Source organism: Triticum aestivum, chromosome 7D, assembly GCF_018294505.1.
Source record: "Triticum aestivum cultivar Chinese Spring chromosome 7D, IWGSC CS RefSeq v2.1, whole genome shotgun sequence".
NCBI lineage: Eukaryota > Viridiplantae > Streptophyta > Magnoliopsida > Poales > Poaceae > Triticum > Triticum aestivum.
Window position 1 is genome coordinate 555,888,939 of NC_057814.1, and position 144,179 is coordinate 556,033,117.

Genomic DNA, 144,179 nt, shown 5'->3' on the forward strand with positions numbered 1-144,179 from the left:
TTTATCATGACAGTCAGTTTTCGGCTTTCTCTACTGAGGTGCTCATCCAGATGAACCAGGGCACAATCGCAGTAGTTCTCCTGGTGCCACCTTGGCCGATAGAGCGGAACGTAAGGTAGCAAAACACGGGAGCCGGGCAAACCCAACTATTGACCAAAGACATGATTCGGAGCTGATGCATATAAGGCCAAACTCGCGACGCCGAACACTCCCTAAGGTATTCGGTCTTTACAACGTATACTGGGCTGAGTAACGCCCCCGATAATGAACCCTGAATTTCCAGGTACGTGCATTAGTCTGACGTGACGAAATGCCAATAACACCAGCATCCCTCTCGGTTGTGTTGAGTATCCGGAGGGTGTGAAGCAACAAGAGACTGTAAGAAAGGTTTACACATGGTCTTAATCTAAAAAAGAAACCTTTGAGCGGGGCCCTGCTGCATGTCTGCGCCTGTGTCTCCATTGTGCCATATCCTGGAAGGGTGTAGCACGATTATCATCTGTAAAAGAGAAAAACCCAGGTGAAAGTCTTCGTGCGAATTTTTTTTATTCTTAATAAACCATTAAAATGCAATCTTAGGGTCAAACCGAACTGTAGTCCTTTTTACATGCGGTAAGCCCCTAGTACAACCTATGGGGATATATCCATCGACCCAATCTCAGGTTTATCTAAGCTGTTACAGCTAGTTGTGTGCCGGACTTGTCTAGCCATGTCTGCGGTCTTGACGACCGATCATTTATTCTGGTTGGTGAGGCCGTTCAGTGTTCGGCTACTAGAGCCGCCGCACATTCTTCCACACGTAAGAAACACTCTATGTTTCCGCTAACTATGATGATGCCACGTGGACCGGGCGTTTTAAGCTTGAGATAAGCGTAATGCGGTACTGCATCAAAACGAGCGAAGGCCGTTCTTTCGAGTAGTGTGTGATAGCCACTTCGGAATGGAGCGATGTCGAAGGTTAATTCTTCGCTTCGGAAGTTGTCGGGAGAACCGAATACAACCTCTAGAACTAGAGAGCCCGTGCAGCGGGCCTCTGGGCCTGGTATTACTCCTTTAAAGGTAGTATTGCTTTGGCTGATTCTTGTCGGGTCTATCCCCATTTTGCGGACTGTGTCCTGATATATCAGATTAAGACTACTTCCGCTGTCCATAAGGACTTGGGTGAGATGGTATCCGTCAATTATTGGGTCTAGCACCAAGGCAGCCGATCCTCCCTGCCGGATACTAGTCGGGTGATCCGTGCGGTCAAAAGTGATCGGGCAGGCCGACCAAGGGTTGTACTTGGGGGTGACGGGCTCCACGGCGCATACGTTTCGGAGTGCGTGTTTGCTCCTCCTCTTCGTTACGTGAATCATGTTCACTGTTTTGACCTCTGGTGGGAATTTTTTCTGTCCCCCAGTGTTTGGCTGGCGAGGCTCATCCTCGTCTTCACTTGGTGTCTCCCTCCCCTTGCATTCGGCGTTTAGCTTGCCGGCCTGCTTGAAGACCCAGCATTCTCTGTTGGTGTGATGTGCAGGTTTGTCGGAGGTGCCATGAATCTGACATAATCTGTCTAGAATCTTGTTTAGGCTGGACGGTCCATCTCTGCTCCCTTTAAATGGCCTTTTCCGTTGACCGGGTTGAGAGCCCCTGAATCCGGCGTTTACCGCCGTGTTGTCTGGGCTGTCTTCATTGTTTCCACGCTTGCTTTTATTGCGTCGCGGTTTTCCATTGCCATCCCTGACTTCGGATGTGCCTGGGTCGCTGGTGCCGCTACGGGCCAGCCAACTATCCTTGCCCGCGCAAAAGCGGGTCATAAGGCTTGTTAGGGCTGCCATTGTCCTCGGTTTTTCCTGGCCGAGGTGTCTGGCGAGCCATTCGTCCCGGACACTGTGTTTGAAAGCCGCTAAGGCTTCGGCATCCGAGCAGTCGACGATTTGATTCTTCTTAGTGAGGAATCTGTTCCAAAGCTTTCGGGCTGACTATCCGGGCTGTTGAATTATATGACTTAAATCCTCTGCATCCGGAGGTCGGACATAAGTCCCTTGAAAATTAGCCCTAAAGGCACCCTCAAGCTCTTCCCAACTTCCAATTGAGTTTTCAGGGAGGCTTTTCAGCCAGTGCCGAGCTGGTCCTTTCAACTTGAGGGGCAAGTATTTGATGGCGTGGAGATCATCTCCGCGAGCCATGTGGATGTGAAGGATAAAGTCCTCAATCCAGACCCCAGGGTCTGTCGTTCCGTCGTATGCCTCTATGTTCACGGGTTTGAATCCCTCTGGAAATTCATGATCCAGCACCTCATCGGTGAAGCATAGGGGGTGCGCGGCACCCCTGTATTTGGATGTGCCATGGCATTCTGACGGTTGTAGTGTTCGGTTTTGACTCCGTGCTGGAGCGCGCTTCCTAGATCCGTAGATGGACCTGGTCATACCGGCTTTTTGGTGCAAGTCCTTACGTAAATCGTGTGCTGACTTATGTGCGACATCGTTAGCTGCCCTATCGCGGCCACGGGGTGGTCGATCCGGCTGATTGGCCGTTTTATTTTTCGGCCGTATGGGCTCTAAAGCCTCGTCATCGAATTCAGGCAGTAGCTTGCGCTTTGGATAGCTCTTTGTGTGGCGACTGCCACCGTACTTTTCTTCAGTGTCTAACACTTTGTTCCATCTACTGTTGAGTGTATTTTGCGCGGCCTTAAGCCTTTGCTTCTGCTTCTTCAGACTCCTCGCGGTGGCAATAAGCCTTCTATGGAGGTTCTCTTGCTCCAAATGCCTTACCGGGATGATGTGTGCGTCGTCGTCCGGACTGTTCTCCTCTCCGGAGACAGGTTGATGAGATTTACCCTCGGCGTCGCCGTGATTGGACAGCGGCTCCGTACTATGTTCGCCGTCCGCTGGCTCATCCTGCTCTATCGCTGGGTCCATGTGGTCGTCGTTTCCTTTGGAGTCGACCGGGGTATTATTCTTTCTTGCGCTGTTATCGCTGTTTTTGCCGAGGTGGGATTTGGAGCGGCGCCTACGTCGTCGCTTTGGTTGCTTCTCGAGGGGATTATCCTTCGCTGCATTCTTCCAGTCCTCGTCATTGTTTTCTTTAGGTGTATCCACCATGTATATATCGTGTGATGAGGTGGCTGTCCAGCGCCCTGTGGGCGGTGGTTCTTGCTCCTCTCCTGCATCGTCGTCCATACCGTCGATGTCTTCGGAGTCGAAATCAAGCATGTCAGTTAAATCGTCGACAGTGGCTATTAAGTGGGTGGTGGGTGGGGAACGAATTTCTTCGTCGTCCGCTTCCCACTCGAGCCGGACATAGTTCGGCCGAAAGTCTCCTGACAAGGAGAGAGACCTTAATGAATCTAGCACATCGCCCAAGGGCGAGTGCTAGAAAATATCCGCGGAGGTAAACTCCATGATCGGTGCTCAATCAGATTCGATAGCCACGGACGCAAGCGGTTCGAAGCCCGTGGCCGGGGACGAATCCAAGGGTTCGGCAACATAGGTCTCATAAGAGGTGAAGTCAGTATCCGGCTCTAACGCCGCTGAGTGTGCGGCCTCCGTGGCGGGGTCCATCCACCCGTCCTCGGACGGCGCAATCTTCTCCGGATTAAGGGCCGGAGTAGCCACAGGTGTAATCTCCTGAACACCGTCCGACGGCTGAGCTAAGTCGTGCTCGTCGTGACTGTGCGGCGCGCTTGACATGGGCTCGAATCCGTCAAAGATCAAGTCTCCGCGGATGTCGGCGGTATAGTTTAAGTTTCCAAACCTGACCTGACGGCCAGGGGCGTAGCTCTCGATCTGCTCTAGATGGCCAAGCGAGTTGGCCCGCAGTACGAAGCCGCCGAATACGAAGATCTGTCCGAGAAAAACCTCACCCTGGATTGCATCATTATCGATGATTGAAGGAGCCATCAAGCCTTTTTCGCGACGGCACAGTGGAACTCTCAATGAAATCACCAATGTCGGTGTCAAAATCGGCGGATCTCGGGTAGGGGGTCCCGAACTGTGCGTCTAAGGCGGATGGTAACAGGAGGCGGGGGACACAATGTTTACCCAGGTTCGGGCCCTCTCGATGGAGGTAATACCCTACTTCCTGCTTGATTGATCTTGATGATACGAGTATTACAAGAGTTGATCTACCACGAGATCGTAGAGGCTAAACCCTAAAAGCTAGCCTATGATTATGATTGTTGTTGTCCTACGGACTAAACCCTCCGGTTTATATAGACACCGGAGGGGGCTAGGGTTACACAGAGTCGGTTACAAGGGAGGAGATCTACATATCTGAATTGCCAAGCTTGCCTTCCACGCAAAGGAGAGTCCCACCCAGACACGGGACAAAGTCTTCAATCTTGTATCTTCATAGTCCAACAGTCCGGCCAAAGTATATAGTCCGGCAGTCCGAGGACCCCCTAATCCAGGACTCCCTCACCCTAGTCCGGCTTGTATCTACCACTAGTTGAATGTTTCCAAGCAAATAACTAGAATGTGTTATGGTGCCTACATAGGCGAAGTATCAAGTGAAAATAGGTTTTCAGTGAATATTTGAAAATTCTCATGTGGTCCATCAGATCTATAACGAAGGGTGGTCAAAGGTGGGATCTCTAATGATCCACTTAAACACAATTAGCAGAAACCCCCTCACTTGTCCACCATCAAGGAGGAAAAATCCTGAGTGAGCATATGATAGGTTCACGTTTCAATCTTATACGTCGCCATGGAGGATCACGTTGCAGCGTCTATTAGCCCTTGCCTTCCGACGACAGTGACGGCCCCTCCGATGGCAGCAATAGGCCCTCCGTCCGCTATGGCACATCCTCTGCCGGTGGCGACTCGAGCCATGCCCTTCCCTCCGATGGCAGCGATGGTCCCTCCGACGGCAACGACATGCCCTCCGTCCGCTATGGCTCATCCTCTGTCGGTGGCGAATCGAGCCATGCTCTTCCCTCCGTCGGCCGTGACAGGGCTTCTGTTGGCTGCTCACCCTTTGCCGGTTGCGTCTCGATCTTCAGAGTACTCAACACTGTCGCTCGTGACTACCACCCCTATGTCCCCTGACATGCCTCTGCTTCTTCCTAGCCATGTAGAGGTAAGCTGCTACATGAGCATAAACCATAGATCGATCACTAGGCAACGTTCATCATCTCGTACTCTCAAGTTATGGCGCATTATGTAAAATAGGTTGATGCTTACCAGTAATTGAAGGGAAGCATCATGCTACCTTTCCTAATGCGCCATAACTTTTGGCAGTTGACCATGAGGAGTTGACGAGTTGGATCTCGATGTGGCGATGATCGTGTGCTTCGTCCATGTTCAAATGTTGAAGCTTTTGGCAGTCGCGATGGAGACGTCCCAGAAGGAGGCGGATAATGAGGATGTGGATGGTGAGGAGGAGGAAGCGGTGGCAGAGTAAGCGAAGAGGCTCGGACAACAAGTCTAGGAGGGCATCAATGTCATTTTTGCATGGACTACTAGAGTGGTTCTTTTGTGATGGGGGGCATCCGCCTCTTTTTGGTTGTGATTGGGTGCTATAAATACCACATTATTGCTCATATTGATATGCATTTAAAATGAAGGATAGTCGGACCGGGCCGGCTTTTAGGGGATGTGATTGGATGGCCAGCTTCCGTTTCCATGTTTGTGGACTGATCCGGATAAGTTCATAGGACAAATAATGTGTCCATTTTAGAAATGGAGTTGGAGATGCCCTTACGACTTACCACCATAAAAACTATAGGAACCACAGTTTAAGATCACAAGACTTAGAGCAACTCCAATAGATCCATATTCATAAAAAGACTACCGTTCACGAGAAGTAGAGGCAAAAATTTAGCGCGTAAGTTGGAAGGAAAGCACAGTAGAGGCGGGAGTTTTTTTTTGGTGGGCCAGGATTGTCGAATGCGTGAGTCACATTGGTCCGGACGCTCGTAACCCATGGACGTTTGAACCACCGAGCGGACGGATAGAGGACCACGTCGGATGTCGAAACTCGTCCAGACGAGTCTCCATGTTGGAGATGCCCTTAGTATAGATATAGATATTTCCCGCAAAAAAAAAGTATAGATATAGATATATTTCTTAATTGTATTTATAATTTTACTGTACAGTGTAAGAAGAACGTATACTTCCTATAAAAAAAAGTAAAAATCGGAAACGTAGGCGGCTGCTCCGAGTCGGAATTTCAATTTGAATTGATTTGGCGGGACCGGGGCATGCTAACCGCCAATCGGAAACGAAGTCCCGTGTATATAAGCAGAGGCGTCGATGCACAAAGGCACAAAGCAAGCTGAGGTCTCGTCCACGATCAGGAAGCTTAGTACGTGCAACTCTGCCGCTGAATCGAACAAGGTTGGACATGGACACGGAGGGGCAGCGGTTGCAACGACATCCCTTGTTTTCGCGGCTCAAGTGCGGCGAGGAGGAGACGCTAGCACCTAGGAGCACCGACCAGCGCCTGCGCCTCTACGTCACCGACGTCGTCCTCGTTCGTCCGGGGAGAGCAGCCGGTGGTGAGAGCGTCGACGTGGCCGCCTGCGTCGAGATCGGCACCCGGAACCTCTTGCTCGGGAGGCTGTCGGCGGAGAACCCCTGCGTGAAGCTGCAGACGCCGGTGGAGCTGGACAAGGAGTTTTGCTTTTACGTGGTACGTCTGGAAGACGGCTACGCCGTCGACGATGGCGACGACACCGACGTGGACGCCGATGCGGCAGTCGTCGAGTTCCAGGGTTTCACTCTCGCTCCGCCGTCTCTCCACACGGAGGAGAAAGACAATAACGACCACAAGGAGGGGCAGAAGACTGACTGCGAGATTGACTCAGACGCGGCCAGGGTGAGCAGTGCCGGCGGCAACGGCAAGGACGTTCGACAGGTTGTAGCTAGGGGATTCTTTGGGATTGTTTCTATGCTGGCATCGATGATTTAATCTTGAATTCGTATATGGATGAACTGCATCGTACATTTATATTTGACTAGTCATGCATCTTAACGCGGAGCGTCCAAACACACGCAATTTTCCGATCAAACTGTTCAAACACAATTTGTCATTAACACGATCATGTATTTGTCGGCGAACGCATCTGCATGTCCATCTTCCCGCAAATCAGAAGGAAACCATGGGCATTGCGGGTGTCCGGACCTCCGCCTGCGCATTGTGAGCGGTCTGTATTGTTGCCGTGCTAAAACCCGCGCTTCCCCACCCTCTCTGCTCCGATCATTTTCACGCCAAGTTGAAGCGAGAAGGGGTGCCAGTCAAGATGACGGAGAGGTTTGAGAACATCTTCGAGGTTGATCTTCTTCTCCGTCCGTATCAGTGTTTGTGGATAGATGTGGAGAGGTTTGAGACCAAATTCGAAGTGAAGAAGGTTGAGCTCGCGGCTGCTTCAAAAGATGTTGACCATGAGGAGTGGACGAGTTGGTTCTCGATGCGGCGATGATCGTGTGCTTCGTCCATGTTCGAATGTTGAAGCTTTTGGCAGCCGCCATGGAGACATCACAGAAAGAGGCGGATAGTGAGTACGTGGATGGTGAGGAGGAAGAAGTGGTGGAAGAGTGAGCGAAGAGGTTCAGACAGCAGGTCTGGGAGGGCAAAAATGTCATTTTTTGAATGGACTACCAACTGGTTTTATTGTGATCGGGCGCACGTAAAAACTATAAGCATCCACCTCTTTTTGATTGTGATTGGGTGCTATAAATACCACACTATTTCTCATATTGGTATGCATTTAAAATGAAGGATAGTCGGACCTGGCGGCTTTTAGGGGATGTGATTGGATGGCCGACTTCCGTATCAGTGTTTGTGGATCGTTCCGGATAAGTCCATACGGCAAATAATGCGTCTGTTTTAGGAACGGCGTTGGAGATGCCCTTCGAGCAACTCCAACGCGCCGACCCAAACGAACGCGCGCTTTGTCTTCTTTTTTTTTGTTTAGGTCGGCCGCCCACTCGTCATTCGCCCTCTTTTGCGTTTGGGTCGGCAGTGCGCCCAACACGCAGACCCATTTTTGCCCTCGCGGCCGGCTTGCCGTGGTTTTTCAAACATAATTCAAATAAAATACAAACATTATACATAGTTTCACAAGCAACCGAATATATCTTAGTTCACAAGCCAAATAAATATATCATAGTTTACAATTCAAATAAAAATTAAATTGTTTCAAATACACTTTTAAAAAAGATACATCCATTGATTGCCGACGTGAGCCCACATATACTCAACCGAATCATCTTGCAGCTGAATGTGAGTTTCCCAATTACGTATTGGATGATGAAATTGGGTGACCTGTGCAAACTTTGTCGCTCCTCAATGATCAGGCACAACGTTGTCACTCTAAAACTGAAATCCTTGGTTGTAGATATGTTCCGGATGCTCATCCTCTACGATCATATTATGCATGATCACACAAGCAATCATCACCTCCCATAACTTCTTGGTGCTCCAAATTCGGATACCGAACGATGCCCCATCGAGATTGCAGAACACCAAAGGCACGTTCCACATTCTTCCTAGCACTCTCTTGCTCTTGTGCAAATCTTCTCATCTTCTCTCATACAGGGTTGGAGATTGTTTTGACAATAGTAGTCCACTGAGGATAGATACTATCAGCTAGGTACTATCCTTTGTTATAGTTGTGGCCATTGATGTTAACATTCAACGGCGGGCAGTTGCCTTCGGCAAGCCTTGCAAACACCGGAGAGCGTTGAAGCACATTGATATCATTGTGGGATCCGGCCATGCTGAAGAAAGAATGTCAGATCCAGAGATCTTTTGAGGCCACAGCCTCAAGTATGACAGTGCAAGCCATGACATGGCCCCTATACTGCCCTTACCAAGCAAAAGGGAAGTTCTTCCACTCCCAGCGCATAAAGTCTATGCTACCAAGCATCCCCGGGAAGCCCCTGCTGGCATTCATCGCCAACAAGTGGGCTGTATCTTCAGCATTTGGCTCTCTGAAAGGATCTAGAAGAGGTGTCTAGAGGAGGGGGGGGGGGTGATTAGACCCTCAACAAAGAAAAGTAGCAGTTTTTCAGTTGTTGAAGTTAAGGTGAAGTTTTAGCACAAGTTTAAACATTCACAATACATTTCAAGCAAGCATGGCAAGAGCATATGAGCAGGAAAGTAAAGCATGCAATTTGCAAGAAAGTAAAGGGATGGGATTGGAGTGTGCAAACGCAATTGGAGACACAGAGATTTTTGGCGTGGTTCCGATAGGTGGTGCTATCGTACATCCACGTTGGTGGATACTTCAACCCACGAAGGGTAACGGTTGCGCGAGTCCACGGAGGGCTCCACCCACGAAGGGTCCACGAAGAAGCAACCTTGTCTATCCTACCATGGCCATCGCCCATGAAGGACTTGCCTCACTAGGGTAGATCTTCACAAGTAGGCGATCTCCTTGCCCGTACAAACTCCTTGGTTCAACTCCAAAATCTTGACGGAGGCTCCCAAGTGACACCTAACCAATCTAGGAGACACCACTCTCCAAAAGGTAATAGATGGTGTGTTGATGATGAACTCCTTGCTCTTGTGCTTCAAATAATAGTCTCCCCAACAATCAACTCTCTCTCACATATTTGGATTTGGTGGAAAGATGATTTGAGTGGAAAGCAACTTGGGGAAGGCTAGAGATCAAGATTCTTGTGGTTGGATTGGAATATCTTGGTCTCAACACATGAGTAGGTGGTTCTCTCTCAGAAAATGTATGCTGGAAGTGTAGGCACGTTCTGATGGCTCTCTCCACAAACGAAGAGTGGGTGGAGGGGTATATATAGCCTCCACACAAAATCTAACCGTTACACACAAATCACCAAACTCAGTGGGACCGATTTAGTTCAAAATGTGAACGTTAGGATTTTCGGTGGGACCGACATGATCAACTCGGTGGGACCGATGAGCTAGGGTTAGGGTAAAACCTCATCTCCGTTTGATCGATTACACAAACTCGGTGGGACCGGTTTTGGTAATAAGCGAAACAGAGAGTTGGTCAAGCAAACTCGGTGGGACCGATTGCATATCTCGGTGAGACCGAAATAGTTGCAACAGGCAACAGAGAGTTTTCAAGCCCATCTCAGTGAGATCGAGATCCCATCGGTGAGACCAAATTGATTAGGGTTTCTGGCAGTGGCTATGTCAAGTGAACTCGGTGGCGCCGGATAGATCAAATCGGTGGGGCCGAGTTTGACTTTAAGTTTAGGACATATGTGGATATGAGAAAGTGGTTGAGGGCTTTGGAGCATATCACTAAGCACTTTGAGCAAGCAAGCCATTAAGCAACACCTCATCCCCTTTTAATAGTATTGGCTTTCCTGAGCTTTAAGCTTTTGCCAATCTCCTGTCCTTAGCATCTTGAAGGGTGTAGGATCGAAAGTATGTCTAGAGGGGGGGGGTGATTAGACTACTTGACCAAATAAAAACCTAGCCTTTTCCCAATTTTAGTTCTTGGCAGATTTTAATAACTTAGCACAAGTCAAGAAATCAACCTACACATGCAATTCTAAGAGTATAGCAGCGGAATGTAAAACAATTGCATATGAAGGTAAAGGGAGGAGTTTGAAGGGAGAAAACGCAATGTTGACACGGAGATTTTTTATCCGTGGTTCCGATAGGTGGTGCTATCGTACATCCACGTTGATGGAGACTTCAACCCATGAAGGGTAATGGTTGCGCGAGTCCACGGAGGGCGCCACCCACGAAGGTTCCATGAAGAAGCAACCTTGTCTATCCCACCATGGACGTCGCCCACGAAGGACTTGCCTCACTAGGGTAAATCTTCACGAAGTAGGTGATCTCCTTGCCCTTACAAACTCCTTGGTTCAACTCCACAATCTTGACGGAGGCTCCCAAGTGACACCTAGCCAATCTAGGAGACACAACTCTCCAAGAAGTAACAAACGATGTGTTGATGATGAACTCCTTGCTCTTGTGCTTCAAATGATAGTCTCCCCAACACTCAACTCTCTCTCATAGGATTGGATTTGGTGGAAAGAAGATTTGAGTGGAAAGCAACTTGGGGAAGGCTAGAGATCAAGATTTATGTGGTTGGAATGGAATATCTTGACCTCAACACAAGTGTAGGTGGTTCTCTATCAGAAAATAGGTATTGGAAGTGTAGGCATGTTCTGATGGCTCTCTCACCGAATGAAGAGTGGGTGGAGGGGTATATATAGCCTCCACACAAAATCTAACCGTTACACACAAATCACCAAACTCGGTGGGACTGATTCAGAGAACTCGGTCAGACCGAATTGGTTCATAATGTGACTGTTAGGTGTTTCGGTGGGACTGACATGTCAACTCGGTGGGACTAATATCATTAGGGTTAGGGCATAACTTAATCTCGGTGAGACCGATTAAACAAACTCGGTGGGACCGATTTTGTTAATAGACTAACAGAGAGTTGGTCAGGCAAACTCGGTGGGACCGATTCGCTCATCTTGGTGGGACCGAAATGTTACGAAAGAGAAACAGAGAGTTTGCATTGCAATCTCGGTGGGACCGATCGCTCATCTCGGTTGGACCGAAACGTTACGAAGGGAAACAGAAAGATTACAATCCCATCTCGGTGAGACCGAGATCCCTATCGGTGAGACCGAAAAGACTAGGGTTTATGGTAGTGGCTATGTCAACTGAACTCGTGGCTCCGGATATGAAATTTTGGTGGGGCCGAGTTGGACTTGTGGTTTGGGACATATGTGGATATGAGAAAGTAGTGGAGGGTTTTGGAGCATATCACTAAGCATTTTGAGCAAGCACCTCATTAAGCAACACCTCATCCCTTCTTAATAGTATTGGCTTTTCCTATAGACTCAATGTGATCTTGGATCACTAAAATAGAAAATGTAGAGTCTTGTGCTTTGAGCTGGAGCCAATCTTTTGTCCTTAGCATTTTGAAGGGTCCACTTCCTAATCCATGCCATGCCAATCATTGAGCTTTCCTGAAATATCTCTCTTGAAATAGCATTAGCTCAATGAGCTATATGTTGTTAGGAATTACCAAAACCACCCAGGGATAGTTGCACTTTCAATCTCCCCCTTTGTGGTAATTGATGACAACATATAGATCAAAGCTTCAACAAATGATAAATAGTATTGAAAAACATCGTCGCTTTGAGAAGTATGTGATAAGCAAGAGCTCCCCCTGAATCTATGCACTATTTAAAATTTGCTTTTGAATGCAAATGCACAATCAATTAGGATCATCGGTTACTCTTCCATGTCACATACATCTTGGTGGAGCGCTCAAAATGATAGAAGCTAAAGCATGCACTCATCACCAAAACAAGTGAATGATCATCTAGGATATAAGAGATAATATCATCCAACAAGCATTAAGGGTAGCATATGATCAAACAAGTATCTCACAAGAACATAAAGTAGCATCACAAGCACACAATAAAGTTTCAAACCAAACCAAATAAGTGCAAAGAGAGATAAAAACCAACACACTCTCTCTCTCGAAGCCTATGATCTATACATTTTTATCCCCCTTTGGCAACAAGTTACCAAAAAGTTTGGAAATGCATAGTGCTAAACGACTCTCAGGCTTGATCTTCGGTAGGAGGTGTTGAGAGAACTCCAAGGATGAAGGCTTCTGATGAAGTAGCTGGAGCTGGTGGGGTAGCTGCTGGAGGTGGAACTGGAGCTGTAGCTGCTGGTGCTGATGCTGTGGCTCTAGTGTCTGTCACTGGCACTGCAGCGAATCTCTGTCCTCTGGGCACTCTGGCAAAAGCATCTGTGGTAGAATTGCCCTTCTTTTCCTCTGCTTCCTCCCGAAGTTGCTCAACCGCAGTTTGGATTTCTGTTACGTTGACATCAAGGTCATAGAATTTTGTCTCAATAATCCTTTCCAAGCTCTCCTGGTTCTTGGTCAGGGTGGCCAAGCCCTTCTCAATCCTCAGGGTGGATTGGATCAGATATCCAAGCTGGTCTTGCTTGCTCTTCAACAATACCTGAGATGCCTCTTCCACATTTGGCATCTTTGCAGCCTTCTCTGCCTTAGCCTTCTCTCTCTTTTGATGTGCTTGAGCTAAAGATGGTTCATTCTCATTCATCACTACTGTGTTATCTTAAAATTCAGGATAGATGGGCAGGTGCTCCTTATCCAAGATGTACTTGCCTTTGCCCATCTTTGAGTTGATGAGCTCCTGAATGTGTGGGGCATACCCACAAGTTCTCTTCTGATCAGCTGCAGTCCTCTTGATTGTTTCAACAATCAGGCTCATGACTTTGAACTTTTGTGGGACATCAAATGTGTGCAACAAGTTGATGGCATGTCCTCTGATCATTTTGTGATCACCTGACTTGAGTAGCAGTGTGTGCCTTAAGATCCAGTTAATAGTTGGCAGACCAGACAACAGATAGTGTACAGATCCAAACTTGTGTGTATCCAAAGCAGCATCTGGGATCTCTTTGTACATGTTGGCCATACTGTTGTGGCCTTTCTTCTTCTCTGCATAAATGTCCAAGTCATCCTCATGTTCCTTAGGAGCATTTATAAGCTTGGCCCACTCATCAACTGTAGATTGGTACCTAGTACCATCAGACATCCATACAATCCTTCCATCTGGATAGAAGTGGGCAGTGCATGATGAGCTCGTCATTCCACTTGGTGAGCTTCTGGGCAACAAAAGTGTCCACTCCACATGCCTTGAAGCTATCAAGCACACCAGGGAAGTGATCTTCATTCTCCTTGATGAACTCTCAGTCAACCCATCTCATGTCACACACAATGGGCTTCTTGTCGAGCAGAATAGTCTCATAGAAGTCCTGTTGTTCCTTAGTGTGGAATCTGTAGTCCACAACAGTCCTTCTCCTGATAGCATCGGGATCAGACTCTCTCCATAGTCTCAATCCTGCATCCTTCCTGATTCTCATATTCTCTGCAACTGGGTGTGCATCAGTGTGGTCAGGGATCTTGGGCTTCAGCTTTCTCAACACAACAGAATCATCTTCTTCTTCTTCAGCAGCTTGAGGCACTGGGACCTTGTTCTTCTCTTCAGCAGGTATGTTCCTAGTGCTTCTCTTGGGTTTTGGCTTTGGAGCTGGAGTAGCAGCCTTGGGAGCAGCTTTGGGCTTTGATGGAGCAGCCCCTGATTTAATTGCATCTCCCATAAGCTTTTGTGCTTTGGGTGCTGGTGCAGCATCCTCTTCCTCTTCATATTCTTCTGAATCTCTCATCATTGATGGCTTCCCAATAACTCTGGCAATGGTCTTTTTGACCCTTTCTTTTCTCTTCTTGCCATCTCCAGTTTCCTTGGGTTCAAGAGTGAACTCCATAGTTTCTTGAGTGGAGGCTCTGGCTTTTGACATTGGAACTCTTCTTGCTGGAGCCTTTGTTTTCAGTCCAGGCTTTGTTGCAGCAGCTGTGCCATACTCCTTTTTCAGCACCTTTTTCTTTGAAGTGGCTTAATCCTCAACAGCCACATAATCTTCATCCTCAGAGTCAGAATTCCTCTTCTTCCTTGTCCTGGTTGTAGCCTTTGGCAGATTGCTGGGAGTGCTCCTGCTGCCTTCATCATAGCTGCCCGAGGGACTAGTGCCCTCACTCAACTGAACCCGCTCTTTTGACTTGTTCTGGCTGTCACTTTGGTCAGACATCTCTGCATATACTCTGACAGCAGACCCTGTGAATAGGTTATAGATGAGGTAGAGTGGATGAGCATCACAAAGTACAGGAGTTTTGCAAAAAGGATGACTTAAAAACTTAGTTTTAGTTCTTCACAGAAAGCATTTCGGATCTACTGATTTGTAAACTCGGTGATACCAAAGCAGCTTTTGGAACCTAAACTCGTGAACTTGGTCAGACCGAGTCACAGTTCGGTGGTACCGAGACTGCTAGGGTTTCACAAAGAATCGAACTCGGTCACACCGATTTGCAGTTTTCGGTCAGACCGAAAACGCGTGTGCTTTGGCCTAAGCCAAAATCGGTGAGACCGATTTCTACAACTCGGTCGGTTCGAGATGAATTCGGCGGAGACCTAACCCTAAATTTTTAAATCAAAACTAATCTACGGGATGTTTTCGCAGGACAGGATGATTTCAATCATGGGAAAGATCATGGCAAAGCAATGTGCTAAGAATCAGAGTTAAGGATTAGCACAAAGTTCAAGTTCGTACCATAGTTCGGCGACGAACTTGCTACGGCGGCAACGGCGGTGAAGATTTCCGTTGACGGCGGCGGAGACCAGTGGCGGGAGGTTGCTGGCAGTGACAGGACGATCCGGAGACCCGAAGAGGCAGAGTAGGTTACGCGCGGGCGAGGAGGTTCGAAATTTTTTCCAAAATTTGGCCCGTCGGTATATATAACCTGACCCTGTCGGTGTGACCGAGTGGAACGACTCGGTGGCACCAAGATGCAAAACTGCAAGTAGTTACTGCAACTCGGTGTGACCGAAAAGTTCTAATCGGTTGCACCGAGATTGAAAACCCTAGATCAACTTAGTGATCTCGGTAGGACCGAAAAGGATGAATCGGTCAAACCGAGATGCACAAAAAAGGTTTTGGAGGTTTAAGTCTATGACAAATCAGGAACTTCGAGTGCTCCTCACACAGAGTGGTTCGAATCTGACTTGATCAAACTTTGTGATGTAGCATGAATAGAGTTTGGGACGAGAAAAGCATAGATAGCTAGAGGGAGTTCTTAGGCATTCTTGTCCATCCATTTGGCAAAAGAGAAGAGCCAAACAATCAACAACAAATGGATGTCCTCGAATGAGTGAAATATGCATCCAACATGCTGACACAATTAAAATGGCAAATGAAATATGTGACAAAGCATGCACAAGCACTCTAGCAGCTATCAAGCAATTGGCGATCACTAGGTCATCTATATATGAGTATATTGACTTAGGAGTCAAATGAGAACATTTGATCATAGGTCATACTCATCGTTTAAGCACAAGTGGGGTTACCACTTTTACATAAAGCATTGTTGTGTTCACACCATTAGAGTTGCTCTAGCTCAATTGATTAGAGTAAAGCTCCCCCTAGATGTGATATCCCCCCTAAGATGGATGAACTAACCTTGGGTTTTGTCGATGATGACTTCATGTAGGTGTTGAAGGTGTAGATGCTCAATGTTGATGTAGATCATTCGGAGCAATCCTTTGGAGTGAGTTGCACTTTCAATACCTACACGGGTTAGTCCCACAAGGAACAAACAAGGATATCCATAGACATAGAGTGATGCATACACAAGATGATGTCCATGAAAGCATTAGGTTACCTTGTCCCTTGTCTTACCAACAAGAGGGTTTGTGACTCCTTGAACTAGTGCAAGATATGGAAGTTGTTTGCACTTGTCCTTGCCAAAATGATAAGAGTGAGGTATGTTGGCGGAGTCACCCTCAGGAACTCTCTAGTTCTTCTTCTTCTGGATCCACACCATCTTGATGGGAATCCTTGGAGTTGTAGTTGTACTTGACGAAGTAGAACTTGATGTAGTCTTGGGAACCCACTTGACCAAGACCTTAGGTGCTTCTTCAAATGCATCAATTTCCTCTTGAAGCTTGTCCTTGCCTTTTGCTTGTGGTCTTGTGGTGGAAGATCATCTTGAGCTTGTGTCCCTTTGAAAGAAGTAGGATCATACTTCTCTGTTGAGGAACAAACTTCGTCTTGGGGTATTGATCTTCTTCCCACTCAACTCCATTGGCATTGAACTTTCGTTCAAAACCAACACCTTGATTCTTCCGGTGTCTTCCTTGCTTGCGCACAATTTCCTCAAATTGCTTACTTCCGGCAAGGCTCTTGTAAACACCTTTCTCTATTATTCCCTTCAATAAGCTATTTTCTTGCTCAAGTGTAACTTGGCTAAGAGAATCATTAGTGAAATCAAGAGAATTACTAGAAGCAACAACATTGGATTTAGCATGATTGTTGTTACTACTAGATGAAGCATCTTTCTTGTTCTTGTTGCTAGATTTAACTTGTGGCATGTAAGTAGACAAGAGTAAACGCTTGGCAATGTAAGAAGAACTTTTCTTGCGAAGATCATCATTGATTGCCTTTAAAAACTCATGCTCTTGCTCAAGGTTGAGCTTTTCAAAGCGTAGCTTATCATGAGTCTTTAAAAGTTCTCGATGATTTTCCAGGTAGTTTCATGAGCTAACTTAAGAGTGTTTAGTTCTTTAGTTAGACGCTCAATCTCCTTCTTGTCATCAACATTCTTTTTATCTTGATTAGCATGATTAATTGACGTTTCATCATAGTTTTCATCACTAGAGTTGTCAACAAGTAAATCATCATCACCTAGCAAATCATCTTCATCACTATTGAAATCAACATACTCGGGATGTGTTACCTTTGGACCTTTGGCCATGAAGCATCTTCCAATTCCTTCATTTGGTGAGTCAAATATGTCGTAGGAGTTGGTTGACACAAGTGCTAGACCGGCAACACCTTCATCTTGAGTATATTCGGAGTCGGAGTGATAACTTCTTTCGGAGTGATTGTCGGAGTCGGAGCCAGATACCCATTCACCAACATGAGCTTGATGTCTTCTTTTTGTGTAGCTCCTTGATGACTTTTCCTTGCTTTCCGAATCCTTGCTTCTCAGAGAGGGTTTTCGTTCATAACGATAATATCTACTCCTCCTTTCTCTTGGTGGTGATTCTTCTCTTCTACTTCTTCTTTTGGGAGAATCTTCTCTTCTTTTGTAGGGTGTCGTACACTCATTTGAGTAGTGTCCGGGCCTTCCACAATTGTAGCAATTACGCTCACGACTAGAAGATCTTTTGTCATTGTAGGATCTTGACTTGGAACTTCTTTCTTTGCTTCTACTCTTGTAGAACTTGTTGAAGTTCTTTACCATTAGGCTCAATTCTTCATTGAAGGTTTGTTTCTCACTTGATGATGTGGGAGCATCACACGAGGCTTTGTAAGCACCACTAGACTTGTTGTGAAGCTCTTCCTTATCCTTGAGTGACATTTCATGGGCAACAATTCTTCCAATGACTTTCGTTGGCTTGAGATCTTTGTAATTGGGCATCATTTGGATCAATGTGCACACGATATCATATTTTCCATCCAAGGCTCTTAGGATCTTCTTGATGATGAATTTGTCGGTCATCTCTTCACTTCCTAAGCCGGGAATCTCATTTGTGATGAGAGCAAGCCTAGAGTACATTTCGGTGACACCTTCACCATCCTTCATTTTGAACTTGTCAAGTTGACTTTGAAGCACATTCAATTTGGATTCCTTGACGGAGTCGGTACCTTTGTGCATATCAATCAAAGTATCCCAAATTTCCTTTGCATTCTCAAGACGGCTGATTTTGTTGAATTCTTCGGGGCACAATCCATTGAAGAGAATATCACAAGCTTGAGCATTGTATTGTAGCATCTTCAACTCTTCTGCGGTAGCTTCACGGTTAGGTTCTTTCCCATCGAAGAATTCACCTTGCAAGCCAATACACACAATAGCCCAAACGGCGGGGTTATGTCCAAGAATATGCATTTTCATCTTATGCTTCCAACTAGCAAAATTTGTACCATCAAAGTAAGGACCTCTACGGTGGTAATTTCCCTCGCTGCACGCCATACTCTCGGTTGTGAAACCAAGGCTATGACCACCAAAAGCTATGGAAATCAAAGCAAATGGAGACCAAATCTCTGATACCACTTGTAGGATCGAAAGTATGTCTAGAGGGGCGGTGATTAGACTACTTGACCAAATAAAAATCTAGCCTTTTCCCAATTTTAGTTCTTGGTAGATTTTAACAACTTAGCACAAGTCAAGCAATCAACCTACACATGCAATTCTAAGAGTATATTGTAGCGGAATGTAAAACAATTGCATATGAAGGTAAAGGGAGGAGTTTGAGGGAGCAAACGCAATGTTGACACAGAGATTTTTTCTCCGTGGTTCCGATAGGTGGTGCTATCGTACATCCACGTTGATGGAGACTTCAACCCACGAAGGGTAACGGTTGCGCGAGTCCACGGAGGGCTCCACCCACGAAGGGTCCACGAAGAAGCAACCTTGTCTATCCCACCATGGCCGTCGCCCACGAAGGACTTGCCTCACTAGGGTAAATCTTCACGAAGTAGGCGATCTCCTTGCCCTTACAAACTCCTTGGTTCAACTCCACAATCTTGACGGAGGCTCCCAAGTGACACCTACCCAACCTAGGAGACACCACTCTCCATGAAGTAACAAACGGTGTGTCGATGATGAACTCCTTGCTCTTGTGCTTCAAATGATAGTCTCCCCAACACTCAACTCTCTCTCATAGGATTGGATTTGGTGGAAAGAAGATTTGAGTGGAAAGCAACTTGGGGAAGGGTAGAGATCAAGATTTATGTGGTTGGAATAGAATATCTTGACCTCAACACAAGTGTAGGTGGTTCTCTCTCAGAAAATAGGTATTGGAAGTGTAGGCATGTTCTGATGGCTCTCTCACCGAATGAAGAGTGGGTGGAGGGGTATATATAGCCTCCACACAAAATCTAACCGTTACACACAAATCACCAAACTCGGTGGGACCGATTCAGAGAACTCGGTCAGACCGAATTGGTTCATAATGTGACCGTTAGGTATTTCGGTGGGACTGACATGTCAACTCGGTGGGACCGATATCATTGGGGTTAGGGCATAACTTAATCTCGGTGAGACCGATTAGACAAACTCGGTGGGACCGATTTTGGTAATAGACTAACAGAGAGTTGGTCAGGCAAACTCGGTGGGACCGATTCGCTCATCTTGGTGGGACCGAAACGTGACGAAAGAGAAACAGAGAGTTTGCATTGCAATCTCGGTGGGACCGATCGCTCATCTCGGTTGGACCGAAACGTTACGAAGGGAAACAGAGAGATTACAATCCCATCTCGGTGAGAACGAAAAGACAAGGGTTTCTGGCAGTGGCTATGTCAGCTGAACTCGGTGGCTCCGGATATGAAATTTCGGTGGGGCCGAGTTGGACTTGTGGTTTGGGACATATGTGGATATGAGAAAGTAGTGGAGGGTTTTGGAGCATATCACTAAGCATTTTGAGCAAGCACCTCATTAAGCAACACCTCATCCCTTCTTAATAGTATTGGCTTTTCCTATAGACTCAATGTGATCTTGGATCACTAAAATAGAAAATGTAGAGTCTTGTGCTTTGAGCTTGAGCCAATCTTTTGTCCTTAGCATTTTGAAGGGTCCACTTCCTAATCCATGCCATGCCAATCATTGAGCTTTCCTGAAATATCTCTCTTGAAATAGCATTAGCTCAATGAGCTATATGTTGTTAGGAATTACCAAAACCACCCAGGGATAGTTGCACTTTCAATCTCCCCCTTTGTGGTAATTGATGACAACATATAGATCAAAACTTCAACAAATGATAAATAGTATTGAAAAACGTCGTCGCTTTGAGAAGTATGTGATAAGCAAGAGCTCCCCCTAAATCTATGCATTATTTAAAATTTGCTTTTGAATGCAAATGCACAATCGATTAGGATCATCGGTTACTCTTCCATGTCACATACATCTTGGTGGAGCGCTCAAAATGATAGAACTTAAAGCATGCACTCATCACCAAAACAAGTGAATGATCATGTAGGATATAAGAGATAATATCATCCAACAAGCATTAAGGGTAGCATATGATCAAACACATGATCAAACAAGTATCTCATAAGAACATAAAGTAGCATCACAAATCAGGCCCAAATCTGGGCCAGGAATGGGTCACACGGCGGACGAAAAGCGGACGTGCGTCCGTTTGGGTCGGCGGGCCGACTTTTGTTTTGTTTTGACCCAAACGGACGCGCACGGATGAAACGGGTCAGCGCATTGGAGTAGCTCTTACCACTTATCACCATACAAACTACATAAACCACAGTTTAAAATGCAAGACTTAGAGCAACTCCAATAGCGTGTCTATTCATAAAAAAGGCTATCGTTTACGGGAATTAGAGGGTTTTTTGGGTGGGCCAATATTGTCGGACGTCCAAACTCGTTCAGACGGGGTCTATGTTGGAGATGCCCATAGTACTTATAGGTAGAGATATAATATATTTCTTAATTGTATTTATAATTTTATTGCACAGCGTAAGAAGAACGTATAAAAAGAGTAAAAATAGATGTGTATATACGGTGGGGACGTATCGTAGGCAGCTGCTGTTGCTTCGAGTCCGAGTCCGAATCCGAATTTGAATTGGTTTGGTGGGGCCGGAGTATGCTGACGGGGAACCGGAATCGAAGTCCCCTGTATATAAGCAGAGGCATCGATGCACAAAGGCACAAAGCAAGCTGAGGTCTCGTCCACGATTAGGAAGCTGGTATGTGCAACTCTGCCGACAGATCGATCAAGGATGGACATGGACACGGAGGGGCAGCGGTTGCAACGACATCCCTTGTTTTCGTGGCTCAAGTGCGGCGAGGAGGAGACGCTAGCTCCTAGGAGGACCGATCAGCGCCTCTTCATCACCGACGTCTACCTCGTTTGTCCGGGGAGAACAGCAGGCGCTGAGAGCGTCGTGGCCGCCTGCGTCGAGATCGGCACGCGGAACCTCATGCTCGGGAGTCTGTCATCGGAGAACCCTTGCGTGAAGCTGCAGACGCCGGTGGAGCTGGACAAGGACTTTTGCTTTTACATGGTACGTCTGGAAGACGGCTACGCCGTCGACGATGGCGACGACACCGACGTGGACGCCGATGCGGCAGTCGTCGAGTTCCAGGGTTTCGCTCTAGCTCCGTCGTCTCTCCACACGGAGGAAAAAGATAATGACGACCACAAGGAGGGGCAGGAGACTGACGGCGAGATTGACCCAGACGTGGCCAGGGCGAGCAGTGCCGGCGGCAATGGCAAGGATGTTCGACAGGTTGTAGCTATAAGAATCTTTGGGATTCTTACGCTTGTTTCTATGCTGGCATCGATGATGTAATCTTGAATTCGTCTCTGGATAAATTGCATAGTACGTTTATAATTAAACGGATTGGTTATGGAGCAAGTACAAGGATTTGGGAGGACCATGGATCCCATCTAACCATGGGCTTAAGCCAATTGTTAGGATACCTAATGCTACTGTCATAAGGGTGGAACAACTACTGGATCATGTAACAGGAGGTTGGAATGAAGAGGTTCTGGAAGCAAATTTTGTTCCCATTGATGCTCAGGCTATTATGAAAATTCCAAAAGGAAGGCTAGCTGAGGATATTTGGGCGTGGAACTTGGGGAGGCATTCTAATTTATCTGTACGATCAGCTTACAGGGCCCTTCCACTAGTAGAAAAAGGGTCAAATGTAAAGTACATTAGTGCCGGTTTAATTTTGAGCCGGCACTAATGTGTCCATTAGTGCCGGTTCCAACGGCTAGCCGGTCGCTCTCATTAGTACCGGTTCGTGGCGTACCTTTTGCACCGGTTCGTGCCACGAACCGGTACTAAAGTTAGTGGTGGCAGGATGTTGTCAGTCTAGGGCCCCTCCAGCACCTTTAGTACCAGTTTGTGTCACGAACCGGTACTAAAGGTCGTCCTATATAAACCCTTCGTCCACCCGAGCTTGCTCTGTTCTTCCCCTTTCTCCTCTCCTCTCTGTTCTTCCCCTCTTCCTCTCGAGCTCATCACACATTTTGCCCAAAATTTGTCAAGATTTGAAGGCCCCCATCCATTCAAATGATCACAAAGGTTAGCAACTTTGTCCTTTCATCTCTCATTGCTAGATTAGCTCTTGCAATGCTTTGTATAGTGATTAATTTGTGAGTTTAGTAATTTGGGAGGAATTATATGGGCTAGTATTTGATTTATATGCAATTTGAGGTCAAAAATAACACTTAGTTTGCATATGTAGGTGTCGTTTACTTAGTGCCTTCTAAATCTCCGTCGTAACCACCGTCGATCGCCCGCACCGTCCCGTCGCCGGCACCACCTTGTGGTGAGCCTCTTGTTCATGAATGTTTTATATAAAAAATTGATGTTTGTGTGATTTGAATATATAGTTACTCGTATAATTATCTTACCCGTACGTTTTTTGTTATACATAGTGCCATGGTTTTGATATTTGTCCCCATCGGCCCTCGTCCTTGTTATGATTCGGATGTGGTATATTCTCTTCTAAAACTAGTTGTTGCATTTCGTGTTTATGACAAATTATGCCCATCAAGTTGACATAGATATTTTTATCTAGGAGGTTTGTGAACCGGAAATTCCAACCGACCCTATTGTCGAGAGATTAAATTTAGTTGAAAGAGAAAACGAGTATTTAAAAGAAAAATTGAAAAGAATTGAGGGGGAGAAGATGGAATTGGAGTTGCATGTTGCCGATGTCGTCGATGATCACAAGATCAAGATGAGAAAATGCGCTTGAAGATTAGAAAGATTAGAAAATATGCCATTGATAGTGAGGCTTGGTATCATTATGTTGTTGGATCAATTGTTACCTTAGTTGGATCTCGATCGCATTTGTTGTTGCATTTAAATGCTTTAGCTAGAGAGTTGTTTGTTTGTTACATTTAACTGTTGTATGAACTATATATATGTATGAACTTGTATTAATTTGGTCTTTTCGGTGTTGTGTAATGAAGATGAGCCAACAATGGATGTACGATGACCGATGCTCTCCCGAGTTCATTAATGGCGTGCAAACTTTTCTGCTTGCGGCTGAGGCAAACAAGCGGGCGGATGGTTTTATGCCTTGTCCATGTGCTGGCAGTATGAATGATCACTATTACTCTAAGTCAAGAACCATTCACGTCCACCTGTTTGAGTCCGGTTTCATGCCCCACTATAATGTTTGGACCAAGCACGGAGAAAGAGGGGTTATGATGGAAGACAATGAAGAAGAAGAGGACAACGACAGCTATCCTGGCCATGGGTTCCCCGAATACGATGATACAACAATGGGGGAAGAAGCTGAGCTGGCAATGCGGGAAGAAGCTGAAGAAGAGGCATCAGATGAGCCCGCTGATGATCTAGGTCGGGCCATTACCGATGCAAAGAGAAACTGCGCAAGTGATTTCGAGAAGAAGAAGTTGCAGTGCATGTTAGAGGATCACAAGAATTGTTTTTACCCGAATTGTGAAGCTGACAAGAAAAAGTTGGGCACCACACTGGAATTGCTGCAATGGAAGGCAGAAAATGGTGTATCTGACATGGGATTTGGAAAGTTGCTGTTAATGATAAAGAATATGCTTCCAAAGGACAACGAATTGCCGGAGAGTACGTACGAAGCAAAGAAGGCTATCTGCCCTCTAGGGTTAGAGGTGCAGAAGATACATGCATGCCCTAATGACTGCATCCTCTACCGCGGTGAGTACGAGGATTTGAACGCTTGCCCGGTATGCGGTGCATTGCGCTATAAGATCAGCCGCGATGATCCTGGTGATGCCGAGGGCGAGCGCCCCAGGAAGAAGATTCCTGCCAAGGTGATGTGGTATGCTCCTATAATACCACGGTTGAAACGTTTGTTCCAAAACAAAGAGCATGCCAAGGCAATGCGATGGCACGGAGAAGACCGTAAGAAAGACGGAAAGTTGAGAGTATCCACTGGCGGGTCGCAGTGGAGAAAAATCGAGAGAAAGTACGGGAAGGAGTTTGCAGATGACGCAAGGAATGTATGGTTTGGTCTAAGCGCAGATGGCATTAATCCTTTTGGGGAGCAGAGCAGCAACCATTGCACCTGGCCTGTGACTCTATGTTTGTATAACCTTCCTCCTTGGTTGTGCATGAAGCGGAAGTTCATTATGATGCCAGTGCTCATCCAAGGCCCTAAGCAACCCGGCAACGACATTGATGTGTACATAAGGCAATTAGTTGAAGAACTCTTACAACTGTGGAACGGAACAGGTGTACGTGCGTGGGATGAGCACAGACAGGAAGAATTTGACCTAAAGGCGTTGCTGTTCGTGACCATCAATGATTGGCCTGCTCTCAGTAGCCTTTCAAGACAGACAAACAAGGGATACCGCGCATGCACGCACTGTTTGGATATACCGACAGTATATATTTGGACAATTGTATGAATAATGTGTACCTGGGACATCGTCTATTTCTTCCGAGCAGGCATCCCATAAGAAAGAAAGGCAAGCATTTCAAAGGTGAGGCGGATCACCGGACGAAGCCTCGCCACCGTACTGGTGCTGATGTACATGATATGGTCAAGGATTTGTAGGTAGTCTTTGGAAAGGGTCCTGGTGGACAACCTATTCCGAATGACGCTGACGGACGAGCACCCATGTGCAAGAAGAAATCTATATTTTGGGACCTGCCCTATTGGAAAGACCTAGAGGTCCGCTCGGCAATTGACGTGATGCACGTGACGAAGAATCTTTGTGTGACCCTGCTTGGCTTCTTGGGCGTGTATGGGAAGACAAAAGATACACCTGAGGCATGGGAGGACCAGCAACGTATGCACGGAAAACACGGCATACATCAGGGTCATGCCAGCTACGCTCTTACCAAAGAAGAGAAGGAAATCTTCTTCGAATGCCTGCTCAGTATTAAGGTACCGTCTGGCTTCTCGTCGAATATAAAGGGAATAATAAACATGGCAGAGAAAAACTTCCAAAACCTAAAGTCTCATGACTGCCATGTGATTATGACGCAACTTCTTCCGGTTGCATTGAGGGGGCTTCTACCGATAACGTTCGATTAGCCATTGTGAAGCTATGTGCATTCCTCAATGCAATCTCTCAAAAGGTAATCGATCTAGAAATCATACCAAGGTTAGAGAATGATTTGGTGCAATGTCTTGTCAGTTTCGAGTTGGTGTTCCCACCATCCTTCTTCAACATCATGACGCACGTCCTAGTTCACCTATGCGAAGAGATTAACGTTTTGGGTCCTGTATTTCTACACAATATATTCCCGTTTGAGAGGTTCATGGGAGTCTTAAATAAATATGTTCATTACCGTGCTAGGCCAGAAGGAAGCATCTCCAAGGGCCATGAAAATGAGGAGGTCATTGAGTTTTGTATTGACTTTATCCCTGACCTTAAGCCGATTGGTGTTCCTGAATCGCGGCATAAGGGCAGACTGGATGGAAAAGGCACGCTAGGAGGGAATCAAATAATATGTATGGACGGACATTCACTCACTGAAGCACACTACACAGTTCTACAGAATTCCGCCTTGGTGGTTCTGTATATGGACGAACACAAGAATTTTCTACGCTCCAAACACCCGAAGCGGTCTGATGACTGGATTACACGTGAACAAACCAGGTGTTTCGCCGGCTGGTTCCAAACACGTACCATGCATGACGCCTCTATTGAAGATGACCTGTACTCGCTGTCCCAGTTACCATCTTCGAATATAATGACTTTCAAAGGGTACGAGATAAATGGTAATACATTTTACACGATCGCCCAAGATAAGAAGAGCACCAACCAGAACAGTGGTGTCCGCTTTGATGCAACAACCAAGACGGGAAAGAAAACATATTATGGTTACATAGAGGACATATGGGAACTTGACTATGGACGTGGTTTGAAGGTCCCTTTGTTTCGGTGCAAATGGGTCAATGACACGAGGCAGGGTAACGGAAGACCCGCAGTACGGAATGACAACAGTGGATCTCAACAATCTTGCGTATGCAGATGAACCATTCGTCGTAGCCAATGATGTGGCATAGGTTTTCTATGTGAAGGACATGTCTACCAAGCGAGAAAAAGAAAAGATAAGGAAGCGAATGCATCATACGATGAGCCAAAGCGCCACATAGTTCTTTCTGGGAAGAGAAACATCGTGGGAGTGGATGACAAGACACACATGTCAGAAGATTATGAAAAGTTTGATGAAATTGCTCCATTCACAGTGAATATTGACCCGAGCATCGAGTTAAATGATGAAGATTTTCCATGGCTACGGCTCAAAGGGACACACGCGAAGAAAAAGTTTCACACCCAAAGATCTGGGATGTGATCGGCTTCACTATCATCACTTTCTTCTGTGTTTCACACCCAGGAGGGAATCTCTATAATAGTTAGGGTAGTTATGTGTTTTGGCATTTGAAACGCGAAGAAATTTTGTGTGCAAACAAATTCTTTCATGCATTTACTGATTTTTTCAGTTAAATGACCCTGAAATTAAAAAGCATTTCAAATGAACTCAGAAAAGATTGAAAGTTGGCATGGTATCATAATTTCACCCACATAGCATGTGCAACAAAGTAGAGAGGGTTACCGCAAAAACTGGATGCACTTCGTGTACAAAATGGACAATCTCTTTCGAAGTATCAGGGTTTCAGACGAAAACTCATCTGTTACAAAGGCATTTCATTTTTAAATAACCTAAGCATTACCAAATTGAATATAATGATAAAACACACTAATATTAAACATAAGAAAAAAGAATCACTAAAAAATCTATTTTCGAAGTTAAGTTATTCACAAACTAGTGATTCATACAAATTTCAAATAATTCAAAATTTAAACTATTCAAATTTGAAAACTACCAGCACTAACAGAAAGTTTGTAATTTTTTGTACCTAAAGAAAAAATATTCACAAAGAAACTCTAAATAATGCAAAAAACAACTCAAAAATAAATAAAACAAAAAAATATGAAAATAAAAAAGCCCACCTACTGGGCCAGAGCGGCATGCATACGACTAGAAACCGAATGTGTTGTTGGGCCAGGAAGCAGGCCCGCAAAGGCCCAGTAGGCCCATAGGGCAGCATAGAACAGGTAGGCACAATAGGCCTGCTTTGGAGAGGAGCTCGAGAGAGCTACCGCACTGGGACTTATAAACCAGTGCGGACGCCCCTCGGCTAGCGAGGTGGGACTAAACTTGCCACACCGCACCTGCGCCAGGCATCCCCTTTAGTACCGGGTCGTGGCTCCAACCGGTACTAAAGGGGGGTCTTTAGTACCGGTTGGAGCCACGACCCGGTACTAAAGGTGGGCGCTTCCCGCCGCTTGGCCTGGCCAAAACAGACCTTTAGTACCGGTTGGTGGCTCCAACCGGTACTAAAGGTGGGCTCTATATAAGAAAACACTTCAAAAAAAAATTCGTCAGTTCGTTCTCCCTCTGCTTCTTCTCCTCTGCCCTGTCGCCGCCGCCCTCGTCGCCGTCGCCGCCCCCATCGCCATCCCCGTCGCCGTCCGTCGTCGTCCCCTCTGCCTTGCTGTCCCGTCGCCTCGCCGTCGCCGTCGCCCGCGCTGTGAGCCCCTCTCCTCCCTCCAATCGAAGCCGCCGCGCCGCCGGCGCCGTAGGTACACACGCGCACGCGCGCGCACACACACACGCACACACACACGCGCGCGCGCACACACACACACACGATTCTGTTTTTAGTTTTTCTGGTTTTTCTATTTTTTATACAAATGTTTTAGATGAATTAGTTAATTAGATTAGATTAATGTCAAATAGTATATAGAAATGTTAGAAATGGTAGAAATTTTAGAAATGTTAGTTTTAGCTAGATGAATTAGATTAATTTCAAATTGTTATAGAAATGTTAGTTTTTAGTTTCTTATAATTTTAGTTATAGAAATTTAGAATTTGCATATAAGTCACAATCCAATCATTTAAAAAATGTTACTTTTTGCGGGCATATAGTATTTTTTTCTCGACGATGCCCGACCAGCACCATCGTCGTCGACCCGTTCGCGACGATGTCCGGCTGACCCATGTCCGGTACTATGCTCCGCCGGGCTGGCACTGGGAGGTGCTACCTGGAGGGGCGCGCCGCTTGGTGAGGAACCCGGCCTCAGGTCCCGTCGTCGACCCTGATCTCCTTTGGTGGCGTTCGTCGTGTTAGGGAGGAGGACGAGCACGTCCATTGCTACATGGCTGCTGTGGACGCCAGGTTCTCCAATACCTGGCAGGTTCTTTGGGCAGATGACCGGAGATATGATCCTGTGATGGTTCCTTCTCTGTGGGTGTCCACCGCCCGCGCCCCAGGAACCGCGAGTGGCCAAGATTCTTCTGTAGTATTCGATCTTTATTAGCTACCTAGCCAGTGATGTATTCGATATATAATATTCGAGACGATGTATTCCAGATTATATATATTATTAGAGATGATGTACTTGAGATTATATATTATTCGAGACGATGTATTCGAGATTATATATTATTCGAGACGATGTATTCGAGATTATATATTATCCGAGACGATGCATATTATGTACTATATGATTCAGTTTTCCTTATTGATTGCATCCATGCATTGTAATTTGAATACTAAATTGTTTTATATTTCTTCTGGATTAGTTAAATAAAAGCTATGGCAGACAATACCCGCAGAGAGGGAGAAGAGGCCCTGTTCGAGATCATACGCAGCCCTAACAGGCCAGGTGATCTGAATGAAGCAGATGACGGCTCCCAATATCTGAACAATACCAGGGAGGGTGATGATAAGATATTTGATCTCGACGACCGAGCTGATGAAGTCATGAACTATGATTATGATTATGATGACGCATACAATGTTGATCTTGAAATAACAAAGACTACCGGCGAGGTATATTTATATAAGCAGGCATCTAGTGATCATCACATGTTTTTTTGATTCGAATATATATTAACGAATCGATCTTTCTTCTTTCAGCCCTCCGGATCGAGCAAATCTGCTTCTACAGGCAGCAGGACAAAGCGAGGCCCGGGCAAAAAGTTGAAGGATGGTGTAAAGTACAACATCGATTCCATCAAAGCTAATGGCAAACCCCTCACGCCTAAGAACATTGCGAACAAGTTCGTTCGTCAGTGCGGAGTTCTTGTGAAGGACCAACTCCCGATCTCCGTTCAAGAATGGAAAGAGCCAAAAACTAAACGTCCAAATGTTACTTGGGTCGACGACAGAGCAAAAGAAAAGCTTTGGGAATCTCTGATGGAACATTTCACCCTACCAGATTATTTCACTGATGCAGATGTGCAGAAAGTCAAGGACGCTGCTCTTAAGAAGATCGCAATTGCATTCAACACCCACAAGAAAACTGCATGGGCCAACTACGTCGCTGCAGAAAGGAAGACTCCAGAATTCAAGGGAACACTTGAGAAGCAAAGAGAACACTGGCCCGCTTTCGTGAAATTCAAGGAATCAGAATTATCTAAGGAACGGTCGAGAAAAAACAAGGCCAATGCCACAAATAAGGCACGGTTCCATAGGCTGGGGCCAGGTGGCTACGCGGTGGCAATGCCTAAGTGGGATAAGTCTGAGCAAGAGATGGAGGATACAGGGGTCACTCTGGTTACTAGGAGTTGGCCCCCTAGGTGCAGAACTTGGTTCTATGCGCATGGGGGGGCGTTGGACCCAAAGACAGGCCTGGTTTCGAAGAAGGCAAGTCTAAAAGGAGCCGAACAAAAGTTACTTGACGCAATAGAAGATGCTCGAAAGGGGGTGTTCACGCCCAACAGAGAGAACGACGAGCTTATGCGCGCCCTGGGAAATCCTGAACATCCGGGAAGAACACGAGGCAAGGGCGTTATTCCCTGGTATGAGGGCTTTTCGGAATGGAACGACGACTATAGGTGTCGTGCAAGAAAGAAGATGGAGGAGAAGAAGAAGAGGAAGCTGGAGGAGGAGCAGAGTAAGCAGGACGTAGAACGCCTTCAAGGCCTAGAAGCAAGGCACGCGGACTTGGCACTCAAATTCCAGCGGCAGTAGCAGTAGACCGAATCAGTTAGCCAGGAAAGGGGGTCTCAGCAGCGGCATCAGCTAGCGGATGATCGTCCAGCATTGGATAGCACCTTCCCATCCATGCCGAGATGCAGCGTTGGTTCCGCCTCGGGCGATGCACTACTGGATAGATACCCTGTGGATGATATTATAGAGAACACTAACTGTGAGCTACAATTCAAAATGAAGAACATATCCATGAAGGTGGCGGACGCCGTTGCTTTTACAAATCCCCCCAAAGCAACCTTCCATTGCAACGCGATTCCAGTGGGCTATGCTCGTGACTTGGTTGATGAGGTGGTGGACCAATATTCGGGGCTAGAGCTTGACATTCCTGGAGGTGACGACGAGCACACACTGGGAGAGGCCATACATCGTATCATTCGATGGAGAAAGGATTGCATCATCTTTCGAAGGCCATCGACACCGCGTCAGCCGACTCCTCCTTGAAGTCCGCCACCGAGTCAGCAGACTACCGCTCCTCCAAGTCCACGAACGCGTGAGCCGACTCCTCCTTGAAGTCCGCCACCATGTCAGCAGACTCCCGCTCCTCCAATTCCACGAACGCGTGAGCCGACTCCTCCTCGAAGTCCGCCACCGTGTCAGCAGACTCCCGCTCCTCCAAGTCCACGAACGCGTGAGCTGACTCCTCCTCGAAGTCCGCCACCGTGTCACCAGACTCCCGCTCCTCCAAGTCCACCAATGCGTGAGCAGACTCCTGCTCCAACTCAGCCACGTTAGCCGTCTCCACCGCCTCAGCAATCGCAGAAGAGACACGCCGCAGCTATGGTGCGTAGCGGTACGAGTCGAGGTAGTACAGGAGGTACAGGCGGAGACAAGCGATATAAATATGGTCCAAGCCTCGCTCCTCTTCCACAGAGGCCTTACGACATGACCGAGGAGCAAAATGAAGCCATAGTGCGGGCCCAAGTGGACGCCCATGTTGGACCGAAACCGGCACCGCCGCCAAGGGAGAAAGTGCTTGAGAAAGTTATTGACCACTTTATTCATATGGCAAGAAAACCAGCTCCCAAGCTTGTTGACTCAGACTATGAGCGCCAAATCAGGAAGGCACATCGAGCACGACTACAAAAAGAAGCGAGCTCAAGCTCGAGCCAACAAGTAGCTGTCAAAAAATGCAGGAAAACCGTTCCCCAGCTGGGAGAACAGGCGGCGCAATCGATCCCCCCGCTTGTTGTGCCAACAACACATGAGAGTACGCGCGCCCTATATATATGTGGGCAAACCGTTAACGTTCCCCAGCTGGGCAATGTGGTAATAACGGAGGAGCATATAATGCAGGCTGAAATGCTCAAGATCACTGCTGGACAACTCCTCGATATCGAGCCCATGTCTCCGCTTAGAGAGGAGGAAATAAAACGGAAATATGTCTGGGGCCAACCTTTGGTCGAGCCAGACGAGGTCAAGAACCTCCCAACGAGAATGTATGAATTGCATCAGTGGTACATGAACATTACCAAGATTTCCAATCGAGAGTCCCTGATGGTGAATGTCAAGGAGGAGCATTACTTCCATGAGAAAGCTGTGTCCGTTGAGTATTCAGAACTATTTCAGTTATTCAATCAAGACGCACTCGACAAATCTATCATCAGTTGCTATTGTCTGTAAGTGATTTCTTTCTGTAATTTAAGTCTCAAGCTAGCTGTAGTGATCATTTTGATCAATCATTACCTGTAATTATCCTCACTATATTCTTTTCTGTGGTATTATGCAGGATGAAGATGTATGAAATGAAAAAATCTGGACGCTATTGCATTAGGTTCATTGACCCAAATACCATTAATGAACACACATGGAAAATTTCAAGTTGTCGAGCAAGTTTAGAGGAAAGCATGCTTGTCGGTGTGAAAACCGGCGGATCTCGGGTAGGGGTCCCGAACTGTGCGTCTAGGATCGATGGTAACAGGAGACGGGGGACACGATATTTACCCAGGTTCGGGCCCTCTCTATGGAGGTAATACCCTACTTCCTGCTTGATTGATCTTGATGAATATGAGTGTTACAAGAGTTGATCTACCACGAGTCGTAATGGCTAAACCCTAGGAGCCTAGCCTATGTGAATATGGTAATGAATGTCCTATCCGGACTATGCTCTCCCGTTTATATAGACACCGGAGAGATCTAGGGTTACATGGAGTCGGTTACATAAGAAGGAATCTTCACAGCTGGTCGCCTAGCTTGCCTTCCATGCCAAGGAGAGTCCAATCCGGACACGAGTATGGTCTTCGGTCTTCATGTCTTCACATCCCATCAGTCCGGCCCATGGATAACAAGCCGGACGCTCGAGGACCCCTTAGTCCAGGACTCCCTCAGTAGCCCCTGAACCTGGCTTCAATGACGAGGAGTCCGGCGCGCAGATCATCTTCGGCATTGCAAGGCGGGTTCCCTTCTTCCGAACTTCGGAATAGTCTTCGGATGTAGTAGATATATCCAGACCTGCGTATATAATCGCAGAAAATAGAATATTCCACGAGTTCAATTTGTTGGTAATTGTTTATGACATCGCATCACACCTGCCCGGTTACTATTTCCAACCGTTGGCTAGCACGTCGCCCCACGTCTCGGGACGCGGTTTTACTGGCACGTCTTGCCAAGGCAGAGATCGTGTTCCCTTATTCACGGGATTTTCATTAATGCAGGCGTTGGTAACCCAACCGTCCCCTGGGTACAACTCTCCGAGATTGGTAAGTTTCGAAACCCAGGTGGATACGCTTAGTATTTGGGGTCTTTATATAGGGTCCCAGACTCATCTTCTTCCTTTGCGCTTGCTTCCTCCTCAACCCTAGCCACCCCGAGTTCCATACCTCGGGTTCCCATCGCCACCAGCCCTAACCATGTCCGGATCCAGCCGTCAAGGCCGGTGGGTGGCTTCTTCTATCACAGAGGAGGATATTGCGAAGCTCCGCGCGGCGAGGTATCTGACCCCAGAAATCCTTCATCGGCTTCCTACACAGGGGCAGGTCGTTCCTACCCCCAAATCTGGTGAGAGGGTAGTGTTTGTGTCCCACTTCCTCCATGGGTTAGGGTTCGCGCTCAACCCCTTCGTGCGGGGGCTCATGTTCTACTATGGGCTGGACTTTCACGATTTGGCCCCGGACTCTATTCTCCTCATCTCGACATTTATTGTCACGTGTGAGGCCTTCCTCCGGACTCCTCCGCACTTTGGTTTACGGCTCAAGACCTTTGACGTGAGGCCGCAGGTGGCAGAGGAAGAGCAGACAGAGTGCGGCAGCTTCATAATAGGCAAGCTTGCGAGCGCGGTTTGGTTTGAAGGATCTTTCGCCAAGTCTTCCGACCTATGGCAGCAGGGGTGGTTTTATATCAACGAGCCGCGGGGCTCCAAGTGGGCGGCCACGCCTGCATTCCAACCCGGCCCTCCAATTCAGCTTGCTTCATGGATCAATAAGGGACTGGACTGGGGATCCGTCAATGAAGTGCAGACTCTGCAAGGTCGCATCCGAAGCCTTACCGAGAAGGGCATCGGTCTTGCGAACGTCGTTCAAGTAATGCTAGTCCGCCAGACCCTGCCATGTCAGCGGCGGCCTCTCCGTATGTGGGAGTTTAATCCAGAAGGGCGGCGGCCTCTTCAGCACTTCTTCGGCACCACGCACGAAGGAATGTGGAAATTATATTTCGGGGAACGAGAGCAATGGCCGGACACCACCGAAGATGTCGGCCTTGACTGCAATCATCTGGACACTGCGGTAAGTACTCAAACTCCGAACACCTTCGATTCAAGCATCTCTTGACAAGATACTGAACAACCCGTCCCTATACATGACCCGATAAAGAAAGCGGTGTTAATCTGGTGTCCGGCGCCCCTTCCTGAAGACTCTGCGACCGCCCTGCTGATGAGAATACTAATTCCCACACCATAGCAGGTGTCTACAGAGGGGGGCGAGAGCGGGGAGCCCGAAGGTGATACCCGCCCTGAGGGCAAATTAGACGCTATGTTCGGGGAAACCGAAACTCTTTTTCCCAAGGGCAAAGGTGCGGAGGAAGCTCTTCATGGCAAAAAGAGGGCTGCTTCCGAAGATCAGGAGGGGAGGCCTCCCAAGAGAGGAAAAACGCCATCATCGGGAGGCTTGGGCCGGGCAAGCGATGTTGCCGCAGAGCTTTATGATGAGGATAAACCTCTGGCCAAACCGTAAGTGCAACAGGGTGCTTTAATCATACCTCATTCCTTTCTTATTACTAAAGTAATCTTCCGACATACGTACGTCTTCGCAGGTTAACGTCTGGTGTTTCTCAATCGTCCGCCTCCTCGGGAGACCTTCTTCCAGAAATGATGGAGAGTGACACGCCTTCTCCGGCCTCCTCGCCCAACAGGGCGGATGATTCTGAGGTATCTTCCCGGGGGGCTCCTCCCGGTCGACGAGTAGTGCAGGAAACGGGGAAGGCATTACTCGAAGGTGGTGCCTCTGTCACTCAAGGTTCGGGAATCAAGCATGACGGCCCCGCACTATCCGGTTTACAGCCAAAGACGATTCTGGAGGCGAGTGAGCGGATTCTTTCAAAGGAATACCGTACTTCGGCGGCGGTCTCCGGAGACCCAGAAGCGTCGGCAATGCTGATGGACATGCTGCGACAAGCGTCCGTTTCGGAGGAACACCGTGCCTTGATGGTTACGGTGGTCGAAAAGGTTCTATCCGTGAAGAGCGGGTTGAACGAGGCCTTCACGAGCCTCCTAAAGGGTTTTGAGGTTTGTGATGTAATTTTTCCAATGGAGTTTTATTGATAGAATGCACCTGTTGTATATGCAGTAGCCCCTGAGACTCAGATTGCATTCCAAAGGAAGCGATCGGAGGATCGAAAAGATATGCTCAGGTACTAACCTTGATTTTACTTGGAATGCAGGCTGCCTCCCCTCCTGCGGCTACCCGAAATACGGAAGTGGCCGAACTGCAGCGAAAGCTGGATATTACGGAGGATTACATTGCATTGATCAACAGGCGTCTTGACGACTCACAAGGTATATATTCCGAGCATTCCTTACACCAATGTGCTTGTAATTTAAGCCTGACTCTAAAAAGAGTTTTATATGAAATGTGCATGAATGCAGATGGTGCTGCCGCCGTGGAGGCCCTTCGGGCGGAGCTAGCCCGGGCCAAGGAGCAGGCCCGACTTAGTAATGCGGCTGCCGAGAAGGCATCGGCTGAGTTGAAAGCCGAACAAGCTGCACGGCGCCAAGACAAAGAGAAGATGTCCACCATGGCGCGCGAGTTAGAGAATGCGGCTGGCCGCTGTAAACTTCTTGAGAAGGAAAATAAAGCCAAAACGGCTGAACTCAACAAGGCCTTACGAGAGGCGAGAGAAGCACGTTTTGAATCTAGAGCGGCCCGTGAGGAAATCCGGCAAGCTGGGGAGATTGCGGCTGGCAAGCCCTTTTTGCTGCAGACTAAGTTCGGCGATCCGAACTATGTTCAGCTTAACCAAGTATGGAGTTCTCCGGACAAATTTTTGGACTTACCGAAGAGTTCTTCCGATGCGGCGCAGTTTTACCACGCACAAGAGGGATATGCAACGGAGAAGCTTTTCTGGTCACAATTCGGCGCGTCAAAGTACCCTCTGTTGCTCAATGAACAGATGTCCAAGTGGGCCGAGCTTCATAGGATATCTGGCGACGCCATGAAGAACGTCATAATCCGGTTGTGGCCAAGTGCGGCGGCTTGTTGATGCGGTGCCACATATCGACGCTGTGAAGCGGTCGGCGTGCATTGAGGGTGCACGGATGGCCTTTGCCCGAGTAAAAACATTTTGGGGAAAGATGAAGGCCATTGATGTTGCGGCGAGGAGTCCACCCAAGGGCCAGGACCGTAATGAGCTGGAGCACTACTTTGAAGACGTCTTAGCTGCCGCCCGCTTGATAGAGGTTCAATGCTCGAAAGATATAATGTTCGAGTGATTTATATAATGGTGTAACAGACAACTTTATAGTTAATCTATTTATATTTTGCTCAAAGGCTTGAATTCCTCATGTGTGGCCATTTTAGTATAATCTGAAAGTTTTCTAGTCGTCGGCTTCAGCCCCCTCGTAGAAAGTACGGGGGTGTTCGGAAAAGCATTTAATCACTCTTTATCCAACGTCTTGGTCCATAAAGGAGTTGATAATGCGGCGAACCAGGCAATCGGACTATAGGGCATTAACACTTTCACTTAGCCATAGGAGTTTTATGGTGGGGCTACGACATAGCCCCTGGTATTTATACGGCGCATAGTGCCTTACATATGTTGATCTAAAAAAGATCCCTCGTGTGACACGGAGAATCACTAAAGATTCGAATAAGTCGTCAAGTGGTTGACCAGCTCTTGCCGCATCATGACAGTCAGTTTTTGGCTTTCTCTACTGAGGTGCTCATCCGGTCTAGGCCAGGGCACAATCGCAGTAGTTCTCCCTTTACTACCCTAGCCGATAGAGCGGAACGTAGGGTAGCAAGCACAGGAGCCGGGCAACCCAACTATTGACCAAAGACAATGATTCGGAGCTGATGCATATAAGGCCAAACGTGCGACGCCGAAGTACGCTATAGAGCTGTTTGGACTTTTACTGGCGACTCGTTTGTTCCCATACCGGGCCCCTGGCAAGTTATGCCGAGGCGCGTCTTGTAAGGCAGCCGTTACGACCGGACTCATTGTAGAAAGAGCACGAAAGATTAGTTCTGATAAAGTTTACTGGAAGCGTAGCGATATGTGCTACCTCTTGAGCACTGCGTTGGTTTACCCCTGAAGAGGAAAGGGTGATGCAGTAAAGCAGTGTAAGTATTTCCCTCAGTTTTTGAGAACCAAGGTATCAATCCAGTAGGAGGCCACGCACGAGTCCCTCGCACCTACACAAACAAATAAATCCTCACAACCAACGCGATAAGGGGTAATCAATCCCTACACGGTCACTTACGAGAGTGAGATCTGATAGATATGATAAGATAATATTTTTGGTATTTTTATGATAAAGATGCAAAGTAAAATAGAAAGCAATAAAAATAACTAAGTGTTGGAAGATTAATATGATGGAAAATAGACCCGGGGGCCATAGGTTTCACTAGTGGCTTCTCTCAAGTGCATAAGTATTACGGTGGGTGAACAAATTACTGTTGAGTAATTGATAGAATTGAGCATAGTTATGAGAATATCTAGGTATGATCATGTATATCGGCATCACGTCCGAGACAAGTAGACCGACTCCTGCCTGCATCTACTACTATTACTCCACACATCGAGCGCTATCCAGCATGCATCTAGAGTATTAAGTTCATAAGAACAGAGTAACACTTTAAGCAAGATGACATGATGTAGAGGGATAAACTCATGCAATATGATATAAACCCCATCTTGTTATCCTCGATGGCAACAATACAATACGTGCCTTGCTGCCCCTACTGTCACTGGGAAAGGACACCGCAAGATTGAACCCAAAGCTAAGCACTTCTCCCATTGCAAGAAAGATCAATCTAGTAGGCCAAACCAAACTGATAATTCGAAGAGGCTTGCAAAGATAACCAATCATACATAAAAGAATTCAGAGAAGATTCAAATATTGTTCATAGATAAACTTGAGCATAAACCCACAATTCATCGATCTCAACAAACACACCGCAAAAGAAGGTTACATCAAATAGATCTCCACGAGAGAGGGGGAGAACATTGTATTGAGATCCAAAAAGAGAGAAGAAGCCATCTAGCTAATAACTATGGACCCGAAGGTCTGAGGTAAACTACTCACACATCATCGGAGAGGCTATGGTGTTGATGTAGAAGCCCTCCGTGATCGATGCCCCCTCCGGCGGAGCTCTGGAAAAGGCCCCAAGATGGGATCTCACGGGTACAGAAGGTTGCGGCGGTGGAATTAGGTTTTTGGCTCCGTATCTGGTAGTTTGGGGGTACGTAGGTATATATAGGAGGAAGGAGTACGTCGGTGAAGCAACATGGGGCCCACGAGGGTGGAGGGCGCGCTTGGGGGGTAGGCGCGCCCCCTACCTCATGCCCTCCTGGTTGATGTCTTGACGTAGGGTCCAAGTCCTCTGGATCACGTTCGTTCCAAAAATCACGTTCCCGAAGGTTTCATTTCGTTTGGACTCCGTTTGATATTCTTTTTCTGCGAAACTCTGAAATAGGCAAAAAAACAGCAATTCTGGGCTGGGCCTCCGGTTAATAGGTTAGTCCCAAAAATAATATAAAAGTGTATAATAAAGCCCAATAATGTCAAAAACAGAATATAATATAGCATGGAACAATCAAAAATTATAGATACGTTGGAGACGTATCAAGCATCCCCAAGCTTAATTCCTGCTCGTCCTCGAGTAGGTAAATGATAAAAACAGAATTTTTTATGTGGAATGCTAGTTGGCATAATTTCAATGTAATTCTTCTTAATAGTGGTATGAATATTCAGATCCGAAAGATTCAAGATAAAAGTTCAATATTGACATAAAAAATAATAATACTTCAAGCATACTAACTAAGCAATTATGTCCTCTCAAAATAACATGGCCAAAGAAAGTTCATCCCTACAAAATCATATAGTTTAGTCATGCTCCATTTTCGTCACACATGAATGCTCTCATCATGCACAACCCCGATGACAAGCCAAGCAATTGCTTCATACTTTAGTAATCTCAAACCCTTTTCAACTTTCACGCAATACATGAGCGTGAGCCATGGATATAGCACTATGGGTGGAATAGAACATAATGATGGGGGTTATGTGGAGAAGAGAAAAAGGGAGAAAGTCTCACATCAACGAGGCTAATCAATGAGCTATGGAGATGCCCATCGATTGATGTTAATGCAAGGAGTAGGGATTGCCATGCAACGGATGCACTAGAGCTATAAATATATGAAAGCTCAACAAAAGAAACTAAGTGGGTGTGCATCCAACTTGCTTGCTCACGAAGACCTAGGGCATTTGAGGAAGCCCATTGTTGGAATATACAAGCCAAGTTCTATAATTAAAAATTCCCACTAGTATAAGAAAGTGACAAAACAAGAGACTCTCTATCATGCAGATTATGGTGCTACTTTGAAGCACAAGTGTGGTAAAAAGGATAGTAACATTGTCCCTTCTCTCTTTTTCTCTCATTTTTTGGGCCTTCTTCTTTTTTTGATGGCCTTTCTCTTTTTTTCCTCACTTGGGACAATGCTCTAGAAAATGATGATCATCACACTTCTATTTATTTACAACTCAATGATTACAACTCGATACTAGAACAAAGTATGACTCTATATGAATGCCTCCGGCGGTGTACCGGGATATGCAATGAACCAAGAGTGACATGTATGAAAGAATTATGAATGGTGGCTTTGCCACAAATACTATGTCAACTACATGATCATGCAAAGAAATATGACAATGATGAACGTGTCATGATAAACGAAACGGTGGAAAGTTGCATGGCAATATATCTCGGAATGGCTATGGAAATGCCATAATAGGTAGTTATGGTGGCTGTTTTGAGGAAGATATAAGGAGGTTTATGTGTGAAAGAGTGTATCATATCACGGGGTTTGGATGCACCGGCGAAGTTTGCACCAACTCTCAATGTGAGAAAGGGCAATGCACGGTACCGAAGAGGCTAGCACTGATGGAAAGGTGAGAGTGCGTATAATCCATGGACTCAACATTAGTCATAAAGAACTCACATACTTATTGCAAATATCTACAAGTCATCAAAAACCAAGCACTACGCGCCTGCTCCTAGGGGGATAGATTGGTAGGAAAAGACCATCGCTCGCCCCCGACCGCCACTCATAAGGAGGACAATCAAAGAACACCTCATGTTTCAAATTTGTTACATAACGTTTACCATATGTGCATGCTACGGGACTTGCAAACTTCAACACAAGTATTTCTCAAATTCACAACTACTCAACTAGCACAACTTTGATATCACTACCTTCATGTCTCAAAACAATCATCAAGCATCAAACTTCTCTTAGTATTCAACACACTCATAAGAAAGTTTTTTCTAGTCTTGAATACCTAGAATTATTTAAGCAAATTCCATGCTGTTTAAGACTCTCAAAATAATCTAAGTGAAGCATGAGAGAATAATAGTTTCTATAAAACAAAACCACCACCGTGCTCTAAAAGATATAAGTGAAGTACTAGAGCAAAAACTATATAACTCAAAAGATATAAGTGAAGCACATAGAGTATTCTAATAATTTCCGAATCATGTGTGTCTCTATCAAAAGTTGTGTACAGCAAAGATGATTGTGGTAAACTAAAAAGCAAAGACTCAAATAATACAAGACGCTCCAAGCAAAACACATATCATGTGGTGAATAAAAATATAGCTCCAAGTAAAGTTACCGATGGAAGTAGACGAAAGAGGGGATGCCTTCCGGGGCATCCCAAGCTTTGGCTTTTAGGTGTCCTTAGATTATCTTGGGGGTGCCATGGGCATCCCCAAGCTTAGGCTCTTGCCACTCCTTGTTCCATAATCCATCAAATCTTTCACCCAAAACTTGAAAACTTCACAACACAAAACTCAGCAGAAAATGTCGTGAGCTCCGTTAGCGAAAGAAAACAAAAGACCACTTCAAGGTACTGTAATTAACTTATTCTTTATTTATATTGGTGTCAAACCTACTGTATTCCAACTTCTGTATGGTTTATAAACTCTTTTACTAGCCATATATTCATCAAAATAAGTAAACAACACACGAAAAACAGAATCTGTCAAAAACAGAACAGTCTGTAGTAATCTGTAACTAACGCAAACTTCTGGAACTCCAAAAAATCTACCAAAATAGGACGACCTAGACAATTTGTTTATTGATCATCAACAATTGGAATCAATATTTTATCACGTTCTGGTGATTTTTAACAATTATTTTCGTGAACAGAAAGTTTCTGAAATTTTCAGCAAGATCAAATAACTATCATCCAAGAAGATCATATAGGTTAAACTTGGCACAAACAGTAATTAAAGCATAAAAAGACATCTAACCAGAGGCTAGATCAAAGATTTATTCCTAAACAGAAGCAAAAAGCAAAAAACTAAAAATAAAATTGGGTTGCCTCCCAACAAGCGCTATCGTTTAACGCCCCTGGCTAGGCATAATAGCAAGGATAGATCTAGGTATTGCCATCTTTGGTAGGCAATCCATAAGTGGCTCTCGTAATAGATTCATAAGGTAATTTTATTTTCTTTCTAGGGAATTGTTCCATGCCTTTCCTTAACGGAAATTGGAATCTAATATTCCCTTCCTTCATATAAATAATTGCACCAATCGTTCTAAGGAAAGGTCTACCAAGAATAATAGGACATGAAGGATTGCAATCTATATCAAGAACAATAAAATCTACGGGCACATAATTCCTATTTGCAATAATAAGAACATCATTAATTCTTCCCATAGGTTTCTTAATAGTGGAATCCGCAAGGTGCAAGTTTAGAGAGCAATCATCAAATTCACGGAAACCTAGTAAATCGCATAAAGTTTTTGGAATCGTGGAAACACTAGCACCCAAATCACACAAAGCCACCCAAATCACACAAAGCATAGCATTCATGATCTTTAATTTTAATTTTAATAGTAGGTTCCCATTCATCATAAAGTTTTCTAGGGATAGAAACTTCCAACTCAAGTTTTTCTTCATAAGATTGCATGAAAGCATCGATATGTTTGGTAAAGGCTTTATTTTGACTATAAGCATCAGGAGAATTTAGCACGGATTGCAACAAGGAAATACAATCTATTAAAGAACAATTATCATAATTAAATTCCTTAAAATCCAAAATAGTGGGTTCATTAATATCTAGAGTTTTGACCTCTTCATTCCCACTTATATCAATTTTAGCATCAAGATCTATAACCTCCGAATTTTTGGAACGCCTTCTAGGTAAAGGTGGATCATATTCAGTCCCATCATTATCAAGATTCATATTGCAAAAAAAAAGATTTAATGGGGGACACATCAATAACTTTTAGATCTTCATCTTTATTTCCGTAGAACTTCTCCGGTTTAGCGGCCATCCTATTAACTAAGGTGGCCTGCTTATCCGAAATTTCAGCTATCAATTTCTCGAGGTGAGCAATCTGAGATTTCAAACCATCAAATTCTTTAGACATATCATCCAGCTCTTTATTCATATAACTCATAAAGCTTTTTTGTTCCTTAAGCTCATTTCTAAAGAAATTAGTATGCTCAAATTGTAAAACCATAAAACTCCTGACGTTGCCTTCGAGCTCTTCCAACCTTTTAAGGTGAAGATCTCCAAATCTAGGTAGAGCCATCGTGACAAGCAAGCAATCCAACACGCGAGCAAACAATAAGCAAACAAAAAAAGAGGCGAACGGAAAAGAGAGGGCGAATAAAACGGCAAGGGTGAAGTGGGGGAGAGGAAAACGAGAGGCAAATGGCAAATAATGTAATGCGGGAGATAAGGGTTTGTGATGGGTACTTGGTGTGTTGACTTTTGCGTAGACTCCCCGGCAACGGCGCCAGAAATGGCTCGTTGACGGGAAATCAAATCTTGACTTGACTTGGCGCGAATCTCCCCGGCAACGGCGCCAGAAATCCTTCTTGGTACCTCTTGATCACTGCGTTGGTTTTCCCTTGAAGAGGAAAGGGTCATGTAGTAAAGCAGCGTAAGTATTTCCCTCAGTTTTTGAGAACCAAGGTATCAATTCAGTAGGAGGCCACGCACGAGTCCCTCGCACCTACACAAACAAATAAATCCTCGCAACCAACGCGATAAGGGGTTGTCAATCCCTACACGGTCACTTACGAGAGTGAGATCTGATAGATATCATAAGATAATATTTTTGGTATTTTTATGATAAAGATGCAAAGTAAAATAGAAAGCAATAAAAATAACTAAGTGTTGGAAGATTAATATGATGGAAAATAGACCCGGGGGCCATAGGTTTCACTAGTGGCTTCTCTTAAGAGCATAAGTATTACGGTGGGTGAACAAATTATTGTTGAGCAATTGATAGATTTGAGCATAGTTATGAGAATATCTAGGTATGATCATGTATATAGGCATCACGTCCGAGACAAGTAGACCGACTCCCGCCTGCATCTACTACTATTACTCCGCACATCGACCGCTATCCAGCATGCATCTAGGGTATTAAGTTCATAAGAACAGAGTAACGCTTTAAGCAAGATGACATGATGTAGAGGGATAAACTCATGCAATATGATATAAACCCCATCTTGTTATCCTCGATGGCAACAATACAATACGTGCCTTGCTGCCCCTACTGTCACTGGGAAAGGACACCGCAAGATTGAACCCAAAGCTAAGCACTTCTCCCATTGCAAGAAAGATCAATCTAGTAGGCCAAACCAAACTGATAATTCGAAGAGACTTGCAAAGATAACCAATCATACATAAAAGAATTCAGAGAAGATTCAAATATTGTTCATAGATAAACTTGATCATAAACCCACAATTCATCGGTCTCAACAAGCACACCGCAAAAGAAGGTTACATCGAATAGATCTCCATGAGAGAGGGGGAGAACATTGTATTGAGATCCAAAAAGAGAGAAGAAGCCATCTAGCTAATAACTATGGACCCGAAGGTCTGAGGTAAACTACTCACACATCATCGGAGAGGCTATGGTGTTGATGTAGAAGCCCTCCGTGATCGATGCCCCCTCCGGCGGAGCTCCAGAAAAGGCCCCAAGATGGGATCTCACGGGTACAGAAGGTTGCGGCGGTGGAATTAGGTTTTTTGCTCCGTATCTGGTAGTATGGGGGTACGTAAGTACATATAGGAGGAAGGAGTACGTCGGTGAAGCAACATGGGGCCCACGAGGGTGGAGTGCGCGCCGGGGGGGGTAGGCGCGCCCCCCTACCTCGTGCCCTCCTGGTTGATGTCTTGACATAGGGTGCAAGTTCTCTGGATCACATTCGTTCCGAAAATCACGGTCCCGAAGGTTTCATTCCGTTTGGACTCCGTTTGATATTCTTTTTCTGTGAAACTCTGAAATAGGCAAAAAACAGCAATTCTGGGCTGGGCCTCCGGTTAATAGGTTAGTCCCAAAAGTAATATAAAAGTGTATAATAAAGACCAATAATGTCCAAAACAGAATATAATATAGCATTGGAACAATAAAAGATTATAGATACGTTGGAGACGTATCAATATGCCAATGATAAATCTTTCCCTCTTTCCCTAATCTATCCCTAATAATAAAGCACGGATTGACTTTGTCGGGTTCACCGTCACAATACGCTTCTTCCTGTGAATTTACGCTTTCAGTTTTTCACCTATATTATTTTCTACATCCGAGGTGGTACTATTTTACCTGCATATCTTTATCCGAGGTGGTATGTATTATCTAGGGATTGGGCCTGAGGGGTGGATCCGGTGGAGGCGGAAGAACAACACACGTAGCCGCCGGACAAGGAGGCTATTGTTGTTAAACACGACCTGGAAGTTCCATATGTGTACGTGTGCAACAAGTGCATATATGTGCCCGTGTAGGGTGAGAGTTAGACACCAAGCAAAATTAGTATTGGCTAGCTAGCTAATATATACATGTGTACCCCGGACCAGCTTGTAACTTGCACCGTGGATTTGTGAAGGAAATACATTACGCCGGTGTCTGTGCGTACGCGCGTAGTAGTATGTTACAGCTGCAACTATCGATCAAAGCAAGAATCGATCTGGTGTTGTTGTACGTGAGTGCTACTTTTGCTACAATCAATCAAGTTGAGGCTAGCTTTGTGCTGCGTATTGCTTCGGCTGCTTGGGGTAGAAACCAGGACAGTCAGCGAGCTTCGCTTCGTCGTCGATCGTCTCCTGTCGCCGGAAAGTACTCGGCGTCAGGTCTGGGCCAACCGAGGCCGATCCCACGGGCACTTCGTCTAGGTACTTGTGGTGTGGTGTGGCATGACTTCTTGGTGCCCGACACGCAGCCTGATTATGTGCGCGACCTTCTCACCGCCGGCAGCCTGAAAGTCTTCAAGCTCGCCTGCAATCTTCCCAGCGTCTGCAGCACTAGCAAGTCAGACAAGGAGGGCTTCTTCGGCGCCGCGTGCTCTGGTTGGATGATAGCCACCCGGAGCGCTCGCCAACAACGTTGCCGCCAATGATTTACCTAGCCGTCCTGCTCCTTTAACTAGGAGCCTTGGAGATTTGTGCGTATAACAGGTTTCTTTTTTTTGGAAAATCGACAGGTAGTGTATGCAATCATCCAGCGGCAAATCACTCAAGCCAACAACTAGCATCACAAACACTAATCCATCGAGTAGCAGAGAATCGGTGCAACTAATAACAAGTGACTTTGGTGTGCGAATAAAGAGGCAATGCAATGTATGTGAGTTGATGATGAGGCTTTCTTGCATCTTTTGAGTGATGCAGCTTAGGCCGGAACGCCACGGAAGGCCGGATAATATTTTGGTAGCCGGAAAGCCAAGCGTGATGGAGACTGATTAGTGCAGAAAGTTACAGATGCTAGCGATCCCTATTCCCCTCCCTAGGGAGGTGAGCGACGCGGACGACAACTCATCCCTTCACTCCTCAACATGGTGCCTCCACAGGATGGAGGTGATAGACGGATGAATCATATAGGGATAAACGGGACATGCCTGAAAAGTTCAGAGAAACTTCAACGTACATGTGGCTGTGTTGCCTACGTATAATCTTTAGCTTAAGTTATGATAATTGTGCACAGTGCAAAATATTGACAAGAAGATGCAAAATAAGTACTTTCAGATAGCCTGTGCGTGGACATACATGCACATGTTCTAGATCTGTTTATTTTTTTATGCCATGGTTTATCTAATTGTTTCTGCTGCTGAATTTTTTCGTCCCTGAATCATGGGACTCAAGCTTTATTTGAGGTCGACTTTCTTCTGATGTTAGATATGTATACTGAACTCTGAACTCTGAAGTTAGATCTGACAAGTAGATTTCTGACGCTTATTTGAGTTGTTGTTCATGTAAAGTGTGGAGTCTTATGTTGCTTGTTCACTGTTCTGTAATGGATAGTCCTTCAGATCAGTTTTGCTTCTTTGAGTTTTGTGCCTGTCTATGCCTGACATAATGCATGCTGTTGTAGTGTGTTATTTATCTAGAGGAGACATTTAATGCTTGCTTTCTTATTTTATGAAAAGGTGACACATTACAGTTATATACAGGATAGACTACTAGGCATATTTAGAAAACGAGATACCAAGATTAGTACCAAGATTCTCAAGGGCGCTTCAACAATGGTATAGTTGATGCAAGCTATGATTTTTGAGAGTGATGCAGGCCATCTCTTGACGCCTTCAGTTTCATGTGTAGACTCTGCAACTTTTGATTTAGAACTAACTCTTTCCTTGCTTGCGAGCTCTTGTTTTTCACCTAGTGTATGGAAATCCTGTCGCTTTTGTTTCATGCGCTTGCCCCTGCGTATCACTCCTTGCAGCCTGCCTCCTAGGAAGATTGGTGGAACTCAATGCACAAATGGATTATAAGGTAGAGATGCTTCCGGTTAATTTCGTTTGTGTTTTTAGATTACAAAAAAGACAAAAAAGATTGTGTTAGACATGCTTCTGGTTAAATTTGTTTGTGCTATCATATTAGAAAGACAACAGTATTATGGGTTAAAGATTTTTTTTGTGTTTCTAGATTAGTTTCATTGACCATAAATATGTCTTTTCTAGATATAGTTTACCACATCCCAAACTATGTCTAGGGGACCTACCAACCCTGGTTCATGACAACTGCACTTGCTTCATAGCCAAGCACATACATGGATTCACTAATTATGGTTCAATAAAAACCAAACCCTTATCTTCTCCCTCTTCTTTTTGTGTGTGTGTTGTTTAGAGTCTTAGTTTGTTAATGTTAGTTAAAACTAAACCTATAGTCAAAATAAATGTACCATTTTACTAAATGTCATCAAACTTTGTTTCTTTTTACTTTTTCAATCTGTTCTGATTTTCTCCCATAATTATCCTAGCTTATACATGCCAGTGAATCAACTCACGGAAGTTCTTTTATCTTATCACATTTGTGTATCTTGGTATTCTTGTTTCACCTTGCAGGTTATGTTCTTTTAGTGGGAGGGTGAGGGATAGTTTCTTCTCCGTTGCAACGCACGGGCAATTTTCCTATAATAATAAAGCACGGATTGACTTTGTCGGGTTCATCGTCACAATACGCTTCCTCCCATGAATTTACGCTTTCAATTTGAATTTAAAACATATACGTGAGGTGGTACTAACGTTGCCATCGGTATAGATTCGATAAATTACGATTTTCTATCGGTCATGGGCTTTGCCCCACATGGGCCGAGATTGTGAGCAGCGACTTTGCCCTTGCATATGGGCCGAGCCGAGATTGTAGAGCAGCAGCAATAATTAGTTGATTTTACGGGGATCAAACTCAGGACCTGGCGTTTCGTCTCAACGCGCACTGGGCTAAAGTCGTGCATGTGTTCACCGTTATCCTTTTCTTTAAGTCGCTTCTTTCAAAAACGACCACACACAAAAAATATGATATTTTGAGGACTCGAACACGGGTTGCCAGAAAAGTGCACAGATCGAGCGTCCAAGTCAGCTGGCCCATCATATGTTCCGAGTAACAAGGATTACCCTCTTAGTCTATCACATCAGGAGGATTTTCGACCGCCTGTGTATTTTCTTAAAAAAAACATCACGGTGCATTATATTTAGACAGTTGATTCACCTTTTAAATAGTCCCATACCGCTGTCTTAAACCCAATCTTTGTAATTTATATACATCTTCGAATTTTCTCGGTATCAAGGAGCCATCTCGGGAAATAATATAGAAGGAAATAAGTCCTTCCATAATAAGGATAAGGAAGGAAAGACAGAAAAATAAAGAAGGAAAGAGGGAGGGAGTTCATGTCTCTTGACAGAATAAGGAAGAAAAGAGAGAAAATAAAGAGGAGGGATTTCATATGTTGTATGGCAGGATAAGGAAGGAAAGAGGGCGGGGGATTTGGAAAAATGGAAAGTGGAAGCTGTCCCATAATTTAAGGTAAGGAAGAAAAATACAGAAAACTAAAAAAGGAAAGAGAGGGAGGGTCTCCAAATGGCACTAAACGTCTCCGTCCATGGATATAGTAGCAACGCCAAATTAAGTTGAACTACTTTTTATATCTGAATTGTTGACGTCAAAACTCAAAAGCAAATTTGCTGGAATTGTTTAACATGCGCAAAAAAAATACTATGTCTAAATCACAATAAACAGGATTCATTCTATGTTGGTCATGTACAATATTTTTCTGAGAACAAAACAAATATTTGCTCTTATTTTTTCTGCTCGACCAGCTAGCGCCCGTCACAAACTCTTACAATCCTCCTAATAAAAATAATGTTGATCACCAAAGCACAAGCAGTCGGACTCCATGGTGTGTGCGACACAAACTCCACACTTTACTTTGTTCTATTAGCCACTGATAGAGGATCTTTGTACAATGCTCCTAATATCACTGCCTCGCAAAAAATGCTTCTAATATCATTACTCCGCAAAAAAATGCTTCTAATATCATTGAACACAAATAGTGCTATGCTACCAGTCCCTAAACCTTGCCCACACTGGTTCATGGAAATCTTTGTTGCCTCCGTAGTGAAGCAAGAATGTTGTACCAAGACTTTACTATTTTTATTAGAGTGCGATATTTTTGGGGCATCGCCGCATCACTAAGCAACGCCAACGAATACATGAAGAGATACTCGCGACCAGGTAGATATTTCTGTGATTTAAATTGCACACACCTACAGTACACTTATGAATTCCTTTCACGGTTATGTTTTTGCACAACACATCTTTTCATGTTGTTTTTCATGTGGTAGTGTGGAAGATTTCAAAGAGTTTACTAATGTCACCATGCCTGGCAGTCGGTCGTGGGAGGAGGACATGTCTGGCAGTCGGTCATGGGAGGAGGAGGAGGAGAGGGAGTCTTGAGCTATTGGCTTTGTCGTGTTCATCGTCACAATACGCTTTCTTCTCATGTTATAATACGCTTTCTGTTTGTTTCCACCTATATTATTTTCTATCTGAGGTGGTACTATTATTCATGTGATTTGTCCGTAATTTCGTCCTACTTTTTCGTACGTCAATCGTCAGCCAGCGTGGGCCTCATCCATCCCAAACATCTGGTAAAAACAATTGAATAGATAATCCCACATCGTTTTCTTCGATACAATCTAACCAGTTCAAATATCTTTGCGGGTCAAAGACAACAAGCGGCCGAGGGGGTCAAAGAAAGAATTCTTTAGACAGAAACCCAAGATCGAAGAAAGGGAGACGACGAGAGGCGGTCGCCGCCGTCGCGGAGGCACATCACGTCCACTGAAACGCGTCTGAGAGGACAGATTTGAGAGATCAAGTGGAGTCCGAGGCTGGACATGGCCGCGGCGGCGCGCCACGACGCCCGCCCGGAGACGGAAGGGCGTGGCGTAGATCATCAGGTGGCCATGGTTGCATGGGCCGGTAACGAAGCTGGACGTGCTGCTGCTGCTCGGGGCCGATGAGCTGCTGCTGCTCGCGCCCAGGCAGACACACGGGGCGTGCCGAGCTCCTTGCCATGGCGGGGCTCACTCAGGGGAGAGAAGAAAAGGAAGGGGAGGCCTGGAGGAGGAGGATCTCGCCGGCTAGCTAAACCTTGCCTTGCTGGGAGGCGCGGGGAGCAGGGGGCGAGGATATCTCGAGGAGAGAGAGAGAGAGGGATTTGGGATCGGGCATGTGGGTGGCGGCGCAGAAGGGATTTGGGATCGGGCATATGATGAGATCGCTAGGGTTAAGGGGAAAAAGAAGATGGGCTTTTTTTACTAGGCCGGCTAGGCAAGTGGGCCTCAGTTGGGTGTTCTCTGTGCTAACTTTTACTTATCTTTTCCATTTGGAAATACAAACACGGAGTTTGAAAACAGTTTTGAAGCGACGAAAATTCCCTTGGATTAATTTAAATGTGCTTAATCCAGGTACATAAGGTTTGTTCCTGATGGAAGAATTTAAATTCAAACTCATTAGAATTTAACTCAAATGGGTTAGAAATAGGAGTTGGATTTACATCTATCAAAAAATGAACATTGGCTTCAAGAGGATAGGAATAAGAATACCCCATGATCAATCAAAAAATGACTACCACGCCATGCACACATACCATCATTTGCGTCAGCAATTGCCAACTACTACGAGTGTGCGTAGGGACATGGACATATGCTGATGGCGATGGAAGCCGAGGCAAACACACACAAAAAAACTGTATAAAACTCACAAACGCTCAAAAAAATGCCTCATGCGGATGACAAAATTAACTACACATTTGAGGCTTTTTTTGTTACCAAATAATAATATTATGTGCAAACAATCAAAACATCTTTCCAAAAAATATAACCAGGTGCAAACAATCAAAACATGTATGCTCATATTTCTAAATAAAATAAAATTAACTACACATTTAAGTTTTTGTTTTATTTTTCCTACAAACATAGTCATATTTCAGGTACAATGACCAAGGAAGATCATATAAAAAATAAAACTTCATTTTCGAAAATTAAATAAACTAACAATGAGATTTTGAATATTCCTAAGAAAAAAATGAATATATGATCTCACCTAAAAGAAATATTAGCCTATTAGATTTCATCAATTTAATTTAAAATTGTTACAGTAGGATAATGTTTTAAAATTAATGTCATGAAATGAGATTTGGCATATTAAAAATCTCTTATTCTATGCAGGAAGGGTACAATTCAAGCTAGAAAATCTACACTAGCAGTAGATACTCTGTAGCTATCAATCCATGTACAAAACAATGCATGCCTTTGTAACTTTTTTGGCACTATTAAACTTGAACAGGGAAATTAAGCTTTATTAATATTTCATATTCACAGTCTATGCTATTAGTGCCTCTCCGCTGTGTTCAAATGGTGGGCGTGTATCTGTGTGGGGACTTGAACCATCTTTTAAGATTGAGGCATATTTTTTTCTTCCGTTGCAACGCACGGACATTTTTGCTAGTAATAATAAAGCACGGATTGATTCCGTGGGTTCACCATCACAATACCCTTCTTTCCGTGATTTTACGCTTTCAGTCTGCACAAACCGCTAACGAGGTGGTACTAAAATAACATACATGTCCGATTTTTCTTTCCGGCACGTTCATGGGCCAGATGGGTCGAGCTGGGCCAGCCTTTCTTTTCCCTTGTTCGTTGGAAGAATTGATCAGCGAAACAAAAATTGATCTCACCCCTAAGATTTATATTTACCCGCTGCCACCCCTAAGCAAAATAAAAACTGTCAAGCTCAAGAAAAAATAAAAAAAATAAAAACTGTCGTCGTTTGGTATATTCACCCCGTGATCCTCCAAAACGATCTAGATCGATGCGGGTCAACGAGCAGGGGGGCGTCAGGCGGCTCTCGCTCGATCCGATCGAGTGACATCCGCAAAGGGCGGCGGCGGCGGCGGCGCACGGGCTCGACGCGCAGAACGACGGTGGCATACGGATCCAGGCGAGCGGCTTAGGGGTTCTCCTGGGCGGCGCGATGGTTGCTCCGGCGACGAGGATGCGGCACTCCCCCTTCTGGTGCGGCGCACGAGGGAATGAGGAGGTGATCGACCCAAGACGGGGGCTAAGGCCGGCAGCGCCGTCTACACAAGCCTCACCGGCGGTGCCCTCTACACCTTCTCGCTCACCCCCGGTACCCTCTCACTCACCACCGGCGTAGTAGTCATCCTCGACGCCGTCAGCTCTGTACAAGGCACCAATCGGCATCTTCGATGGCCACAAGTTCTCCTACTATGCCTCCGTCTCCTCCGCCAGCATTGTTTGGGTGCGATGACATGGATGCCCGGCACCTCGGCCAGCAGCGACCGCGCCCATGGTGGCCATGCACGCTAAGCTACCAAGCACACAGCTCGGTTGATCTACAGGAACTAGCGGCACTTGCGCATCTCGCCGGATACTCCCGTCCGTGAAGCTAGCTTGGGGCTCTGATTGATCCGGTCGATACTTGCGACGAGATCTGAGCAGCATTGTACTCACCTTACTCACCTTGGTGATGTTGGACATGCTTGGCAAGGTCACCGACGAGGTCACCAGGGACTCCATCTTCATCTCCAAAGAACTCCGACTTCAGGTGACCTCCCTGCTGCCGTTTCCTTTTGCAGCTGTCCTGCGTCGACAACTTTCAGTTGACTGATTGCCAATGGGATTCTTCTGAAAACTCTGCAGGAACAGAGTAGCATAGCGTAGCTAGCAGCAACAGCAGGGACGAGCTCAGGAGGAAAATCAGACCTCCTTTTGTTGAATACAGAGCAAGTAGAGAACAGACAAAAATACAAAGCAAAGCTTCACTTAAGTGCACGAATTCTTTAATAAGTACGGTTGCTGCAATGAATTAACGACCTAGGAGCTGTTTGGTTACAACGAGGTAATTCATTATTCATGTTTGTTCACAATTATTTAATTTTCACCGGGGCATCTTCAAGAGCTTTGTCATGCCCTATTATTTTCAATTTTGTCTGTGACCGCATCAACTGATTTCGGTCGGTTCAATTCAATTCGTCAATTTTTTTGTATATTTGATGCATTATTAACCGTAGCAACGCACATGTACTTTTGCTAAGATGTGATGTGGGATGTGCTGCGCTATATAAGAGAAATAAAAGAAAGGACACATGGCAAGGAAATCCGAGAAGATCCGATAAATATATGGGATGTGGGCAGTATAATACATGCGTCTACAGACATTAAACACAAATATTATTTATGCATTTAAAAAAACCTCTTTGTGTATTTTCTTTGATAAATACATACGCTAACAATATATTCAAGTGTTGCAACAAAAAAATTTGCAAGCACCAACATATTTTATTTTCAGATAGATTGTGGGACACACGCAGAGATGGCCATGATGCTAGCTGATAGCATCTGTTAACTTATGAAGTTTACATGCCTTTTCTCTAATTAAAAGAGAGTTTCTTACCAACTATTGAGCATGCCAGTTATATAGATTTACAGTTATAAAGATTTATGACTCTAAAGCCACTACTCAACTTCAGGTCGGTCTGTAGAGTATACCTCCACAATTCTCCATCTACGACCGAAGTTCATTGATGATTCATTGTTTCAGGATATGTGGAAAAGCTATTTGCACTGCATTTCAAGGCAGATCGTAGATTACATGGCTAAGCAACCCACCTATATTGCTAATTGTTTATTTTGTTATTTTAATTAAAATGATTTATGTATTTTGTTAGAGCATTCACATGCCATATTAATTTCAGAAAAACAATTTCTAATTTAATGGTTCATGTATTGTTATGTCTAAAATAAAAATTTCAAAGAAAATTAGATTCATAATTTTTATTAATATGATGAATAAAGATGTTTCAATCGCTATATATTTAAACTAAGGTTTTTAGAATAAAATTGTGGTCTCTAAGCTTGTGTCAAGTGGTTCATCAACTTAACGTATTATATTAACAAGCATTTCTAATTCTTAAGTGCTACCCATGATCAATTTTATTTGATTTGAATTAACAAGGCATGGGCCCTTTTGTACATATCTATAATCATGATAGATATTATGTTCTCGATGGCTTATTTGATGGCCACAATTTTCTTACCCCGTTGCAACGCACGGGCCCTTTTGCTAATCATACTAATATAGAACCATATCCAACATCAGAACGGTATATAGCTATGGTAGAAGAAACGGTTCTCTTCGCCTCCCTTTTAATGCAGCTAGATACTACTACAGTAGCCTGTAACAGAGCTTCAGTTGAGCAGCATTTTCTTGCTTTAAGTTTTGTCATGCCACTGAATTTTGCACGTTAATACTGTTAGGAATAAGCAACTTGTATTCCCATGAGGCCATAGGCCGATACATATACATGTACAGGTGTGGAACATATGCAGGAAACCCCTTATACAACGGGATAAATACAAAGAGGTACATGACTTATATTATAACTCTAACACCCCCCCTCAAACTCATGGTGGATGAACAACACTGAGTTTGGAGAGATAAAAGCCATGTTGTGCTCTAGTCTGGGCCTTCGTCAGGAAATCCGCCAACTGTAACTCGGAAGGCACATACTGAAGAGCAATAACCTGATCCTGCACACCAGCGCGCACATAGAAAGCATCAACACCAATATGCTTGGTGAGCTCATGCTTCACAGGATCGTGTGCAATGCTAATAGCACCTGTACTGTCAGATAAGAGCAGAGTCGGTGTAGTGACAGAAACACCAAAATCCTGAAGTAACCACCGTAACCAGGTCACCTCTGCCGTCAAAAGAGCCATGGCTCGCAACTCAGCCTCAGCACTCGAACGGGAAACTGCGATCTGTTTCTTCGTCTTCCAGGCAATGAGAGAACCACCAAGAAAAACACAGTAAGCAGAAAGTGAACGGCGATCAGAAGGATCACTAGCCCACGTAGCATCCGAATAGGCCTGAAGCTGTAAAGAACTGGAGCTAGGAAAGAATAGACGGTGAGAGATCGTGCCCCGAAGATATCGGAGAACACGAAGGAGATGACTATAGTGAACCGATGTGGGAGCAGAGACAAACTGACTCAGAATATGAACCGGATAAGAGATGTCCGGACGAGTGACAGCTAGATAGACAAGACTGCCAACGAGATGACGATAACGCGTTGGGTCAGGGAGAGGATCACCATCAGTAGCACGGAGGTGAAGATTGAGCTCCATAGGAGTCTCAACAATGCGCTCGTCAGTAAGAGCAGCACGAGCAAGAAGATCCTGGATATACTTTTCCTGGGATATAAAAAAGCCATCAGAGGTAGAAGAGACTTCAATCCCAAGAAAGTAGCGAAGAGGTCCAAGATCAGACATAAGAAACTGCTCACTAAGACGGGCCTTTACAAAGGCAATATACTCGGGGTCATCCCCAGTGATGACCATGTCATCAACATAGAGAAGAAGAAGAGTCCGACCACGAGGAGAAAGGTGAATAAACAATGCTGGATCATGAGCACTTGCTGAAAAACCAGCAATAGTGACCACAGAGGCAAAACGCTCAAACCAGGCGAGAGGGGCTTGCTTAAGGCCATAGAGAGAGCGACGAAGACGACATACCATGCCATCAGGAACAGAATACCCAGGTGGTGGCTGCATGTACACCTCCTCACGCAGCTCACCATTAAGAAAGGCATTCTTAACATCAAGCTGAGATATAGACCAGTGGCGTGCAGAGGCAACGGCAAGAAGTGTACGAACAGTGATCATATGGGCCACAGGAGCAAAAGTCTCGTCATAATCACGACCATGCTACTGCTGAAAACCACGAGCCACGAGACGAGCTTTGTGACGCTCAAGAGAACCATCGGAGCGAGTCTTAACCTTGTAGACCCACTTACAAGTGATGGGACGGACTCCGGGAGGAAGAAAAACAAGATCCCAGGTACCAGTGCGTTCAAGAGCAGCAATCTCCTCTGCCATCGCAAACTGCCATTCAGGATGAACAACAGCCTGACGGTAAGAAGTCGGCTCAAGAACAGCAGCACCAACGGTGGGAAATCCAAAGCGATCAACATGCAGACGAGGACGAGAACGCAAGCCATAAGTAGGCTGAGAGGAAGAGGACGACTCATCCAATGAAGCATCCACAGGTCGTGAACGACGAGTGTAATGCTGAGGAAAAGATGGAACAATAGAAGGAGGAATCGCCAAGGTAGAATCAGGGGGTGGCGACGAACAAGGCACCGGAGATGAAGGTGTAGAATCCGGTGACATGCTAGGCGAGGAGACCGGAGAAGATGGTGGCTGCAAATCGACTAGGGGTGGAGAAGCAGAGGGAGTGGAACGAATGGGCACAGGCGCGACGGGGGTGATAGGTGAGTCAGGAAATGTGAGGAAAGAGATATCCTCCACTGAAAAAATCGAGGAAGATGGGCGTGGGTAGAAAGGACGAGACTCATCAAAAGTCACGTCTCGAGAGATGCGCATCCGACGACCGATAGGATCCCAACAACGATAGCCCTTATGCTCATCACTGTAGCCTAAGAAGACACACTCAACAGACTGAGCGGTCAGTTTGGTGCGTTCGCGAGGGGCAAGAAGAACATAGCAAACACAACCAAACAAGCGAAGCATCGAATAATCGGGAGAACGATCAAAAAGGCGCTCAAAAGGAACACCACCCTGCAAAGCAGCGGACTCCCAAAGACCCTGAGAATCACGTCGGCGAGGGCCAGCCCCAACCAGAGTGTGCGTGCGACGGTCCTGGACAGAACAAGAGTCAACGTCAAGGATGACACGACAACAAGAATCAGTAAGTTGACCAGCAGAAAACAGATTCATGGTAAGTCGAGGAACATGAGCAACATCAGGAACAGAATAAGAAGGAGTGGAAAGATTGCCTCTACTAGCAACAGAAAGTGGAGTACCATCAGCAGTGAAGACATGAACAGGAGAATCCAGCGATCGAAGAGAGGACAAAGCGGAAGAATGAGAAGACATATGAAAAGAAGCTCCAGAGTCCAGAACCCATGGGGATGTACCTGACTGTGTAGAGGGCGGTTGCTCAGTGCGGGAAGCATCAGTCACAGAACCAGCAGTACCCGTCGAGGAAGAACCTGAAGCCGCGAGCAGACGCTTAAGTCTCAGAATATCCTGCTCAGTCAAAGCAATGGCTGAAGCTGTCGAGGGAGATGACGAAGTCCCTGAAGAGGATGATCGCGCCTTGCGCAGGTGTTTTCGCTTTGTGTAGCACTGGGACTCAATATGACCATCATTGTTGCAGTAGTCACAATGTGGACGGGGGCGACCTGAGCCTCCAGAAGGAGTGGGCAAGAGCGGCGGAGCACTCGAGCGAGAATGGGTCGGTGCAGCAGGTGGAGTGGAAGAAGCCCGAGTAGCGAGCACAGAGGGAACCTCCAGCAAACCAGCACCACGTAAGCGAGTCTCCTCAGCACGAATCTCTGAAAGCGCCTCCATGAGAGAAATACGGCCACGAGCAAACAACTGAGCACGCCGGGGCTCAAACTCCTTACGGAGCCGAGACAGGAACTCGTAGACGCGATGAAACTCCAAATTGGCCTGGACAGCTTGGCAGCAGGGGCAAGTACGACAACCAGCACTGCGGAGAGAATCAAGCAGGCGCCAGATAGCAAAACTGTGCATAAAAGTCATCAACAGTAGAGTCACCCTGCTGAAGAGCATGCTCCTGATGAACCACAGAAAGGTATAAGGCATCACCAGAGGGCTCATAGCGCTGACGAAGACAGGTCGACATCTGGAAGACAGTAGGAAGACCCAGAAACTCAGAAGCAAACTGAGGCAGAACACTAGCAGTGAGAACAGCTGCAGCACGAGCATCATCATCAAGCCACTGGGTGTAAACAGACAAAGCACCATGATACGTCTGAAGAGCCTTCCTCATAAGCCAAAACCCTCTTATCATAAGCACGATCAGCAGCCTCATTAGCAAGCTTAGCCGCATCCTTGGCGGCCTGATTAGCGTCCGTAGGAAGAACCGGTGGAGTCGGCGGAGTAGGGGCCACCGGAGGAACCGGACGTGGCGGACAGCAGACCTCGCCAGAAAGAACACCCAAGAGACGGATGCCACGCATGTGAATGCACATGAAGCCAGCAAACTCGGTGTAGTTAGTACCATCGAAGATCACCGGACAGCGAGGGACAGCAACATAGCCCGATGCAGCAGACAATTTTTTTTTGCAGAGATCAGAAATCAGCAGAATCCGACGAGAGAGCTTCCAATCGGGAACGGGGAGCGGCAGGCAGTCGAATCAAGGGGCAGCTGGCAGTCGGCAGCTCACGAGTCACGAGCGGATGAAGCCCCGCACAGATCGAGCCGGCAGCGTACTAGAACGAGCCGGCGACGTTGGGCATCGACGTGCTGCACGGATCCAGACGGAAACCAAACTGGCAGGACGTCAAGCGCGGCTGAAGAAGTGCAGCCGATGCGTTGCAGGAGACGTGGACCAGAAGGAGAGCTAGCAGTAGCCAGATCGGGGAGGCAGCAGCCAAGCACAGCAGCGGCGCCTAGGCAGGAGGGGCGGACGGCGTGGAGCAGCGCAGCCGGAGAGAGAAAACGCGGCGGCACGATGGGATCTTAGCACGAGTTGCGCGTGCGGAAAAAGAAACCTAAAGCTCTAATACCATGTTAGGAATAAGCAACTTGTATTCCCATGAGGCCATAGGCCGATATATATACATGTACAGGTGTGGAACATATGCAGGAAACCCCTTATACAACGGGATAAATACAAAGAGGTACATGACTTATATTATAACTCTAACAAATACTAGGCAGTTTGCAAGTGGTAGGCATACACAAAGTTTGGCAGGAATCCAAGTCAAACCAGACAAGACACTCTAAATCATCTAAAAGCTACAAAACATTCTTGCTATGGATTAAAAAACCAACACCATCAGTGTCCTACATACCTGAAAACCAGTTCTGAACTTATTCTACACTTTCACTGTCCCTGGGTAACATAGTTAGGTGCAACAATAGTCAGTGTAAGGAACACAGATATAAAACGTGACCCTGCAAAAAGCCACACAAGTAGCAACAATAGTTAACATACAAGAAAAACAAGCAGTGAATTTCTGCAGAGCTCAACGCTACTAACAATATGTCACAGCTGACAGCCATCAGTTCAAGAGGACAGAAAAATGTCCCTAGAAAAAGGCAGAACGGCCCCACATTGTTGTATTTGATATCGATCTATTCTGGATCGTTTTCTGAACTTGCTTTAGGTTGAAAACTCAAGTGAATATTTTAGAATATGACAAATTTATATTTAGTCAACACGATATGTTCTTTTCTTTGTCAGCATCTGCATACTTGCCACAAATACTTGTTGTGTTCGAAGAAAACATACCATGCTTCTCCATTTGAAACTAGGTGTGTCTTATGCCCGTAGGTGGGCAGCGGATCGGTAGATTTTGTAGTATTGACGATTTGACGTTATCTGTAGGTGCGGAACAAGATGCTGAGCAGCCCTAGAATGTGTACTTCGTACTTAGTATACTGGGTGATTTCCCCACGTTATCCAAATCAAGAGCTACTACTTTTTAACGTAGAAATGTTTCATACTTGCACTATGTGTAAACAAAGAGTATGCATGTGGTTTGGATGGGTTGCAAAATAGTGTTAGTGGATTCTGACATGGCAGACTTTGAGGTGGAAGACCACATATTGAGAGAATTAGACTTAGTGGGATCAACTATTTAAGAATAGTAGATAACTAGAAAACATAATACAGGAGGTTAACCTCGATATATATCTCCATGGTCAAGTTAAGAGACTTGGGCACATAGCAAGTCTAATAATATTATCTTGGTTAAAAAATGTAGCACCATTTGTGGTGCGGTTACCGTTGCTATCGTTGTTCTACTTTTTCCTGCTATTTTTGTTGTTGTTCTGTTATCTCTTTTGATAGCAGAACTGCAGAACGTGATCCCAGTTTGCATCATAAGGAAAGAAAAAATTGTTACAGCAGTAGGGAAACTTCAAAAGACGTACAAGGGAATACTTTTCTGCGTTGTGCTAATGCCGGCCTTTGCTGATGGAGTGAGAAACATAAGTATGCATAGCAACCAGACTGAGCTTAGCATTATCTTGTAGAATTACTAATATAGCCTACGAGTACTAATATAGCTTACGACTGGAGAGACTGTTGTGTCAGTCACCCTTTTCCCTCGGTAATATGTTCTACTAATGCTTGATTGTCTAATTTGTTTTTGTTAATCTGATAAAATGACTGCCTTTATATCCAAGCTAACATAGCAGACATGCCCTCAGCCCCTCGCACAATATTTCTTAAGTCTGGGTGCTAGGTTATGCGTTATGAGTTATCAGCACTGCCTCAAGTATACTTCTGGGAAATTTTGTAGTATTGTATTTGAATATGCCACTATTATATTCACCAATCTATTTGTTTTTTCTCAGTCTCTAATCTCTAAGTGAGATTTCCTTTTTGCTGGCTTATCTGGTTTCCGGAGCAGATGGACCTGTGGTCAGAGTTGTTTCATCGCTGGACAAGAAATTTGAAGTTAAATCACGTTTGTTTTTGAGATATCGCAAGAATAGAAGTACCCAGCAGAATTCCCTTACACATCGAATGGCTCTTCAGAGTAAGTTTGATCCAATGCTAAATACATAATTTCAATTTAATTATAAGCTTGTCTTTGAGAGTTTAAGGTTTGCTTGTTTCAGATGACATATGAACAGAGCTTGCCCTGCAAGGTGCTCTCCATGCGCTTCGGTGGTAGATTTGGCACGAGAGCGCATACATGCAGACACAGGCTAGGAGGTTGAGAAGAATGGATTGAAGAACCGAACCAAGGTCTGGCCATCCTCAGCACACTCCGTGCCATCGTCTCAACCTCTGCATCAACGACGGCGACAATAGGCACAATGTCTGACAGATAGACATATATCTATATTCAGTGGGTTCCTTCTCACTTCTGCTTCGGTACAAAATAGTGCAGACATTTGAGTGCTTTGATTGCTACTTCGATGTTGCCTCGAGCCCCTCAACTGTTCTAGTTATCAGCTCTCAGCTAGTATATATAAAGAGTAAAAACCACAACCCAGCTATTTGACATGCTCGGGGTTGGGAACAGAGGAAAAGGGCATGGTACAGGCTCAAAAGAAAGAGTGCGGTCTACAAAAGCTTATTTTGGACCTCCTGTCGCACGTCTGCGCCGCCTGTCCTCGGGGAGGGTATTCCTTAACGGGAGTGGCCCCTTAGGTGAGTGTGCGGATCCGAACTTCGATAGTGTCCGGTGTAGATGCTGTCCTCATGGTCACATGTTTTTAAGAAATGATACAGAAAAATAAGAAAAACGAATAAAAACGTTACGGGGATTCTTGCAGGGTTGTCCATATTGTTCTTCCGCCGATGCCCATGGTATCTTGAGTGCGTAGTGATGTACGCGTGATGTAAACTTTGCCAGTACATTAGGTGGGTGGCGGAAGCCGAACTGCTATTTTCGTTCTGGGAGTGGTCGAACTTCAGAGGGAAAATGTTTCTGGCCCCTGGTGTTCGGCTGGCGAGCCGATCCGTCGTCTCTATCGCCTGGTGGCCTCCTCCCCTTGTGATCGGCGTTGAGCTTGCCTGCCTGCTTGAGGACCCAACAGTTTCTGTTGGTATGATTAGCTGGCCTATCAGGGTGACCGTGAATCTGACAAGGTCGGTCCAATATCCTGTAAGGGTGGATGGTCCATCCTGGTTTGCCTTTAGTGGCTTCTTCCGTTGACCGGGCTTCGGATTGTGAAATTCGGCGTTCACCGCCGTGTTGCATATATTACTGCGACTGTTGTGTTCGGTTCGTCGTGGCTTACCGTTGCCGTCTCGAATTTCGGAAGTGCCCGGGTCGCTGGTGTTGTTGCTTTTACGAGCGAGCCAGTTCTCTTCTCCCGCACAAAAACGAGTCATTAGAGCGGTAAGGGCTGTCATGGACTTGGGTCCTTCCTGGCCGAGGTGACGCGCTAGCCATTTATCCCGGACGCCATGTTTGAAGGGTGCGAGGGCTTCTGCGTCCGGACAGTCGACAATTTGGTTCTTTTTTACTAAGAACCTAGTCCAGAGCTGCCTGGCTGACTCGCCGGGCTTCTGGACAATATGACTTAAGTCATCGGCATCTAGTGGCTGGACATATGTTCCTTGGAAGTTGTCTCGGAAGGCGTCTTCCAAGTCTTCCCAGCTACCAATAGAATTTTGTGGTAAACTGTTTAGCCAGTAGCGAGCTGGCCCTTTAAGTTTGAGAGGTATGTATTTAATGGCATGAAGGTCGTCTCCGCAAGCCATGTGAATATGGAGGAGGTAATCCTCAATCCATACCGCGGGATCTGTTGTTCCATCGTATGATTCGATGTTAATGGGTTTAAACCCGTCTGGGAATTCGTGCTCCATTACCTCGTCGGTGAAGCAGAGAGGGTGTGTGGCTCCTCTATGTTGGGCCACACTGTGAAGCACCTCCGGCGGACTCTGCTTACGGTTTTCGGACCGAGCGTGGTCGGGTCTGTTGTGTCCGAATAGATAACCGTTGTTACTGGTCGGGGCATGTCCCCGTGATCTGGGTGTCGGTTTTGTGTGTCCTGTTCTACCCTCCAGGTCTTGTTGGATGTCGCAAGTGTTCCCCTGAGCTCCTTTATTCTTGCTTGGGTGGCCGGATGGGTTGGTATGGTGCTCTGCTTGGGCTGCTGCTTTGTCCAGACCAATTTGTGGTCGGCCCACCGCGTTGTTTGATGGTGATGTGGGCTCCAACGCCCTGTCATCGTATCGAGGGAGCCACCTACTCTTGGGGTGGCTTTCGTCTGGGCCGCTAAGGCCGTATTCTTCGGCGGCCAGGACCTCGGTCCATCTATCATTGAGCAAATCCTGGCTTGCTTGAAGCTGCAGCTGCTTCTTCCTTAGGCTCCTTGCAGTGGCTATAAGCCGGCGTTTAAAGCGTTCCTGCTCGAGGGGTTCCTTAGGCACGATAAAATCCTCGCTGCCGAGGATCTCCTCTTCCTCGGAGAGTGGGAGATAATTGTTGTCCTCCGAGTCTCCATATGTGGCCTGTTCATCAGGGTTGTCTTGCCCGCTTTCCTGTTCCTCCTGTTTGGATTCTACCTCAACAGGGTCTTCATTGTCCGGAGTGTTGTCTTTTCTGTTGCGGATCGTAGCAGAATTTTAAAATTTCCTACGCATCACCAAGATCCATCTATGGAGTATACTAGCAACGAGGGGAAAGGAGTGCATCTACATACCCTAGTAGATCGCGAGCGGAAGCGTTCCAATGAACGGGGTTGATGGAGTCGTACTCGCCGTGATCCAAATCACCGATGACCGAGTGCCGAACGGACGGCACCTCCGCGTTCAACACACGTACGTGTTGGAAATATGCCCTAGAGGCAATAATAAATTGGTTATTATTATATTTCCTTGTTCATGATAATCGTTTATTATCCATGCTAGAATTGTATTGATAGGAAACTCAGATACATGTGTGGATACATAGACAACACCATGTCCCTAGTAAGCCTCTAGCTGACTAGCTCGTTGATCAATAGATGGTTACGGTTTCCTCACCATGGACATTGGATGTCGTTGATAACGGGATCACATCATTAGGAGAATGATGTGATGGACAAGACCCAATCCTAAGCCTAGCACAAGATCGTGTAGTTCGTTTGCTAAGAGCTTTTCTAATGTCAAGTATCATTTCCTTAGACCATGAGATTGTGCAACTCCCGGATACCGTAGGAATGCTTTGGGTGTACCAAACGTCACAACGTAACTGGGTGGCTATAAAGGTGCACTACAGGTATCTCCGAAAGTGTCTGTTGGGTTGGCACGAATCAAGACTGGGATTTGTCACTCCGTGTAAACGGAGAGGTATCTCTGGGCCCACTCGGTAGGACATCATCATAATGTGCACAATGTGACCAAGGAGTTGATCACGGGATGATGTGTTACGGAACGAGTAAAGAGACTTGCCGGTAACGAGATTGAACAAGGTATCGGGATACCAACGATCGAATCTCGGGCAAGTAACATACCGATTGACAAAGGGAATTGTATACGGGATTGATTGAATCCTCGACATCGTGGTTCATCCGATGAGATCATCGAGGAGCATGTGGGAGCCAACATGGGTATCCAGATCCCGCTGTTGGTTATTGACCGGAGAGTCGTCTCGGTCATGTCTGCATGTCTCCCGAACCCGTAGGGTCTACACACTTAAGGTTCGGTGACGCTAAGGTTATAGTGATATTAGTATGCGATAAGCCGAAAGTTGTTCGGAGTCCCGGATGAGATCCCGGACGTCACGAGGAGTTCCGGAATGGTCCGGAGGTAAAGATTTATATATGGGAAGTCTTATTTTGGTCGCCGGAAAAGTTTCGCACTTTATCGGTATTGTACCGGGAGTGCCGAAAGGGGTCCGGGGGTCCACCAAGGGGGTCCACCAGCCCCGGGGGGCCACATGGGCTATAGGGGGTGTGCGCCTTGGCCTATATGGGCCAAGGGCACCAGCCCCAAGAGGCCCATGCGCCAAGAGATAAGGGAAAGGGAGAGTCCTAAAGGGGGAAGGCACCTCCGAGGTGCCTTGGGGAGGATGGATTCCTCCCTGGCCGCACCCTTCCTTGGAGGAAGGGCCAAGGCTGCGCCCCCCTCTCCCTTGTCCCTATATATAGTGGGGGGAGGGAGGGCAGCAATATCTAAGCCCTGGCGCCTCCCTTTCCCTCCCGTGACACATCTCCCTCCTCCTGCAGCGCTTGGCGAAGCCCTGTTGGAATCCCGCTACTTCCACCACCACGCCGTCGTGCTGCTGGATCTCCATCAACCTCTCCTCCCCCTTGCTAGATCAAGAAGGAGGAGACGTCGCTGCTCCGTACGTGTGTTGAACGCGGAGGTGCCGTCCGTTCGGCGCTAGGATCATCGATGATTTGGATCACGACGAGTACGACTCCATCAACCCCGTTCTCTTGAACGCTTCCGCTCGCGATCTACAAGGGTATGTAGATGCACTCCTCTCTCTCGTTGCTAGATGACTCCATAGATTGATCTTGGTGATGCGTAGAAAATTTTGAATTTCTGCTACGTTCCCCAACAGTGGCATCATGAGCTAGGTCTATGCGTAGTTTCTATGCACGAGTAGAACACAAAGTAGTTGTGGGCGTCGATTTTGTCAATTTACTTGCCGTTCCTAGTCTTATCTTGATTCGGCGGCATCGTGCGATGAAGCGGCCCGGACCGACCTTACACGTACTCTTACGTGAGACAGGTTCCACCGACTGACATGCACTAGTTTCATAAGGTGGCTAGCGGGTGTCTGTCTCTCCCACTTTAGTCGGATCGGATTCGATGAAAAGGGTCCTTATGAAGGGTAAATAGAAATTGGCATATCACGTTGTGGCTTTTGCGTAGGTAAGAAACGTTCTTGCTAGAAACCCATAGCAGCCACGTAAAACATGCAACAACAATTAGAGGATGTCTAACTTGTTTTTGCAGGGTATGCTATGTGATGTGATACGGCCAAAAGGATGTGATGAATGATATATGTGATGTATGAGATTGATCATGTTCTTGTAATAGGAATCACGACTTGCATGTCGATGATTATGACAACCGGCAGGAGCCATAGGAGTTGTCTTAATTTATTGTATGACCTGCGTGTCAATGAAAACGCCATGTAATTACTGTACTTTATTGCTAACCGTTAGCCATAGTAGTAGAAGTAATGGTTGGCGAGACAACTTCATGAAGACACGATGATGGAGATCATGATGAGGGAGATCATGGTGTCATGCCGGTGACGAAGGTGATCATGCCGCGCCTCGAAGATGGAGATCAAAAGGCGCAAGATGATATTGGCCATATCACGTCACTTTATGATTTGCATGTGATGTTTATCATGTTTACATCTTATTTGCTTAGAACGACGGTAGCATAAATAATATGATCCCTCACTAAAATTTCAAGAGACGTGTTCCCCCTAACTGTGCACCGTTGCGAAGGTTTGTTGTTTCGAAGCACCACGTGATGATCGGGTGTGATAGATTCTTACGTTCGAATACAACGGGTGTTGACGAGCCTAGCATGTACAGACATGGCCTCGGAACACATGCGAAACACTTAGGTTGACTTGACGAGCCTAGCATGTACAGACATGGCCTCGGAACACAAGAGATCGAAAGGTCGAACATGAGTCGTATAGTAGATGCAATCAACATGGAGATGTTCACCGATGATGACTAGTCCGTCTCACGTGATGATCGGACACGGCCTAGTTTGACTCGGATCATGTATCACTTAGATGACTAGAGGGATGTCTATCTGAGTGGGAGTTCATTAATCAGATGAACTTCATTATCATGAACATAGTCAAAAGGTCTTTGCAAATTATGTCATAGCTTACGATTTAGTTCTACTGTTTAAGATATGTTCCTAGAGAAAATTTAGTTGAAAGTTGGTAGTAGCAATTATGCGGACTGGGTCCGTAAATTGAGGATTGTCCTCATTGCTGCACTGAAGGCTTATGTCCTTAATGCAACACTCAGTGTGCTGAACCTCAGTGTCGTCTGTAGATGTTGCGGAACATCTGACATACACGTTTTGATGACTACTTGATAGTTCAGTGCGTAATGCTAACGGTTTAGAATTGTGGCACCAAAGACGTTTTTGAAACGTCGCAGAACATATGAGATGTTCCGAAGACTGAAATTGGATTTTCAGACTGGTGCCCACGTCAAGAGGTATGAGACCTCTGACAAGTTTCTTAAGCCTGCAAACTAAGGGAGAAAAGCTCAATCGTTGAGCATGTGCTCAGATTGTCTGAGTACCACAATCGCTTGAATTGAGTGGGAGTTTTTTCCAGATGAGACAGTGATGGTTCTCCATAGTCACTGCCACCAAGCTATTAGAGCTTCGTGATGAACTATAACATATCAGGGATAGACATGATGATCCTTGAGTAACTCGCGATGTTTGACAAGCGAAAGTAGAAATCAAGAAGGAGCATCAATTGTTGATGGTTAGTAAAACCACTAGTTTCTAGAAGGGCAAGGGCAAAAGGGATACTTCATGAAATAGCAAATCATTTGCTGCTCTAGTGAAGAATCCCAAGGTTGAACCCAAACCCGAGACTAAGTGCTTCTGTAATGAGGGGAACGGTCACTGAAGCAGAACTACCCTAGATACTTGGTAGATGAGAAGGCAGGCAAGGTCGACAGAAGTATATTGGATATACATTATATGAATGTGTATTTTACTAGTACTCCTAGCAGCACCAGGGTATTAGATACCGGTTCGGTTGCTAAGTGTTAGTAACTCGAAATAAAAGCTGCGGAATAAATGGAGACTAGCTAAAGGTGAGATGACGATGTGTGTTGGAAGTGTTTCCAAGGTTGATGTGATCAAGCATCGCATGCTCCCTCTACCATCGAGATTTGGTGTTTGCGTTGAGCATAAACATGATTGGATTATGTTTATCGCAATACGGTTATTCATTTAAGGAGAATAATGGTTACTCTGTTTATTTGAATAATACCTTCAATGGTCTTGCACCTAAAATGAATCTCGATCGCAGTGATACACATGTTCGTGCCAAAAGATATAAAATAGTAATGATAGTACCACATACTTGTGGCACTGCCATTTGAGTCATATTGGTATAGAACGCATGAAGAAGCTCCATGTAGATGGATCTTTGGACTCAGTCGTTTTTGAAAAGATTGAGACATGCGAACCATGTCTATTGGTATATATGCATGAAGAAACTCCATGCAGATGGAATCGTTTGGACTCACTTGATTTTGAATCACTTGAGACATGCAAATCATACCACATGGGCAAGATGACTGAAAGGCCTCGTTTTCAGTAAGATGGAACAAGAGAGCAACTTATTGGAAGTAATACATTTTGATGTATGCAGTCCAATGAGTGCTGAGGCATGCAGTGGATATCGTTATGTTCTTACTTCACAGATGATTTGAGTAGATGCTGAGTGTATTTACTTGATGAAACACAAGTCTGAATTATTGAAAGGTTCAAGTAATTTCAGAGTGAAGTTGAAGATCGTCGTGACAAGAGGATAAAATGTATGTGGTATGATCATAGAGATGAGTATCTGAGTTACGAGTTTGGCACACAATTAAGACATTGTGGAAAGTGTTTCACAATTAATACCGCCTGGAACACCACAGTGTGATGGTGTGTCCGAACATCATAACTGCACCCTATTTGATATGGTGCATGCCATGATGTCTCTTATCGAATTACCACTATCGTTTATGGGTTAGGCATTAGAGATAACCGCATTCACTTTAAAAGGGGCACCACGCAATTCCGTTGAGACGACACCATTTAGAGAAACCTAAGTTGTCGTTTCTTAAAAGTTTGGGGCTGCGATGCTTATGTGAAAAAGTTTCAAGCTGATAAGCTCGAACCCAAAGCGGATAAATGCATCTTCATAGAATACCCAAAACAGTTGGGTATACCTCCTATTTCAGATCTGTAAGCAAAAGTAATTGCTTCTAGAAACAAGTCCTTTCTCGAGGAAAAGTTTCTCTCGAAAGAATTGAGTGGGAGGATGCTGGAGACTTGATAAGGTTATTGAACCATCACTTCAACTAGTGTGTAGCAGGGCACAGGAAGTTGTTCCTGTGGCACCTACACCAATTGAAGTGGAAGCTTATGATAGTGATCATGAAACTTTGGATCAAGTCACTACCAAACCTCGTAGGACGACGAGGATGCGTACTACTTCAGAGTAATGCGTGATCCTGTCTTGGAAGTCATGTTGCTAGACAACAATGAACCTACAAGCTATGGAGAAGCGATGGTGGGCCCATATTCCGACAAATGGTTAGAAGCCATGAAATCCGAGATAGGATCCATGTATCAGAACAAAGCATGGACTTTGGTGAACTTGCCCGATGATCGGCAAGCCATTGAGATAAATGGATCTTTAAGAAGAAGACGGACGTGGACGGTAAGGTTACCGTCTATGAAGCTCGACTTGTGGCAAAGAGTATTTTCACAAGTTCCAGGAGTTGACTAGGATGAGATTTTCTCATCCGTAGCGATGCTTAAGTCCGTCGGAATCACGTTAGCATTAGCTGCATTTATGAAATCTGGCAGATGGATGTCAAAAACAAGTTTCCTTACCAGTTTTCGTAAGGAAAGGTTGTATGTGATACAATCAGAAATGTTTTGTCGATCCTAAGGATGCTAAAAGGTATGCTAGCTCCAGCGATCCTTCCATGGACTAGAGCAAGCATCTCGGAGTCAGAATATACGCTTTGATGGAGTGATCAAAGTTTTTGGGTTTATACAAAGTTTGTTAGAAACTTGTATTTACAATAAAGTGAGTGGGAGCGCTACAACATTTCTGATAAGTATATGTGAATGACATATTGTTGATCCGAAATGATGTAGAATTTCTGGAAAGCATAAAGGGTTGTTTGAAAGGAGTTTTTCAAAGGAAGACCTGGATAAAGCAGCTTACATATTGGGCATCAAGATCTACAGAGATAGATCAAGACGCCTGATAATACTTTCAAAGAACGCACACCTTGACATGATTTTGAAAGAGTTCAAAATAGATCAGCAAAGAAGGAGTTCTTGGCTGTGTTACAAGGTGTGAGTATTGAGTAAGACTCAAGACCTGACCACAGCAGAAGAGAGAGAAAGGACAAAGGTCATCCCCTATGCTTTAGACGTAGGCTCTACAGTATGCTATGCTGTGTACCGCACATGAAGTGTGCCTTGCCATGAGTTGGTCAAGGGGTACAATAGTGATCTGGGAATGGAGCACATGACAGCGGTCAAACTTATCCTTAGTATCTAGTGGACTAAGGAATTTTCTCGATTATGGAGGTGAAAAGGAGTTCGTCGTAAAGGGTTACGTCGATGCGAACTTTGACACTAATCCGGATGACTCTGAGTAGTCAACCGGATTCGTATAGTAGAGCAGTTATTTGAAATGGCTCCAAGTAGCATGTGGTAGCATCCACAAGATGACATAGATATTCGTAAAGCACACACGGATCTGAAAGGTTCAGACCCGTTGACTAATAACCTCTCTCACAAGCATAACATGATCAAACCAGAACTCATTGAGTGTTAATCACATAGTGATGTGAACTAGATTGTTGACTCTAGTAAACTCTTTGGATGTTGGTCACATGGTGATGTGACCTGTGAGTGTTAATCACATGGTGATGTGAACTAGATTATTGACTCTAGTGCAAGTGGGAGACTGTTGGAAATATGCCCTAGAGGCAATAATAAATTGGTTATTATTATATTTCCTTGTTCATGATAATCGTTTATTATCCATGCTAGAATTGTATTGATAGGAAACTCAGATACATGTGTGGATACATAGACAACACCATGTCCCTAGTAAGCCTCTAGTTGACTAGCTCGTTGATCAATAGATGGTTACGGTTTCCTGACCATGGACATTGGATGTCATTGATAACGGGATCACATCATTAGGAGAATGATGTGATGGACAAGACCCAATCCTAAGCCTAGCACAAGATCGTGTAGTTCGTTTGCTAAGAGCTTTTCTAATGTCAAGTATCATTTCCTTAGACCATGAGATTGTGCAACTCCTGGATACCGTAGGAATGCTTTGGGTGTACCAAACGTCACAACGTAACTGGGTGGCTATAAAGGTGCACTACAGGTATCTCCGAAAGTGTCTGTTGGGTTGGCACGAATCGAGACTGGGATTTGTCACTCCGTGTAAACGGAGAGGTATCTCTGGGCCCACTCGGTAGGACATCATCATAATGTGCACAATGTGACCAAGGAGTTGATCACGGGATGATGTGTTACGGAACGAGTAAAGAGACTTGCCGGTAACGAGATTGAACAAGGTATCGGGATACCGACGATCGAATCTTGGGCAAGTAACATACCGATTGACAAAGGGAATTGTATACGGGATTGATTGAATCCTCGACATCGTGGTTCATCCGATGAGATCATCGAGGAGCATGTGGGAGCCAACATGGGTATCCAGATCCCGCTGTTGGTTATTGACCGGAGAGTCGTCTCGGTCATGTCTGCATGTCTCCCGAACCCGTAGGGTCTACACACTTAAGGTTCGGTGACGCTAGGGTTATAGAGATATTAGTATGCGGTAACCCGAAAGTTGTTCGGAGTCCCAGATGAGATCCCGGACGTCATGAGGAGTTCCGGAATGGTCCGGAGGTAAAGATTTATATATGGGAAGTCTTATTTTGGTCGCCGGAAAAGTTTCGCACTTTATCGGTATTGTACCGGGAGTGCCGAAAGGGGTCCGGGGGTCCACCAAGGGGGTCCACCAGCCCCGGGGGGCCACATGGGCTGTAGGGGTGTGCCCCTCGGCCTATATGGGCCAAGGGCACCAGCCCCAAGAGGCCCATGCGCCAAGAGATAAGGGAAAGGGAGAGTCCTAAAGGGGGAAGGCAGCTCTGAGGTGCCTTGGGGAGGATGGATTCCTCCCTGGCCGCACCCTTCCTTGGAGGAAGGGCCAAGGCTGCGCCCCCTCTCCCTTGGCCCTATATATAGTGGGGGGAGGGAGGGCAGCAATATCTAAGCCCTGGCGCCTCCCTCTACCTCCCGTGACACATCTCCCTCCTCCCGCAGCGCTTGGCGAAGCCCTGTTGGAATCCCGCTACTTCCACCACCACGCCGTCGTGCTGCTGGATCTCCATCAACCTCTCCTCCCCCTTGCTGGATCAAGAAGGAGGAGACGTCGCTGCTCCGTACGTGTGTTGAACGCGGAGGTGCCGTCCGTTCGGCGCTAGGATCATCGGTGATTTGGATCACGACGAGTACGACTCCATCAACCCCGTTCTCTTGAACGCTTCCGCTCACGATCTACAAGGGTATGTAGATGCACTCCTCTCTCTCGTTGCTAGATGACTCCATAGATTGATCTTGGTGATGCGTAGAAAATTTTGAATTTCTGCTACGTTCCCCAACAGTGGCATCATGAGCTAGGTCTATGCGTAGTTTCTATGCACGAGTAGAACACAAAGTAGTTGTGGGCGTCGATTTTGTCAATTTACTTGCCGTTACTAGTCTTATCTTGATTCGGCGGCATCGTGCGATGAAGCAGCCCGGACCGACCTTACACGTACTCTTATGTGAGACAGGTTCCACCGACTGACATGCACTAGTTGCATAAGGTGGCTAGCGGGTGTCTGTCTCTCCCACTTTAGTAGGATCGGATTCGATGAAAAGGGTCCTTATGAAGGGTAAATAGAAATTGGCATATCACGTTGTGGCTTTTGCGTAGGTAAGAAACGTTCTTGCTAGAAACCCATAGCAGCCACGTAAAACATGCAACAACAATTAGAGGACGTCTAACTTGTTTTTGCAGGGTATGCTATGTGATGTGATATGGCCAAAAGGATGTGATGAATGATATATGTGATGTATGAGATTGATCATGTTCTTGTAATAGGAATCACGACTGGCATGTCGATGAGTATGACAACCGGCAGGAGCCATAGGAGTTGTCTTAATTTATTGTATGACCTGCGTGTCAATGAAAACGCCATGTAATTACTTTACTTTATTGCTAACTGTTAGCCATAGTAGTAGAAGTAATGGTTGGCGAGACAACTTCATGAAGACTCGATGATGGAGATCATGATGATAGAGATCATGGTGTCATGCCGGTGACGAAGGTGATCATGCCGCGCCTCGAAGATGGAGATCAAAAGGCGCAAGATGATATTGGCCATATCACGTCACTTTATGATTTGCATGTGATGTTTATCATGTTTACATCTTATTTGCTTAGAACGACGGTAGCATAAATAAGATGATCCCTCACTAAAATTTCAAGAGACGTGTTCCCCCTAACTGTGCACCGTTGCGAAGGTTCGTTGTTTCGAAGCACCACGTGATGATCGGGTGTGATAGATTCTAACGTTCGAATACAACAGGTGTTGACGAGCCTAGCATGTACAGACATGGCCTCGGAACACATGCGAAACACTTAGGTTGACTTGACGAGCCTAGCATGTACAGACATGGCCTCGGAACACAAGATCGGGTGTGATATATAGTGGGGGGGAGGGAGGGCAGCAATATCTAAGCCCTGGCGCCTCCGTCTCCCTCCCGTGACACATCTCCCTCCTCCCGCAGCGCTTGGAGAAGCCCTGTTGGAATCCCGCTACTTCCACCACCACGCCGTCGTGCTGCTGGATCTCCATCAACCTCTCCTCCCCCTTGCTGGATGAAGAAGGAGGAGACGTCGCTGCTCCGTACGTGTGTTGAACGCGGAGGTGCCGTCCGTTCGGCGCTAGGATCATCGGTGATTTGGATCACGACGAGTATGACTCCATCAACCCCGTTCTCTTGAACGCTTCCGCTCGCGATCTACAATGGTATGTAGATGCACTCCTCTCTCTCGTTGCTAGATGACTCATAGATTGATCTTGGTGATGCGTAGAAAATTTTGAATTTCTGCTACGTTCCCCAACAGTACGGAGCAGCGACGTCTCCTCCTTCTTGATCCAGCAAGGGGGAAGGAGAGGTTGATGGAGATCCAGCAGCACGACGGCGTGGTGGTGGAAGTAGCGGGATCCCGGCAGGGCTTCGCCAAGCGCAAGCGGGAGGGAGAGGTGTTGCAGGGGGAGAGGGAGGCGCCAAGGGCTAGGGTACAGCAGCCCTCCCTCCCCCCCTTTATATAGGCCCCCTGGAGGGGGGGCGCCGGCCCTGGAACCCATGTACAAGGGGGGCGGCGGCCAGGGGGGAAACTCCCCCCCCCCAAGTCAAGTGGGGCGCCCCCCACCCCCAGGGTTCCAACCCTAGGCGCAGGGGGAGGCCCATGGGGGGGGCGCCCCAGCCCACTAAGGGCTGGTTCCCTTCCCACTTCAGCCCATGGGACCCTCCGGGATAGGTGGCCCCACCCGGTGGACCCCCGGGACCCTTCCGGTGGTCCCGGTACAATACCGATAACCCCCGAAACTTTCCCGATGGCCGAAACTGGACTTCCTATATATAATTCTTCACCTCCGGACCATTCCGGAACTCCTCGTGACGTCCGGGATCTCATCCGAGACTCCGAACAACTTTCAGGTTTCCGCATGCTAATATCTCTACAACCCTAGCGTCACCTAACCTTAAGTGTGTAGACCCTACGGGTTCGGGAGACATGCAGACATGACCGAGACGCCTCTCCGGTCAATAACCAATAGCAGGATCTGGATACCCATGTTGTCTCCCACATGTTCCACGATGATCTCATCGGATGAACCACGATGTCGAGGATTCAATCAATCCCGTATACAATTCCCTTTGTCAATCGGTACGTTACTTGCCTGAGATTCGATCGTCGGTATCCCAATACCTTGTTCAATCTCGTTACCGGCAAGTCACTTTACTCGTACCGTAATGCATGATCCCGTGGCTAACTCCTTAGTCACATTGAGCTCATTATGATGATGCATTACCGAGTGGGCCCAGAGATACCTCTCCGTCATACGGAGTGACAAATCCCAGTCTCGATCCGTGTCAACCCAACAGACACTTTCAGAGATACCTGTAGTGTACCTTTATAGTCACCCAGTTACGTTGTGACGTTTGGTACACCCAAAGCACTCTTACGGCATACGGGAGTTACAGGATCTCATGGTCTAAGGAAAATATACTTGACATTGGAAAAGCTCTAGCAAACGAACTACACGATCTTTTGTGCTATGCTTAGGATTGGGTCTTGTCCATCACATCATTCTCCTAATGATGTGATCCCGTTATCAATGACATCCAATGTCCATAGTCAGGAAACCATGACTATCTGTTGATCAACGAGCTAGTCAACTAGAGGCTTACTAGGGACACGTTGTGGTCTATGTGTTCACACATGTATTACGATTTCCGGATAACACAATTATAGCATGAACAATAGACAATTATCATGAGCAAGGAAATATAATAATAACCATTTATTATTGCCTCTAGGGCATATTTCCAACAGTCTCCCACTTGCACTAGAGTCAATAATCTAGTTACATTGTGATGAATCGAACACCCATAGCGTTCTGGTGTTGATCATGTTTTGCTCTAGGGAGAGGTTTAGTCAACGGATCTGCTACATTCAGGTCCGTATGTACTTTACAAATATCTATTTCTCCATTTTGAACACTTTCACGAATGGAGTTGAAGCGACGCTTGATATGCCTGGTCTTCCTGTGAAACCTGGGCTCCTTGGCAAGGGCAATAGCTCTAGTGTTGTCACAGAAGAGAGTCATCGGGCCCGACACATTGGGAATCACCCCTAGGTCGGTAATGAACTCCTTCATCCAGACTGCTTCTTGCGCTGCCTCTGAGGCTGCCATGTACTCCGCTTCACATGTAGATCCCACCACGACGCTTTGCTTGCAACTGCACCAGCTTACTGCCCCTCCATTCAAAATATACACGTATCCGGTTTGTGACTTCGAGTCATCCAGATCTGTGTCGAAGCTAGCGTCGACGTAACCCTTTACGACGAGCTCTTCGTCACCTCCATAAACAAGAAACATATCCTTAGTCCTCTTCAGGTACTTCAGGATATTCTTGACCGCTGTCCAGTGTTCCATGCCAGGATTACTTTGGTACCTTCCTACCAAACTTACGGCAAGGTTTACATCAGGTCTGGTACACAGCATGGCATACATAATAGACCCTATGGCCGAGGCATAGGGGATGACACTCATCTTTTCTCTATCTTCTGCCGTGGTCGGGCATTGAGCCGTGCTCAATTGCACACCTTGCAATACAGGCAAGAACCCCTTCTTGGACTGATCCATATTGAACTTCTTCAATATCTTGTCAAGGTATGTACTCTGTGAAAGACCAATGAGGCGTCTTGATCTATCTCTATAGATCTTGATGCCTAATATATAAGCAGCTTCTCCAAGGTCCTTCATTGAAAAACAATTATTCAAGTAGGCCTTTATACTTTCCAAGAATTCTATATCATTTCCCATCAATAGTATGTCATCCACATATAATAAGAGAAATGCTACAGAGCTCCCACTCACTTTCTTGTAAACACAGGCTTCTCCATAAGTCCGTGTAAACCCAAACGCTTTGATCATCTCATCAAAATGAATGTTCCAACTCCGAGATGCTTGCACCAGCCCATAGATGGAGCGCTGGAGCTTGCATACCTTGTTAGCATTCTTAGGATCGACAAAACCTTCCGGCTGCATCATATTCAATTCTTCCTTAAGAAAGCCGTTAAGGAATGCCGTTTTGACGTCCATTTGCCATATCTCATAATCATAGAATGCGGCAATTGCTAACATGATTCGGACGGACTTCAGCTTTGCTACGGGTGAGAAAGTCTCATCGTAGTCAACCCCTTGAACTTGTCGATAACCCTTAGCGACAAGTCGAGCCTTATAGATGGTCACATTACCATCCGTGTCTGTCTTCTTCTTAAAGATCCATTTATTTTCTATGGCTCGCCGATCATCGGGCAAGTCAGTCAAAGTCCATACTTCGTTTTCATACATGGATCATATCTCGGATTTCATGGCTTCTAGCCATTTGTCGGAATCCGGGCCCGCCATCGCTTCTTCATAGTTCGAAGGTTCACCGTTGTCTAACAACATGATTTCCAGGACAGGGTTGCCGTACCACTCTGGTGCGGAACGTGTCCTTGTGGACCTACGAAGTTCAGCAGTAACTTGATCTGAAGCTTCATGATCATCATCATTAACTTCCTCCCTAGTCGGTGTAGGCACCACAGGAACATCTTCCCACACTGCGCTACTTTCCGGTTCGGAAGGGGTGACTATCACCTCATCAAGTTCCACTTTCCTCCCACTTAATTCTTTCGAGAGAAACTCTTTCTCCAGAAAGGATCCGTTCTTGGCAACAAAGATCTTGCCTTCGGATCTGAGGTAGAAGGTATACCCAATGGTTTCCTTAGGGTATCCTATGAAGACGCATTTTTCCGACTTGGGTTCGAGCTTTTCAGGTTGAAGTTTCTTGACATAAGCATCGCATCCCCAAACTTTTAGAAACGACAGCTTAGGTTTCTTCCCAAACCATAATTCATACGGTGTTGTCTCAACGGATTTCGACGGAGCCCTATTTAAAGTGAATGCGGCAGTCTCTAAAGCATAGCCCCAAAATGAGAGCGGTAGATCGGTAAGAGACATCATAGATCGCACCATATCCAATAGTGTGCGATTACGACGTTCGGACACACCGTTTCGCTGAGGTGTTCCAGGCGGCGTGAGTTGTGAAACGATTCCACATTTCCTTAAGTGCGTACCAAATTCGTGACTTAAATATTCTCCACCACGATCTGATCGTAAGAACTTTATTTTCTTGTCACGTTGATTCTCAATCTCACTCTGAAATTCCTTGAACTTTTCAAAGGTTTCAGACTTGTGTTTCATTAGGTAGACATACCCATATCTACTTAAGTCATCAGTGAGAGTGAGAACATAACGATATCCTCCGCGAGCCTCAACACTCATTGGACCGCACACATCGGTATGTATGATTTCCAATAAGTTGGTTGCTCGCTCCATTGTTCCGGAGAACGGAGTCTTGGTCATCTTACCCATGAGGCATGGTTCGCATGTGTCAAATGATTCGTAATCAAGAGACTCCAAAAGTCCATCTGCATGGAGCTTCTTCATGCGCTTGACACCAATGTGACCAAGGCGGCAGTGCCACAAGTATGTGGGACTATCGTTATCAACTTTACATCTTTTGGTATTCACACTATGAATATGTGTAACATTACGTTCGAGATTCATCAAGAATAAACCATTGACCAGCGGGGCATGACCATAAAACATATCTCTCATATAAATAGAACAACCATTATTCTCGAATTTAAATGAGTAGCCATATCGAATTAAACGAGATCCAGATACAATGTTCATGCTCAAAGCTGGCACTAAATAACAATTATTGAGGTTTAAAACTAATCCCGTAGGTAAATGTGGAGGTAGCGTGCCAACGGCGATCACATCGACCTTGGAACCATTCCCGACGCGCATCGTCACCTCGTCCTTTGCCAGTCTCCGCTTATTCCGCAGTTCCTGTTTTGAGTTACAAATATGAGCAACCGCACCGGTATTAAATACCCAGGAGCTACTACGAGTACTGGTAAGGTACACATGAATTACATGTATATCACATATACCTTTGGTGTTGCCGGCCTTCTTGTACGCTAAGTATTTGGGGCAGTTCCTCTTCCAGTGACCACTTCCCTTGCAATAAAAGCACTCAGTCTCAGGCTTGGGTCCATTCCTTGAGTTTTTCCCAGTAACTGGCTTACCGGGCGCGGCAACTCCCTTGCCGTCCTTCTTGAAGTTCTTCTTGCCCTTGCCTTTCTTGAACTTAGTGGTTTTATTCACCATCAACACTTGACGTTCCTTTCTGATCTCCACCTCCGCTGATTTCAGCATCGAATATACCTCAGGAATGGTCTTTTCCATCCCTGCATATTGAAGTTCATCACAAAGCTCTTGTAGCTCGGTGGAGGCGACTGAAGGATTCTGTCAATGACCGCGTCATCCGGGAGATTAACTCCCAGCTGAGACAAGCGGTTGTGTAACCCAGACATTCTGAGTATGTGGTCACTAACAGAACTATTTTCCTCCATTTTACAGCTGAAGAACTTGTCAGAGACTTCATATCTCTCGACCCGGGCATGAGCTTGGAAAACCATTTTCAGCTCTTCGAACATCTCATATGCTCCATGTTTCTCAAAACGCTTTTGGAGACCCGGTTCTAAGCTGTAAAGCATGCCGCACTGAACGAGGGAGTAATCATCAGCACGTGATTGCCAAGCGTTCATAACGTCTTGGTTCTCTGGGATTGGTGCTTCACCTAGCGGTGCTTCTAGGACATAATCTTTCTTGGCAGCTATGAGGATGATCCTCAGGTTCCGGACCCAGTCCGTATAGTTGCTGCCATCATCTTTCAGCTTGGTTTTCTCTAGGAACGCGTTGAAGTTGAGGACAACGTGGGCCATTTGATCTACAAGACATATTGTAAAGATTTTAGACTAAGTTCATGATAATTAAGTTCAAATAATCAAATTATTCAATGAACTCCCACTCAGATAGACATCCCTCTAGTCATCTAAGTGAAGCATGATCCGAGTTAACTAGGCCGTGTCCGATAATCACGTGAGACGGACTAGTCAAGATCGGTGAACATCTCCATGTTGATCGTATCTTCTATACGACTCATGCTCGACCTCTAATTGTTGTTGCAAGATTTTACGTGGCTTGTATAGGTTTCTAGCAAGAACGTTTCTTACCTACCGAAAACCACAACGTGATATGCCAATTTCTATTTACCCTTCATAAGGACCCTTTTCATCGAATCCGTTCCGACTAAAGTGGGAGAGACAGACACCCGCTAGCCACCTTATGCAACTAGTGCATGTCAGTCGGTGGAACCTGTCTCACGTAAGCGTACGTGTAAGGTCGGTCCGGGCCGCTTCATCCCACAATACCGCCGAAACAAGATAAGACTAGTAGCGGCAAGAAGAATTGGCAACATCTACGCCCACAACTGCTTTGTGTTCTACTCGTGCATAGTAACTACGCATAAACCTGGCTCTGATACCACTGTTGCGGATCGTAGCAGAATTTTAAAATTTCCTACGCATCACCAAGATCCATCTATGGAGTATACTAGCAACGAGCGGAAGCGTTCCAATGAACGGGGTTGATGGAGTCGTACTCGTCGTGATCCAAATCACCGATGACCGAGTGCCGAACGGACGGCACCTCCGTGTTCAACACACGTACGGAGCAGCAACGTCTCCTCCTTCCTGATCCAGCAAGGGGGAAGGAGAGGTTGATGGAGATCCAGCAGCACGACGGCGTGGTGGTGGAAGTAGCAGGATCCCGGCAGGGCTTCGCCAAGCGCAAGCGGGAGGGAGAGGTGTTGTAGGGGAAGAGGCAGGCGCCAAGGGCTAGGCTACAGCAGCCCTCCCTCCCCCCTTTATATAGGCCCCCTGGAGGGGGGGCGCCGGCCCTGGAACCCATCTACAAGGGGGGCGGCGGCCAGGGGGGGGAAACTTCCCCCCCAAGTCAAGTGGGGCGCCCCCCACCCCCAGGGTTTCCAACCCTAGGCGCAGGGGGAGCCCCATGGGGGGGCGCCCCAGCCCACTAAGGGCTGGTTCCCTTCCCACTTCAGCCCATGGGGCCCTCCGGGATAGGTGGCCCCACCCGGTGGACCCCCGGGACCCTTCCGGTGGTCCCGGTACAATACCGATAACCCCCGAAACTTTCCCGGTGGCCGAAACTGGATTTCCTATATATAATTCTTCACCTCCGGACCATTCCAGAACTCCTCGTGACGTCCGGGATCTCATCCGGGACTCCGAACAACTTTCGGGTTTCCGCATACTAATATCTCTACAACCTTAGCGTCACCGAACCTTAAGTGTGTAGACCCTACGGGTTCGGGAGACATGCAGACATGACCGAGACGCCTCTCCGGTCAATAGCCAATAGCGGGATCTGGATACCCATGTTGGCTCCCACATGTTCCACGATGATCTCATCGGATGAACCACGATGTCGAGGATTCAATCAATCCCGTATACAATTCCCTTTGTCAGTCGGTACGTTACTTGCCCGAGATTTGATCGTCGGTATCCCAATACCTTGTTCAATCTCGTTACCGGCAAGTCACTTTACTCGTACCGTAATGCATGATCCCGTGGCTAACTCCTTAGTCACATTGAGCTCATTATGATGATGCATTACCGAGTGGGCCCAGAGATACCTCTCCGTCATACGGAGTGACAAATCCCAGTCTCGATCCGTGTCAACCCAACAGACACTTTCAGAGATACCTGTAGTGTACCTTTATAGTCACCCAGTTACGTTGTGACGTTTGGTACACCCAAAGCACTCCTACGACATCCGGGAGTTACACGATCTCATGGTCTAAGGAAAAGATACTTGACATTGGAAAAGCTCTAGCAAATGAACTACACGATCTTTTGTGCTATGCTTAGGATTGGGTCTTGTCCATCACATCATTCTCCTAATGATGCGATCCCGTTATCAATGACATCCAATGTCCATAGTCAGGAAACCATGACTATCTGTTGATCAACGAGCTAGTCAACTAGAGGCTTACTAGGGACACGTTGTGGTCTATGTGTTCACACATGTATTACGATTTCCGGATAACACAATTATAGCATGAACAATAGACAATTATCATGAACAAAGAAATATAATAATAACCATTTATTATTGCCTCTAGGGCATATTTCCAACATTTTCTGGTGCTAGCAGTGTTTCCTCTTGGGCGATGTGGCTTGGAGCGGCGCCGTGGGCGCCGGTGTTCGGTCTGTGTACCAGGAGGTTTATTCTCGACTGGATCCTCCTTGTCATCGTCGAGAGCGTCGTCGGGTGTGTCTATCATACACACATCATACAAGGAAGTGGCCATCCCGAGTCTAGCGGGTAGAAAGCTCTGGCCCTGCCCCTCATCGTCGTCCATACCGGTGATGTCTTCGGAGCGCGGGTCAGGCGTGTTGGTTGGGTCTTCGATGGTGGCTATAAAGTGGGTGGTGGGTGGGAAGCAAAATTCTCCATCATCCGCCCTAAGTTCGAACCGAACATAGTTCGGCGACGAGCCATCTGCCAGGGATAGATTTTTTAATGAGTTTAGTAGGTCGCCCATGGGCGAGTATTGGAAGACATCTGCGGCGCTGAACTTGAAGATCGATAACCGATCAAGTTCGGTATCCGCGGGCTCGCAGGGTTCGGAACTCGACATCGGAGAAGAGTCCGGGGTTCCGTTGATGCCGATGCCATACGCAGTGGAATCTGCGAGCGGCTCCAACGCCGCAGAATCGGTAGCCCCCGCGATGGGGTTGAGCTTCCCAGCTTCGGGGTACTTGATCTGCTCCGGATCTAAGGCCAGAGTTGCTGCAGGAGCTCTCTCCTGGATGCGGCGTGATGACAGGTTTAAGCCATGTCCATCGGGGCGGCGGGGAGCGATTGCCGCGGCCTCGAATTCGTCGAAGATCAAGTCTCCACAGATGTCCGCAACGTAGTTCAAGCTTCTGAATCTGACCTGATGGCCAGGGGCGTAGCTGTCGATCTGCTCCAGATGGCCAAGCGAGTTGGCCTGCAGTACGAAGCCGCCGAACACGAAGATCTGTCCGGGGAGAAAGGTTTCTCCCTAGACAACGTCATCATCGACGATTGAAGGGGCCATCAAACCTTTTGTTGACGGCACAGTGGAACTCTCAATGAAAGCACCAATGTCGGTATCAAAACCGGCGGATCTCGGGTAGGGGGTCCCGAACTGTGCGTCTAGGATCGATGGTAACAGGAGAGGGGGACACGATATTTACCCAGGTTCGGGCCCTCTCTATGGAGGTAATACCCTACTTCCTGCTTGATTGATCTTGATGAATATGAGTGTTACAAGAGTTGATCTACCACGAGATCGTAATGGCTAAACCCTAGGAGCCTAGCCTATGTGAATATGGTAATGAATGTCCAATCCGGACTATGCTCTCCGGTTTATATAGACATCGGAGAGATCTAGGATTACATGGAGTCGGTTACATAAGAAGGAATCTTCAAAGTTGGTCGCCTAGCTTGCCTTCCACGCCAAGGAGAGTCCAATCCGGACACAAGTATGGTCTTCGGTCTTCATGTCTTCACAGCCCATCAGTCCGGCCAATGGATAACACGCCGGACGCCCGAGGACCCCTTAGTCCAGGACTCCCTCAATGCTACAGTTCTTGAAGCGCCTCAATACCAATGAAGATATACTACTTCCTTACAACTTCCTGTGAGTCACACTTTCTTGTACTACAAATTCTGTTTTTGCTTACTAGCTAGCTAGATGTTAATAATTAAGTGTATAGGATTTAGGGTAGTTGATTAGTGTTGTGCATATGCCCGCTTAATTAAGACATGCAAACGTGTGCGCATGCAGTTACCACTGGATCTTGTTAGTCATTAAAGTTGATAAAGGAACAGTTGAAGTACTAGACTCACTACTTGAAGAAAGTGACTTCGCCATCTTGAAGGGGATACTCGACAGGTAATTTCAATCATTATTAACTATATCTATGCCTATTTAATTAGTTCGTCATTTCCTGATATCAACTATTTAATAACCCCTTTATTCATTTTCTTTGCTGTCGGGCAGGGCTTGGGCAGAGTTCATCACGGTGACTCCAGGCAATTGGAAAAAAAGTTGTATTGGTGGCGACCCAAGGTAGTAATTAAGTAGTACTAGCTAGCTACCATCTCTTTTATTCTTGTTTCAATACCATTAATTAATCAGCATTCTTGATTAATCATTATCTGATTAAATTCCATTCTCGTAAAGGCCCTGAAGCAGGTGTCAGGGACTGATCTGTGTGCATACTACGTTTGCGAGAACATTCGCATGATGGCGTCCGAAAGGAGCAGATCTCAAAGACAAGATTGGTTACGTTTGTGAGAACACTATTCACAATTTTTTACACCATTATCGATATCTAGTCACACAACTAATACACATGCATATTGATCTCCTTCTTAACAGTTCAGAGAGGTGAGGGAGCAGCTCCTACCAACGGAGCGCATACTAGCACTTCAAAAGGAAATAGCAGGATTTTTGCTCGACCAGGTCATAGATCCCAAAGGAGAATACTATTACCCGCTACTGCCCCCATGAACCACTTGTCATCGTGCTCCGAAGGCACCAAGGCAACATGTAGAAGAAATTGTATATATATATATACATGTGTATGTGTGAATATAATTAATGATGGTTGTGAGACATTGGATGATATATATATATATATATATATATATATGTATATATATATATATGATCGGTTCTACGAGAAAATTTATTTATATATATGCATAACGTGTACAATATGTAGTATCTAAAATACCAGCAAACAAAAAAGAATTAAATGGAAAACACAAAATTAATGGAAAAATAAAAAATAAAACCAACCCCCCCAAACATTTAGTACCGGTTGGTGTTAACAACCGGTACTAATGGTCTACCAGCACCCGGGCCTGGCTCGTGCCACGTGGTGGCACTTTAGCGCCGGTTCGTGCTGAACCGGTAGTAAAGGGGGGGCCTTTAGTCTCCACTCTTTAGTGTCGGTTGTAGAACTGGCACTAAAGGCCCTTACGAACCGGCGCTAAAGCCCGGTTCCGCACTAGTGTTCTAACAGCGAACTCAACAGTTAATAATATGATTGGTTCAAGAGGAGCCGAACAATCCTTCTGGAAGAAACTATGGAGAATGAATGTGCCTCCTACGGTTCGCAATTTTTGGTGGCGTGTGATGAAAGGTTTTATTCCCTGCCGTGCTAGACTAAAGGAAAGACATATTGAGAGGATCTCGTTCTGCCATTCATGTGGTCCGGATGAAACCATCATGCATGCATTATTTGAATGCACCTGGGGGCGCATCTTTTTGGCAAGAACTGAAGGCAGCTACTTGAGTTAAGATTCCAGAGCTTCATCAGAATTCTTGGGCAATGTATATTATAGGCAGTGAGAAAGTTTCTTCACATGATGCAGTGAATATATTATGTGGTGCTTGGGCAGTGTGGTCTGAGAGGAATGCGCGACATCATGATGAGCAAGTCCGAACAGTGACACAGTTGGTGAAATGGACAACTGATATTGCAAATGATCTTGCTGTGGTGAGTGGTGAAAATATTAGCACTACTAGGAAAAGGCCTGCTAGTGGCGCACCTGTTTTGGCTACTAATGGCGCACTACAGGTGCGCCACTAGCATCACGCCATTAGAATTTAATACTAACGGCGCACCCCTGGTGCGCCATTAGTATACCAGATACTAATGGCGCACCAGGGAGTGCGCCATTAGTATATCCCACGGTGCGCCATTACTATCTGACTTAGTAATGGCGCACCACATAGAAGTGTGCCATTACTAACATTTTTTTTTCAAAAATTTTTCAGAAATTTTTTTCCAATTTTTTTCTTGATTTTTTTTATTTTTTTCTTAATCTCGGGTCACTATGGCTTAATCTCGGGTCAATATGCTTAATCTCAAGTCAAATCGCACTAAGTGGTCAAACTTCCCAGAAGGTCATCCATCCTCACAGTACTCCAGCCCGAGCACGCTTAACTTCGCAGTTCTATCCAACCCCAGCACCACCTCACTTAACAGGCACTTATTGATATATCTATCATATCAATCCTATTAAACCTTGTTGATGTCTAGGACTTTGTTCATGTTCATGAGTATGATGAAATTTTGAAAAATATTTCAAACTTCCCGGTCATATTACGTATCATTTTTTGAAAAAAATTCCAAAAAAAAGTTCAAAACCAATTTTTTTTTCTGTTACTAGTGGCGCACCTAGCAAATGGTGCGCCACTAGTAAGTTTGAAATTTTTTCATTTTTCCCCTCTAGATCTCAAAAGCCCCGTAACTTTTTTCTGTTAGATTTTTGAGGATTTTGAAAATGTTTAACGGGGTTCCCCTGATTAAATTCGGATGTAACTTTTTGAGTAGATGATTTTTCATATAAAAGCTTTTTAATCCGAGTTCGTATGCAAAAGTTATGCCCATTTTACAAATTGCAGAGAGATTTTACAAATAAAGTCGAAATTCATATTTGTAAATTTTCCCAAAAAGTAGACCACATATCACATGGGAAACTTATTTTCTTTTTTGTTTTTTTGACATTTCCATCATTTTCTTTTTTTAAACTAAAAAGGCAGTCGGGGGGTGCATTCGGTGGATTTTTTGGGCCAAGTTAGTAATGGCGCACCGTAGGAGTGGTGCGCCATTACTAGTTCAACTAGCAACTAGTAATGGCGCACCACACACACGGTGCGCCATTACTAGTTTTGAAAAAAAAAATTAAAAGGGTGCATTCAGTGGATTTTTGGGGCCAAGTTAGTAATAGCGCACCGTGGGAGTGGTGCGCCATTACTAGTTCAGTTAGTAATGGCGCACCACACACACGGTGCGCCATTACTAGTTTTGAAAAAAAAAATTAAAAAAAATAATAGTGGCGCACCGTGGATATGGTGCGCCATTACTAGTTTAACTAGTAATGGCGCACTATCCCCTGATGCGTCAATACTAGTTTTGAAAAAAATAAAAAATTTGTTAATAGTGGCGCACCGTAGATGTGGTGCGCCATTAGTATTTGAACACTAATGGCGCACCAACACATGGTGCGCCATTAGTATATAGTAGTGGCGCACCACATGTGTGGTGCGCCATTAATGTCAATATTATCTATAGCCCTTTTCCTAGTAGTGTAGACATGATATCATGAAACCGAAACCGGACAAATGGCAACCACCTCCAATGGGAAGGCTGAAACTGAATGTGGATGCTTGTTTTCTAGAGACGTCAGGTGAGGGAGCGACGGGTCTGATATTGCGTAACCACGCTGGCGTTTTAATCAGAGGACAAGTTGCTTGGTATGCTCAAGCTGCTAATGCTTTGATCATGGAGGCTCTTGCTGTTAATAGGGATGGATTAAAGCTAGTGTCTGAACTTGGTCTCAGGAATGTCATAGTGGAAACTGATGCAAGTGAAGTAGTCAAGCTTTGGAGGAACCGGGACGTTCGGAAATAGCAACGATTCTCCAGGAGATTGAAGAGCTCAGCGGCAATTTGGAACTCTTCGAATTGAACTTCATTGCTCGGGAGGCTAATGAAGGGGCACATCTTTGTGCCAAGCAGGCGTGAGCAAATAGAAGGAGGTGTCCTTGATCAATTTTGTACCTACTTTTATAATTTCCTGTCTGCAGAACGATTGTAAGCTCACTGATTAATTAATGAAACCTCTAGATTCGCAAAAAAAAGTCCTGCGTTTTTGACGCGGACCCGCGGAACGCACGCAATTTATTGGCCCAAACTATCCGGACAAAATTTATCATTAATGCGGTCTAGTATTTGTCCGCGAACGCATCTGCTTGTCCGTTTCTAGCAAATCCGTAGCAAACCAAGGTGGCATTGCGGGAGTCCGGACCTCCGGTCGTGCATTGTAAGCGGTCCATATTGTTTCCGCGCTAAAACCCGCTCTTCCCTGTGGCACCCCGGCTTAGAGCAACCGGTTTACCTTGCATTGCCAGCCCAGAGATCGAGTCTTTTGGCAACACACAAAAACTTGGTACAGAAAAAAAACCGTTTTATTGATACTAGTGGAACATAGGTCTGATATTAAATCAAGTAGCGAGGATAAGCGGCACACACGATGCGGCTGAACAGTATGTACATTATTTAATGAACATGAAGGGGCCTCGATCATGATAACTACGCGGCAACGGAACGACGACAAAGTGGAACTTCATAGCACAGGGATACCGATGTGGACAAGATCTAGACGCGGGAAGCTCTCCGATCCAAAACGACTTGACTGAAATCTGGCATGACACGCCAGGTCAGTACATTGAATGTACTTGCAAGCTCAGAACAAGCATAAGCATAATGGCAGACAATAGCATCACAATTAATCAGGTTAATGCAATGCAACATGATACTACGGATGCGGTGAAATAAACATGTGTACTGAGTCACTCGGACTCTCTTACCAGACGGGTTACCTCGTGACCGAATGGTGATCATACCTGGATCACCGATACGTCTCCAACGTATCTATAATTTTTGATTGCTCCATGCTATATTATCTTCTGTTTTGGACATTATTATGCTTTATTATAAACTTTTATATTATTTTTGGGACTAACCTATTAACCGGAGGCCCAGCCCAGAATTGCTGTTTTTTGCCTATTTCAGAGTTTTGCAGAAAAAGAATATCAAACGGAGTCCAAACGGAATGAAACCTTTGGGAACGTGATTTTCGGAACGAACGTGATCCAGAGGACTTGGACCCTACGTCAGGAAAGCTACCAGGAAGCCACGAGGTAGGGGCGCACCTACCCCCTGGGCACGCCCTCCACCCTCGTGGGCCCCACGTTGCTCCACCGACGTACTCCTTCCTCCTATATATACCTACGTACCCCCAAACTACCAGATACGGAGCCAAAAACCTAATTCCACCGCCGCAACCTTCTGTACCTGTGAGATCCCATCTTGGGGCCTGTTCCGGAGCTCCGCCGGAGGGGGCATCGATCACGGAGGGCTTCTACATCAACACCATAGCCTCTCCGATGATGTGTGAGTAGTTTACCTCAGACCTTCGGGTCCATAGTTATTAGCTAGATGGCTTCTTACCTCTTTTTGGATCTCAATACAATGTTCTCCCCCTCTCTTGTGGATATCTATTCGATGTAATCTTTTTTTGCGGTGTGTTTGTTGAGACCGATGAATTGTGGGTTTACGATCAAGTTTATCTATGAACAATATTTGAATCTTCTGAATTCTTTTATGTATGATTGGTTATCTTTGCAAGTCTCTTTGAATTATCAGTTTGGTTTGGCCTACTAGATTGATCTTTCTTGCAATGGGAGAAGTGCTTAGCTGTGGGTTCAATCTTGTGGTGTCCTTTCCCAGTGACAGTAGGGGCTGCAAGGCACGTATAGTATTGTTGCCATCGAGGATAACAAGATGGGGTTTATATCATATTGCACGAATTTATCCCTCTACATCATGTCATCTTGCTTAAAGCATTACTCTGTTCTTATGAACATAATACTCTAGATGCATGCTAGATACGGTCGATGTGTGGAGTAATAGTAGTAGATGTAGGCAGGAGTCGGTCTACTTGTCTCGGACGTGATGCCTATATACATGATCATACCTAGATATTCTCATAACTATGCTCAATTCTGTTAATTGCTCAACAGTAATTTGTTCACCCACCGTAAAATACTTATGCTCTTGAGAGAAGCCACTAGTGAAACCTATGGCCCCCGGGTCTATCTTCCATCATATTAATCTCCCGACAACAAGCAATTTTTTTGCCGTTTTTATTTTGTTTTCTTTACTTTGCATCTTTATCACCAAAGAACCAAAAATATTATCTTATCATATCTATCAGATCTCACTCTCGTAAGTGACCGTGTAGGGATTGACAACCTCTTATCGCATTGGTTGCGAGGATTTATTTGTTTCTGTAGGTGCGAGGGACTCGTGCGTGGCCTCCTACTGGATTGATACCTTGGTTCTCAAAAACTGAGGGAAATACTTACGCTACTTTGCTGCATCACCCTTTCCTCTTCAAGGGAAAACCAACGCAGTGCTCAAGAGGTAGCAAGAAGGATTTCTGGCGCCATTGCCGGGGAGGCTTACGCAAGGTCAAGTCAAGATTTGGACTCCCGACAACGAGCCATTTTTGGTGCCGTTGCCAGGGAGGTCTACGCAAAAGTCAACATACCAAGTACCCATCACAAACCCTTATCTCCAGCATTACATTATTTGCCATTTGCCTCTCGTTTTCCTCTCCCCCACTTCACCCTTGCCGTTTTATTCGCCCTCTCTTTCCGTTCGTCGCTTTCTTGTTTGCCTTGTCGTCATGGCTAATCCCTTATCAACTCCGCTGTCCCCTGAGTTTGAAGTCTTTCACTTCAAACAAAGACAAGGAGAAAACTTAAAAGATGCCTTGTTTAGAATGATGGAGTCTTACCGTAATTGTACCTTTGAAGTAAACCTTAGAATTTTGCTTCACAATTTTTATGTTGGATTAAATATGTCCCATAGACAACTCTTGGATTGCGTTGCCAAAGGCAATTTTATTGAAATTGATACCCATATTGCGCATGAAGTTATAGAAGGTATAGTGGGAACACTACCTCAACAAAAGGGGCCCCATAATACCCAGGAAGAGACACAAGTTTTTGAAATTTTTTGCGAAGTAACTAAGATTTTACAGAAGTCTCTTGAACCTCTTAAGAACGTTAGCGGAAATATTCACCGCATGAATATGTTGATTACTCTTTGAAATAAGCGTTGGATTCTTTAGATCTAAAAATTTCCGAATATGAAGGGAAACGTAAAGAACCTCCCGGATTCGAGCTTGATTCCGCTAAAAAATTGAAAACCAAAGATGGCAATACCTAGATCTATCCTTGCTTTTATGCCTAGCTAGGGGCGTTAAACGATAGCGCTTGTTGGGAGGCAACCCAATTTTATTTTTAGTTCTTTGCTTTTTGTTTATGTTTAGGAATAAATATTTGTTCTAGCCTCTGGTTAGATGTGTTTTTATGTTTTAGTTAGTGTTTGTGCCAAGTTAAACCTATAGGATCTTCTTGGATGATAGTAATGTGATCTTGCAAAAAATTCCAGAAACTTTCTGTTCACGAAAATAATTGTTAAAAATCACCAGAACGTGATAAAATATTGATTCCAATTGCTGCTGATCAATAAGCAAATTTTCTAGGTCGTCCTATTTTGGCTGATTTTTTGGAGTTCCAGAAGTTTGCGTTAGTGACAGATTACTACAGACTGTTCTGTTTTTGACAGATTCTGTTTTTCGTGTGTTGTTTGCTTATTTTGATGAATCTATGGCTAGTAAAATAGTTTATAAACCATAGAGAAGTTGGAATACAGTAGGTTTAACACCAATATAAATAAAGAATGAGTTCATTACAGTACCTTGAAGTGGTCTTTTGTTTTCTTTCGCTAACGGAGCTCACGAGATTTTCTGCTAAGTTTTGTGTTGTGAAGTTTTCAAGTTTTGGGTGAAAGATTTGATAGATTATGGAACAAGGAGTGGCAAGAGCCTAAGCTTGGGGATGCCCATGGCACCCTCAAGATAATCTAAGGACACCTAAAAGCCAAAGCTTGGGGATGGCCCGGAAGGCATCCCCTCTTTCGTCTACTTCCATCAGTAACTTTACTTGGAGCTATATTTTTATTCACCACATGATATGTGATTTGCTTGGAGCGTCTTATATGATTTGAGTCTTTGTTTTTTAGTTTACCACAATCATCTTTTCTGTACACACCTTTTGAGAGAGCCACACATGATTCAGAAATTATTAGAATACTCTATGTGCTTCACTTATATCTTTTGAGTTATATAGTTTTTGCTCTAGTACTTCACTTATATCTTTTAGAGCACGGTGGTGGATTTGTTTTATAGAAACTATTGATCTCTCATGATTCACTTAGATTATTTTGAGAGTCTTAAATAGCATGGTAATTTGCTTAAATAATCCTAATATGCTAGGTATTCAAGATTAGTAAAAACTTTCTTATGAGTGTGTTGAATACTAAGAGAAGTTTGATGCTTGATGATTGTTTTGAGACATGGAGGTAGTGATATCAAAGTTGTGCTAGTTGAGTAGTTGTGAATTTGAGAAATACTTGTGTTGAAGTTTGCAAGTCCCGTAGCATGCACGTATGGTAAATGTTATGTAACAAATCTGAAACATGAGGTGTTCTTTGATTGTCCTCCTTATGAGTGGCGGTCGGGGACGAGCGATGGTCTTTTCCTACAAATCTATCCCCCTAGGAGCATGCGCGTAGTGCTTGGTTTTTGATGACTTGTAGATTTTTGCAATAAGTATGTGAGTTCTTTATGACTAATGTTGAGTCCATGGATTATACGCACTCTCACCTTTCCATCATTGCTAGCCTCTTCGGTGCCGTGCATTGCCCTTTCTCACATTGAGAGTTGGTGCAAACTTCGCCGGTGCATCCAAACCCCGTGATAAGATACGCTCTTTCACACATAAACCTCCTTATATCTTCCTTAAAACAGCCACCATACCTACCTATTATGGCATTTCCATAGCCATTCCGAGATATATTGCCATGCAACTTTCCACCGTTCCGTTTATCATGACACATTCATCATTGTCATATTTCTTTGCATGATCATGTAGTTGACATAGTATTTGTGGCAAAGCCACCGTTCATAATTCTTTCATACATGTCACTCTTGGTTCATTGCATATCCCGGTACACCGCCGGAGGCATTCATATAGAGTCATACTTTGTTCTAGTATCGAGTTGTAATCATTGAGTTATAAATAAATAGAAGTGTGATGATCATCATTTTCTAGAGCATTGTCCCAAGTGAGGAATAAAAAAAAGAGAAAGGCCATAAAAAAAAGAAGGCCCAAAAAAATGAGAGAAAAAGAGAGAAGGGACAATGTTACTATCCTTTTACCAAACTTGTGCTTCAAAGTAGCACCATAAACTTCATGATAGAGAGTCTCTTGTTTTGTCACTTTCATATACTAGTGGGAATTTTTCATTATAGAACTTGGCTTGTATATTCCAACAATGGGCCTCCTCAAGTGCCCTAGGTCTTCGTGAGCAAGCAAGTTGGATGCACACCCACTTAGTTTCTTTTGTTGAGCTTTCATATATTTATAGCTCTAGTGCATCCGTTGCATGGCAATCCCTACTCCTTGCATTAAAATCAATCGATGGGCATCTCCATAGCTCATTGATTAGCCTTGTTGATGTGAGACTTTCTCCTTTTTTGTCTTCTCCACATATCCCCCATCATCGTATTCTATTCCACCCATAGTGCTATATCCATGGCTCACGCTCATGTATTGCGTGAAGGTTGAAAAGGTTTGAGATTACTAAAGTATGAAACAATTGCTTGGCTTGTCATCGAGGTTGTGCATGATGAGAGCATTCTTGTGTGACGAAAATGGAGCATGACTAAACTATATGATTTTGTAGGGATGAACTTTCTTTAGCCATGTTATTTTGAGAGGACATAATTGCTTAGTTAGTATGCTTGAAGTATTATTATTTTTATGTCAATATTGAACTTTTATCTTGAATCTTTCAGATCTGAATATTCATACCACAGTTAAGAAGAATTACATTGAAATTATGCCAAGTAGCATTCCACATAAAAAATTATGTTTTTATCATTTACCTACTCGAGGACGAGCAGGAATTAAGCTTGGGGATGCTTGATACGTCTCCAACGTATCTATAATTTTTGATTGCTCCATGCTATATTATCTTCTGTTTTGGACATTATTGGGCTTTATTATACACTTTTATATTATTTTTGGGACTAACCTATTAACCGGAGGCCCAACCCAGAATTGCTGTTTTTTTGCCTATTTCAGAGTTTCGCAGAAAATAATATCAAACGGAGTCCAAACGGAATGAAACCTTCGGGAACGTGATTTTCGGAACGAACATGATCCAGAGGACTTGGACCCTATGTCAGGAAAGCTACCAGGAAGCCACGAGATAGGGGGGCGCGCCTACCCCCTGGGCGCGCCCTCCACCCTTGTGGGCCCCACGTTGCTCCACCGACGTACTCCTTCCTCCTATATATACCTACGTACCACCAAACTACCAGATACGGAGCCAAAAACCTAATTCCACCGCCGCAACCTTCTGTACCCGTGAGATCCCATCTTGGGGCCTGTTACGGAGCTCCGCCGGAGGGGGCATCGATCACGGAGGGCTTCTACATCAACACCATAGCCTCTCCGATGATGTGTGAGTAGTTTACCTCAGACCTTCGGGTCCATAGTTATTAGCTAGATGGCTTCTTCTCTCTTTTTGGATCTCAATACAATGTTCTCCCCCTCTCTTGTGGAGATCTATTCGATGTAATCTTCTTTTGCGGTGTGTTTGTTGAGACCGATGAATTGTGGGTTTATGATCAAGTTTATCTATGAAAAATATTTGAATCTTCTGAATTCTTTTATGTATGATTTGTTATCTTTGCAAGTCTCTTCGAATTATCAGTTTGGTTTGGCCTACTAGATTGATCTTTCTTGCAATGGGAGAAGTGCTTAGCTTTGGGTTCAATCTTGCGGTGTCCTTTCCCAGTGATAGTAGGGGCAGCAAGGCACGTATAGTATTGTTGCCATCGAGGATAATAAGATGGGGTTTATATCATATTGCATGAATTTATCCCTCTACATCATGTCATCTTGCTTAAAGCATTACTCTGTTCTTATGAACTTAATACTCTAGATGCATGCTGGATAGCGGTCGATGTGTGGAGTGATAGTAGTAGATGCAGGCAGGAGTCGGTCTACTTGTCTCGGACGTGATGCCTATATACATGATCATACCTAGATATTCTCATAACTATGCTCAATTCTGTTAATTGCTCAACAGTAATTTGTTCACCCATCGTAAAATACTTATGCTCTTGAGAGAAGCCACTAGTGAAACCTATGGCCCTCGGGTCTATTTTCCATCATATTAATCTCCCGACAACAAGCAATTTCTTTTGTCATTTTTTTGTTTTCTTTACTTTGCATCTTTATCACAAAATTACCAAAAATATTATGTTATCATATCTATCAGATCTCACTCTCGTAAGTGACCGTGTAGGGATTGACAAATCCCTTATCGTGTTGGTTGCGAGGATTTATTTGTTTGTGTAGGTGCGAGGGACTCGTGCGTGGCCTCCTACTGGATTGATACCTTGGTTTGTCAAAAACTGAGGGAAATACTTACGCTACTTTGCTGCATCACCCTTTCTTCTTCAAGGGAAAACCAACGCAGTGCTCAAGAGGTAGCAATCACAAACGAAGCCAACACTTTGGTTCTCACCACGATCATATTCATGATCCCACAAATCATCACATAACCAGTGCCAACAAAGAAATTTTAGTGTGCAAGTTTATTTATTAATGTTGATCTATGGTGTGACTTACTCACGAGTTATGTCTATAACCGAGGACGCGGCTATCGATAGATTAAATACACTCCACAGAGGTAGCGCACTTTACCCACACCACGGAATCTATGGCCTCGTCATCCCATTCGGGTGGACCAAAGGCATTCCGAGGAAACCCTCCCATTACCATGACACTCTCCCGGCCACTCCGACCAAGTACCCACTGGGCTAAGTCATGGGTGGCCCCGTGCCTACCAAAGGCATCAACGGCCACCGTCGTGGCAAAAACGGTCCCAGACGGTGACAAGGTACCATAACAACAAACAGGCACACAAGGTTATGTCTGCTTACCGGGTCAGGGTACCGCACGCCCATAACCTTCCCTTGTTGGAGGTACCAACCAGAGGCACGACAATGGACTGAATCAAGACCTCCCCATAAAAGTAAATGTAGTTGCACTGGGAAAAACCATGACTCGATCAACGTTATATTCAAGTTGGGTTAACATCAGGTTAATCTTTGAAAATCAAATAAATCGAGTCATCATATGCCATGATCATGCAACTACTAGACATGCAAAACATATCACTCAAAGAGACAGATCAACATCGTCAAAACATCTTACTTGCACTACTCATCAACTAAACTTACTGGTTCAACTATACTGGTCATTAACATTCATCATTTTTATTATCTCATAATATAAAAAATCATTTTATCATAAAAATAAACTATCATTATTCATGCAAGCATAAAAAATTCAATGAAAATTTCTTCTACTGACTTAAACTAGCTCAAGCATTCATACCACACTAAAACAATTCAAGCATGGTAAAGTAACTAGCACTAAGCAATATTTATTCAAATAATTTAAATGCATGCAAATAACTAATATTCAAGTTGGAAAAATCATAGATATTGAGATGAAACCATCCAAATGTTGGTGTGGCTTGCTTTAGTGCAGAGGAGGTTCACACTCCTCCTGGTGATCTTCAAGACAAGCTTCTCCATTTAAAATATTCAAAAACAGCAAAATAAAATATCAAGAACCACTCCGAAAATTACCAGAATTTCTAGACAACAAGGAAAAATGCCAACTTTGGGGTGCTGCTAGAACTTTTCAAAACAAACACAATGCAAAAAGAATCAACTTATTTGGACTTATAGTTTAAAAGTTAGGGCTGGTCAAAGGTGGTGGTCAAATTTTGAATTAAATTTGAATAAACAGAAAACCAGGGGGGTGACGTCGAAGACATATTCTCAGAATACGCCTCCACTCGTACCGCTTCGGGCGCGAGTGGAGAGGCTGACAGTGGGCTTCGCTGGTCAGGTGGAGAGAGAGAGGGGGGAAGAAATAGAGCGACGGCGAGGCTTCGCTGGAGCTTACACCGGCAAGGAGGGGTCCTTTGCCAAAACCAGAGGGATAGAAAGGAAGAGGGGATCGAGGCGCACCTGCCTGTACCCGTGGATCGACGAGAGGTGGCTGGAGTAGCTCACAACCAAGCCCGCGAGGTGCAGCTGCGGTCGGGTCTCGCCGGAGAAGAAGAAGGCGACGGAGTGGGGCGCTCCTAGAGGCTGTAGCGCGTCCAGGCGGCACCAATGGACCTCCAAGGAGTGGCCCGAGCAGTCGCTTGAGCTCGAGGGGCACCAGAGCAAGGAAGAGGCCCGTGGGGGATCGCCGGTGAGCTCGGATCGGGGACAGCGGCTAGAGGCCTGCCCGACCGGGCTACGGCTATCCTATGGCTTTGTGGAGGTTGGGTGGTTGGTTTGGGATGCTCGGAGTGAAGGGAGGGGCTCGTATTTATAGCCAGATGGGAAGGGGGTTCACGGCCGAACGAGCATCCCAAACCAACCAAAGGTGCAGACGAGCGGGGACAAACGATGTCAGCAAGGGCTGGAGTGGCTCAGTGATCACGCGGGAGCTGTGCAAGGGTGCGAACGAGCACAGGAGGTGGTGGAGGAAGAAGACAGGGGCACGGGGCACACTGTGGCTTTTGGTCGCGACGCGCCCGTGCTTGTTGCGGTGTCTCTGGCGTCGGCGAGCGCCAGGGAGCGGTCAAGGGTGAAGAGACAGAGGGGATGGCGTGGTGCGGCAGTCGTCGGTGAGCTCTAGATCGATCACGCGATGCACAAATGCTCGGGCGCAACGCAGAGCGCGTCGGGCGCGCTGACAGAGTCGTGTCCTCACGCGATCACCACGCTGGCTTGGTCAAACGATGCCCGCTCGTTGCCAAACATTGTCCCTCGTGTTGTCCGTGCAGTGTTTAGTCTAGGAGAGTTGATCACACACTTCCAGGCCGACCAGATTGGACTTGAGATGGTTGGCAAGTTTCTGGTCAGAAACTTGGTCGCCAAGTTTGGAGGTCTTCTAGAAGGTGATTAGGGCTAAGCTTCTGGAGTTAAGGTTTATCTAGGAAGGTAATCAAGCTCATGAAAATCCAGCCTCATTTGATCAAGGAAAAATACGCTTGCTATAGAAAGTGCATTTTGAGGCCAGAATAGAAAAGATTTTCTGTAGCAAAAATATTCCAAATAAGTATGCAATATTTTTGCACAGGGAGGTGGGAAAAGGTTCAAAGAATATTTGAGAATTTTCTCAGATTTTTAGGAGCAAGAAAAATGAGGGTTGCTTTGGAGCACAAGTTTCTGAATTGAGTTTCAGAAAGGAAATTGAATATTTTTATTTTATGAAAAATATTCATTAGGCTATTTTTGGGATTTTTCAGAGAATGAAAGTTGAATGAGGGATGGATGGGTCACTTGGGTGAAACTCAAGGACATTCCCAAGTGCTTAAGTCCATTTGAATTGATTCAAAAACCAAATTCCAAAGCAAGGGCAAATAAAGTCCAGAAAAAGAGAGAAGGCAAAACCCAGGCTGTCACAAACCTCCCCCACTTAGGATGAATCTCTTCCTCGAGATTCGGTTGCTCGGGAAAAATATTCTGGGTAGGCTGTCCTTAAAAATTCCTCTCTTTCCCAGGTTGCTTCTTCTTCGGTGTGGTGCTCCCACTGAACCTTATAAAACTTTATCACTTTGCTGCGAGTGACCCTTTCTGTCTCATAGAAGATTCTGATTGGTCTCTCCTCATAGGTTAAATCCTTAGCCAGTTCTATCTCTGCCATGTTAGTCCTCTTTTTCGGTGGTGAGATACACCTCCTTAACTGTGAGACATGGAACACATTGTGCATTTCTGACAATTCTGGTGGCAATTCTGACTGATACGCAAATGTTCCAACTCTGGACATGACTGGGAATGGACCAATATATCTAGGTGCAAGTTTTCCTCGGGTCTGAAATCTCTTGACTCCTTTGATGGGTATGACTTGGAGATACACGTGTTCTCCGGGTTCAAAACTGATCTGACGGTCCTTTGCATCATAATAACTCTTCTGTCGTGACTTGGCCAACTGTAGTCTATCTCGGATCTCCTTGACTTGTTTTTCATCCTCCATCATCAAATCAGTTCCGAAAATGCGGCTGTCTCCGGTTTGAGACCAGTTTAGCGGAATGCGGCACTTACGGCCATACAGAGCCTCATAAGGTGACATCTTCAAGCTGGTCTGAAAACTGTTGTTGTAGGAGAACTCGGCATACGTCAGACAATCTTCTCACTTGGATCCTTGGGCTAAAGTGCAAGCTCGGAGCATATCTTCGAGTATCTGATTTACTCGCTCAGTCTGACCGTCTATCTGAGGATGATAGGTTGTGCTATATTTTTAGGCAGTCCCCAAAGCTTGATGGAGACGTGACCAAAATGCTGAGGTGAAAAGAGATCCTCGGTCTGAAGTAATTGTTCTTGGCATGCCATGCAAGCTGACGATTCTGGACACATATAACTGTGCAAGTTGATCAGCCTGATATGTGGTCCGGATGGGAATGAAGTGAGCCACCTTTGTTAACGTGTCCACTATGACCCATACTGCGTCATTGCCACGGTGAGTCCTTGGTAGACCTGTGATGAAATCCATGCAGACATCGTCCCAATTCCATTGCGAGACGTGTAGCGGTTGAAGGATTCCGGTGGGTTTTTGGTGTTCCGCCTTTACTTTGTTGCATATATCACAGCAGGCGACAAGATATGCAATATCTTTCTTCATTCCATCCCACCAAAATATTTGACGGAGGTCTTCATACATTTTGGTACCTCCTGGATGAATTGAATACGAAGATTTGTGCGGTTCTGCCAAGATCTTATTTCTCAGATCTACTTGCTCGGGTACGCAAATCCTTCCTCGAAACCTTAGCGTGCCTTGCTTATCCTTAGAGAAATCCCGAGTCTTTCCTTCTTGCATACGTTGGGCATGGAATTGCAGCAATACGCCATCTGCCTGGGCTCTGCAGATCTCATCCTCAAGGGTAGGAGCAACTTCCAATATATTGGCAAGACTGGCATCAACTATTACCAAATTGAGCTGAGCGATCTCGTCTTGAAGTTCCGGAAGCAAGGAATCCATATAGCATTCAGACTTGCAGCCTTGCGGCTGAGGGCATCGGCAACCACATTGGCTTTACCCGGATGGTAATTTATCCCGAGGTCATAATCCTTGACCAACTCGAGCCATCTTCGCTGTCGAAGGTTCAGGTACGGTTGAGTGAATATATATTTGAGACACTTGTGGTCCATGAAAATTTGGCAGCTTTTTCCAATGAGATAGTGTCTCCAAATTTTCAAAGCATGCACAACAACGGCCCACTCCAAATCATGCGTGGGATAGTTTCCTTCGTGCGGCCGTAACTGTCGAGATGCGTAGGCCACAACCTTGCCATCTTCCATGAGTACACATCCAAGGCCCTTTCTGGATGCATCGCAATATACATCAAAGCTGCGGTAGATGTCTGGCAGAGTCAAGACTGGTGCTGTTGTCAGCCTGGTTTTTAGCTCGGCGAAGCTCCTTTCGCAATCCTCAGTCCGTTCAAACTTCTAGTCCTTCTTGAGGAGCTCCGTCATAGGCTTGGCAATCTTAGAAAATCCCTTGATAAAGCAGCGGTAGTATCCAGCTAATCCTAGGAAACTCCGTATTTCTGACACTGTCGTAGGTGCAATCCAATCAAGCACATCTTTCACCTTACTTGGGTCCCTGGCTATCCCTTCTGCGGAAAGCACATTCCCCAAAAATCCAACTTGCTTGAGCCCGAACTCACATTTGCTGAACTTCGCATATAGCTGATGGTCACAGAGCCTTTGCAAAACTGCTCTGAGGTGTTCCTTGTGTTCTTCTTCACTCTTCGAGTAAATGAGGATATCATCAATAAAGACCACCACAAACTTATCCAAGAAATACGTAAATACCTTATTCATCATATACATGAAAAAAGGTAGGGGCATTGGTGAGACCGAAAGACATGACTGTATATTCATAAAGACTATATCGAGTGGTGAATGCGGTCTTGGGAATATCTTCCTTCTTGATCTTGAGTTAGTGGTATCCGGTCCTCAGATCAACCTTGGAGAATACTTTTGCCCCACTGAGTTGAGCAAACAAATCATCAATCCTTGGCAAGGGATATTTGTTCTTGACGGTGACATCATTCAACTGACGGTAATCTACACACATCCAAAGACTGCCGTCCTTCTTGTCCACAAATATCGCGGGTGATCCCCATGGTGAAGAGCTCGGACGAATGTATCCCTTCTGAAGCATCTCATCAAGATGTTTCTTTAATTCCACTAATTCTGACGAGGGCATCCGATAATACTTCTTGTATAACGGTGCGGTTCCAGGCACCAGATCAATTGCAAACTCCAGCTCCCTGTCTAGCAGCTTGCCTAGTAATTCCTCCGGAAATACATATGGAAACTCACTGACCACAGGAATTAATTCCAATTCTTCAGCCACGGCCGTGAAAACCATCTCTTTCTTGGGTATGCTTCTCCTGGCATAAAACTTCGTGGTTCGACCTTCCTGACTGGTCAAGGTGACTTCTCTGGTCGCATAGTTGATGCATACTTGATATTGGGTTAACCAATTCATTCCCAAAATAATATCCAATTTGGCCGACTCGATGACAGTCAAGGATATTGGAAAGCTGACTCCTTTGATATCAATTTCCAAATTTCGGCAGACCAGATTGCTTCTGAGCAAGGATCCCGGGGATTGTACTAGCATATTCTTTCCCAAAATCGAGCAAGGAAATTTGTTTTGGGCAGCAAAACTCCGCGAAATAAAAGAGTGGGAAGCCCCAGAGTCAAATAAAATTATTGCAGGTATGTTATTAACAGGAAACATACCAATGACAACCTCTGGGTCCTCTTGGGCTTCGTCGGCAGAGAGGTGGTTGATACGTCTCCAACGTATCTATAATTGATGAAGTATTCATGCTATTATATTACCAACCTTGGATGTTTTATATGCATTTATATGCTATTTTATATGGTTTTTGGGACTAATCTATTAACCTAGTGCACAGTGCCAGTTTCTGTTTTTTCCTTGTTTGAGTTTTACAGAAAAGGAATATCAAATGGAGTTCAATTAACGTGCCAATTTTTGACGATTTTTTATGGACCAAAAGAAGACCCCGGAGTAAAAGAGTTGGGCCAGGAGAGTCCCGGGGCGTCCACGAGGGTGGGGGGCGCGCCCACCCCCCCAGGCGCATGGGCCTGCCTCGTGGATGCCTCGGGCACCTCCTTGACGTGAGACCGACGCCAAAAATTCCTATAAATACAGAAACCTTGGAAAATTAACCTAGATCAGAAGTTCCACCGCTGCAAGCCTCTGTAGCCATGAGAAATCAATCTAGGCCCTCTCCGGGACCCTGCCGGAGGGGGCCATCATCACCGGTGGCCATGGAGGAGTATCCCGGAGAGGCCATCATCCCCATGAAGGCCAAGGACCAGAGGGAGAACCTTTCCCCATCTAGGGGGAGGCCATGGAGGAGGAAGCACAAGGGGGAGAACCTCTCCTCCTCTCTCTTGGTGGCGTCGGAGTGCCATCAAGAGGGGAATCATCGCCGCGGTGATCGTCTTCATCAACATCACCATAATCATCACCATCCTCATCTCTTTTACGCGGTCCACTCTCCCGCACCCCGTGGTAATCCCTACATGAACATGGTGCTTTATGCCACATATTATGATCCAATGATGTGTTGCCATCCTATGATGTTTTGAGTAGATATCCTTTGTCTTTGGGTTGATTAATGATCTAGATTGGTACGAGTTGTATGTTTTATTTTGGTGCTGTCCTATGGTGCCCTCCGTGTCGCGCAAGCGTGAGGGATTCCCGCTGTAGGGTGTTGCAATACGTTCATGATTCGCTTATAGTGGGTTGGTGAGTGACTGAAACACAAACCCGAGTAAGGGGTTTGTTGCGTATGGGAATAAAGAAGACTTGATGCTTTAATGCTATGGTTGGGTTTTACCTTAATGATCTTTAGTAGTTGCGGATGCTTACTAGAGTTCCAATCATAAGTGCATATGATCCAAGTAGAGAAAGTATGTTAGCTTATGCCTCTCCCTCATATGAAATTGGAATGACGACTACCGGTCTTGTTAACAATTGCCTAGGACAATTCCGCACACCGATCCACCATTATTCCACACTCACTATTTATAATATTTAGTAATATATTCTAACTTTATGATAACAGCACCTACTTTTATATTTTAGCTCCCCGATATCATACAAAGTTATCCTCTTCATACCCACAACATAGTTTTATTTCTCGTTTCTAGTTGGAAGCAAACGTTCGGTGTACGTAGTGTCGTATCAGTGGCAGATAGGGCTTGAGAGAATATTGATCTTACCTTTAGCTCCTTCTGGGTTCGACACTCCATACTTATCACTTCCACCTTTGTCAATTGCTACGATGATTCCCTGCACTTGGGGATTATCAAGCTCTTTTCTGGCGCCGTTGCCGGGGAGCAATAGCGTGGGGTTGATATTCTCGTGTGTGCTTGTTTGCTTTCTTCACTAAGTAAATTTTGTTTTTCCTTTTTGTTTCTGTTTAGTTGTGGGTGAAACATACAAAAAAAATTAAAAGAATGAAAATACAAAAAAATCACTTGCCTCTCATGCCTAAAAAGTTTTTCAAAAAGAGAAGTGATTGGAAAGTTATGCATTGAAGAAGTGACGGTCGACCTTGAGCACTTGTGTTCATGCTCACGGAAACAATGTAGAATTTTTCATGGAAGTTTCTCTGTAAATAATTATCCCCTTGTGTATATCCATTGTATTCAAAAAATAATGTGCCAAGCTTTGGTTTTAGGATGATTAGATTGCTTGTTTACTATGTGCAGAACAAAAACAGAAACTTTGGCTGTAGCGCGTGATTTTACATTTCTTACTGGAAAGTCAAATGGATATGAAAGTTTTTGCAGATTACTTCTGTACAAATTGTTCAAATTTTCAAATTTATTTCATAATTTTGGAATTACAGAAGTTTGCTAAACTTCCAGATTACTACAGACTGTCCTGTTTTTGATAGATTCTGTTTTGCGTGTGTTGTTTGCTTATTTTGATCAATCTATGGCTAGTACCGGGGGGTATGAACCATAGAGAAGTTGGAATACAGTAGGTTTAACACCAATATAAATAAATAATGAGTTCATTACAGTACCTTAATGTGGTAGTTTGCTTTATTACACTAACGGATCTGACAAAGTTTTTGTTAAAGTTTTTTGTGGATAAAGTGTTCGAAGAACGTGGAGTTAACGATGTGAGAAGAATAAAGGGAGGCAAGAGTTCAAGCTTGGGGATGGCCAAGGCACCCCAAGTAAATATTCCAAGGATACTCAAGCATCTAAGCTTGGGGATGCCCCTGTTGGCATCCCATCTTTCTTCTTCAACAATTATCGGTAAACCTTGGTTTTTGTTTTGTTCACATGATTTGTGTCCTTTGTGTTTTTCTTTTTCTTTAAGAACCATGCTAGTATGAGATATCTCTTCATAGATTTATAGAATGATCAATGTGCTTCACTTATATCTTTTGCTTATGACCTTATAGAATGCTCTTTGTGCTTCACTTAAATCTTTTGAGTATGGTTTTATAGAATGCTTCGTGTGCTTCACTTATATATTTTGAGCTTGGATATTGGTTAGTCTATTCTAATTGTAGAATTCTCCATGAACTTCACTTATATCTGTTGGAGTATGAATAATACTATAATCTAAAGTGGGTTGGAAGAGTGTCAACTTTAGGAATTAGTGATCCAACTATACCGAATGAGAAGAATTTTGCTTATGTGGAGAGTAGAAAAATTTCTATGCTTGTAGATCATAAAAAGAATGCTTTATGTGATGGTTATATTGTTGAACTCATTCATGATGCTACTGAAAGTTACTATGACGGAGGAATATATGCTTGTAGGAGTTGCAATAATATCAAGTTTCCTCTCTATGTGCTTAAAGTTTTGAAGTTATACTTGTTTTGCCTTCCTATGCTGGTTGATTCTTGTTCCTATAAATTATGTGTTCACAAAATCCCTAGGAATAGGAAGTGGGCTAGTTTCAAATGTGCTATTCATATTCTTCATGATGCTCTCTTTATGTTTCAATTCTTTTCTTTTATGTGAGCATCATTGAAATCATCATGCCTAGCTAAAAGGCACTAAAGAAAAGCGCTTGTTGGGAGACAACCCAATATTTACCCTTACTGTTTTTGTGTGTTTACATGATTAAGATACTGTAGTAATCATGTTTTATAGCTTTTGTTTCAATAAATTGCCAAGTAAGACCTTTGGGAAGACTTGGGTGAAAGTTAATGTGGTATTGCTGTAAAAAACAGAAACTTTGCGCTCACGAGATTAGCTACCATTTTTTTACAGAAGAGTGATTTGAGTTGATTGTTTTTGCAGAAGATTAATAGACCAATTCCTCAAGTCCAACAATTTATTTCATAATTTTTGGAGTAGCAGAAGTATGGTTGCTGTTCAGATCATTACAGACTGTTCTGTTTCTGACAGATTCTGTTTTCATTGCATAGTTTGCTTGCTCTCTAGTTTCTATGGCTTATATTTCTCAATATAAATTGTAGAAATGATATGGTACAGTAGACATTGTGTGGGAACAATTATGAACCTTGTCTTTGACAGTACCAAAGTGAACGGTTTACTCTTTATCATACTAACCTATCTCACGAAGTTTCGTTAAGTTTTGTGTAATTGAACTTTTCAAGCTTTGGGTGAGATATCGATATGAGGAGAATAAGGAGTGGAAAGACCCTAAGCTTGGGGATGCCCAAGGCACCCCAAGGTAATATTCAAGGAATACTCAAGCGCCTAAGCTTGGGGATGCCCCGGAAGGCATCCCCTCTTTCGTCTTCGAAACTATCGGTATACCTTACTCGGAGCTATATTTTTGTTCGTCACATGATATGTGTTTTGCTTGGACCGTATTTTCATTTTCACTTTCTGTTTGAATAAAATCATTGGATCTGAATTATTGAATGAAAAAGAATCCTCCCATGGCAAGTTAATTATTTGACTACTCAGTGTTCTTCACTTGTATATTTTTGGAGTAGTTTGTCAATAACTCACGTGCTTCACGTATATCCTATGAGTAAAAGGTTGAATGAATTGAATGCCATAAATCTGAATTTATATATGTTTCATATGCTTATAACGTGGGGAGTAATGACTTAACACATATTAAGTATAGGTAATAAACTCATTGAAAGTTAGCAAACGTAGAATTGGTCACTTGAACAATTCATGAAAGAATATTGAAGGAAGAGGGATTTCACATATAAATATACTATCTTGGACATGTTTTGTAATTGTGAGCAATCATTAAAATATGACATGCTAAAAGGTTGATGTTGGACAAGGAAGACAACGTAATGGGTTATGTTTTCTTATATCCGAAATAAAGTATATTGTCTTGGATCATCCAACAGGTTGAGCTTGCCTTTCCCCCTTATGCTAGCCAAATTCTTTGCACCAAGTAGAGATACTACTTGTGCTTCCAAATATCCCATAAACTAGTTTTGCCATGAGAGTCCACCATACCTACCTATGGATTGAGTAAGATCCTTCAAGTAAGTTGTCAACGTTGCATGCAATAAAAATTGCTCTCTAAATATGTATGACTTATTAGTGTGGAGAAAATAAACTTTATACGATCTTGTGATGTGGAAGAAATAAAAGCGACGGACTGCATAATAAAGGTCCATATAACAAGTGGCAATATAAAGTGACGTTCTTTCGCATTAAGATTTTGTGCATCCAACCATAAAAGCACATGATAACCTCTGCTTCCCTGTACGAAGGGCCTATCTTTTACTTTTACCTTATGCAAGAGTCATGGTGATCTTCACCTTTCCTTTTTACATTTTATCCTTTGGCAAGCACATTGTGTTGGAAAGATCCTGATATATATATCCAATTGGATGTAAGTTATCATGAACTATTATTGTTGACATTACACTTGAGGTAAAAGTTGGGAGGCGAATCTATAAGCCCCTATCTTTCTCTGTGTCCGATTAAAACTTTGAACCCATAAATATCACGTGAGTGTTAGCAATTATGAAAGATTAAATGATAGTTGAGTATGTGGAGTTTGCTAAATCAAAGCTCTGACATAGACCCTTCCTGAAAATAAGATGAATTGCAATTGTTTGATGACTCAGAATATAGTTTGTTAGTTTCAAGAAACTTTATGATCTATACTTTAACATGTGAATAGCTTGTTACTTGATGATACGTCTCCGTCGTATCTACTTTTCCAAACACATTTGCCCTTGTTTTGGGCTCTAACTTGCATGATTTAAATGAAACTAACCCGGATTGACGCTAAAACTCCACGGAACATAATTTTGGAAAATATTAAAAATACTGGAAGAAGAATCCACGTCAGGGGGCCCACACCCTGTCCACGAGGGTGGGGGGCGCGCCCCCTGCCTCGTGGGCCCCCTGACGCTCCACCGACCTCAACTCCAACTCTATATATTCACTTTCGGAGAGAAAAAAATCAGAGAGAAGGATTCATCGCGTTTTATGATACGGAGCCGCCGCCAAGCCCTAAAACCTCTCGGGAGGGCTGATCTGGAGTCCGTTCGGGGCTCCGGAGAGGGGAATCCATCGCCGTCATCATCATCAACCATCCTCCATCACCAATTTCATGATGCTCACCGCCGTGCGTGAGTAATTCCATCATAGGCTTGCTGGACGGTGATGGGTTGGATGAGATCTATCATGTAATCGAGTTAGTCTTGTTAGGGTTTGATCCCTAGTATCCACTATGTTCTGAGATTGATGTTGCTATGAATTTGCTATGATTAATGCTTGTCACTAGGGCCCGAGTTCCATGATTTCAGATCTGAACCTATTATGTTTTCATGAATATATGTGAGTTCTTGATCCTATCTTGCAAGTCTATAGTCACCTACTATGTGTTATGATCCGGCAACCCCGAAGTGACAATAATCGGGACCACGCCCGGTGATGACCGTAGTTTGAGGAGTTCATGTATTCACTATGTGTTAATGCTTTGGTCCGGTACTATATTAAAAGGAGGCCTTAATATCCTTTCCATTAGGACCCCGCTGCCACGGGAGGGTAGGACAAAAGATGTCATGCAAGTTCTTTTCCATAAGCACGTATGACTATATTCGGAATACATGCCTACATTACATTGATGAATTGGAGCTAGTTCTGTGTCACCCTATGTTATGACTGTTACATGATGAACCACATCCGGCATAATTCTCCATCACCGATCCAATGCCTACGAGCTTTTCACATATTGTTCTTCGCTTATTTACTTTTCCGTTGCTACTGTTACAATCACTACAAAACCCAAAAATATTACTTTTGCTACCGTTACCGTTACTTCCATACTACTTTGCTACTAAACACTTTGCGGCAGATACTAAGTTATCCAGGTGTGGTTGAATTGACAACTCAACTGCTAATACTTAAGAATATTCTTTGTCTCCCCTTGTGTCGAATCAATAAATTTGTTTTGAATACTCTACCCTCGAATACTGTTGCGATCCCCTATACTTGTGGGTTATCAAGACTATTTTCTGGCGCCGTTGCCGGGGAGCATAGCTCTATTCTTTGAGTCACTTGGGATTTATATCTGCTGGTCACTATGAAGAACTTGAAAGTTGCTAAGAGAAAATTTATCCCTCAACTACGAGGGGAGGTAAGGAACTGCCATCTAGCTCTGCACTTGATTCACCTTCCGTTTTGAGTAAGCTTGCGACACCTAAACCTGCTTCTGCTATTCATTCTGATATGTCGCATGTTATTGATGATGCCACTTCTGCTATGCATGATACTTATGTTGAAACTACTTCTATGCTTGATACTACTGTGCCACTTGGTGAATTTCTTGATGAACAACTTGCTAGGGCTAGAGAGAATGAAATTATTGAAACTGATAATATTGAAGATAGTGATGATGAAGACTCTCCCCCTAATAAATATGAATTACCTGTTGTGCCTGAGGGTTATGTTCTGGATGAAGAATCTGCTAGAGCAATTTTAGCTTGCAATGATAGAAGTGATCTTAAGAAATTATTAGCTAAATGGAAGCAGCGATCTCTTAATGCTAGAATGAAACCTGACCCTGCTTTTGCTACTTCACCTATTTGTGTTACTGATAAGGATTATGAATTCTCTGTTGATCCTGATATAATTACTTTGGTTGAATCCGATCCTTTTTATGGCTATGAATCTGAAACTGTTGTGGCACATCTTACTAAATTAAATGATATAGCCACCCTATTCACTAATGATGAGAGAGCTCGTTACTTTTATATCCTTCAAATATTTCCGTTCTCATTGACGGGTGATGCTAAGATATGGTTTAATTCTCTTGATCCTGGTTGTGGGCGTAGTCCCCAGGATATCATTTATTACTTCTCTGCTAAATATTTCCCTGCTCATAAGAAACAAGCTGCTTTAAGGGAAATATACAATTTTGTGCAAATTGAAGAAGAGAGTCTCCCACAAGCTTGGGGGAGGCTTCTCCAATTACTTAATGCTTTGCCTGATCATCCTCTTAAGAAAAATGAAATACTTGATATCTTTTATAATGGACTAACCGATGCTTCCAGAGATTACCTGGATAGTTGTGTTGGTTCTGTTTTCAGGGAAAGAACACCCAATGAAGCTGAAATTCTATTGAATAATATGTTGACAAATGAAAATAATTGGACACTTCCTGAGCCGACTCCTGAGCCTATCCCTAAACCAACTCCGAAGAAAAGGGGTGTTCTATTTCTCAGTCCTGAAGATATGCAAGAGGCAAAGAAATCTATGAAAGAAAAAGGTATTAAAGATGAAGATGTTAAGAATTTACCTCCTATTGAAGAAATACATGGTCTTAATTTACCGCCTGTTGAAGAAACATATGATCTTAATCCTTCACCTATTGAAGAAACTCATGGTCTTGATAACCCGACACAGGTAGTAAAGGTAAATTCTCTCTATAGATATGATAATGCTGAAATCCCTCCTACTAAGTTTGCTAGCCAATGTTTGGATGAGTTTGATAACTTTATGGTTAAGCAAGAAGACTTCAATGCTTATTTTCGTAGACAATTAAAACAAAATGCTTATATGATTGAACACTTGAGTAATTACATGGCTAATGTTAAAGGTGAACTTAAACTCACACTACTAGAAATCCCCATATTTCCGACGGTGAAATCTAATAGCCGACGGGCCGTCGGCCTTGACAGTAATAGCCGACGGTGGTGGTAATGGCCAACAGTTTTTGTCAACTCACATGTATGACTGGTAATAACCGACGGTGTATTGCGTTTACCGACCATCGGATATCCAATTTAATGCCCGACGGTCCATTGAAATATCCGACGGTTATGGATATACCCACGGGGATTACATGTAATACCCGATGGTATAAACTAATGACTGAAGGTCAAAACAAAACTCTCGGCTATGACTGGAAATGGGCGACGGGGGGTAGCAATAACCGACGGTTGATTTTCACCCTCGGTTATATGTTTCAATGAGTGACGGTAGTAGACATGCAGAACAACCTATGATTATATTCCAGATAATTTCTATATAAGTAAATTTCTAACAATTAGGTTCTAGCCTCGCTATTGTAAGTTCATTATTATTATTTATTAATAGGATGGTAAAAAAATTGGTCGAAAACAATATAAAAAGGAGTTTTGAAAATGACCTATTTGAATAATGTGCACTTACAATATATCATGCGGAGGGAGCCCGTTAAGACTCAAGAAGAAGTCCCCTACACCGGCTCGATCCCCTGCTTTCTCCGATGGTGTCACCGACCGGAGTAGAGAAGGGAAAATGTGTCGCTCAACAATGTCTTGTATGAACAGTGTCTAGGTCTAGGGTTCGATCATCACACTGTGGCACATGATGTCTTGCCCAAGGGGAGTGTGTTGTTGCCGTGTCCGAGCAATGGCTGGTGGCTCACGGATGCTCGTAGTCCTGATGGTACTGGTTGCTGGATAGCTACCATGAAGCGTATCATTGCTGGTATCTCCTTCAATAAGCTCGGCCGGTTCACGCTCTACAAGTGTTCCACTCGTTCCTGTTCTTCCTAGATTGTTGCATGGCAAACACAAAGTGGGAAAATGTGGAGTTCTAGATGGGGATAGAGCTCATCCATGGGGGATGCTTTGGTGCGACTATAAAATAGGGTGTTGTTTGGCTTGTCCATACCACCACTTCTTGTGGCCCAAGGATGGTCATTCTTCTTCATCCCGACCAAGGAGGTAAAAGGGAGGCATCACTGCTTCTCCAAGGAGCTTACGACATGGAGTCACAGAGGTCTTGCCGTCCCAAGTTGGTCGTCCTCGACAATTGTGAGGTTGTGCTTGTACATAACGTGTTTTCCATCATTGTTCTACGGACCTCTTTGTAAAAAGTAGGGACTAGTTAGCTACTTTTTTGTTGTGAGTCCTTCTGTGACTTGGTACCTCCATACTTTTATTAAATACATGTGCATGCTCTAGAAGGACATCGGTCTCCACATTTTTTTATTAAATGCACATGTGTCATGAAGTACTAATTAATATCTTAAATTCTAATAAGCACAAGTTTGGTATATTCAAATAAAAAATGGTACTATGTAAGAAACCTTAGAAAATAAGTAGGAAGTCCTATTTATATAAAATATTTTCCAAAAGAACAAATAGGATCAATATTGTTTTAAAGACGACACTCTGCGTCGATCGATCGCCGCGATCGCCCAATTGGTTGCATCCCGCACCGTCTGATGTGTCGCCTCCCAACCATAAGTTGAGCCCCCTCCCCCACTTTGGCCCCCCCTGCGCGCCATTGCTGAAGAAAAAAGCTTGATGTGCCGGCCACTACAAAAAAATGCTCGTTTGCTGCAATATGTGAGGAAAAGGCAGCCATTGCTGAGAATCAAGTGATGTGCGTGCTTCTGAAAAAAGGAGGAGGCCGCCACGGGCTAGATCGACAGACGAATGACTGGGTGAGTTTTCCCAATGGATAAGGAAAAAGGAAGGGCAGTGCATGGGCGCCACCAGCATGTGCATCGCAAGCGAGGCATCCTAGCTCGCTTGCGCCATCAATTCACCGATTTAGATGTTTTTTTCCTTTTTAAATGGTATGGCTAAAAAATTGCCATGACATCAATAACATGCTAGTTATGCACGGTTGCATGAGATCGGACCACGCTCAGTTACATCACGAGCTAAGATGTGCGCCAACACATTGGTATGTTATTATGGCAAAAATAAGAATATGTGCAAGTTTCAAACGTTAAAATTGAAGTTATAAGCCTAATAATATAAATATAAAGTTTTGTTTAGATGAATTTGATTCAAAAGAATATACAAATATTATTTTTATGTTCTAAAGTCGGCCACACGAGCGAGCGAAATCGTGACTACTCCCTCCCAGTTTTTTCTAGTTGGTCCTCCCAGTTTTCCCCACCTCTCCGGATCGTGCGGTCGACCCTCCTCGTTTCCCTCGTCCCTCCCGAACCGCTGCCTGGCGCCTGCACGTTTTCCTGTTCCATCCACTATTTCTCACCTCCCTCGCCTCTCTCCAAGGATCTCCCAGCCATTGCCGCACCTAACCAGAGCCGGCGCCTAACTAGCCCACCTCTCCCTGAAAGTGTGGCCGGAGCTGGCGCAGGCCTACCGTAGATCCGGCGGCCTTGAGCTCCACCGTCACCAACAGCGGCGACAACCGTACGGAGGCAAGACGGGATCTGGTGGCCTGAGAATGGTGAGAACCAGTAGCAGTGTTCGGCCATCAGATCCGGTGGAAGCTCATCTTGGGGCGGAAGCAGAGATAGCCACGCTGATTCGGTCGGTTCCTCTCTTGCAAGTTGCAACTCCGGCCAGTTCCTCTTCTCCTCTCGTTCTCATGTTTTATGTATTCATGTTCAGGTTGCACGAACTATTTGCAGCTCACACAGGAGCCGACCTCGAGTTTGACTAGAGCCGGAGGTGATGGACTGCGCAAGGTCCGCACCCCCGCATCAACAACCTGAACATCCGTCTCCGGCGTCATCGGCGAGCTGCAGCCGGACGACCAGAATTCTGTCTTCCTCTATAATGAGCTAGATGATGTCAAATGCACGACTGCCAATGGTGGCCTCATCGGTGGTGCCATCTTGGTAAGAATTTTTTGATGTGCATAGCTGGCGTACATTCCCTTGTAGGGGTCTGTGTGAATGTCACTTATGATTTTTGTCCTCTGAACTCAGAAAATATTACTAGAATGTACCGCCATTTTGTTTGCTCAGGTTTGGCATGTGCATGTGTTCTCCGTACTTAGATTTGTAAGAGCATTCACATTTACGGGCCTTCCTTTTTTAGTCTTGGAGATGCACACTAGGAGATTGCTTGATTTAACTACATATGAAGAAAATTAAACGTCAGGATCAGCTTGCTAAACGTAAATGTCATATCAAAGAAGTACATTAGCATTTGTGCTGTCTTTTTTAGCCAGCCACTGTCAAATTATTTATGAAGCCTGCAACTATTGTACAATATAACATTATCTATGATTTAGTTGCGGGAAATCCTTGACCTGTAGACACATGCGTTGAAACCTATATGGTAATGTCAAATATTCTATATAACATAGTTAAACAGTGCTTTGACTATCAGAAATGTACTTCAAACATCCATACTATAGTAAGGGAGCTTGTGCTTAGGTGCCAGTTTTCTTGTGGCACTAAGAGTATAGGGTTCCCGTTCACATTATGTATTCCTGATAGGGATGGCATTTCATTCATTTACCTCTTTTATTATCTACTTTTTCATGTGACATCTTGCTCCCATACATTCAATTACTTTGCATGCTAGATATCAATTTTCTGCTACTTTAGTTTATATTCGCTTAGTTATGTCAACATTTAGAATAGAAGGATATAAATGTAGTAATGTTTCTTTTTTCTTTCCATGTATTAATTTTGACATGTTGTTTCAACTTTTCCATTCATTTCCTAATTTGACAACTACTCTTATCAATTCTTAGCGAGAGGGAAGCAACATTGGAGGCAGTCCGAACCGTGAGAATGATCACGATGCTAATGAGAACATGGATGATATCTACGGCACGAGGAGATGATACATATAGCGATAAACGTTTTGACCCATATAGTGATGAGCATTATGATCACTATAGAGATGATGGTGACGAGTCGAATGAGCTGCATAGTCGTGCAACAAAGTGAAGTTCCGAAATTTACGACAATTTAGGTTATATAAACTGTTCGGACCATTGTATGGAGTATTTTGTTTGGCATTACGATCTATGTATTCTGGATGAAAGACATTAGGCTTTTGATGATATATGTGTATGCACTTGGTCACAAGTCTTGGTAAATATAATACATGTTATTTGGTCATGTGTGTTTGTGTATGTATTTGAAAGGCCAACAATTAAAAATATTCTCATGCTGAATCACACTTTTATGTTATGCAACACCACTTGGTGAAAGCAATTCGTGAGAGGTTAATAATAGCCGATGACCGGGATTTAGATTGTCGATGATTTCCTAATTTGACGATGTTGTGGAATTCCCGAAGGGGTGTATCCACCATTAGTAATCATATTAACCAACGGTTTGACATTCCTCTTGGTCATTAATTATCCCGATGGGTCAAATAAACCGTTGGCTATTACAAAAAGCGACAGGAAGCAAGCACCGTCGGAAATTAAATAACCGACGGGGGACCTTCGGCTATGAGTTTCGTCATGTAATGTGAGTAGGGTGTTGGCCACAACATGGTCGACGGCTCACCGTCGGCTTTATAACCGTTGGCCATGCAACTATCCGACGGTACCGTCGGTTATTAGTGCAATGGCCGACGAAGAATAGCCGACGGGAGATGGCCGACGGTGTACAGTCGGTTATAACTTTACCCGACGGTGAGCTTAAATAATCGAGGGTAATTGCACCCTCGGTTATAATGGGATATCTAGTAGTGTCATTAGTAAACATGCTTCTATGGTCACCACTCAAGAAGAACAAGTACTTAAAGCTCAAAATGATTTGCGCAATGAATTGAGTAGTAAGAATAATGATTATGCTGTTAGAGTGGCTACTAGAACTGGTAAAATGACTCAGGAACCTTTGTATCCTGAAGGCCATCCTAAGAGAATTGAGTAGGATTCTCAGAGAAATAATTTAGATGCACCTAGTCCTTCTAAAAGGAAGAAAAGGAAAAATGATAGGACTTTGCATGCTTCTAGTGAACCTATTGCTGAAACACCTGAGAATCCAAATGATATTTCTATTTCTGATGCTGAAACACAATATGGTAATGAACATGAACCTAGCGATAATATTAATGAAGATGTTCATGATGAGGCTCAACCTAGTAATGATAATGATGTAGAGATTGAACCTGCTGTTGATCTTGATAACCCACAATCAAAGAATCAACGTTATGATAAGAGAGACTTTGTTGCTAGGAAGCATGGTAAAGAAAGGGAACCATGGGTTCAGAAACCCATGCCTTTTCCTCCCAAACCATCCAAGAAAAAGGATGATGAGGATTTTGAGCGCTTTGCTGAAATGATTAGACCTATCTTTTTGCGTATGCAATTAACTGATATGCTCAAAATGAATCCTTATGCTAAGTATATGAAAGAAAATTGTTACTAATAAAAGAAAGATACCGGAAGCTGAAATTTCCACCATGCTTGCTAATTATACTTTTAAGGGTGGAATACCTAAGAAACTTGGAGATCTAGGAGTACCAACTATACCATGCTCCATTAAAGAAACTATGTTAAAACTGCTTTGTGTGATCTTGGAGCCGGTGTTAGTGTTATGCCTCTCTCTTTACATCGTAGACTTGATTTGAATAAGTTGACACCTACTGAAATATCTTTGCAAATGGCCGATAAATCAACTACTATACCTGTTGGTATTTGTGAGGATGTGCCTGTTGTGGTTGCAAACGTTACTATTTTAACGAACTTTGTTATTCTTGATATTCCCGAGGACGATAGTATGTCTATTATTCTTGGAAGACGTTTTTTGAATACTGCAGGGGCTGTTATTGATTGCAACAAAGGCAATGTCACTTTTCATGTTAATGGTAATGAGCACACGGTACACTTTCAGAGGAAACAACCTCAAGTCCACAGTATCAATTCTATTGGAAAAATTCCATTGATGATTTTTGGAGGTTTTGAATTTCCTCTTCCTACTGTCAAGAAGAAATATGATATTCTTATCATTGGGGATGTGCATATCCCAGTTGAGGTAACATAGTGTTATTTGAAATTTCTCTGGTTCCATGATTATTCGGAATGGTTTGTTAACAAGACTTGATCAACCTTGTTAGTGGATTCCTTTTGATGAGCATGAGATGGATGAAACTAGAAGCACAACCTTCTGTACCCTCCTTTTACTTTCTGTTATTTAGTTGAAATAAAGTAAAAATAGTATTTTTCTGTCTGTTTCCTGAATTATCCGTGCAATATAAAAATACCCCGAAAATAAAAGTTCTCCAAATGCCCTGAAAATGGAATATGATTTGTTCTGGAATATTTGAGAATATTTGGCATTGAGAACACAGCAGGGGGAGCAAGCACCTGGCCACGAGGGTCCAGGGCATGCCCACCCCTACAGGGCGCGCCCCTGCCTCGTGGGCCCATGGTGGCCCCCTCCAGTTATTCCTGCACCCACACACTTCTTCTTCCTCCCAAAAAAATCACCATCCAGCTCAAGCACGAGTTCTAGCTCATTTTGCTGCGATTTTCGATCTCCATGCTCAAAGCACCTCTCACAAAACTGCTTGGGGAGATTGTTCCTTGGTATGTGACTCCTCCATTGGTCCAATTAGTTTTTGTTCTAGTGCTTTATTCATTGCAAATTTGTGCTACCTAGGTGACCATGTTCTTGAGCTTGCATGTCTAATTTATATGGTTCCAAGTAGTTCTAATGCATGATATAGTCTCTAGGCACTTGTAGGAGTAGTTGCTATCAATTTTGTTGAGCTTGGTTCACTTTTATTTGAAGTTACTAAAAATTTCAGAATTTTTCAGAAAATAATGAAGAGATTTTTGAGGGGCTCATCGAGCCGAAGCTCGAAGGAAAAGCAAAGTGAAGAAGCACAGAGGCACAAATATAATTTGCCTCGCACCGCGGAGGTCTGGCCATGTGAATGGCCTTCCAATGATTTCTTGAGTGCAGCCGGGATTTATGATGATTTTTATGAATTGGCTGAGAATGCAGGCCTCACCGACTTCCTCCACGACCAACGCGAACAGTATCTCTTACTCACCAATACTTTTGTGCAAAACTTCTACTATTATCCTAAGGAATCACCTCCTTCAATAGAGTTTCATTTATATGATGTGGTTAAGAAGATGCCACTAGATGAATTTTGCAAGGTTTGCAAAATACCTGTTGAGGGTAGTTTAGAGGAACCACATCGTAAAGATGTGGACGGGTTTATTGACACTATTACTGTGGGGGGAACCAGGAAGGTTTCCGATGCAAGAATCACTAGCATACATTTTCCTGTTTTACGCTACTTTGCCATATTTGCTAGTCGTTGCTTAATTGGTCACGGAAACTGTGGAAACCTTAGTGTTCCTGATATTATCATTTTGTTCCATGGTTTATTCTGCGATAACACTGTTAGTATGGGCGGTATTATTGCCAAATGGTTAAGTATGAACCGTACAAAGGGCCCCATCTTTGGAGGTATTTATGCTTCACGCCTTGCTGCACACTATAACATACCTATTAGGCACTATGAAAAAGAAGAAAAATTGCTGCCCACCGCTTATTTAGATTATAAGAGTATGGTAGCGCATGACTTTATTGTTAAGAATAGGGAAGGGGCGCTCAAATACTAATTGTTCTTTGATAAATATCACCCTGAGACTATCACCTTGCCTGCTCCCTCCTTGTTTAATTTATCTGCAGGTCCGTATCTCGTTTCGTTGGTGGCCATTCACGCCTACCGGAACCCTACACCAGCCACAGAGCCGGAATCACAATTTGAACCTCCACGGCATTCTAATTACCAGTGGGATCCGGAGATGATTTCCAACCAGTGGAAATCAGAGTCTTCTTCATCTCAGTACGATCCCAACTACAACTATGGATATCCGCCAGACCATCCGTGGCAATAAACCAACTTAGGCCAAAAGCCTAAGCTTGGGGGAGTACGTATTTCTCACCGACATTACATTTATGTTCACACACACTCATTGCTAGATGTCGGTGCTCATACTCTTTCTCTGTAATATCCATGCTAGTTTATTTTCTTTTTCTTGCTTTCTTCTTGTGTGTTTAATAAACCTTAAGAAAACAAAAAAAAATAGTGTAGCTTTTGGTTAGTTTACTTTTCTTGCTGTAGTAGTAATAATTAAAAAGAAAACCCAAAAAGATTTCCCGTTCTTCTTTTGCTTGTTGGGTGCTTTCCCGTGTAAATAGTTTATTTCTTTTCTTTTCCTTGGGATCGATAGGAGAAGACCATGATTAAATTGTTGAAGTGGCTCTTATATGCATTATTGTTGATTTAACCAAGAGCCCATATTGCCTTGTCTTCTCCTGCTTATTGAATGCTCATAGATTCCAGCTTAGTCCAATGCACGTGCACTCTTATTAGTTTCACATCGTTCGGTCGTGCAAGTGAAAGGCAATTATGACGATATATGATGGACTGCCTAAGATGAGAGAAGCTGGTATGAACTCGACCTCTCTTGTTTTTGTAAATATGATTAGTTTATCATTCCTGATTCAGCCTATTATGAATAAACATGTTTGCAATGACAATTAGAGATATCATAGTTGCTTATGCCATGCTTGATTAGCTATGAGTTATAATGGTTTACCTTGCATGCCAACATGCTATTAAAATGGTTGTGATGTGGTATAGTGGGGTGGTATCCTCCTTTGAATGATTTAAGTGACTTGACTTGGCACATGTTCACACATGTAGTTGAAACAAATCAACATAGCCTTCACGATATTTATGTTCATGGTGGATTATATCCTACTCATGGTCGTACTCAATGTCTATTAATTTTAATGCATGTTCATGACTGTTGTCGCTCTCTAGTTGGTCGCTTTTCTCAATCTTTTGCTAGCCATCACTTGTACTAAGAGGGAATACTGCTTGTGCATCCAATCCCTTAAACCCCAAAGTTATTCCATATGAGTCCACCATACCTTCCTATATGCGGTATCTACCTACCTACCATTCCAAGTAAATTTGTATGTGCCAAACTCTAAACCTTCAAATGAAATTCCGTTTTGTATGCTCGAATAGCTCATGTATCAACTAGGGCTGTCCGTATCTTCCATGCTAGGCGGGTTAGTCTCAAGAGGAGTGGAGTTCGCTCCTCACTCACGAGAAAATGGCTGGTCACCGGGATGCCCAGTCCCATGCTTTGTGCAAATTAAATCAAAATAATTGCACACAAAACTCCCCCGGGACTGTTGTTAGTTGGAGGCACTCGTTGTTTCGAGCAAGCACTAGTAGAAAAGAGGGCTTTGGTTCAGGCCGGGTCAGCCCATTAGTCCCGGTTCAGTCCAGAACTGGGACCTATGGGGGCACTGGTCCCGGTTCGTGAGGCTAGGGGCCTGCCGGGCCTCGTGGGGGCATTGGTCCCGGTTCGTCTGGCCCCTTTGGTCCCGGTTGGTGGGACGAACCGGGACCAATGGGCCTCGCTCCTGGCCCACCACCATTGGTCCCGGTTGGTGGCTTGAACCGGGACCACAGGCTGCCTTTTAGTCCCGGTTCATGCCACGAACCGGGACCAATGAGGTGCCTATATATACACCTCGCCCGCGAGCAGAGCACTCCAGTGCTCTGTTTTTCTCTGGCCGGCGAGGGGAGGGCTTTGTGGTGCTCTAGCTCACCTCCTATGCACATGAGGTGTTCGATGAAATGCCCGAGCCACACTAGTTAAGCTTTCTCCTCTCGAAGCTCGACCTCAAAGCTCCATTTTCCTCGAGATTTGTCTAGGTTTAGCGGCCCGTCACGTCCCATTCCCGTCTTCACCGCCGTCGATCGCCCGCGCCGATCTCGTCGCCGGCACCACCGTGGTGGGCCTCTTGTTCTTATCTTCTTTCTGAAAGAAAAAAATTCTTACTTTAGATAGATACTTGTCTAATTTTCTTACTATTTTATTGCTTGTTATTATATAGTGCGATGGTTTTGGTATCCGCCCCCGTCGGCCCTCGTCCTGTCTATGATTCGGATGTGGTATATATTATCTTTATAACTATTGGTTCATTTATTGTTTATGAAAATTATGCCGACCAACGTGACATAGATTTTATTTATCTAGGAGGTATGTGAACCGGAAATTCCAACCGACCCTATTGTCGAGAGGTTAAATTTAGTTGAAGAAGAAAACAATTTCTTGAAGGAAAAAATAAAAAAAATTGAGGAGGAGAAGATGATATTGGAGTTGCATGTTGCGGATGTCGTCGATGATCACAAGATCAAGATGGATGCAATGCGCTTGAAGATTAGAAAGATTAGAAAATATGCCATTCATACCGAGGCTTGGTATCATTATGCCGTTGGATCAATTGTTACCTTGGTTGCGATTATGATCGCATTTGTTTTCGCATTGAAATGTTTTACATAGTTTCAATGTATGGTTTAATTAATTAGATGCTCTGGAGAGCTATATGTTGTTAGATGAGAACTATGTATGTACTTTGGTTTTAATGTGATGATGAACTTCTATTAATTTGGTCACTTAATTATCTATTCATGATGTTCTGTAATGGTTTTTGACACACTTAATTATATATAATGCACGCAGATGAACCGGCAATGGATGTACGGTGACAGACACACCTCCGAGTACATTAAGGGCGTGCATGATTTTCTCGAAGTGGCTGAGGCAAACAAGCAGAATGGTTTTATGTGTTGTCCATGCCCTAAATGTGGGAATACGAAGTCTTACTCTGACCGGAAAATCCTTCACACCCACCTGCTTTACAAGGGTTTCATGCCACACTATAATGTTTGGACGAGGCACGGAGAAATAGGGGTTATGATGGAAGACGGCGAAGAAGAAGAGGACGATGACAACTATGTGCCCCCTGAATACGGTGATGCTGCAACGGGGGAAGCTGCTGAAGATCAAGAGGAACCAGACGATGTGCCCAATGATGCTGCAACGGGGGAAGCTGCTGAAGATCAAGAGGAACCAGTGCCCGATGATGATGATCTCCGCCGGGTCATTGTCGATGCAAGGACGCAATGCGAAAGTCAAAAGGAGAAGCTGAAGTTCGATCGCATGTTAGAGGATCACAAAAAAGGGTTGTACCCCAATTGCGAAGATGGCAACACAAAGCTCGGTACCGTACTGGAATTGCTGCAGTGGAAGGCAGAGAATGCTGTGCCTGACAAAGGATTTGAGAAGCTATTGAAAATATTGAAGAAGAAGCTTCCAAAGGATAACGAATTGCCCGACAGTACATACGCAGCAAAGAAGGTCGTATGCCCTCTAGGATTGGAGGTGCAGAAGATACATGCATGCCCTAATGACTGCATCCTCTACCGCGGTGCGTACAAGGATCTGAACGCATGCCCGGTATGCGGTGCATTGCGGTATAAGATCAGACGAGATGACCCTGGTGATGTTGACGGCGAGCCCCCCAGGAAGAGGGTTCCTGCGAAGGTGATGTGGTATGCTCCTATAATACCACGGTTGAAACGTCTGTTCAGAAACGAAGAGCATGCCAAGTTGATGCGATGGCACAGTGAGGACCGTAAGAAAGACGGGAAGTTGAGAGCACCCGCTGACGGGTCGCAGTGGAGAAAAATCGAGAGAAAGTACTGGGCTGAGTTTGCAGCTGACCCAAGGAACGTATGGTTTGGTTTAAGCGCGGATGGCATTAATCCTTTCGGGGAGCAGAGCAGCAATCACAGCACCTGGCCCGTGACTCTATGTATGTATAACCTTCCTCCTTGGATGTGCATGAAGCGGAAGTTCATTATGATGCCAGTTCTCATCCAAGGCCCTAAGCAACCCGGCAACGACATTGATGTGTACCTAAGGCCATTAGTTGAAGAACTTTTACAGCTGTGGAATGGAAACGGTGTACGTACGTGGGATGAGCACAAACAGGAGGAATTTAACCTGCACGCGTTGCTGTTTGTAACCATCAACGATTGGCCCGCTCTCAGTAACCTTTCAGGACAGACAAACAAGGGATACCACGCATGCACGCACTGTTTAGATGACACTGAAAGTATATACCTGGACAAATGCAGGAAGAATGTGTACCTGGGCCATCGTCGATTTCTTCCGACCAACCATCAATGTCGAAAGAAAGGCAAGCATTTCAAAGGCGAGGCAGATCACCGGAAGAAGCCCGCCATGCGTACCGGTGATCACGTACTTGCTATGGTCAATGATTTACACGTAATCTTTGGAAAGGGTCCCGGCGGACTAGCTGTTCCGAATGACGCTGAGGGACACGCACCCATGTGGAAGAAGAAATCTATATTTTGGGACCTACCCTACTGGAAAGACCTAGAGGTCCGCTCTTCAATCGACGTGATGCACGTGACGAAGAACCTTTGCGTGAACCTGCTAGGCTTCTTGGGCGTGTATGGGAAGACAAAAGATACACCTGAGGCACGGGAGGACCTGCAACGTTTGCACGAAAAAGACGGCATGCCTCCGAAGCAGTATGAAGGTCCTGCCAGCTACGCTCTTACGAAAGAAGAGAAAGAAATCTTCTTTGAATGCCTGCTCAGTATGAAGGTCCCGACTGGCTTCTCGTCGAATATAAAGGGAATAATAAATATGCCAGAGAAAAAGTTCCAGAACCTAAAGTCTCATGACTGCCACGTGATTATGACGCAACTGCTTCCGGTTGCATTGAGGGGGCTTCTACCGGAAAACGTCCGATTAGCCATTGTGAAGCTATGTGCATTCCTCAATGCAATCTCTCAGAAGGTGATCGATCCAGAAATCATACCAAGGCTAAGGAGTGATGTGGCGCAATGTCTTGTCAGTTTCGAGCTGGTGTTCCCACCATCCTTCTTCAATATCATGACGCACGTCCTAGTTCATCTAGTCGACGAGATTGTCATTCTGGGGCCCGTATTTCTACACAATATGTTCCCCTTTGAGAGGTTCATGGGAGTCCTAAAGAAATATGTCCGTAACCGCGCTAGGCCAGAAGGAAGCATCTCCATGGGCCATCAAACAGAGGATGTCATTGGGTTTTGTGTTGACTTCATTCCTGGCCTTAAGAAGATAGGTCTCCCTAAATCGCGGTATGAGGGGAGACTGACTGGAAAAGGCACGCTAGGAGCGGACTCAATAATATGCAGGGACGGGCATTCTTGGTCTCAAGCACACTACACAGTTCTACAGAACTCTACCTTGGTGACCCCGTATGTCGATGAACACAAGAACAGTCTGCGCTCCAAACACCCGGAGCAGTGTGACGACTGGATTACATGTGAACACATCAGGACTTTCAGCAGTTGGTTGGAAACACGTCTCAGAGGTGACACCACTGTTTGTGATGAGTTGTACTCGTTGTCCAGGGGACCATCTTCGACTGTATTGACTTACAAAGGATACGAGATAAATGGGAATACATTTTACACGATCGCCCAAGATCAAAAGAGCACCAACCAAAACAGCGGTGTCCGCTTTGATGCAGCAACCGAGAGGGGAAAGGACACATATTATGGTTACATAATGGACATATGGGAACTTGACTACGGACATGATTTTAAGGTCCCTTTGTTTAAGTGCAAATGGGTCAATCTGTCAGGAGGCGGGGTACAGGTAGACCCACAGTACGGAATGACAACAGTGGATCTGAACAATCTTGGGTACACTGACGAACCGTTCGTCCTAGCCAATGATGTGGCACAGGTTATCTATGTGAAGGACATGTCTACCAGACCGAGAAAAAGAAAAGATAAGGAAGCGAATACATCATACGATGAGCCAAAGCGCCACATAGTTCTTTCAGGAAAAAGGGACATTGTGGGAGTGGAGGGCAAGACAGACATGTCTGAAGATTATGAAAAGTTTCATGAAATTCCTCCCTTCAAAGTCAAGGCTGACCCAAGCATCCTGATAAACGATGAAGATTATCCATGGTTACGGCGCAATAAGCAAATGACACAAGCGAAGAAAAAGTGAAGACTTTCTCCCGCAACTATTATGATGATACCATGCCAACTTTGTAACAGACGAGTATGATACCATTGTCCGTTTTGTACACGAAGTGCATCCAGTTTTTGCCGTAACCCTCTCAACTTTCTTGCACATGCTATGTGGATGAAATGATGATACCATGCCAACTTTCAACCTTTTCAGAGTTCATTTGAAATGCTTTTCAATTTCAGGGTCTTATAGCTCAAAATAATCAATAAATGCATGAAAAATAACAAATGAAGTCAGAAAGGGTTGAAAATTGATGATGTGGCTTTGAATGGTGCATTTTGAACACACAAAAAGTCAGGAGTTCAAATAAGTTTTAAAAAATGAAATCCCTTTGTAACAGACGAGTTTCCGTATGAAATCCTGATACTTCGAAAGAGATTGTCCGTTTTGTACACGAAGTGCATCCAGTTTTTGCCGTAACCCTCTCAACTTTCTTGCACATGCTATGTGGATGAAATGATGATACCATGCCAACTTTCAACCTTTTCAGAGTTCATTTGAAATGCTTTTCAATTTTAGGGTCTTATAGCTCAAAATAATCAGTAAATGCATGAAAAATGGTGCATGAAAAATAACAAATAAAATAAATAAGTAATTAGAAACAAAATAATATAAACTTTAATAAAATATATAAGTAGAAACAAAATAAAATAAACTTTAATAACATAAATAAAATTTATGAAACTAAAATTATCAAAGTATTTTCTGTTCAAAACATTATAAGCAACCTCTAGTATTATTGAAACTAAAATTATATAAAATTGATGCAACTAAAATTATCGAAGTATTTTCTGTTCAAAATCATTGAAAGCAAAAAGAATTTTCATAAAGAACTTTTTTTGTTAGAAACTTTAATAGCAAAAAGAATTATCATAAAGTAAAATAAATAAGTAATTAGAAACAAAATAAAATAAAATAAATAAGTTTTTTGTTGTAAGTAGAAACAAAACAAAATAAATAAAGCAAAAAGAAAACAAAAAACAGGCAAAAAATAAAATTATGCCACCTACTGGGCCACCACGGCCTGAATACGACTAGAAACCCATCCATGGGCCAGGATTCAGGCCCGCAGAAGGCCCAGTAGGCCCACAGGCATGTACAGAGAGGTTAGGCCCGTAAGCCTGCTTTAGAGAGGAGCTCGACAGCTCAGGCGCACCGCACCTTATAAACAGGTGCGGCTCTCTCTCAGCTAGCGAGGTGGGACTAAACTCCCACCACCACGCCGCTGTGCAAGGCTTTCCGTCCTGGTTGGTGGCACCAACCGGGACCAATGCCCCCCTTTAGTCCCGGTTGGTGCCACCAACCATGACCAAAGGCCGCCGCTTCCCGCCCTTTGGGCTGCTGAAAAGAGGCCTTTGGTCCCGGTTGGTGGCACCAACCGGGACTAAAGGTCGCATTGGTCCCGGTTGGTGCCGCCAACCGGTACCAATGCTCTTTGTATATAAGCAAACACTTAGCAGTTTCGACCAAATCCATCACTTCTTCACCCCCCGACGCCCCTGCTCCTCCTCGCCGTCGCCGCCCGACGCCCCTGCTTCACCTTGCCGTCGCCGCCGCCACCGACGCCATCAGGCTGCTCGACGTCGTCGTCGCCGCCGCCACCGACGCTGTCAGGCTGCTCAACGTCGCCGCTGCCGCCGCTTTCGCCCTCTGCCCCGACGCCCCTGCTCCTCCGAGTCGCCGTCGCCGCCCTCTGCCGTCGCCGTCGCCCTTCTCCACCGTGCCCCGCCGCCCCCTGTCAGCACCAGCCTGCTCCCGCGCCCCTCCCCTATCCCGCGCCCTTGCGCCCCGCCCCGACGGCGCTGGCGCCGGCCCCTCCGCCGTGCCCCTCCGCCCCTGCGCGGTGCACTTAGATGTTTTTACATGTTTTTTAGATTATTTTAGTTTATGTTTAGTTTAGTTTTAAGATTAGGAAAATTTCAGATGTGTAGTAATATTTATTTAGATGTGTAGTTAATTTAGATGTTGTAATTTGTTCATAAAAATTGTGCACTTTTGTATAGAAACTTTATTTTTTTCATATGTACGAAAATGTAGAGTGAAAACGAAAACAAACATATAAGAAAAAAAAGGAAAAAATGAAGAAGGAAAAGAAAACCGCCTGGCCCGGCCACCACCGCATTTTATAAAGTGTTTCCACCGAGTCCACGTCGCACCAATCGAGCACCCCCCGCCGTCGCCATCGCCAGACGCCCCCGCTGTGAGCCGCCCCGCCGGTCCGGCTCTTTTTTTATTTTGTATTAGATTAATTTTTTGTTCATATATATAAAATGTATATTAGATTAATTTCAGAGCATTATGTATTTTTTTATTAGATTAATTTCTTATTAGATTTATTACATTAATTTTTTTGTTCACAACATGTTTTTGTTCATATATGTATTTTTTTGTTCATATGTGTATTAATGTTTTTTTTGTATATATGTAATTTTTTTCAATGTATATATGTATGTGGTAGCTATATATGCATGATGAGGGGGGTGGGGGTCGATATACCCCCTCCCCGATAATTTCAACATGAGGGGAGGTCGATACCCCCTCCCCGATAACATTTTTTAGAAAAGTTTTATATATCTAGCTAGGAAGAAAAGAAGAAGGAATGAACTAAGAAGAGGATTAAGAAGAAAAATAAGAGGAGAAGAAGAAGGAATAGAGGAGAAGAAGAAAAAATAGAGTCTATTTTTTCTTCTTCTCCACTTTTTTTATCTTCTACTTCCTCTTCTTAATTTTTATCGGGAACTCCATTCCAAAATAACTTCGACATGATGGGCGGTCGATATGTATACCCCCTCTCGACCGTGATAACTTATACCACGGGAGCACCCCCCCCGGCCTTCTCGCTCGACCAAAACTCTCGAGGACACCCAAACCGTAGGAAAAAATGATGTCGGTCTCCTACCCCCTCCCGCCGCGCCCCTACCCTTGAAGCGTTGCCGAGGCCACCCCAAACCCGGAATAAGCTAGGTCTACGTTTGCACTAATATATCCACCTGCTGTCATGTTTGTGTAATAATTGCCATGTTGTAATATTTGCAGAAACAATGGAGCACGGACGAGACGAGGAAGCAGAAGAGGTGTTGGGGGACATAATCTTAGCCAGAGGTGATATCTTGTCGTATCTTAACGACAATGATGGTCCAGAAGAACAGGGTGAAGAAGCAGGCTACGGTGATCGAAGAGTGGAGGAGGAAAGACATGATTATGATGGCTCCGGTGACCCAATGCTGGTGCAAGAAGGAGCCCGTGGTGACGGCTCCGGTGACCGAACAGAGTCCGGCCAGGTAAATATATTAGTTAAGCCTGTGCTGACTAGCTAATTGATGCATTCATTGTTTTGGTATGTACACATATTAATTAACTCTCGTCTTTCTTCTTTTTTCTAGCCCTCCGGATCGAGCACAACTTCGGTAAAGAGACGAGGCCCGAAGAGAAAGTTGCGCTCGGATGAAAGGTTTGAGATCACAGCAATCGCGCGCGACGGCCAACCGATTGAACCCATCCGGACAAAGGAAGCATTTGCTGCTCAGTGCGGGGTTCTTGTTAGGGACAAGATCCCGATCAGCATCCACCAATGGTATAAGCCTAAGAAGGAAGACCCTGAGGTGTCTTATGTCAATGATATGCAGAAAGATGATCTTTGGACTGAGCTGAAGGCAAATTTCACCCTACCGCCAGAGGAGGATCCGGAGAAGCCAGTTAAAGAGCAATTAATCAAGTCTCATGCTCTTAAGAAGATGGCAGACCTATTCAGGAGGTGGAAGAATGAGCTGAAAACGTTTGTCGACAAAGAAGAGACACCAGAATTCATCGGCCGGTATGAGAAGATCAGAGATCACTGGCCCGCATTTGTGGCCCACAAGACATCGGAAAAGAGTAAGAAGATGTCAGCGACAAACAAGAAGAATGCTGCGAAGAAGAAGCTTCACCATCGCACGGGGTCAGGTGGCTACCTCAAAGCCCGGCCTAAGTGGGCCAAGGCTGAGAATGATCTGCTTGATAAAGGGATCGAACCAGAGACAATGAACTGGCCAGACCGTTGCCGGACTTGGTTCTTCGGGGCTGGCGGAAAATTGGACCCTGTATCAGGGAGGTGCGTTTGGACGGACGAGCTTTTGAGAATACCAGTCAAGAGGCTTCAGCACTATATCGATGCAGCGCAGCAAGGGACGTTCGTTCCAGACAGAGAGAACGACGAGCTCACAATGGCCCTCGGGAATCCTGAGCACCCTGGACGGACACGAGGCACGCCAGGCTCCGTTCCGTGGAAGGCTGGTTTTCCGGACGCAGGCGGTTACAAAAGCCAGGAGAGGAGGAAAAAAGTGGAGCAGACCCAAATTCAGAAGCTGCACGAAAGGGTTCAAGCGCTAGAGGAACGAGACGGCAATCGACATGCCGAAACTACCCCGAAGCTACCCCGCCATCTCAGCGGAGAAGCAGCGTGGCTTCCACCGAGCTGCTTCAGCCGGAGCATGTCTTGACGGCTCCTGCTAGCTACCCCGTGGATGCTATCACGGAGTCTCAACATTGCCACCTTATGACGCAATGGCAGAACTTCAAAGTCAAGGCGGCTGTTGGCTCTGTTTTACCTCCTGAACCCGGCGCAACCTACCACTGCCGGCCGATTCCAGAAGGATATGCTAGGGTGATGGTGGATGAAATAACGGAGGGATTTGAGGACCTCCAGCTTGACCACCCTACCGGTGAAGGGGAGACTCGGCTGGGTTCTGCTCTGAAGACTCCATGCCTATGGCGGAAGGAGCTCATCAACCTTCCGAACTGGACGCCTCCGGCGAGTAAGGGCACTCCGCCTCCTCCCTCCTCCGGCGAGTGATCAGGGCACTCAGCCTCCTTCTCCGGCGCGTGGCGGCACTCCGCCTCCTCCTCCCTCCTCCGGCGAGTGATCAGGGCACTCAGCCTCCTTCTCCGGCGCGTGGCGGCACTCCGCCTCCTTCTCCGCCTGCGCCGGCGCGCCAGAGCAGCCAGCCTCCTCCTTCTCCGCCTCGTCAGCAAGGGCGGAAGAGACCCGCCGCCGCTCCGGCTGCTCCGGCGCGTCGTAGTCCTTCTCCTCCGCCTCGTAAGCAAGGAAAGAAGACAGCCGCAGCCGCTCCGTCTGCTCTGCCGGCGTCTAGCAGTACAGCCAGAGGCGGGAGGCAATACAGATTCGGTCCTTCTCTGAAGACTCCAGAGAAGTTACCATACGAGAGGACCGAGGAGGAAACCACGAAGATCGTGCGAGCCGAAGTGACGAACTTCTTTGAAGGGGTGAAAGCAAATAAACATCCACCTCCGGAGGAGAAGGTAGATCCGGTGAAAGCGAAGCGCACTCTGGCTGCCCTGACAAAACCACCAAAGTCTCCGCCGAAAGGCAACTATGAGCGCATTATTGCAAAGACATTTGCCGAAGCGGAGCGGTCGGGAAGTACTGTCAGTGATCAAAGGTTAAAAGAACGACGAGCTGGGAAAAAAATTGCCCAGCTCGGCGAACAAGCGAACCAATCGTGCCCCCCGCTCAAGGTGTCTAGCGACATCGTCGCTAATGATCCGAGGATGGTGCCCGGTTATAGCAATCTTGGAGATTACCTGCCCGACGATGTACATTATGATATCTTGGAGGTGGACGAACACAAATACCATTACGGGAAGCCTCTCGTCAAAGATGAAAGATCTCTAACAACGATGATGCGAAGATTACATGATTGGTACATGAAAACCTGCAGAGAGTCTGGGGGGAGGAATACTTTGACGCTGAGAGTTAAACCGGAGCATGACCTCGTTGGAATTGAACTGTTGAATGTTCCATTTGAGGAGTTCTTCCAGTTTTTCAATCAAAAGGCCCTCGATAAATCAACGATCACTTGCTACTGTCTGTAAGTAGTACTACTTCTGTCATTAAGTCTCTCTATATAGGTCAGCTCTTTCATTGCATGTATTTATAATTATCCTCACTATATTATGCAGATTGAAGATCGCCGAATTGAAGAAAAGACAAATCGGTGATATTGGGTTCATTAACACAAATCTCATAGATGCAACTGAGGTTAAATATCATGCCGAAAATACCGAGGCCAACTTGCTACGATCGTTGGTAATAAATGAAAACAAAGATATAATACTCTTTCCTTACAACTTCAAGTGAGTGTTACTGTCTTGTGCATATTCGGTTTCCCTTATTAGTCCAGATTATAGTAATGTAATTGATGACTTATGCATGCGTGCGCAGCTTCCACTATATTCTCCTAGAGATTAAGCTTGAGCAGGGAGTAGTAACCGTCTTAGACTCGAGACGAAAAGATCCCCAGGACTATGCGGACATGACTCAAATGCTCGAGAAGTAAGTTAAATCGATCATTATCCACCATATCAGCAACTTTGTTCATTTCCTGATATCAAGTAATTGTTTTCTTTGTCTGGCAGGGTTTGGAGAAAATTCACCAAAAAAGCTCCGGGACTGCCGAAGAAGCTGCAATTTAAACACCCGAAAGTAAGTACTATAGTAGCATGTTCCGCGCATCTCCTAGTGATTCAAGCGCTAGTTTCATCAATACCATTTAGCATGCTTGCTTATCAGTTTGATTGACCTCTATTTCTTGTAAAGTGGTTGTGGCAGGAACCCGGGAATAATTACTGTGGATACTACGTTTGCGAGTCCATCCGCTACACGACCTGTGAGCGGGGCTACTCTGACGAACAATATGAAGTGCGTAAGCAATAATATTCACAATTTTATTTTATTACCATCATTTGTGTTGAGTTTCATTTATTCATATATATATATGTATTGACCCCCTTCTTCAAATTAGATCTTTCGGATGCGGGATGAACTCCTAGCACCAGATCGTATGCGAGCAATTCAAGAGGAATTGGCGGCATTCTTCCTTGACCACGTGATCGCTGAAAACGGAGAATACTATGTGGACCCTGTGTTCTTACAATTTAATTAGGAGATTATATTGTAAGGGATAATTATTGTATATATATAGCCGGTAGTGTCGGATGGATATACGAGAACTTGTTGTTCGACCAATCTCTCGGAGAAGGAGAGGTGGTCGATATCACTTCTCTCTGTATGCATATGTTCATGACGATCTTCTGTTTCCTTCATTTGATTACTAGCTAGCGTGTCTAGTCCTCTCCATACGTATATAGTACGTAGCGTCGACCAAGCACGGAGATAAGAGAGGACACTTCTCTCTATTAATTAGCTAGCTAACACAATATATGAAACACCTAAATTAACCCCCCAAAACCCCCACCCCCTTAAAAAAAACAAAAACCCCAGCCCCTGAAATGCTGACGTGTGGATGCCTATTGGTCCCGGTTAGTGCCACCAACCGGGACCAAAGGCCCTCCTGCCTGGGCTCGCCGCACCGGCCACATGGAGGCCCATCTGTCCCGGTTCGTGTATGAACCGGGACTAAAGGGTTAGGGCATCAGTAACGACCCTTTAGTCCCGGTTCAAAAACCGGGACAAAAGGCCCTTACCAACCGGGACAATAGGCCCTTTTTCTACTAGTGAAGCCATGGATTGATGCTTGTTGGTGGAGGGGGAGTATAAACTTTACCATTCTGTTTGGGAACCGCCTATAATGTGTGCAGCATGGAAGATATCACCATCTCTTGGTTGTTATGTTGACAATGAAAGTATGCCGCTCAAAATATTATTTATCTCTGCTTTAAAACCGAGCTCTGGCACCTCTACAAATCCCTGCTTCCCTCTGAGAAGGGCCTATCTATTTACTTTTATATTGAGTCATCACCCTCTTATCATAAGCACCAGCTGGAGAGCATTGCTGTCATTCGCATTCATTACTATTAATTTATATTGGGTATGACTATGATTGGATCTCTTTGACCATGAATTACAATGTCTAGTCAGTCCTTGGTCTTTAAAGGTGCTCTGCATTTATGTTTTGCGGTCTCAGAAAGGGCTAGCGAGATACCATCCTGTTATATCATATCATGATTGTTTTGAGAAAGTGTTGTCATCCGAGATTTATTATTATTGCTCGCTAGTTGATTATGCCATTGACATGAGTAAACATGAGACCTAAGAGTTATTGTGAATGTGGTTAGTCTTAATCTTTGCTGAAAACTTGAATGCTGGCTTTACATATTTATAACAACAAGAGCAAACAGAGTTTGTAAAAGTTTTTCTTTATCACTTTCAGTTTATCAACTGAATTGCTTGAGGACAAGCAAAGGTTTAAGCTTGGGGGAGTTGATACGTCTCCGTCGTATCTACTTTTCCAAACACTTTTGCCCTTGTTTTGGACTCTAACTTGCATGATTTAAATGAAACTAACCCGGACTGACGCTGTTTTCAGCAGACTTTCTATGGTGTTATTTATGTGCAGAAACAAAAGTTCTCAAAATGACCTGAAACTCCACGGAACATATTTTTGGAAAATATTAAAAATACTGGAAGAAGAATCCACGTCAGGGGGCCCACACCCTGTCCACGAGGGTGGGGGGGCGCCTGCCCCCTGGGCGCGCCCCCCTGCCTCATGGGCCCCCTGACGCTCCACCGACCTCAACTCCAACTCTATATATTCACTTTCGGAGAGAGAAAAATCAGAGAGACGGATTCATCGCGTTTTACGATACGGAGCCGCCGCCAAGTCCTAAAACCTCTCAGAGGGCTGATCTGGAGTCCGTTCGGGGCTCCAGAGAGGGGAATCCATCGCCGTCGTCATCATCAACCATCCTCCATCACCAATTTCATGATGCTCACCGCCGTGCATGAGTAATTCCATCATAGGCTTGCTGGCGGTGATGGGTTGGATGAGATCTAACATGTAATTGAGTTAGTCTTGTTAGGGTTTGATCCCTAGTATCCACTATGTTCTGAGATTGATGTTGCTATGACTTTGCTATGCTTAATGCTTGTCACTAGGGCTCGAGTGCCATGATTTTAGATCTGAACCTATTATGTTTTCATGAATATATGTGAGTTCTTGATCCTATCTTGCAAGTCTATAGTCACCTACTATGTGTTATGATCCGGCAACCCCGAAGTGACAATAATCGGGACCACTCCCGGTGATGACCGTAGTTTGAGGAGTTCATGTATTCACTATGTGTTAATGGTTTGGTCCGGTACTCTATTAAAAGGAGGCCTTAATATCCCTTAGTTTCCATTAGGACCCCGCTACCACGGAAGGGTAGGACAAAAGATGTCATGCAAGTTCTTTTCCATAAGCACCTATGACTATATTCGGAATACATGCCTACATTACATTGATGAATTGGAGCTAGTTCTGTGTCACCCTATGTTATGACTGTTACATGATGAACCACATCCGGCATAATTCTTCATCACCGATCCAATGCCTATGATATTTTCACATATTGTTCTTCGCTTATTTACTTTTCTGTTGCTACTGTTACAATCACTACAAAACCCAAAAATATTACTTTTGCTACCGTTACCGTTACTTCCAATACTACTTTGCTACTAAACACTTTGCTGCAGATACTAAGTTATCCAGGTGTGGTTGAATTGACAACTCAACTGCTAATACTTGAGAATATTCTTTGGCTCCCCTTGTGTCGAATCAATAAATTTGGGTTGAATACTCTACCCTCGAGAACTGTTGCGATCCCCTATACTTGTGGGTTATCACTTGATCATGAAAAGTTTTATGAAAATGAGCTACTGTTATGATATATAATGATGCTAGAAAAGTGATTGAAACTATAATTGATGAAACTTATGCACTTGCTAGCACTCACACTTCATAAATTATTTCTTTTATCATTTACCTACTCGAGGACCAGCAGGAATTAAGCTTGGGGATGCTGATACGTCTCCAACGTATCTATATTTATGAAGTATTCATGCTATTATATTATCAACCTTGGATGTTTTATATGCATTTATATGCTATTTTATATGGTTTTTGGGACTAACCAATTAACCTAGTGCCCAGTGCTAGTTTCGGTTTTTTTCCTTGTTTTTGAGTTTTATGGAAAAGGAATATCAAACGGAGTCCAATTGACGTGCCAATTTTTGACGATTTTTTATGGACCAAAAGAAGACCCCGGAGTAAAAGAGTCGGGCCAGGAGCGTCCCGGGGCGTCCACGAGGGTGGGGGGCACGCCCAGCCCCTTCCCCCAGGCGCGTGGGCCTGCTTCGTGGACGCCTCGGGCACCTCCTTGACGTGAGACCGACGCCAAAAATTCCTATAAATACAGAAACCTTGGAAAATTAACCTAGATCGGAAGTTCCGCCGCTGCAAGCCTCTGTAGCCACGAGAAATCAATCTAGGCCCTCTCCGGCACCCTGCCGGAGGGGGCCATCATCACCGATGGCCATGGAGGAGTATCCCGGAGAGGCCATCATCGCCATGAAGGCCAAGGACCAGAAGGAGAACCTTTCCCCATCTAGGGGGGAGGCCATGGAGGAGGAAGCACAAGGGGGAGAACCTCTCCTCCTCTCTCTCGGTGGCGCCGGAGTGCCATCAAGAGGGGAATCATCGCCACGGTGATCGTCTTCATCAGCATCACCATCATCATCACCATCCTCATCTCTTTTACGCGGTACACTCTCCCGGACCCCGCTGTAATCCCTACTTGAACATGATGTTTTATGCCACATATTATGATCCAATGATGTGTTGCCATCCTATGATGTTTTGAGTAGATATCCCATGTCTTTGGGTTGATTGATGATCTAGATTGGTACGAGTTGTATGTTTTATTTTGGTTCTGTCCTATGGTGCCCTCCGTGTCGCGCAAGCGTGAGGGATTCCCGCTGTAGGGTGTTGCAAGATGTTCATGATTCGCTTATAGTGGGTTGGTGAGTGAATGAAACACAAACCCGAGTAAGGGGGTTGTTGCGTATGGGAATAAGGAGGACTTGATGCTTTAATGCTATGGTTGGGTTTTACCTTAATGATCTTTAGTAGTTGTGGATGCTTTCTAAAGTTCCAATCATAAGTGCATATGATCCAAGTAGAGAAAGTATGTTAGCTTATGACTCTCCCTCATATGAAATTGCAATGACGACTACCGGTTTGTTAACAATTGCCTAGGACAATTCCGCACACCGATTCACCAATATTCCACACTCGCTATTTATAATATTTAGTAATATATTCTAAATTTATGATAACAGCTCCTACTTTTATATTTTAGCTCTCCGATATCATACAAAGTTATCCTCTTCATACCCACAACATAGTTTTATTTCTCGTTTCTAGTTGGAAGCAAACGTTCGGTGTATGTAGAGTCGTATTAGTGGCAGATAGGGCTTGAGAGAATATTGATCTTACCTTTAGCTCCTTGTGGGTTCGACACTCCATACTTATCACTTCCACCTTTGGAAATTGCTACGATGATTCCCTGCACTTGGGGATTATCAAGCTCTTTTCTGGCGCCGTTGCCGGGGAGCAATAGCGTGGGGTTGATATTCTCGTGTGTGCTTGTTTGCTTTCTTCACAAAGTAGATTTTGTTTTTCATTTTTGTTTCTGTTTAGTTGTGGGTGAAACATACAAAAAAATTAAAAGAATGAAAATACAAAAAAATTACTTGCCTCTCATGCCTAAAAAGTTTTTCAAAAAGAGAAGTGATTGGAAAGTTATGCATTGAAGAAGTGAGGTTCGACCTTGAGCACTTGTGTTCATGCTCACGGAAACAATGTAGAATTTTTCATGGAAGTTTCTCTGTAAATAATTATCCCCTTGTGTATATCCATTGTATTCAGAAAATAATGTGCCAAGCTTTGGTTTTAGGATGATTAGATTGCTTGTTTACTATGTGCAGAACAAAAACAGAAACTTTGGCTGTAGCGTGTGATTTTACATTTCTTACTGGAAAGTCAAATGGATATGAAGTTTTTTGCACATTACTTATGTACAAATTTTCCAAATTGTCAAATTTATTATATAATTTTTGGAGTTACAGAAGTTTGCTAAACTTCCAGATTACTACAGACTGTCCTGTTTTTAACAGATTCTGTTTTGCGTGTGTTGTTTGCTTATTTTGATCAATCTATGGCTAGTATCGGGGGGTATGAACCATAGAGAAGTTGGAATACAGTAGGTTTAACACCAATATAAATAAAGAATGATTTCATTACAGTACCTTAATGTGGTAGTTTGCTTTATTACACTAACGGATCTCACAAAGTTTTTGTTAAAGTTTTTTGTGGATAAAGTGTTCGAAGAACGTGGAGTTACCGATGTGAGAAGAATAAAGGGAGGCAAGAGTTCAAGCTTGGGGATTCCCAAGGCACCCCAAGTAAATATTCCAGGTATACTCAAGCATCTAAGCTTGGGGATGCCCCGGTTGGCATCCCATCTTTCTTCTTCAACAATTATCGGTATACCTCGGTTTTTGTTTTGTTCACATGATTTGTGTCCTTTGTGTTTTTATTTTTCTTTAAGAAACATGCTAGTATGAGATATCTCTTCATAGATTTATAGAATGATCCATGTGCTTCACTTATATCTTTTGAGTATGACCTTATAGAATGCTCTTTGTGCTTCACTTAAATCTTTTGAGTATGGTTTTATAGAATGCTTCATGTGCTTCACTTATATAGTTTGAGCTTGGATATTGGTTAGTCTATACTAATTGTAGAATTCTCCATGAACTTCACCTATATCTTTTGGAGTATGAATAATTATATAATCTAAAGTGGGTTGGAAGAGTGTCAACTTTAGGAATTAGTGATCCAACAATTCTGAATGAGAAGAATTTTGCTTATGTGGAGAGCAGAAAAATTTCTTTGCTTGTAGATCATGACAAGAATGCTTTATGTGATGGTTATATTGTTGAACTCATTCATGATGATACTTAAAGTTATTATGAGGGAGGAATATATGCTAGTAGGAGTTGCAATAATATCAAGTTTCCTCTCTATGTGCTTAAAGTTTTGAAGTTATACTTGCTTTGCCTTCCTATGCTAGTTGATTCTTGTTCCTATAAATTATGTGTTCACAAAATCCCAAGGCATAGGAAGTGGGCTAGATTCAAATGTGCTAGTCATATTCTTCATGATGCTCTCTTTATGTTTCAATTCTTTTCTTTTATGTGAGCATCATTGAAATCATCATGCCTAGCTAAAAGGCACTAAAGAAAAGCGCTTGTTGGGAGACAACCCAATATTTACCCTTACTGTTTTTGTGTGTTTACATGATTAAGATACTGTAGTAATCATGTTTTATAGATTTTGTTTCAATAAAGTGCCAAGTAAGACCTTTGGGAAGACTTGGGTGAAAGTTAATGTGATCTTGCTGTAAAAAACAGAAACTTTGCGCTCACGAGATTAGCTACCATTTTTTTACAGAAGAGTGATTTTGAGTTGATTATTTTTGAAGAAGATTAATAGACAAATTCCTCACGTCCAACAATTTATTTCATAATTTTTGGAGTAGCAGAAGTATGGTTGCTGTTCAGATCATTACAGACTGTTCGGTTTCTGACATATTCTGTTTTCATTGCATAGTTTGCTTGTTCTCTAGTTTCTATGGCTTATATTTCTCAATATACATTGTAGAAATGATATGGTACACTAGACATTGTGTGGGAACAATTATGAACCTTGTATTTGACAGTACCAAAGTGAATGGTTTACTCTTTATCATACTAACCTATCTCACGAAGTTTCGTTAAGTTTTGTGTGATTGAACTTTTCAAGCTTTGGGTGAGATATCGATATGAGGAGAATAAGGAGTGGAAAGACCCTAAGCTTGGGGATGACCAAGGCACCCAAAGTTAATATTCAAGGAAGACTCAAGCGCCTAAGCTTGGGGATGCCCCGGAAGGCATTCCCTCTTTCGTCTTCGAAACTATCGGTATACCTTACTCGGAGCTATATTTTTATTCGTCACATGATATGTGTTTTGCTTGGAGCGTATTTTCATTTTAACTTGCTGTTTGAATAAAATCATTGGATCTGAATTATTGAATGAAAAAGAATCCTCCCATGGCTAGTTAATTATTTGACTACTCAGTGTTCTTCACTTGTATATTTTTGGAGTAGTTTGTCAATAACTCACGTGCTTCACGTATATCCTATGAGTAAAAGGTTGAATGAATTGAATGCCATAAATCTGAATTTATATATGTTTCATATGCTTATAACGTGGGGAGTAATGACTTAACACATATTAAGTATAGGTAATAAACTCATTGAAAGTTAGCAAACATAGAATTGGTCACTTGAACAATTCATGAAAGAATATTGAAGGAAGAGAGATTTCACATATAAATATACTATATTGGACATCTTTTGTAATTGTGAGCAATCATTAAAATATGACATGCTAAAAGGTTGATGTTGGACAAGGAAGACAACGTAATGGGTTATGTTTTCTTATATCCGAAATAAAGTATATTGTCTTGGATCATCCAACAGGTTGAGCTTGCCTTTCCCCCTTATGCTAGCCAAATTCTTTGCACCAAGTAGAGATACTACTTGTGCTTCCAAATATCCCATAAACTAGTTTTGCCATGAGAGTCCACCATACCTACCTATGGATTGAGTAAGATCCTTCAAGTAAGTTGTCAACGTTGCATCCAATAAAAGTTGCTCTCTAAATATGTATGACTTATTAGTGTGGAGAAAATAAACTTTATACGATCTTGTGATGTGGAAGAAATAAAAGCGACAGACTGCATAATAAAGGTCCATATCACAAGTGGCAATATAAAGTGACGTTCTTTCGCATTAAGATTTTGTGCATCCAACCATAAAAGCACATGACAACATCTGCTTCCCTCTGCGAAGGGCCTATCTTTTACTTTTACCTTATGCAAGAGTCATGGTGATCTTCACCTTTCCTTTTTACATTTTATCCTTTATCAAGCACATTGTGTTGGAAAGATCCTAATATATATATCCAATTGGATGTAAGTTATCATGAACTATTACTGTTGACATTACCCTTGAGGTAAAAGTTGGGAGGCGAATCTATAAGCCCCTATCTTTCTCTGTGTCCGATTAAAACTTTGAACCCATAAATATCACGTGAGTGTTAGCAATTATGAAAGATTAAATGATAGTAGAGTATGTGGAGTTTGCTAAATCAAAGCTCTGACATAGACCCTTCCTGAAAATAAGATGAATTGCAATTGTTTGATGACTGAGAATATAGTTTGTTAGTTTCAAGAAAGTTTATGATCTATACTTTAACATGTGAATAGCTTGTTACTTGATCATTAAAAGTTTTATGAAAATGAGCTACTGTTATGATATATAATGATGCTAGAAAACTGATTGAAACTATCATTGATGAAACTTATGCACTTGCTAGCATTCACACTTCATAAATTATTTCTTTTATCATTTACCTACTCGAGGATGAGCAGGAATTAAGCTTGGGGATGCTGATACGTCTCCAACGTATCTATATTGATGAAGTATTCATGCTATTATATTATCAACCTTGGATGTGTTATATGCATTTATATGCTATTTTATATGGTTTTGTGATTAACCAATTAACCTAGTGCCCAGTGCTAGTTTCTGTTTTTTCCTTGTTTTTGAGTTTTACAGAAAATGAATATCAAACGGAGTCCAATTGACGTGCCAATTTTTGACGATTTTTTATGGACCAAAAGAAGACCCCGGAGTAAAAGAGTTGGGCCAGGAGAGTCCCGGGGCGTCCACGAGGGTGGGGGGCACGCCCACCACCCCAACCCCCAGGCGCGTGGGCCTGCCTCGTGGACGCCTCGGGCACCTCCTTGACGTGAGACCGGCGCCAAAAATTCCTATAAATACAGAAACCTTGGAAAATTAACCTAGATCGGAAGTTCCGCCGCTGCAAGCCTCTGTAGCCAGGAGAAATCAATCTAGGCCCTCTCCGGCACCCTGCCGGAGGGGGCCATCATCACCGGTGGCCATGGAGGAGTTTCCCGGAGAGGCCATCATCGCCATGAAGGCCATGGACCAGAGGGAGAACCTTTCCCCATCTAGGGGGGAGGCCATGGAGGAGGAAGCACAAGGGGGAGAACCTCTCCTCCTCTCTCTCGGTGGCGTCGGAGTGTCATCAAGAGGGGAATCATCGCCGCGGTGATCGTCTTCATCAACATCACCATCCTCATCTCTTTTACGCGGTCCACTCTTCCGCACCCCGCTGTAATCCCTACTTGAACATGGTGCTTTATGCCACATATTGTGATCGAATGATGTGTTGCCATCCTATGATGTTTTGAGTAGATATCCTTTGTCTTTGGGTTGATTGATGATCTAGATTGGTACAAGTTGTATGTTTTATTTTGGTGCTGTCCTATGGTGCCCTCCATGTCGCGCTAGCGTGAGTGATTCCCGCTGTAGGGTGTTGCAATACGTTCATGATTCGCTTATAGTGGGTTGGTGAGTGACTGAAACACAAACCCGAGTCAGGGGGTTGTTGCGTATGGGAATAAAGAGGACTTGATGCTTTAATGCTATGGTTGGGTTTTACCTTAATGATCTTTAGTAGTTGCGGATGCTTGCTAGAGTTCCAATCATAAGTGCATATGATCCAAGTAGAGAAAGTATGTTAGCTTATGCCTCTCCCTCATATGAAATTGCAATGACGACTACCCGTCTTCTTAATAATTGCCTAGGACAATTCCGTACACCGATCCACCATTATTCCACACTCGCTATTTATAATATTTAGTAATATATTCTAACTTTATGATAACAACGCCTACTTTTATATTTTAGCTCTCCGATATCATACAAAGTTATCCTCTTCATACCCACAACATAGTTTTATTTCTCGTTTCTAGTTGGAAGCAAACATTCAGTGTACACAGAGTCATATCAGTGGCAGATAGGGCTTGAGAGAATATTGATCTTACCTTTAGCTCCTTGTGGGTTCGACACTCCATACTTATCACTTCCACCTTTGGAAATTGCTACGATGATTCCCTGCACTTGGGGATTATCAGTGGTGAATTTGCCCTTGGATAGCCCTTGAGGCTGAATAGGGCTCCATATGATTGACTTGTGGCATGAATGGGGCGGTTGGCTTGCCGTTCTTGGCACACTGTCTGGCATAATGTCCGGTCTGTCCACAATTAAAGCAGGAATTGTTGCGCTGACATTCTTCACACACCGGGCTGGTCACGACATTCTTGAGTTGAGTAGTGGTCTTGTTAACATTTTGCTGCCAATTAGGTTGGTACTCCACCTGAGTCTTCTGCCAAGTACGAGCCTTCTCTACTGGCTGTGCATCCTTCTTAGGCTCGAATTTGCGCTTGTGGTCATTATTAGCAGGCTTGTTGTCTTGCACGAGCTTGTGTTCCCTTTCTGCGATGAGAGCTTTGTTGACCAGGGTTTGGAAATGCGGGAAATCAAACATACTGAGAGTACATCTAAGGTGTTGGCTCAGTCCTCCAAGAAATCTGTCAACCTTCCTTTCTTCTGTGGCCACATCATAAAGAGAATAGCGGGCCAAATGTTTGAACTTGTGTAGATATTTACTTACTGACAGGCTTCCTTGGGTGAGGACGAGGAATTTGTGCTGCTTGACCTTCATAATCCCGGCTGGAATATGATACTTGCGGAAATGATACTTGAATTTAGTCCAAGTAATTTCTTCATCCGCGGGCCACATAGCCTTAGCATTATCTCACCATATAGCGGCTGCTCCTTCAAGATAATGCGTAGCGAACGGAACCTTGTCAGCTTCTTCAGTACGAGTAATCTCAAGCTTTTTCTCAATAGTCCTTAACCAATCGTCGGCTTCCAAGGGATCGACAACTTGATTGAAACTCGGAGGCTTGGTTCTATGAAAATCTGACAGCTTGGAGTGATGACCATTCTGATTTCCATTCTGTCCAACCATAGCTTGCACACTTTTCAACAGTTCGATTAGATCATTGTTCCTTCTTTCTTCAAACATACACATGATTTGCTTAGTGGAGGGCGGATGTGGCGGTGGAGGCGGTGGTGGCTGGTACGGCTCGGGGGATGTCCGCCTGTCTTGCGGAGTGACGAACAGGAACATCCTCACAAGTGTGGCTGCTGCTACCTCCCCCAGTCATCCTATTATTTGTTTTCCCAATATAAGGAACCGAGATGAGAAATATCCAAAATGGGACTGAAAGCCAGCGACAAACCCAGAAGAAAGCGGCGAAAAGAAATCAGGGCGAATAAAAAGGTTCCAAGATAATTATCAGTAGACTCATACATGAAATATAACATCATGACGGTTTCGACTACCCACATACATGAAACTAAACATCAGGACACGTACGACTACATCCGTACAACATCCTCATGACGACCGCGATACTCTAACGATCTAGTGCTTAGCTGTCGCTGCGGCGGGCTCCTCTCCCGAGTCAGACTCAGATCCCGAGCTGATAGTGGATACCTCAGGGTTAAAAGTGACACGGCGGCACTGCCTTGAGGACTCTCCCTCAGGGGCAGATGCGGGACGAGATCTAAGCATAGGGGGTGCAGGAGTAGCGACAAGGGAAGCCCATGCAGCAGGGGCACTGCGAGGGGTCACTGCCAAAGGGTTGGTGATACCTGATGTCCCTCTGACGATGGCGCCAGAAAGCTCTTGTCTGCTGGGACTACGTCGGTATTTCCCCAAAGAGGAAGGGATGATGCAGCACAGCGATGGTAGGTATTTCCCTCAGTGATGAAACCAAGGTTACCAAACCAGTAGGAGAACCAAGCAACACAACGTAAACATCACCTGCACACAAATAACAAAGCCTCGCAGCCCGACGTGTTAAAGGGGTTGTCAATCCCTTCTGGGGTTCGGCGCCTGAAGATAGGCAAGCGCACGTGAGATAAATTGTAGTGGATTGATAGATCGAACGCCAAATAAAATAAATAGAAATAAAACGCAGCAAGGTGATTTTGTGTTTTTGGTGTAATAGATCTGAAAATAAATGCAAGAGAAAAATAGATCGCAAAGGCAAATATATGAAAAAGTAGACCCGGGGGCCGTAGGTTTCACTAGTGGCTTCTCTCGAGAAAAATAGCAAACGGTGGGTAAACAAATTACTGTTGGGCAATTGATAGAATTTCAAATAATCATGACGGTATCCAGGCAATGATCATTACATAGGCATCACGTCCAAGATTAGTAGACCGACTCCTGCCTGCATCTACTACTATTACTCCACACATCGACCGCTATCTAGCATGCATGTAGTGTATTAAGTTCATGGAAAAATGGAGTAATGCAATAAGAACGATGACATGATGTAGACAAGATCTATCCATGTAGAGATAGACCCCATCATTTTATCCTTAGTAGCAACGATACATACATGTCGTTTCCCTGTCTATCACTGGGATCAAGCACCGTAAGATCGAACCCCCTACCGGGCATCTCTTCCCATTGCAAGACAAATAGATCAAGTTGGCCAAACAAAACCCAAATATCGGAGAAGAAATACGAGGCTATAAGATATCATGCATATAAGAGATCAAAGAAACTCAAATAACTTTCATGGATATAACTGATCATAAACTCAAAGTTCATCAGATCCGAACAAACACACCTCAAAAAGAGTTACATCATATGGATCTCCAAGAGACCATTGTATTGAGAATCAAAAGAGATAGAGGAAGCCATCTAGCTACTAACTACGGACCCGAAGGTCTACAAAGAACTACTCACGCATCATCAGAGAGGCACCAATGGAGGTGGTGAACCCCATCCGAGATGGTGTCTAGATTGGATCTGGCGGCTGGATGAATATTTCTTACTCCCCTAGGGTTCTGGGATTTTTGGGGTATTTATAGAGCAAAGAGGCGGTTCGGGGGGGGCACCCAAGGTGGGCACAACCCACCAGGGCGCGCCTGGGCCTCCTGGCATGCCCTGGTGGTTGTCCCCTCCTCAGGACTCGCCCCCAGGTGCAACCAGGGCCCAATATCATCCTTCTGGTCCATAAAAAATCTCTGTAAAGTTTTGTTGCATTTGGACTCCGTCTGATATTGATTTCTTGAGATGTAAAAAACATGCAAAAAACAGCAACTGGCACTTGGCACTATGTCAACAGGTTAGTACCAAAAAATGATATAAACTGACTATAAAATGATTATAAAACATCCAAGATTGATAATAAAACAGCATGGAACAATCAAAATGTATAGATACGTTGGAGACGTATCAGCATCCCCAAGCTTAACTCCTGCTCGTCATCGAGTAGGTAAGTGATAAAAACAGAATTTTTGATGTGGAGTGCTGTTTATCAAGTCATATCATATTCTTTTATTTATAGCATGGGAAATTGGACTTTTATGTGATTCAAAGCAATAGTCTAGTTTTGACATAATAATTTAGATACTCAAGCATATCAACAAGCAACCATGTCTTTCAAAATATCAACGCTAAAATAAGTTATCCCTAGCCCATCATTCTAAAACATTGACCATTCATGAAACACACTCGCATATTAGCTACACCCAATACTTAAGTACGACCATATTTCCTCTTAGTTGGTGCTTTTGTAAGAGAAGATGGAGACTCAAATTCAAAAATAAAAATTGCATAAAGTAAAAGAAAGGCCCTTCGCAGAGGGAAGTGGGGATTTGTAGAGGTGCCAGAGCTCAAAGCGAAAAAATAGAGATACAAACAATTTGGGAGGTGTATCCATCCCACCAACGAAAACGACTTAGAGTTCCGAACACTTTCCATGCTAGATATGCCATAGGCGGTTCCCAAACAGAAAATAAAGTTTATTCTTTTCTCCACCATTCTTTCACTTTCCATGGCTAGTTGTATCCACAGTTGCCCTCCATACCAACACTTTCCAATGAAATTATTATTTGACAACATAAAGTAAATTCATTTTTGCATTTCGGGACTGGGCATCCCTAAAACCTTTGCCTTACTCTCGTGCAATGACAAGTGAATAAACACTCATCGTGAGAATAATACATCGAGCATGGAAAATATTAGCCACCCGTCACCGTTCCGCGAGCGAAACAAACACACAAAAGAGAAGTTTATTTTGAAAATTTGAGATGGCACATGCAAATTTGCTTAGAACGGCAAAAGAATACCGCATATAGGTAGATATAGTGGACTCATGTGGCAAAACTGGTTTAAAGGATTTTGGATGCACAAGTAGAGATCATACTTGGTGCAAAATGAAGGCTAGCAAAAGATTGAGAAGCGACCAACCAAGAAACGAATAATCTCATAAGCAAGCATTAAGCATAATTAACACCGAATAATGCACCACAAGTAGGATATAATTTCATT